Here is a 144,179-nt window from a genome sequence, read left to right as displayed (position 1 = left end):
GCTAAAATGACATTTATATGTTTAATGCCCGCCTCTGATGAAATATTTAAAAGAAACTGGTTACTTACGGGTGGTAGGACTGCTAGCGGGTACAATATAGTTGGCACCGACCCATCTTTTAATAGCAGCTTCTCTGTTTTCCAGGACTGGCTCAAAATAATGCTGAAATATTTAAGACAAGCACGTGGATCAGTTTTTTCAGCAGTGAAAAAAAAGTGAAGCAGTATATTACAAAATTACAGTATGTAAACCCTAATGTTGTCTTTACTTAAACAATTAAGTAAAGTTGACTGAACATAACTTAAAGTTTAGCATTTTAGTTCCATCACTTAAAAATATGAGTTAATTTAACTTATGTACCATGAATATGCATATGAATATGCATTAATCCTTTGGAAAAAATAGGTCATTTTCACAAATGTAGTCTTCACTGTAAAAGTCTAATATGTGCAACCTCTGTTTTTTAAATCAGAAAACAAATGGCTCCAGGTATAATTATTCATCATAATGTGAATAAATGGCAACTTATTTTTTTGTTTAAAATTTATTTAAACATTTTTTCATAGTATATTATTAGACACACGTATGCACACACATGCATATATATATATATATATATATATATATATATATATATATATATATATATATATATATATATATATATATATATATATATAGTAAGATAATTAAATGTCTGTCACTTGTTTTATTTTTGTTATCCATGGAATAATGGAAAAAAAAACATGCTGTTATAATGGAACTACAGGGCACTAGACGGCACTGGTCAGACACCTGGAATGTACAATAGGTGAATGAAGAAGAGATTCAGTTGTGGTAGAGGGAACGCATGGTTCCTTGGAACTACTTCAAACTGTTTGTATTGTGAAGTCCTAGTCGGGAAACCTTGCATTTTAAGCTTAGCCTAAGGACTTCCTTATTGTCCAGATAACTGAATGTTTGAAAATGTTTTGGTATGCTGTCTGAATAATATTTGATGTTTTGGATACCATCATTATGAAGTTTCATTCCTCAATTATCTGCAAGTCGTTAAATCAACGCAAAAGTAGATCAACCTATTTAAATGCACTTAATGTTTTTTTTTTACTCCGAATCAGTGACCAGTTGTTGTTGTTTTTTTGTTTGTTTTGTTTTTTATGCTTAACTTAAGGAAAAGACCATCATCCAACAGCTAAGACATTTTTTTTTGTTTTGAGAGAAGTTTCCAAGATATCGGGGGTTTCTTAACTTCATTTTGGGTACATTATTCTTTAATTCAACATAATTTCCATCTAAGAAATAATATATATATATGCATAGAACAAAAAAAGTACTTATTTTGGTGAACTGAACAATTTAAGTATGGTCTGTAAAACTGGCAAGTTAAATCAACTTAAATATGCAAGTTTTGAGAGACTCCATTACTCAATTAAATTGAGATGAGTTTACTCAATTAATTTAGTTCAGTCAACTTATTAGGGTTTTCAGTGTACCAGTTTTAGTTATACTACTTGATAGCATATTATTCTTGTGATTTTTTATTATATAGTTATAATACTAGAGGCCTAGTGATAGTTATAATATAGAGTTATAATACTGACCTATAAGACTATTTCACTTACAAATTTCGGTTCTCAGAATGTTCTGGATTTTCAGAAAGTTTTTTTGTTGGTTAGTCATGAAAATTCTTATTACATACAGTTAAAAAAAAGTATTTATATTAAATTTAACTTGAATATGATTTAATATAACGCTACTTTAATTTAATTTATTCAACAGTATATCAGTGGTCATCTAGCATTCATACCATTTAGTAAATCGCACTCCAGAATAAGTGTCCGACAGAAAGATGCTGTCAGCAAAACCGTGTGCAACGAACAGCAGCTGAGATGTTGGAATTGCTGAAATCAACAAAATGCATATTCAAATAGGAACTATATCCTTTTAAATCAATTGCATATTTAAAGGTGAAGTATACAAGTTTGACACCCAGTGGTTGAATTAGGTATTGCACTCCTGGATCAAAACACATTTCACAGAGCGCAGATTGCCAGATTGAAGTGAGTGTGTCTGACTATCAAGCCTAAAGGCTGATTTGAATCGTTTTCTAACTAAAAGCAACAGCACACGATAGAATTTTTTTTTCCAGACTAATAGGAGTTTTTGTCCTAACCAACACCTTTCTATTTTAAAAATGGCTTCTATTTCTCACAGGTGATAGACGATCACCTCAGGAACACTTAATGTGTTATTTATTCAGTGTTAAATGCTAACAATGTGAGTTTGGATGCCATTTTACATGACATTTATTGCCATACTACTGAAAGCAGAAGCAGATAGTTCACCACAGATCTTGAAAATAAAATAAACCGTTTGAAATTCACATATCAGTGATTCAGCGTGTACATTTAATAATGTTATAGAGGTTTAACATGTATTAATAATATCATAAACCTTACCATTTCCTGAGTGAGTGCGTAATCTGTGTTTCTGAATGGCTGTGTTCAAATTTCTATCTTGTTTCATCTGGTGCAAACAGCAAATTGCTTATCACTGCGTATTTCGTAATGTAGTGTGTTGTTAGAACACAGGTTACAATGTAACCTGCTCACCTAATGTTCACGTTCGTAATATTTATATTCTTTGCTAATTGATAACCTCATGTGGATCTCTGAATCTGTGAATCTCATTTTGGAGTCTGCTACTGTCCACCGGAGGTTGCAATTTTGGTCATAGACACATGCTTTGAGAGCCTTCCTGACTGAATTAATAAAATATGCTGTTCTCCAACAGGGCATCCCAGGGTGCTGAAATGTAATTGGCTAAAGTGGCAGTGACAGCGTTCCGGCACGGAAAACACATTTTCAAAGCAGAATATCTGACTTCAGCATTGTTTTTCAGAAGAACGTTTACATAGCATGTTTTTTAAATGTCTGCAAATATATTATGGTATTTTTATGCTTTAGAGGAGTCAAAAACTTACATACAGCACATTTAAAATCTAAAAACACTATAGACAACTATAGAACAACACTCGTTGTGGGTGGAGTGATATACGTGGTAAGAGGCTGGAACAGTGCTGTTATAGAGAGAAGAAATTACGCAGCTTTCAGTCAATCAGATTTGACCAGAAAGAACTGTTAAATAAATAAACATACTTTACTCTAAAAATTGGCAGCAAAGTCACTTGTAAAAATTACAAAAATATTATTTATGATAATCATTTATCAGATATTTCTATTCATCAAATAATAATAAAACGTTTATAATGGTTTAAACAGAAATTAAGCAGCATAACCTTTTTCAACACTTATAATTTAAGCTTTTTTCGAATGCCTAATAATTATATTAAAAAGGATTGTGTGACACTGAGGACTGGAGTAATGGATTCTGAAAATTCAGCTTTACCATCTCAGCCAAGAATTATATTTTTAAATATATTAAAATACACTACAGTTCTTTTAAATTATGATACTTCTTAATATCAATGTTTTTACTTTATTCTTTACCAAAATGCACATTTGAATTGTCCTCTATATAGAACCTTTTGTGGTATGAACAGGTTTAAGTAGATGTTAAAGGTTCTTCATGTAACCTTTGATGCCAACAAAAGACCTTTATTTTATATGCTGAATATCAAATACGAGCTGATATAGGTGGTCATATGTAAATCTGCTCATAGATGTGACATCAATATTAATTTTGCTGCATAAATCTCCACAACCAGTCTCTGTTGACGAGGATAAAGCTTTGCTTTATGAATGTCAGAGCATGTCTACATGCAACAGGAAACTTTTTTTTATTTCAAAAGATCCAGAAACATCCTGTTTTCTAAGATATGCCTGCTCTATTGGGTGAAATTCACTTATATAAAGGACATATCTGAACCTGACATTAATGGAGATGATGAAACAGATGAAGCAACAGGGATCAGTGCTCATGTCACTTCTTTCATGAGCAGTGACACACACACACACACACACACACACACATACACATACACACACACAGTGAAAAAATGTGGAACAGCATCAAATTGAGGATAGAAGGTTTGTTTGAGGAATAGCTGGCTTTGATAGGAAACATCCCACAGATGAAATCACAGGGAGGAAGATTGCAGCCTCTGCCAGAATATCTGCGCTTCAGAAGTGAAAATAGAGCAGCACTGATTGATTATTTTAAAGAGAAGGAGAGATAAAGATGTAAATTAACTTTGAACATGTTCATACACACTTTCAGAGGAACACAGATCGTTCTGGCATGCCTCCCCAAGCTCCGGCAAAATATAGGACAAACACAGAGAGCGCACGCTCAGTTTGTGACTTCAACATTTGTGTTTAGAAGTTTGTTACGTTTTATGCATCGCCTCTGCTTCTGTCGAGTCCCTAATGCAAGCTAAAGATGAATGTTGCCATTCAAATGTTTTATAATATTCAGGTCAAATTGAAAAACAATGAAAATACACTCATGGCCCAAATTCAAAAAGAAAATACCATTCATTTTCATTCACTAGTTGTTTTCATACTGAAAAAGACCCGACCACTGCACTTAATGCAATCCTACACAGGCAGAGTGAAGCTTTAAATTCTCAAATCAATACAATGTCCAACGTGCTGAGAAGCAATAGATATATTTAATGATAGGACATTATTATGCTGAATACTCAAGCCATTTTTAACAATGTAAGCACCACAATTTGTCAATTGTTAAACACAAGCAATTGGAAGAACGTGAGTCACAGGTTTAATGCCAAACTATGTGTGGTTTTAAAAATTAAAATAAACCTCTTCAGGGGTGATGATCATTTCAGGCATTATGACTGTAAATTATACAGATTTTAACATAGCTACTCAGCTAAACAATTAAGATGTAGTTAACTAAATTATGAAATGTATTAATGTTGTTTAAATCTAAATCTCCAAAAAAAAAAAAAAATCAGTTCCAGTGTAATAGAAATGACTGTAAAAACCACAGTTAACCACTTCAAATCCTTTAACAGCTTAGAGTTTGTTGATTTTGGTTTTGTTTATGTGTTAAAATTTCACGAGGGCGGCACGGTGGCTCAGTGGTTAGCACTGTCACCTCACAGCAAGAAGGTCACTGGTTCGAGTCCCGGCTGGGTCAGTTGACATTTCTGTGTAGAGTTTGCACGTTCTCCAAGTGTTCTCGAGGGTTTCCTCCGGGTGCTCCGGTTTCCCCCACAGTCCAAAGACATGTGGTATAGGTGAATTAAATTAACTAAATTAGCCGTAGTGTATGTGTGTGAATGAGTGTGTATGGATGTTTCCCAGCACTAGGTTGCAGCTGGATGGGCATCCGCTGTGTAAAACATAGGCTGGATAAGCTGGCAGTTCATTGCGCTGTGGCGACCCCTGATGAATAAAGGGACTAAGCCAAAGGAAAATGAATTTAATAAATTAATTTCATCAAGAAGTTTTGTTTTGTTTTTTTTGTGGCAAAAGATTAATAACATGACATATATTGATAATATTAGAGTCTGGAACAATATATTGTCTGCATTGATCATGTAAACATGGGTAATGAGTTATGCTGTTACATTCTGTCACACAAACACAGTTTTGCATACAATACATTATTTTTAAACTAATGTAAATATCTACAAAAGTTACTTCATTAAACAGTAAAAAAATGTACGTTAATTAATATAATTTTATTAGTATTTGTATTTTCACATTTTTTTGTTATTTTAGTTGCTTTAATTTTATCTCAAATTAAATAAAGATTAGAAATATATTTCCGTGACTGATCTTGAATGGCCCAGCCAGAGCCCTGACATAAACCCAACTGAGCATCTCTGGAGAGACTTAAAAATGGCTGTGCATCAACCTTTACCATCCAACTTGACAAAGCTGTAGAGGATCTGCAAGGAGGAATGGCAGAGGGTCCCCAAATCCAGGTGTGAATAACTTGTTGCATCCTTCCTAAAAAAACTCATGACTATGTTAGATCAAAAGGGTGCTTCTACTAAATATTGATCAAAGAGTGTGAATACTTAGGACCATGCGAAATTTTTGTTTTTTCCTTTTGTAATAAATCTGCAAAAATGTCATCAATTCTTTGTTTTTCTGTCAATGTGGGATGCTGTCTGTGTATTAATCAGGAAAAAAAAATACTTAAATGGATTCAGCAAATGGCGGCAATATAACAAAGAGTGAAAAATGTAAGGGGGTCTACATACTTTCCATACCCACTGTACTATATATATACAGTTGAAGTCAGAATTATTAGGCCCCCTGTTTATTATTTCCCCAATTTCTGTTTAAAGGAGAGAAGACACAACACATTTTTAAACATAATAGTTTTAATAACTCATTTTTAAAAACTGATTTATTTTATCTTTGTCATGATGACAGTAAATAATATTTGACTAGATATTTTACAAGACACTTCTATACAGCTTAAATTGAAGCTTTCAAGTCTTAACTAATTAAGATAACTATGCAAGTTAGGGTAATTAGGCAAGTTATTGTATAATGATGGTTTGTTCTGTAAACTATCAAAAAATATGTAGCTTAAAGGGGCTAATAATTTTGACCTTAAAATGTTTTTTTTATTTTTTTATTAAAAACTGCTTTTATTCTAGCTGAAATAAAACAAATAAGACTTTCTCCAGAAGAAAAATATTATCAGACATACTGTGAAAATTTCTTTGCTCTGTTAAACATCATTTGGGGAATATTTAAAAAAGAAAAAAAAAAAAAAAATCAAAGGGGGGCTAATAATTCTGACTTCAACTGTATATTTATTTATTTTTTAAAATATTAAATTAAGTAACATAGATTATTCAAATTAAGATTTGATTAATTGATGTTTTAGATTAGTTATGGTTGTAGTTTTAGTTTTTATTAATTAGAATTAGAATTAGTACTTATAACTGCGCTATGAACAAGTTGTACAACGCAATATTACAGTAATTCTCATAATGAAGAGAATGCTGCAATACGCAACTAACAAATTAATCAATTTATTCCAAAAAGTTGTTTAATAAGAATCAATAAAATATTATTGATGCTAAATTATCATTACACAAAAACAATTACAAAGTGTGAGGAACTAAAAAGAGACTCCTGATGATTCCCTAGAGACAATTGATTGGTTTTAAATGAACACGTCCTTAAGATCTCCTTAATGTGACCTTTGACTTTACTGTATAAAAGTGTTAATGGATTACAGCACTCTGGTGCATTTTAGGAGCAAATGTGTCAATTGAGTTGACTTTCCCTTGTCCAGGGTTCACAAGGGAGAAACTCAATCTAGCATCCAGGCCTGCAGACATCTGTCTGAGGAGAACAGCTGGATGGAAGCAGAGTATAATGTTGATTAGAGCCTTCGGATGTGCAGAAGTGATTTCTAATAGCTGTCAGCATCCATTTTTCAGTCAGTCTGCAACACGCTGTCAATCATAGACGGCAGGATAGTTGGCAATCAGTTTGACCAGCTTGATGCTCGGCTGTTTGTTCAATCTAAAGTAATCACGCTCATAAATTAACTTCGTGCCACACCTGCCAATGGGTGGGCGAATAGAGAAAATGTAGCAGTGTATGGCACAATAACCTGAACTGATTGCCCTGAACGTCTATTAAAATTAACATTTTTTATTCCTCATGTATCAGAGAAAAACATTCATTCATTCATTCATTTATTTTCCTTCGACTTAGTCCCTTTATTCATCAGGAGTTGTCACAGCGGAATTAACCACCAACTTATGTTTTACACTGCGGATGTCCTTCCATCTGCAACCCAGTACTGGGAAACATCTATACACTCATTCACACTCATAGACTACGGCCAATTTAGTTTATTCAATACACCTATAGCACATGTCTTTGGACTGTTGGGGAAACCGGAGCTCCTGGAGCAAACCCATGTGAACACAGGCAGAACATACAAACTCCACACAGAAATGACAGCTGACCCAGCCGGGACTTGAACCAGTGACCTTCTTGCTGTGAGCAACTGTGCTAACCACTGAGCCACCGTGTCACTCATCAGCGAAAAACAAAAAAAAAGATTTTATTTTTCATTATTCCTAATTTATAACAATTTACTCTGATGTTTAACCAATATTGTGTACAAAATGTAGGCAGTTTTTATGTTGTGGTCAAAAAGTCTGCAATTGGATTCAGTACAAAAATCATCACTAAAAAATAGAATAAATTACAAACAAGTCAACAATTTATTATTTTAAGCTGTATATACAGTTGAAGTCAGAATTATTAGCCCCCCTGTTTATTATTTCCCCAATTTCTGTTTAAAAGAGAGAAGACAACACATTTCTAAACATAATAGTTTTAATAACTCATTTCTAATAACTGATTTATTTTATCTTTGTCATGATGACAGTAAATAATATTTGAATAGATATTTTTCAAGACACTTCTGTACAGCTTAGTGACATTTAAAGGCTTAACTAGGTTAATTAGGTTAACTAGGCAGGTTAGGGTAATTAGGCAAGTTATTGTATAATGATGGTTTGTTCTGTAGACGAATAAAAAAATAGCTTAAAGGAGCTAATAATTTTGACCTTAAAATGTTTAAAAAATAATAATTAAAAATTTATTGTAGCCAAAATAAAACAAGTAAGACTTTCTCCAGAAGAAAAAATATTATCAGACATACTGTGAAAATTTCCTTGCTCTGTTAAGCATCATTCGGGAAATATTTAAAAAGAAAAAAATTCATAGTCAGGCTAATAATTCTGACTTCAACTGTATGCATGAACTGCATAAATATGTGTGGTGAAACAAACCCATGAACATTATGTAATAGAAATATGCAACACCTATTTATGAAACTTTGTAAATTCTCAATCCTAAATTATTTAAAAAAACTATTTGTAGGTTAACTCAAAAATCTAAATGGGTCCAAGTAACCTAAAATAATAAAATAATATAAGGGTTAAAAAAAAAGTTCTATACTTTTGGTAGCATCTCACAATAAGAGTTTCATTGGTTAACATTAGATAACTATATTAATTAATATTTACTAACATTTATTTTTAAGAATGCTTTTAAGAATTCAGTAAAAATTAGTTAAAATAGTCAAAATGTACATTAGGGGCATTTATGATGTTTCTGTGAAATGAGAGTGATGCCACACCAAAAGACCAAAGACTGGAAAATCAATCTATAATATCTTTATAATATAAAGTATAATTTCAATATAGGCTCATTCTAAAAACGTAGCCCTGTATACATTTCTGGAGATCACAAATTATGTAGCCAGAAGTACAGTTAAAGTCTGAATTATTAGCCCCCCTGATTTATTAGCCCTCCTGTTTATTTTTTCCCCAATTTCTGTTAAACGGAGCGAAGATTTTTTTAAACATTTCTAAACATAATAGTTTTAATAACTAATTTCTAATAACTGATTTATTTGATCTTTGCCATGATGACAGTAAATAATATTTGACTAGATATTTTTCAAGACACTTCTATACAGCTTAACGTGACATTTAAAGGCTTAACTAGGTTAACTAGGTTAACTAGGCAGGTTAGGGTAATTAGGCAAGTTATTGTATAATGATGGTTTTTTCTGTAGACTATCGAAAAAATTCGCTTAAATATAGCTTAAAGGGGCTAATAATATTGACCTTAAAACGTTTTTTTAAAAATGAAAAACTGCTTTTATTCTAGCCGAAATAAAACAAATAAGACTTTCTCCAGAAGAAAAAATATAATCAGACATACTGTGAAAATTCCCTTGCTCTGTTTAACATCATTTGGGCAATATTTAAAAAAGAAAAAAAATTCAAAGGGGGGCTAATAATTCTGACTTCAACTGTACATATGGCTGCATTTGGTCTTTAAAATGAATGCTATGGGGCAGTATGACGCCGTTTCTTTTTGCGCTTACCAGCTGATCAATTACCTCTATATGGACGGCTTTCCCGCTATTACCAGTTTGTCCAGTTAGCTCGCCATTTACATTTTTACGTTATATACACGCAATGTATATAGAGGTACATTTCCAGAATGAGCCTGGGTTGAATAATTTGCATTTATAAGCATGCTAACATTAAGGTTAATTATTATATATTTTCCCACAGGGTGACGTGGTGGTGCAGTAGGTAGTGCTGTCGCCTCACAGCAAGAAGGTCACTGGTTCAAGCCTCGACTGGGTCAGTTGACATTTCTGTGTGGGGTTTGCATGTTCTCCCCGTGTTCGCGTGGGTTTCCTCTGGGTGCTCCGGTTTCCCCCACAAGTCCAAAAACATGCTGTACAGGTGAATTGGGTAAGCTAAAATTGTCCGTGGTTTATGTGTGTGAATGAGAGTGTGTGGGTGTTTCCTAGTGATGGGTTGCAGCTGGAAGGGCATCCGCTGCGTAAAACATGTGCTGGATAAGTTGGCGGTTCATTCCGCTGTGGCGATCCTAGATTAATAAAGGGATTAAGCCAAAAAAAAAGAAAATGAATGAATGAATGATATTTTCCCATATAGCATATCAATGCCAATGCATCCTTGTTGAGCATAAGCAACTTCAAAAACATTCAAAGACCTAACCAACCCCAAACTTTTGAATGCTTTTAGAGCAACTATAAAAACATTTACCTGCTCTTGCACTATAAACTCTAATCCAGCATCCAAAAAAAACAGGTCTCTATGTGCCAGTTTCAGGTGGATGCCACAGCTCCCATCTGACAACAAACAACAGGTAAGGACAAATGATCTATAACATCTGAACCCTAACAAAACACTAAAAAGCACAGGGTCACCATGAAAACATTGGGCTTTTGCATTGATAATGTAAAATTCCAAGCAAAACAAGTTAAGTGTGTGTGTGTGTGTGTGTGTGTGCGTGTGCGTGTGCGTGTGTGCGTGTGTGTGTGTGTGTGTGTGTGTGTGTGTGTGTGTGCGTGCGTGTGTGTGTGTGTGTGTGTGTGTGTGCGTGTGTGTGTGCGTGTGTGTGGCGCTCACTCAGCATGTTTCTCGCCGGGAAGCAGCACAGAGCTGACAGGACCTGCGAGGTACATCTGAGGCGATCAGTGTTTCTCTGGTGAAACAAATGCCGGGACAGCTGTTCCAGCTGGCTGAGTAAAGCTGACCTCAGACTGCACGCTCCGGAGGTGGATCTGTGGAACGCTATCAGAGATTCAAGGTGTTTGAAGCTGCAGCCAGAAGCAGCAGTGTGTGTGTGTGTGTGTGTGTGTGTGATCCAGGCTTATCTCTTGTCTGTAGACTATTGTGTGATGTTGTAAAGTGGTTATGAACTGACTCGGAGAATAAGCCGACAGCGAATAAACAAAGCAAGGTGAGTTAGTCAGTGAAATGTTTGGCTATAAATCCATGTGACAATGAATTATACAGACGCACAAAATGGCGCCATAAATTGTAGTTGGCCTTGGAAAACCCTTTCTAACGCATTTCTTAAAGGCACAGTGAACTTAAACTAATTAAAATACTTTTTAGTCGCCTTCATGTTGCTCCAAACGTTTATTACTTGTAAACACAACACAGGCTCATTGGAAATAGCTGCAAAAAATATAGTTAAATATACGTTTGACTGAAGTTTCTAGGTGAAAAGAATGCTACCGGGAAGTAGGACGCCAACAACTTTTGTCCCTTTTCACACTAATGATATTCACAGGGACATATTATCAACAAAATATATGATTAATGTTGTGCAGTTCTTTGCATAACACCAAATAAACATCACAAAACACCTTAACGGTGCTTTGATTTGTGATCGAATAAGCTTTACAAGGCTGTTTATAAGAAGGCAAGTCAGCGCCTCAGTCTCCTCTGCAAGTTGAGAAGTTTAAATGTTAGTACATGCACTTTAAACATGGCATATAGATCATTAATCGAGAGTGTTCTCACATAATAGTGTTTTATAGTTTGGTAACACAACACTTAAACAGAAGAAGAAATTATCGCAAATTATCAATCAGGCAAATAAGATAACCGGTCACAAACAGCATTCGCTGCAGATTCTATTTGAGTCCTTCATTGAAAAAACAGCAATTGCCATTTTTAAAGATAATACACATGCCCTTCACTCAGCTTTTGAAGAGTTATCAGGACGCAGGTTTAGAATTCCTAAAGCCTGACGAAATGCTTATAAAAGGTCATTTATCCCAACTGCAGTTGTCCTAAATCGGATCACTGTTTGAAGTGAATGAGGTGGTTGTCAAGAATGTGCAGTAATATGTATGGGGATAATCTTTTTTTAAATTTTTAACTTATGTTGTTGTCTTTATGAGTGCTGCTATTGTGTGATTGTTGTATGTATGCAGTTGTTGTCTTAAATCCAGTGTTAAAGATACATTTCCTTTCTGTGCCAAGCAGAACGCACAATAAAGTTTAAACTAAACTAAACCTTCCCTCAAAAGACATACAAGAAAACATATCCTAAGTAACACATTTTAGATCCACAAAAATGTAAATAGCACCCTCTACTGGATTTGTCATGTGAAACGTGCAACAAATTGTATCCAGAGCAACATATTTTACATTTCCCAAAAAAGTAGACTAAAGGCACTTATTTCCAATGATTATGCCATTTTAAAAATGTTATAATTTTGATTTTGAGGTTTTTTAACATCTGTTTACATGTATGACTGTATTGTCCCACTCCGCAAAAGTGCCTCCAGTCAGGGTGCCTTTTCAGTTACAGCTGCACAGGAGTGGAACTCTTGTCTCTGGGAGCATCAGAAAAATAACCTCTTACAATATGTTCAAAAAACATCTAAAATGTGGTTTATAAATCATTCGACATGTCATCATTGATATTACCATGCATCTACCCATCTTAATGATTTGTTGTTTAAACTTGTTTTAACTACTCTTATCTCAATTACATAATGTTGATGTTTTTGGTTTATTTTGTTTATATTTATTTTATTTATTAGGATCTATTTTAGTACTTCTTAGTTATGCTTCATTGATTGTATAATTTTTTTATTGTTTTTTTAGGGTGACTATTTTAAAATCTGTCCAGGGACAATGGATGAAAAAAGCCTTCTGGCTAATTCTGGTGCATTTGCAGCAATGCTAATTAATGTACACTGTCCCGGCCAAATAAACAAATTAAAAAATTTACCCAAGGTCAAAAAATAATCAACTAATTATAATTCATAATCACTTTATTTCTCAAAGAGTGTAAAATACTTGAAATTTCTCCTTTGTGAGAATCTACACTGTAAAAACTGCCAGGTTCCCCAATCTATTTGTGTTGGGACCACATGAAGGAATTAAGTTAACTTACTAGGTTTTACACATTTAAGTGGATTGAACATAAAACAAGTTGTCACAAAAAATCCGCAATAATTGTGTTGTTTTAGCTTATTTGAAATAAGTAGTTTTAACAAACAGCAAACGTTGTCTTTTGAGTCTACTCTGCTCCGATTGGCCCAGCCTGTTATTATTGGTTTACCACTGACAGCACTTGTCGAAAACTAAACCCCATATCTGAATTTCAGTTCTGAAGGGTTGCTAAATCCCCAGCAATTTACAACACTGTAGGCCATTATCGGTGGTGTTACTTTTACTATATCAATTTAAGCCTGGGTCTAAGGATGAAATATTAGAAAAACAAATTGCTCTACTTAAACTTCCATCACAAGCACATTGACCCAGACTTTTCTCAGTGGTAAGTTAGACCAGACCAGAATACACTTTTTCTTTCAGGAGACAATAGTTTTATTTGTTGTGCTTGATGCTCTAAGACAGTGGTTCCCAAAGTGGGGGTCATGGGACAATGACGGGGTCGCTTGGTGATTTCCAAAAGTCAAATCCATTTAAATTTTATTAAACTATTAGAATTACCATATTTTAACCATAACCCACAGAAGATAAAAATAGTAGTTAATAGTTACATAAAAACAACATCAAGCAAATAAAACAACAATTATTTGATTTTTTTTCATATAATTGATGCGTTTACGTTAGATTAACAACACAGCAATAGCGTCAGCTGCAGCAGATTGATTTTACAGCACCAGGTTAAACTTTCTGACACCTTTATGGCAATCAAATACAAATAAATACAGGCCACAACTGAACATTGAGAATAATCTCTGAAAACAGTGTGCCCACCAGTCTTTTCTGGTGAGGTTAATATCAAATTAAACAAATTAATAGATGACTATAAAATTACATGGTTGTTAGACTGTTGCATCTTCTGTGCTGTCAATATGATCGTATTTATATGCCAATTGTTGTGTGTGCACGCAGCGTTTGTATATTTATAGCTTATATAATGTGGAGGTCACGAGTCACTGGCATTGTTATTTTGATGGTCACAGGTTGAAAAGTTTGGGAACCCACTGTTCATGTGGGACAAAACAGCATGTTTAAGCTGACTAAACCGTAAATAATTTGCAGTGACATCTTAAAATACATCAGTGTCATTAATTCGTCACAAGATGCACACTTTGAATTTTAAAACGGTGCAGACATTTTACATTCTTATACTAATTTACATTCTACATTTTACTAGTACATTACACATATTAACATGTTCGACAGGTAATATTCAAAGAAGCATAAAATATGACTTTCTTTGTTTGGGGCAAAAAACAAAGGGTATCAAAACATGCCTAAAAGAACATTTATAAGAGCTATTATGGAGCATTTAATACTGACAACTAATCTCACAATCACATGCATGCATGCTCTTAGTCCTAACAATAATAATTATACAGTGTAAATGGGCAAATCATGCTGAGTAAAGAGTAAAAACCAGAAAGGGAAAAATACATGTCAAAGCATTGAATCGCCGTATCAGCTCTTGCAGTTTAAATGCAGCCAAGCTGTGCAGATAGGGATTTGTTCAGACATTACAGAGAGTGCAGAAGGCTAAGCAACCATATAGACAATTCCAGGTAAAGTTTTGTTAATGAATTCCTCCTACACAAATGGCTGATCAGATTGTGCAATGAGAAATAGAAGCAGGTTATAATGTCAGAATGAAGCTACTTCTCCAAGCGGTGGATGTGGGATTTCATGTCAGAGTGCTAAAAGCTACGATCAACTCTATACAGCATGGAATACAAACTAATGGAATAAACTGTAGATGCTTATTAAAAGCAGCCACTGGTATCTTTTTCATAAGGTATACCTTTTTACTCCTAAAGGGCACATATGCAACCAAGCTCATTGAAAACACACGCCTCAGTCTACATTTTTGTGAAATATAAATTATGTTGCTCTGGTTACCTTTCGTTATATGTTTCAGATGACAGATCTACTAGAAGGCGCTGTCTTCATTTTTGAGAATCTGCAGTATGTCACTTGGGGTAGGGATGCTCCGATCCCATTTTTTGGAACCGATCCAGATACAAAAATTCTGAGTATCGACTAATACATATCCGATCCCGATACTGTAATGTTTTTTTTTAAAGCATAATACAGTTTCTAAAGTTCTGGTGATAAACTCAAATAATATATCTTATTTCATAAAAAACAGACCTATAGGCCAACTGTATATGACAGATGACACAATCTAACTAAAAACATGACACTTGCTATAAACTAGGCTACATTATTTGAGCATTCATTACGACATTGATATTATCTGTTGTGGTCCAGCTTATGTTTTCTTTTTAAATATTAAGATTTTTCTTTGAAATCTGTAAATAGGCTGTATTGACCCTAATCGTTGGTAAAATAACCAGCCTGTTTAGCAAAGCCTGATATTTTCCTGCAGGTTTGACGCAGACTAAACTTAATAAGGCCAGTTTTACTTCAGTTTTACTACAGTTTAAAACATTCCCTTTTCTGTTAATGACAATCTATATTGCGCTCGTCAGTTTCACTTTTATTAATTTAATCAAATACTTTGACCACAATGAGCCAGGCTTTACAAACTATTCGCAGCACTGAAAGTATTCCCCTCCAAAGAATAAACTCTGAAACTTTTAATATTACAGAATAATTTTATCGAGCAGCGCATGTCGTGTCTGCGAAGCCGGTGCGTGAATGAAGCGCCTAATGTATCACTGAGACACAGCGCGCAACCCTCCGGTCTCTGCGGACACTTTCAAAACTTAGCAGCACAAGGGGAAGAAATGAGTGCGTTTAGGATCTGTCCAATGTATTATTGAGCCTTTTCTAATTTAAAGTTTCAGGTAGGCCTACTTTGTGTGTGAAGAGCAGGTAATCTCCATGTTGCAGGTCAAAATGAACCCATTTATTGCAAAACTAAATCTATTTCTCCACTGATTATTTATATTAACAGGAACAAATAGTCTTGGGGAACGTTTTTCGAGTTGTCATGAAAGCGAGACGCAGTTTGAATTGTGAATGAATGAAGAATGATTGACAGGCGCAGCGGAGGGAAGCGCTGAACTGAACATGAATTTAACCACTTGAATATTCATCTGTGCCTCACATTAAATTGTAGAATGGCTTCAGAACATTTGGGAATTAGTAGGCCTACATGACAACTTTATAGTGCGTTTTAACAGACTACCTTCATGGCTTTTGTTGACTTATAAATTACTTAATATAGCGCACACGCAAGATCGGATTTGGATCAATACCAGCTGGTTGATACCCGATTCAGCAAAAATATGGAGTATCGAACCAATATCCGATCCACGTATCGGGATAGGTGCATCCCTAACTTGGGGTGCACTTTATTGTGTTTCAGATACATGCCATACTTGTACACTCATAATAGTGTTTTCAAATGCAAACAGAAGAAAGTTTTACCTTGATTTTTACATTGATTTTACCTCTTTTGTGAAACTCTGCTTCACTGGACCCGATCTTGAGCTTTCTGCATCACAAGTACAACCCCATACAAAGTAGCCTACTTAGCAAACTGATCATGCCAGAATAATTTCCAAATGGAGACAGATAGGCTAGACAAGTGTATTTAATTACAAATCATAGACACTGTTTTGTGTTTTTTTTTATTTGGTGTTACGTAAATAATCCTTTAATTATTGATAATATGTCCCTGAAAATATCATTAATGTGAAAAGAAACAAAGTTGCTGCTGTTATACTGCAACCTAGCGCTCATTTTACCTAGAAACTGCGATCAAATGTATGTTGACGTATGTATTTGCAGTTTCACAAAAGACACACACACTGTCATGCACTCGTCTGAGCTCCAGGCAGTCAGCAGGTGCTTTGAGCACAAAACCCCAGAGACCAGTGCACGTCCGACAGTTTATCAAGTATGTACTGCTGGATCGCATCTCACTAAAGTTTAATTATTCTAGTCTTTTTTTAATCTATCAGGTACCGTGTCACAGCATCAGTACACTGGTTCAATCTTTCGCTTTCACGCTTGTACTTAGTGATTTTAGCTAAAACCTCAGATACTCTTGGTTGGTTCCTGTTGGTTGTGACCTTTTTTACCAACCAAATTTGTCGACACCATTATAATGACACAGATAACTCTACCCATTCATGCCAGAGTCCTGCAGAAAAAGTGATTGACAGGTAGTAATTTGTGTGTAACTTATCTTTATTTATTTATGATTTGGTTATGGGTAAAACAAAGACCAGCAGGTCAGGTAGTTGAAACAGTAGGCTACAAATAATTAATTCACCTCTGCCTATGACGACGATGCCATCGTCCATCGCGTCCAACCCTAATAATTACATAACTCACGGTACTTGCACTCAAAAAATATATATATTTTTTTTACTTGTTCAAACTACTTAATTAAAATGAACTGAAACAACACAATTGTTAAGATTTCATTGGGACAACTTGATTTTTTTTTATTTTCAATCCACATAAATTTGTTAAAAGTGTTAAGTTAACTTAATCAATTTGTGTTGGGAGAACATGAATGAATTGTGTGAAACCCTGCATTTTTTATAAGTTACCCCCAACACTAGCTATGTAGCTATGCTGGCTTTTACAAAAAAAAAAAAATTCTAGTTAGAGTGACAGGACAGATTGTCCTGTTGAGCACAGAAAAAACTGCCAAATAATTCCCTGTGAGCAGAAATTGCTGTAATATTTTTGAAGTTAACATGCCTGGTGCACTGAGACAATATATCAAACTTCCTTGTACAAGTCCAGGGACTGAGCATTAATTACGACTCCATCTCTGTCAATAAAATACCAAGCTGGTCATATTGGACAGCGTTTAAAGGAAAAAACAAAGCATGTGCGCATTCAGAAATCTGTGATTTGGGTCAGGGGCTGGCAACAAGCCTGGTTGTAATGCCATTGTGGCTCTCAGGAGCAGCTGTTCAATGGTGAGTAATTTGACAGCAGGTTGGATTTTGTTTTGTGGAGATAACAACAGGCTGTGAAGATGATTACGGTGCACAGACTGAAACCACTGCTACACGCTGGTAGTCCTGTGGGTTTTTACTTGAGGCGCAAACTCTCTGTGCAGAATGGAGTGCTCAGAAATTGTCCAAGACCACTGACGGGAAAACACAAGATAGGCAGATTCCACTTCTGCACTCAAGTATGTTCAAGGTGCTGAAACATCTCGTTTAATAAATGTGGAACTTAAGCAAGGCAGGCAGAAACTATAGCTCATAGTTCTAAATAGGGGTTTAAACAAATCACATAAAGTTGGCTTGTACAATTTTTACTATAGACAAGAATTATACAGTTGAAGTCAGAATTATTGGCCCCCCTGAAATATTAATTGAACCATGTTTTAAAGGGATAGTTCACACAAAAATGAAAATGTACTCACCATTTACTCACCCTCAAGTGGTTCCAAAACTTCATGACATTATGAGTATCTGTTGAACTCAAAAGAAAATGTTTTGAAAATGTTAGAAACTTGCAACCATTGAATTCCATGATAGGAAAGATACTGTGTGAGTGAATGGTTACAGGTTTCCAACATTCCTCAAAATATTTTCTTTTGAGATCAACAGAAAAAATTAACAAGTAAAGAGTGAGAAAATTATGACAGAATTTTCAGTTTTTGGGTGAACTGTCTCTTTAAGAGCAAAATAGAGCAACTCATTTGACTTGAACAACTATGAACTGTTTATAACTTAAATAGGTAAGATATGTTAAAATATTAAGGATGATTTAACAATATGTCATGTAATAATATTGAATTTATTTTTTTATATAAATATGCTAATTACATTTCTATGACCATATTCCAGTTTTTTTATTTTTTTTATTTTTTCTTTTAAAATTTTTTTTTTTGCTGTCATTGGTCACAATTCCAAAAATGAAAGCTATTTTTAAACAATGTTTGCAAAGGATCTTTACTTTCCCCATGCCCTTTCTTGAGATCATTGTTATCACAACATTATTATACTAACTTAACAGTAGAGAACTTATGTGTGTGACAAAATTTTTTGTTTAACTTACAAACTCAATGTAACTTAAACAATTCATCAAATTCATGCTCCATCTTGTTGTACCCTGTTTTAACATTGGCTTTGAATTTTTGATTACGCTTCTGTAAGCAAATGTGACACTGGACCAGAAAAGTCAGAAGTGTACATTTTTGGAAACTGAGATTGTATGCATTATCTGAAAGCTGAATTAATATTCTTTCATTTGATGTATGCTTTGCTATGATAGGACAATATTTGGCTAAGATTAAAACTACTAGAGTATCTGTAATCTGGTTTCAAAAAAAGTAAATCAAAATACTGAGAAAATGCCTTTAAACTTTAAACTAATATATTTACAGTAGGACATTTACAAATATCTTCATGGAACATAATCTTTACTTAATTTGCTAATGATTTTTGACTCTTTAATATAAAAGTAAAATCTATAATTTTGACTCATACAATGTATTTTTTTTGCTATTGCCACAGATATACCCCATCAACATAAGACAGATTTTGTGGTCTAGGGTCTCAAATCTGAGTTTTTTCTATGGTTCAACACCAGCTAAACACCCTCTGGCTCAGCCTGGCCGCTACTATAGTAGCCACACCTCAAACTATCACTATTGGTCGAGCTGAAAATTGATTGACATATTTAAGTAGACCACTCTAAACATTTAGATCGTTCCCAGGTGGCTCAATATTTACACTTTTTCAGGAAATTAAACCAATGCATGATATGCTAGCAGTCAATAAACAATAATCTGGGCAAATTTTTAAATGAAAGATCTCACCCTCCAAAAACGTATTGAACATTACAGAGGGATTTAAAAGTCTCAAACAGACACACATGACGTTATCAACTCCATTACTAGTGCACAAATGTGTTCTCAGTTAAAGCCACAGAGAGATACAACAACAACGCAAATAAACTCACTGTCACACACGTTTAACAACACTGATTTAAACAGCTTTACACTTCCTCACATCCTGGCCTCTAATACATGTCCCGATACACGGAACTCTCCTGAACAAGTGATCAATACGTGAAAAGGAAAGAGAGATTGATTTCTCCCCTGTACTCGTCCATCAGTGTCTACAAAATAAATACATCCATCTGTAAGCATATTGCTTATCGACCACGGGTAAACAGAGATACAAAGCAAATGCACTATTATCAAGATGCATTGCGGTGTCCAATGAGACCGTTTGTCGCTTGACAGCTGATCCGTCTGAAGAAATTAGGATTCTTGACTTTGTCAGAGTCAGAATATGCCAAAATATAAAAAAAAAAAGTCTATATATTTACTACATGTGCAATTCATTCAACATTTGAATTTCATTTATGTGTAGTATCCTAAACATTAGGGCTGCACTATAATGCAAAAAAACGTATACTGTATTGTAATATTTAGATTTTCTGCGATTTATATTGCGATATTTCACAAGATAACTAACAATTTTAGATTGATTGGGATGATTTTGAAAGGAAGTGCAGCTACATAAGACAGAATAAACAAATTACAAGCAGAGATAAATAGAGTAAACACACAAATGAAGGAGTTGAACAGTAAACAGGTACAGAAATAAAAATTCATTTTCACTTACTTCATTGTGTAAATTATTAAATACAATTAATCTTTGTTAAAGATATAAACATATTAATTCTTTGAGCCCAAATGCTTTAAACTAGCTTAAACTGTTTACACAAGCAGCAATTGATAAACTTTCACTTTATTATTGCTTAAATTACTTATAGAACTTAAACACTGATTCAATTTACTATGTGAAGCTGCTTTGACAAATCTACATTGTAAAAGCGCTATACAAATAAAGGTGAATTGAATTGAATAGAATTTTGGTTAAAGAGCCACTATTTTGCATTATAAAAGATTATATTTTGGTTTTGTGGGTCTCTAACAACAGGCTAATATGTATGCAAGATAAAAAGACCACTCATTGTTTTATAATATGCATTTATTTTTACCTAATTATCCCAACGACTCCCATATGATTTGTTCAGAGATTAATTTGTTCCCAAACCCCTCCTTTGCATGAGGCTAATCTGCGCTGATTGGTCCGATGACCCAGTCTGTCGTGATTGGTCGACTGGGTTTAGCATGAGACAGAGAGAAATGCCCACCACGACACCGAGTATGTGAGAGCCCAATGCAGAAATGCAATAAAGCAATGCAGTTAAACACCAGTATATAACTCTACTCTAAACTCTAACCGCAAGTAATAACAAATCACACATATTTAGTATTAATCCACACAGTGGCAAAAGTTTAACTACTTTGAAAATTGACCGCACCGCGCATGTGTGAGGAACAGCTGATCATGGTGGCCATAGCAAAAGAGGATTGTGAGTTCAGAATTGCATTTAAATCGGTAAAGGATGAAGTGCGCATTGCATTTTCGACATGGTTTTGGACGCAATATGTGAATAGCCCCATAAAGATTTAACCTGAGAGATATAGTACAAGCACTGATCTATAATAGATATGTGCCATGTACTACCATCTACTTTAGTGAACAGGACCTACATAGGTTGTGAATAACAAGTAATAAAGTTGTAAATAACGTTCAGTTTGCTGCACAGAGCGATGGTTTGAGGGCCTTGCAGGAGGTTTGATTTATATGTATGTGTTTTTTCTCACAGTGACAGCAGTCATGAGCCGCATTCGGAAGTGAAAGTGAAACCTGTGCGCACATCATTTAAATGATATATCGCATTTTAGAGTTATGATTAGGACAATCATTTGATATGTTTTTTTTTTCTTTCATAGCGAACACAAAGTGTTGTGCATGAAAATTAATGTTTACTGAGTCAGTATAACAACCCTAGCCTATATATAATGCTGAATATAACGCAAGAAGGAATCTGATGACAAAATTCTAATTTTACCAGTGAAAACAAATGGTCTAATAATGTTGTCAATGGCAGATGACAAGCACATGTCTTAAACATAATAAATCAACTTTATAATTATGAATAGTTATATACTGATGTCATAATTTTACTGTAAATTAACAAACAGGACATATTGAAAGTCTGTTCAAGTCCACCATAACGACTATACAAAATTTAGCATTTTAAGCAACAGTAGACCAACACATAGGCCTAATATTATTATGGCTGTTTTATCATATGTTTGAGAATTAACAATAATAATAGGCTAATCATATTAACCTTTATTTTACATTTACAGAATCGTGAGAAAATCGTGATCTTGATTTTAAGAAAAAAATCGTGATTCCCATTTTTGCCAGAATCGTGCAGCCCTAGTTTATTACTATTTATCAGAGTTGTGTCAGTATGTTATTCAATACAAAAAAATGTTTTTAAGTAGTGCACCTTAAAGGGTTAAACTGAAATGATTTCAAAAATTAGTGTGTTCTGAGCTGTTGTACCTGCTCAACTATAATCCTGACTCTACATTGGATCCTGCGATGTGATTATTGCATATCATATATGCTAAAACGATATATTGCGCAGCCCTACTAAACAAGATTGCATTACCAAATTTAATACTAAACCAATCCAACAAACAGCCTCTCGATTCACAATTATGCTGTTATTTGTCATTTCTATCCATTTGTAGCTGCCTTTTACTGCAATTCAGTGTTTTTTGCGAATAAATCTACCACTCAGATAATCACAGGCTTATTTACAGCTATTTATCCATTGATCAATACCATTTATTCATTTAACAAACAGTTTCCTTCGAAGCGACATGAAAACAAGAAATGATAAAGCAATCAGTTTAAAGTCTTAGGAAAAGTAATGGCTGCCTCTGCAAGGGCTATAATCAAGCCTTCGCCTAATTAAGTGTTATATTTCATTTATGCGTTATGTCTGCAGTCTCCTTGGAATTTATGACAAATGTTATGCAGGAACACGTCTTGCAATTGCACCCGGCTCTATTTTAAGTTCGCAGAGCTGTAAATTATGCAGAGACTGGATTGTAGCGGATGTGTTGATATCCTCCTCGCACATCTCTGACACACAGTGTAGTCAGGGCTAGCATAACAGCGGGGAGCTAAATGTGAGAAGCTTAGTCACCAAATGAACTTCCTACTCTGGCCTTAGTCAAGTTTGGGGGACGATCACAACTTCATGTTTTCGATTCACATGTCATATGCACTCACAGATTTGACTGTTTTTAGAGTTCTTTCTCTTTTTTTTGTCGCACAGCATATTTGCTCAGCCTGCTTTGCTGTTGCGTATCTATGGAAGGCTGCTTTCACTGTGGAATAACAACAAATTAAAAGTTAATGGTTATTATTATCTCTTACATATCAAATTAGTTGTTGAAAACAAACATTTTGATATGCAAGATGCAACCTTATTAAACCTTACGAACCTGCAAACTTAAAAGCACACCAAACACACTTTCCCATTATGAGAACTTTTTTAGTTGACAAGTGCGCTGTACTTTTTATGTCACTAAGCAACCACTGACTCAGCTGCATATAGTTTGCGATCGCTGCTGTTGATATTGTTATAATTGTAATATTTAATAATATTGTGATATTCACGATTTGTGAACTCATACAAGCTCTGGATAACTCGAAACATCGACCAAACCACACTGTCTTTTTTTGTTTGACAAGTGAGCTACATTTTTTATATCGCTAAGCAACCACTGACTTGCTGCATTGTGCGCAATCGCTGCTGTTGATATTGTAATAATGGTAATATTTAATAATATTGTGATATTCATGATACGTTAACTAATACAAACTCCAGATAACTCGAAACAGCGACCAAACCACACTGTCTTTTTCTGTTGACAAGAAAAAAAGAAGTGCGCTGCGCTTTTATGTAGCTAAGCAACCACTGAATAAGCTGCACATTGTGCGATCGCTGCTGTTCATATTGTTATAATTGTAATATTTAATAATATTATGATAATCATGATTTGTGAACTCTTACAGCTCCGAATAACTTAAAACAGCGAACACTAGTCTCTCTTCCATTTTAAACCATACTGCTATTTTTTGCTGACAAGAAAAAAAGTCAGTCAACCACTGACTCAGCTGCATATTGTGCGCGATAGCTGCTGTTGATATTGTTATAATTGTAATAAGTCTCTGTTGTCATCTTGACAACAAAAACACTTCTGTCACCTTAACGGAAACCCTGCCTTTCATTTGATTGCACAGTGAAAAAAGACACAACTGACGTTTTTGTTTTTTTCCGTAAATTTTTCAGAGTTTTCTTTAACTGCAGGCGCACATAGCACAATGGCGAAAATGCGAAGCACAGCAGGTGGTTCAAATGCAAGGCACGCAGGGCGCATAAGCTGCGAGCATACGCTCGTGGGTTGTGGCCATTATAAAAACATTCAAAAAAGGAGCCTCTCAACGCAAAACTGAATTCTGGGTGATTAAGGCCTAAATCTGTCTTTTTTTTCTATGCAATTCTGCAGATCTGCTATTCCAATGTTCTTGTAATTGTGAAGTTCTCAAAAGTCTAACAATTGTTTGACGTCACAATGCTGACTATGACCTTTCCACCTCTAATGGCCACAAAACTGCAAGAAAAAAAAACTAAAACTGCAGGAAGACAAATGCCCCGGTACATATTTATTAGTTTGCGTCTAACAATTTTGAAATTCAGAGCATTTTTCAATGTCTAACATTGGCTTTCTTACCATTGTGACATCCACAATAAATCTGATTGTATGACATTCTTGCTGTTCAGACATTTGCATGATTTTTAGATTTTGGAATTCTGACCCTCCCACAGTTCTCGCCTTCTTAAATTTCTGAAAATCTCACAGTTAATATTATATATACACTGTAAAACCCAACAGTCAACTTTATCAAATGAAATGAGCGTAGTTAACTCAAAATTTACTGAAAGTTAATTCTACTCATTTGAATGGTAATGAGTTAATTAAATACCTCATTACGTCAACTTAAATGGAGTAAGTTCACAGTACTCATTAGGATTAGTTTTTTAACTCAAATGGTTTGTAGCAATAGGTTTCCTCACACGGTTTGAGTTGCCTTAACTTATTGAGTTTTACAGTACTCAGCTGGTTTGAGTTCTCTTCATTTATTGGGTTTTACTGTGCTCAAATTGCTTCGTTTACTCAAATGGATTAAGTTCACAGTACTCATTAGGATTAGTTTTTTAACTTAAATGGTTTGTTGTAATCGGTTTCCTCAAATGGCTTGAGTTACCCTCACTTGTATATATACTTTCATCCAATTATGATATGCACACAATTCTGACAATTTTATGACTTAAATTTTTACACTGTCAGATATAAATTTGCAATTGTCACATTAATTTCTAACTTACAAATGTGAGAAACAAACAATTCTGAAAAAATGATTTCCTTCTGTGGCAGAAACAAGCTTCCACACACAAGATCTCACAAGTAGTAGTTCATAGCAGAAAGCCTTTTATATTCGGTCCTGTCGGAATTGCGGGTGTGATAAAAAAGCAAAGCGGAAATTAAAACATCCTAAATGCACCTCACACTATTGCCTGCTCCATCTGCAATGCATCTGTCTTGAAGTGCGTTTGACAAAAGCCCATTCGCGGAGCTCAAAATGAAAATTTCAGCGAACAAGATCCTGGTTTGATACAGCTCATGAAACCTGAGCAGAGTGGTACATGCTGAGAATACACATTGTGTCTGATGTTTGGTTATGGATCACTCGAGTCTCTCCGATGCCAGTAAAACACCTTCATAAAAGCCTCGCACCACCCTTCAGCTATCAGATCATGCAAGCCCATTTACCCAGCCGTTTGATCCCGTGAGGAATACAAGGCTAAAATTGTCTCTTTTTTTTTTACACATCTGAATGCCTCAGTAGTAGAAGTGCATGAAATTACACTTCAAATTGGCATGCGTTTTCCATCCCTACAGGGAAGGATGCATTCCCACGTCTTGGTACATTAATCAACTGGAAATTGAGACAACGGTTGAACACAATATTGGTGTCAGAGAGCCGAATACAACGTAGAACTTCCACCGCCTGAAACGAACCACGAGGGTCTCTGGTATCACTCAGTTCATTAACATTTCATACAGAGAACACAACACAAGAGCCCTCTGGAGTGAGACTGCCTTTATTTACACAGACTCAGACTGCTAGCAGAAAAGGTAAGGAAGGATAATCACGCTTTTCTGAACACATAACACGGAGGGTTCTGCTTCCTAGCATGATTCCAGAGCTGACAAAAAACCACAACAAATGGCCTGAAATGTAGGTTGTCTCCCAACCTAGAAAGCTCCTGTAGCAGAACTGCCAGCATTCTTCAAACAAACTGCCAAAACCCATCAAGACTGAGCTGCTAATGAGATAGCGTATTTCCCCTGTGCGTTAAAGGGACAGTTCACCCAAAAATGTGTTATTTACTTGCTTCTGTGTAATGCAAATGATATTTCTTCTGTTAAATACAAAATAAGATATTTTGAAGAATGTTGGAAACCAGTAGCTATTGACTTCATTCGTCAGTTGCCAGCATTCTTCAAAACATAATTTTTTTTCAGCAGAAAAAGGTTTGGAACCACTTAAGTATACGGATGGGTGACGGCGCCAGTGGTGTAGTGGTTAGTGTGTTGACACATGCACCCTGGTGCTCACGATGACCCGAGTTCGATTCCCGCCTCGCGGTTCTATGCCGATTCTTCCCCTCCCTCTGATCCCCATGCTTTCCTGTCAATACTCTCTACTGTCCTATCTAATATAGGTGAAAACCCCTAAAATAATATTAATTAAATAAAAGAATATGGATGGGTATCATTTAGATCAGTGTTTCTCAACCATGTTCCTAGAGGACCACCAGCACTGCATGTTTTGGATGTCTCCTTCGCCTGTCTCACCCATTTCAGGTCTTTCAGTCTCAGCTAATGAGCTGATGATCTGAATCAGGTCTGTTTGATTAAGGAGAAAAGAAAAATGTGCAGAGCTGGTGGTCCTCCAGGATCGTAGTTGAGAAACACTGATTTCGATTTTATCGATAAATACAGATACCGATGTCACTTATCATTACGGGCTATTAACAATTAGGGCAGCCCGATACTGGCAAAATATGCAGTATTGTTGTTGAGTGTTGCTATAACAATATTTCTTACGACATAACTTACTTTAAAAAAATCTATTTTTATCAGCAATTAAAATCACGTATTTATTTAATGATCATATTAAAATAAACAGGTAATAAATATTCATTCATTTTCATTCAGCTTAGTCCCTGATTTGTCAGGGGTCGTCAGCGAAATGAACCGCCCACCTATCCAGCATATGTTTCACACAGCAGATGCCCTTCCAATCGCAACCCATTCTGGAAAACACCCATACACTCTAGCATTCACCCACCACAGCCAATTTAGTTCATCCAATTCACCTATAGCACATGTCTTTGGACTGCACACAAACTCCACACAGCCCGGACTCAAACCAGCAACCTTCTTGCTGTGAGGCAACAGTATTAACCACTGAGCCATTGTGCCGCCGGTAATATATCTTAGTTAATTCAATCCAAGCAATCTATGCTAAGGTGCAAACATGTGCACTTTAAAACACTGCAAAAACACCTTTAAATTCAGATTGTTATTATTGTTTTGTTAATGTCCTCCCAGCATTGGGTATATTTTCACCACCTACTGGAGAGCTGGGGATACAGATAGTAAAGGCCTCATCTGATTGGTTAAATTTAGATAAACAATTTATGCATGGAGCATACAAATTCTATTATATCGCAATAACAATAATTTTTTGACATATTGCGCAGCCCTATTAACAATACTGCTATAGATTAATCTTTTCGATATTTTAATGCAAAATTTTTGGGCAATGTACGTTGAAAATTTCAAGTTATTTCATTACTGCTGAACCTGTAAGCAAACAGATATAGGTGCATAAAGTACAGAGACACAAATAACTAAATACAGCACATCGCTTAAGTTGGATGGTATGTTCTGTTAATCGTTAAATGTTTTATTACATTACTAATGTTGCCCCCTTTGTTCACTTTGACACTACTGCATATGTTGCATATTCAGACATCAAACCCTGCAAAAACTCAGAGAGAGAGATACCCAAAAAAGCCAAAACAGTTATAGAACATTTTAAAGCTTTTATTTTGAAGCTCAAAACATTTACAGAACATGTTAAAGCTCATATTTTAAAGTGCAAAACATTTATAGAACATTTTAAAGCTCATTTATAAATTATTTACAACACAGACATATGTACATTCATAACGTTTTTACTATCTAGAAAGTATTATAAGCTATCATTTATTGTAACATAAATATTCAATAAATATGTTTTTTATTTCCCTAATATTTTCAGCCAACATTTTCATGAATTTGTATTATCATTTCACTGCACAAATCTTTCCCAAGGTTGTATATGTACTGGCTAAATACTGTACATGCAAGGCCCTTCAAATACCAGCACATCTAATAGAAAGTGTGAAACAGTTTGATCGCATATTCCTCATCGTGCACTTTCAACTGGCTCATTCTCTCTCTTATTGCCTCCACAATTTCCGGGATATTGTGTCTAATTTGTGGGCATCAGGGAACCACTATGAACCCAATTACATACTAGTCCAAAGTAATACCAGTTCTCAGTACCCATCTCTAATTAAGGGTGAATAAATGGTGATTAAATGTTAATTTTTGCATGAACTATCCCTTTAATGTAAGCACCTCACACCTTGACACTATAAAAGTTGTCTTAAAGGGTGTTTATATTTTTAGTTGATTAACTCCTCAATCTTTATAGAAAGAGAGAGAAATAACAACAATAGGCAAAACAATGCTGATAAATACAGTTTGAAGTAAAAAAAAAAATATATATATATATATATATATATGTGTGTAAAAAAATGTAGGAAAAAAAAAATATATATATATATATATATATATATATATATATATATATATATATATATATATATATATATATATATATATATATATATATATATATATATATATATATATATATATATATACACACACACACACACACACACACAGTTTAGAGTTCTTTTGAATAGATTTACCACAGAGGATTACAAAGACAGATTGATTACATGATCAGGGTCATTGTCTGAATTAGTAGTTTTGCTGGTGCTGTCAATCAACCGTGATTAGTGCTTTCTTTAACTACTGAACCTACACTTACTTTGACAGATGCAATTTATACACTTATATCATAAATGTATAGTCAGTTTAATTTAAACGGTATTGTGAGTAAAAATCAGCATATTCGAATGATTTCTAAAGGACAATGGGATACTGAAGACAGGATTGATAATTCCAAAAATTCATCTTTGCAGTCACAGAAATAAAATGCATTTTAAACTATAAGAAAGCACAAAACACTTACTTTAAATTGTAATTTAATATTAATATTTAGTATTAATATTTCACATTATCTGAGCTTATTCTGTACTTTTACATAATAATAAAAATGCAACTTTAGTAATTACTAGAAGCTTCTTTCTAAGATATATTTTTTACACAAAAAAAGTTGTTATTAGAATTTCATTTACACCACATTTCATCTCATCTAACTGATGATAAGCGCAATGCATATTCAGTTTTAAAACTGTGAACGTTCTAGATATTGAGAATACAGATTTATTTTTTTGATCTGCCCACTCTCCAGAGGAGACACAGCAGAGATCTGAGCATGAGATCAGCTGTTCACACACAGGCTTAGGGAGAGAGAGTTAATATTCAGAAGATCTAAGGAGTATTTGCTTTTAATCTGTCCAGCTCAACCTTTGCCATCTATGTCACTTTGAAATCAAGCAATAGCCAATCATCACAAATAAAACCGTTCTATCGTCAAACGTATTATTATATGGTGATGGGTTGGGTTGTACTTATGTATTCTCCTCGTTTCATTTACCAGTCACCATTTTGGGGGTGGAGGTGTTGCGTGTGACGTTCACTCCTGCCCATAATTATTACTTTCAATTAATTGGTGGTGTCAGGCTTTTAAAATGGACGGAGGCAGACTTCTCGCAATACCTCATTCCTCCATTACCACCACAGTTTTTGACGGCTTTATTGTGGTGTTCTCCTTTAAACTTTGCTTTTGATATTTGTTTGGAGCGGGGAGTTCCAACCTGCTTTAGGTTTGTTTGGTTGTTATTTATGTTGTTGGGCTCCCCATCTCTTGGGGAGAGATGCATTTTGGATTGTTTTGCTGGTTATTTTATGTTAATAAATAATTTAGTTGGAGCACTTTGGTCGTTGTTTATTTGAGTTATACATCGTCTTAGGAATCACGAGTCGTATTTAAATAATGGACTGTAACAAGCACAAACAACACAACTTGGTCTCTTGGTCTCCTTTTTTTCTTTTTTTTTTCAAAACATTTTTTTCAAAAACTAAAACATTAATTTTAGTTTTAACAAGTTGGCATTTTTATGTTATGCTAAATCGAAATTTATTTAAATAAAAAGACAGTGAGACCTAATTATGTTCAATATAATTAAATAGATATTTAAATAATTAATTATAAATTATTATATTTATATAAGTTATAGTGATGCTTACTTTTCATCATCATTACTATAGTCTTCAATGTCACTTGATCATTGAGAATGATGCTCAAGAAACATTTCTTATTATTATTATCCATGTTGAAAACAGATGTGCTGCTTATACATATATTATATATTTTTTTCAAAAACATTTTCCCCAGATTCTCTAATTACTAAAAAGTCCAAAAGAACAGTGTTTACATGAAATGAAATGATTGGTAATATGTGACCCCAAACTACAAAATCATTCTTATGTTACACATGTATACCGTATTTGTGAAAATAGCCCAAAACACATTGTATGAGTTAAACTTTATTCATACCAAAATTGTTAGAATATTAAAGATCAACTTCAATGAAGACATTTTGTACATGTATTTTCATAACTTAATTGTTTGATGCACTATAAGACATTAATTTGATCTTATTTGAAGGTGATTTTCTCAGTATTTTTGCACCTTCAGATTACAAATTAAGTGTTCAGATGCAAAAACCTCCTAATGCCGTCGGAAATTTTCTTCTAAAATGAGCATTTCTGTCAGGCTCCTACGTGTAGGTTCAGTAATTTCACTTTTACGGCAAAAATAAGTTCTTTTCATTATCTTTTAAGTGAAATAAATCAACATAAACAAAGGAGGCTGAGAAAATGTTTCAATTCAGACTGAAATTTATCACGGCACTTAGGTGTTTTTGCATCTGAACTCTTCAAATATTCAAACAGTATCTCGGCTAAATATTGTCCTAATAAACCACTCATCAACAGATTATTTATTCAACTTTCTGATTACGTGAATCTCAATTTTCAACAATTATCCCTCATGACTGGTTTTGTGGTCCAGTTCACATGTTATAAGTGTTGCTACTGACGCTTTTTCAATATTGCGATTTCATAAATTGTTTTTATGGATCCCCAAATATCCATATAGAGTGTATTTTTCCGACATAGCATACCATTTAGAGCCCTGTAGCATAACATGAGCCAAAAATCCATTTTCTCTCCCTATAATAATATTCACATGTGCTGAAATCTGAGTGAAGATCAGTCCTTTTGAAGAGATAAAACAAGGCTGATTAAACAGCAGCTCGATTTCCAACAAGCTGAACACAGAGTCGCACTCGATTACTATGAAATCAATAGATCTGAGCCACCGGTCTTTGCTGTAAGGTAATTATATTTTAATTCAAGTCACATTTTACACTCCAGCTTGATCCTATTAAAGAGTGAAATGGCAATGGCCTTTGCTCGCTAAACTACTAATCTGCATTTATGCCTGCACCTGATGTTTCACATAAAAAACTGACTCGTAATAAACCTCTGAGGCTTCAAAACCACACAATGACGAAGTAATATCAACTGCGTTTCTACCACTTTGTAAGCTGAAATCAATTGCATCTCAATGTTTTTTCCTTCACTTTTGAAAATTGGTGAAGTTTGTTCCTCGCCACTGTTGCCACTGGCTTGCATGGTTCGGGACTTGTGGAGCTGCGCTGAACTTAACTGAAAAAAACTGAACTTAAACTTTGAAAACTGGACTGACACTGGTTCAATTTACCATAATCTTCTGTTAAGCTGCTTTGGCACAATTTACATTGTAAAAGCGCTATAAAAATAAATAAAAGATGAAAATAATAGCTTACTAAAGAGGAAAAGGCGAAAATATCAAAATTTATATCAAAAATATGTCATATGTCAAAAACTAGTACATCTAAATTTATAAGTTATAGAAAAATATAGTAAAAAATCAAGAGAAACTAAATAAAAAAGAAAATTTTAGTTGAATATTTGTAGGTTGTAATTGTTTTGCAATATTTAGCTTGAATTAAATTGTATTATCTTTCAATTTCTCAATATGTTTGGTGACTAAAATATTATTTGAATAAATATATCTGTTTAATAAATCTGTTTTGTTTAATGCAGTAAAACACATTGGCTACATTCACTGAGAAATTGATAAAATATTTATTGTCAAAATGGGGTGTATGCTGAGCACTATTAGGGCTGCATGATATTGGAAAATTTTGACATTGCGATATTTTTTACCCGCAATACATATTGCGATATAAATACAATTTTACCAGACGAAATAAATATATTTTATGTAAAGTATTATAAACATATAAACAAACTACAGTCATGAATTATCACAATGGAGCAAATATTAAATTAAATAAACAGTGCTTTATGGTTTTCTGGGGACGGTCTAACAGTATTCGGGTACAGAATTTGAATAATCAGTCTTCATCATAAAAATAATTCAATAAAATGTATTTTTATGCTCTTTATGTTCTCTTAAAATGTTCACATAGGACTTAAAAACACCTGAAAACATGTAAACCTTCACTCTATAATGGTTAAATTCTGCAATGCTGGTCATCTATATTCATAACTCAACATTGTATATCTTGTGATGTGAATATTGCAGATGGACACATTGTGATATAGATGTTCAAGTGATAAATAAATAAATTATATATATATATATTTGAATTTTTTTTTTAATTTTTTGTTCTTTTTTAAATATTTCCCAAATAATGTTTAACAGAGAAAGGAAATTTACATACATACATATATATATATATATATATATATATATATATATATATATATATATATATATATATATATATATATATATATATATATATATATATATATATATATATATATATATATATATATATATATATATATATATATATATATATATATAACCAGGGTGTGAATTATACATCCGCTTAATACTATGATGTTTTTCGGTTTTTTTAATATTGCACGATTTTTTTTTACATTTTTGTTTCATTGCTGTGCCTTCCTAAATTGAACTGCTGTCTAAAAAAAGTATCTCTACAGAAAATCATTGCTTTTCATAGTGTCTCATTTCTCAGTGACCTTTTCCTCTTACTGTCCTTGGGGAAGGAAAGACTTGGAAATGCATTTCACACATCAGACTAAATGAATGCAAGATCTCCGTTCTACTTTGACCCATTTACCGTGACACTTCTTTAGCCTTTCCTGCCTCGCGGTTATCTGCAGATGTTAATATTTGATGCCCATGTGGTCAAAAGGACCAAGGTGAACCGCAAAACTGCTGAGGCCGACAAGTGTTATGAAAGAAGTTGTTAATTTTTCATAGCAGGGATTTTGCATAATAATCTTTGGAGGAGTTTGCGAGGAAAAATTTAAGGCAGAACTAAAAATAATGAATCCTTTCTGAGGCATCCAAAAAAAAAAAAAAAAAGCAGCAGAATGTTGCAGTTCACTGTCTCCTAATTATAGTCTTTCTCTCAGTATTACCTCCAATTACAGCACAACACCTCCTCTTCTAGCGTCCCTTGCTGTGTCAAACTGATCAACACGTTTTATATGCCAAATTACTCCCACCACCCAACCAATTTATATTTAGTAAATTAAGACATTTTTTGTGTATTTATTTGTTATTACTTAGTAGTTTGACAGCCTCCCCAAATAACAATTTTAAAGAAACGTTCCCTGAAAGTGGTACTGATGCCACAAATGCACCGAGTAATATGAGCTAATGGACCCTATCAGTGGGTCGGCTCATGCTGCTGGGCAGATGGTTGGAGCGTGTTGATCATCCAACTTATCAAAGCTAACAAAAAAATTGGGATTTGTGGAACCGTGACTACACTGGAAATTCACACGGAATGCATGTTTATCTGAAAGTATGCAAGTTTGATCGATCTTTGTGGTCATATACAGCTAAACTTGGAAAGACTTGGACTTCGAAACTGAAGTCCTCCCTCATTTCACATTCTCTAGAAATTGACTCCCGGTTAGACTATTGCACCTCTCTATTCTGGGCTTCCTAAGTCCAGATCGATCGCCTACAAAATGCAGCAGGTAGATTAACAAAAAGCTTAAAATATGTACACGTTGCTGCCATTTTGAGGTCTCTATTGGCTACTGGTGAGACAAAGAATTCAATTTAAAATCATTCTCTTTGTGTATAAAGCCCTACATGCCCGCTGGATCTGTCAACAATCGTGCAGACAGTTTCACGTGCGCTTCAGATAAACAGAAACAAGCATTATTTGGACTTCGAAATTCATCCAGCCCAAGATTTAGATTCTAAATCTTCTAAAATGTCTGGAATTCAACTTTCGCTTTCTAAAGCTCATTTCATTAATCTAAACGGCTCAGAAAAACTTTACTATATACTCGGAGTGGACGAATATGACATCTAAACTGGCTGCAAAATATATGTACACCATTAGTAAGTGTGAAGCAATGCATTTGCCTTATTTGAAAAAATCTACTCGTTTTAATCTTGTAATTATGATCATTTATAGCCATATAGCCATTTATTTATCATTTGCAGATTTTTTTATTATTTGATGATGTTAATATATTTTTCCCAGTGATGGGTTGCAGCTGGAAGGGCATCTGCTGCGCAGAACATGTGCTGGATAAGCTGGCGATTTATTCCGCTGTGGCTACCTCAGATTAATAAAGAGACTAAGCCGAAAAGAAAATGAATAAAGGTTAATATATTACATAGGCTATTTTATGTACATATCTAAAATGCCTTGGCATTCAAATTTGCTTTGAACTTAAAAGAGAAGCAGACTTTACCTGTCAGTGGGTGCACATGGCTCCTGAATAGCTCCTGAAAAGTATTTCTTTTTTATTTCAGTCTTTAAGTTTTTTTTTTACTATAACCCATTAAAAAGGATGTGTCATAATAACACAATTATTATTAAAAATAAAGTTATGTTTTGTTTGTCGCATATAGTTAGGTAAATGGTGTGTTTCACTCTGGCTGCCACCACAAGTACGTTTCAAACCTGTGGGAAGCACTGCAGTTTCTATTATAGGCAATAAAAGCCCACCTCAAAAGCAAGGAGGAACGTGCATTCGCTATAGCTGGTCCACACCTTTGGAACGCGCTGCCACTAGAAATCACTGCAAATCACTTCGTCACTGCAAATTTTTAAGTCTAAATTAAAGACTCTATTTTCCAGGTCATTTGAAGCATAAGTCTCTTCCTTGGGGCGCAAACGGTTTCATTTTGAATCCTGTTTAATGTGGTCAACTGTGATAGCATCAACTTGGCGGAATTATTTAACGAGTCAATTACTATTGAAACCAAACTGTTTCTGTACAACCCATTATACATTTTCTATGCTCTCTTTTACTGTACATTACATTATTGCTGTTTTGTTTATTATGTCTATTCTGCTTGTTTGTATCTTCTCTGTAAAGCACTTTGTGTGGCCTTGTGGCCATTTAGAAATGTGCTATTTAAATAAATCAAAGTTGAACTTGAACATGAACTAAACCACATATTATTCAGAAACCAAATATAATTTTTGATATCCGTTTTTTTATTGGGTGCAGGACACTATAGTTCATTCATTTAATTGAGGATGGCAAAGTAAACAGTGACATATTAAACCCCAAAACTCATCCATAAAAGTACACTAAAACCATCAGGAAGTGAAGAAGCTGTTGGAGTAAGTCTGAAAAAAATAGGTTTGATTGAATCTGGTTGACCGCAGCACTGCAGACTACAGGTTGTCATTGAGGGTAAATTAGAAGAACTACAATCGTGTTGTATATTACGATTATTTAATTTATAGCAAATAAAATGTTATAATATGAGAAAAGTTACAGTCATCCAAATAATTGTGGATGCCTCTAACATTGTCAAATTGGTTTTAATGTATTTAGCATTCCACTAAAAAGGTTCAAAACAACACTAAAAGTGATTCTTTGCCTTGTAATCAAAGGGGAACAATTTAAGTGCTACACAACAACTACAGCACCTTAAAGTCCATGTGAAATCAAAACGTACATTGTTTATTTAGTTAGTGCACATCTTCTTTAGATGAAGAATGAATCTATCCAAGTTAATACAAGTTTGTTTTGGTATTATCTTCTATCAAAGTCTGACTGTTTGCTTCCATGTTTGGAGTGGTGGTTCTTCTCTGTTGACATCAGTTTGATAGCTTCAGCAACAATAATACTAAACCACGCTTCATTAATTTGCTACAAGGTAATTATGCAAAAAGAAAGTCCCACCCCCTACTCAATAGTCTGACATTTCATTTGGAAGTACATCAACATACTGAAATAAAGTCTCAGCAACTTCCTGTCACAATGACTTTAACCACCCCCAAAGATAACATTTAACATGGTCTCCTAAAGAACAACTTTGTGGTGCTAATAGCTACTTATGGTACTACTACAAACAACCACTGAGGAAACAATCTGTGCGTGTGCATAGCTCACAATGAATTTTAAGGAGAGACACAATGTTCAAGGACACAGAGTACTTTTTATAACCCTGATGTCCAAAATCAATTTTGAACACAGCTCTAGATTTGCAAAACCTGCTCCAGAGGCCTTCATAGACATAAACACACAGATAAATACACAAATACACAGGGCCACTACACTGTACATATGTTATTCACCACATTCAAACATTCAAGACTTCTGCAACTGTGTTTACAGTATATTTATATGTCAGAAATAGCCTTCAGTTAAAAATTCTATACAATTTAACAAGGGCAATAGCTAACACAAACCTTCTGGCCCTCTTCGTTTAGGTATCACACTTGGCTTTGTAGTCTTAAAATATAACATTCATTCATTCATTCATTTTCTTTTCGGCTTAGTCCCTTTATTAATCCGTGGTCGCCACAGCAGAATGAACCGTAAACTTTTCCAGCATGTTTTACGCAGCGGATGCCCTTCCAGCCCATCTCTGGGAAATAAAATAAAACAGTTTTTCAATAATATTGTCTATGTTACTTAGAACTGTAAAAATTTAAGAAGCAGGAATGATGCCATCTAGAGGAATTAATTGTATTATAATTTTAAGTAACCCCATACATACACTGCAGTTCTGTGTAGAGAGAAGCTTTGTTATTTCCATTTGTTTTGTTTTGTTTTTTGCTACTTTTACCTTGTGATTTAACTATATACTGGTTAGCATTTTGATTACAGTAAAACAGCGATAAGCAAAAAAAACTTTAGACACAATTTAAAATACTTGATGTTATCTGTAGCCCCAAAATATTTAGTCTTTTCCTATTCATTACATTTCTGACCCCCGAAGTGACCCCAACGATCCTTTAACATATGCTTTACTGTGTTCACATAGTTAAAAGTCAGAAGTCACAATCATCCTGTTTTGAAATAAAAACTGAAACTTTTTCTGTCATTGGAGTAAGAAAGACGTTTTTTTTTTTTCAGTTTCAGATTTTTTGGCAATATGTTTCAAGAGACAAGTTTATAGAACAATAGATTAAAATGGCACCTGTTTAATAGATTAAGAAGTTTGCAAAGTGTTTGTGCATAACTCCAAAGTTTAGAGAAACCAGTAAAACTGACTACTCTTGGTTAATTATTAACCCAAAAAGCAAAAGAAATGTGGTTGATGTACAACTATTCAAAATCTAGAATCTGAGGGTTCAAACTATCTAAATAGTACTGAGAAGTACTGAGAAGAAGTAGAGAGAAAACCTTTAAAGTTGTCAAAATAAAGAGCTTAGCAATGCGCATTACAAATGATGAATTGGGTTTTGACATCGGGTCGCTTGGTGATTTCCACAAATATCATATATGTTATTAAAAATGGCGACGCAGTGGCGAAGTAGGTAGTGCTGTCGCCTCACAGCAAGAAGGTCGCTGGGTCAGTTGGCGTTTCTGTGTGGAGTTTGCATGTTCTCCCTGCATTCGCGTGGGTTTCCTCTGGGTGCTCTGGTTTTCCCCACAGTCCAAAGACATGCGGTACAGGTGAATTGGGTAGGCTAAATTGTCCGTAGTATATGAGTGTGACTAAGTGTATATGGATGTTTCCCAGAGATGGGTTGCAGCAGGAAGGGCATCCGCTCCGTAAAACATGTGCTGGATAAGTTGGCGGTTCATTCCGTTGTGGCGACCCCAGATTAATAAAGGGACTAAGCTCAAAAGAAAATGATTGAATGAATGAACGTTATGAAAAATCCATCAGCCTTTCATTTTTTTTTTTCCATTGGATTGCAAGCCCTGGGGTTATTACACTACATTAATAACACAGCAATAGTATTAGTTGCAGCAGATTTATTTTACGGCACAATGTTAAACGTTGACACCTTTATGGCACTCACGTACATTAAAAATAAAGGCCACGACTGAACATAGAGGACGATCTTTAAGTGGCGGTCTCCAAAATTAAACCAAAAAAGTCTTGTGCTGTAAACATTGTGCCCACCATTCTCATTAAGTGAGATTAATATTAAATTAAACTAATAATGATTATAAAATATTATATGGTTGTTAGACTGTTGCACTTTTTTGTTTTGTCAATAAGCATGTTTATATAGTTCCTACTGCTGCACCGTTGTGTACAGTGTATGTATGTTTATAACCACCTGCAACGATAGTCACAAGTCGCTGGAATTGTTATTTTGGGGGTCGCGAGCTGAAAAGTTTGGCAACCCCTGGTATAGAGTACAATGAACAAAGCTTAGCTCGAAATCCACAATGCAACAGTAACCTCTTGTGGTTACAAGATGTACTAACACAATAGTGTTATTCAATAGTCTGTTTAAATAACCCAGCTGGGCTGTTTTGTCCCCAGTAGATGCGAGTAGGTGTTATCTTGATGAGATGAAATATGTTTATTAAATTACAAACATTTGCGCTGTGAATAATCCATTGCACATGTGAGGCTTCACACAAATGTTCGGTCACAATAACCGAGCATGAAAGCATCCACAGCCAGAGAAGACAAACAGGACAGACACGATCTGAAAATCTGAGCATTTCACCCGGACACCGACAACAACCATTTAACATCTGGATCCAGGGTTCCGCGGTGCGTTTATCGCGGATTTTCAGGTAAGAAATAAATGCACTTCTATGTAGTTTCATCGGTAAAATGCACCGGTAACTATAAGTGAAACGCGATTTCGCTGCAACGTTAGCTGTGTACATATTGTACCATCGAAATCAATCAATCCTGCAATTTAATACATTATAAAACGGCATTTTTTTCTCGGTTTAATCAGTACTCTGATTATAAACATTAGACATTTGTACATTTACTAAAACAACTGGATTTGTATGGCTAGGGCCATTGTTGTATTTTGTCACATAACGCTTTCCGTCATGACTAGTTCGACTCTGACTCCTTTCCGCGAATCGATTCTTTGAACAGTTCTCTTCAATTAATCCTTTCAAAAATATTCACAAATTAAGTCCTGTCCGACCATTATAATCCTCACTTTATATCGATTCGATAAATTCATATAGATCTGTCACAATGATACATTTACAAACGTAATCGCAATTGTTGCAGCCATGACTCAGTTCTTAAACGAGACATTTTGAGCTAAACTTCTACGAGTTTTCATTAAAAAAACTCTCTTTGTTGTGTGCACATAAGATGGCAACACAATCAACAAATAAACATTTTCCAGTTCGTTTTTATCTCTGCTGTTAGTAATTAAAAGAACTTACTTTTCCCGCCTCACATTCTTCGTGCATCGCTAACATAATTTATATATTAAAAAGATTCGACTCGAATGAATCATTTACGAGTCATATTCGGACTTGGCGTCTGACGTCATATTCAAACGCCATCACATCTGGGTTTGTTTTGCTAGCTTGTAGCATCACTAGCCGTGGTTTCACACGTTTTGGGGTTTCACTTAACTGAGATGGTGGCCAAAAAAATGGATTTATGAGAAGAGGGCGTCACATGCCTCGACACGCTAATGCTAACTATGTCAGACCAGGAGTGTCTCCAAAGTAAGTTCATATTTGATTGAGTTTTGCTCATGCTGCTAACTGTCAAAAGGAAAAATGCAGGATATTTTATAATTGGGTTTGTTGTTTAATAATCATAATTATGAAACATTTTAACAAACTAAATTGTATAAACAATGTTGTACTATTTTCGATAAGTAAATACGATACAATAAAGTAGAAAGAAATACAATGAACACATATTTTACGTGGAACGTTAACATTATCTGCCCATCTGTTCATTTAGTTGTGTACTTTTCAATATGCATATCGATCCCAGCGTTTCGTGATTTATTCAATTGGTAACGTTAGCACTTTATTACATACGTACTACGTACTTTCTCTGGTCATAACATTCATTCGGAAACGTACTATACCTAACCATCTCCCTGAACCTAACCTTATATAAATTAGTGCAACCTTTGCATTTATGGATTAAGAAAGGTTAATTCATATTTCATATGGTATTCAGGGCTCGCAAAATTTAAAAATGACTGGTAGACAATTTTCAGTTTTTGGTAGCCCAAATAGAAAATGCTTTATTCATTAAATAAAACAAAAACACACATTTTCAAGATAATACAAAAAAAAAGAAATGATTTTATATATATATATATATATATATATATATATATATATATATATATATATATATATATATATATATATATTATTAAAACGAAATTATATATATATATATATATATATATATATATATATATATATATATATATATACACACACGCACACACATACATACATACATACATACATACATACATATATAAAATGGCATTTGTTATAGGCTATATGTCTGTGTTTTTAAAATAACCAAAATATTATTTTACATTTTTATTTGATTAATATTTTTTCACATAACCAAAGTGAACATTGTTTCAGGTTAGTTGAGTAATTGCTTAAAGACGTGATATTTTAGATTTCGCATGGCTTAGACAGGCCTCATGTGAACATCATGATGTGAAGCTGCTTGTTTAACCAAAAGTCATCCTAATAAACTCTACAATTCTGAGGTAAGAAATTAATGTATGTTTGTTTGTTTTTTAATTGGTGCTGAGGACATAATACATCTGTGGTGTGTGACAGCTAACAGAACAAATCCGGGTGTTCAGTTTATGCTGCTATAGACAAGTTAAAGTGATTTTAAATAAAACAAATATAATTACTACATTTTAAACTTAGCTCAGGCTATTTCTGTATCTGAATCTTCAGTGTAATCTCTCTGTTAGTGACGAGTGTTTGTGTGCTTCAGTGTCCCGCATTGATTGAAACACTTCATTATTTATTGTGGCTTTTCTCAAGTAAAAAAGTGGATTTATTGCTGCCATATCAGCAGCACAGCACATACAAAATTATCAAATTGTTGAGTGGATGTAAAGGCATTGAAATATATTTACACTCCCACTAGCCCCTTGGGTAGGTGGAGATAGATTTTGGTAGCCTGACTGGAAAAAGCAAAGCCCTGGGACGTCAGGCTACCGGATTTTGCAAACTCTGGTATTTCACATGCACCTCCTTTTTATTTTAAGTAAATAAATTACTTTATTACCTTATGTTTAGTGTCATTTAATTATATATTCATTTACTTTTATTCATTTAAAAAGGCAATATGTTGTTAATGTGGCAAAAATATAAACAAACTTTAATTGTTTAAATACATCCATTTTCTAATATGAAATAATAAATTAGCTCCTGTTGTTTTTTTAAACATTAGTGGCTCTAAACAAAAATAAGAGTAGCGTAAATATATTTTTACAAACAATATCTAACCTAAAAAAAATTTAAAAGCTAAAAAAAATGTTTATAATGGCTTTACATTTTGCAGTAATCCCATGTTTGGCCGTTACCGGAGTACAGTAGGCTTCCCGCCAGCTCAGAGCGTCTACAACCACTGGAGACACTGGTATCAGCCTGGTCATTTGTTGTGGACACAGCCACCACAGCTGCAGCACCCCTCATCCTCCTTCAGAACTGTCAGACACCCATTCAATAGACCCCCGAGACCTCCGGATCCGTACCAGTGGAGCTCCTGGAGGCAAACTGGAGTACTGCCCCACACTCGAGGTCTTCACCTTTCTGCAGGTCTGATGGAGAGCACTGACAGACCGCCACCACAGAAGAGGAGGAAGAGCGCAGAAGGGGATCAATTTCAGCGCTCACCCCAACATTCACCTCCGAAAGGCAGCAGGAGTCCAAAAGGAAGTCCTGAATGGCTGCGCAATGTAGCTAGCATTGAAGTTCCTCCTGGGAAATTTCCAAATAGGACTGCAGCCATACCCGGTAAATGGTTTGAATGGTACTATTCATTTATTTGGATGTACTGGTTTGTGGGTTGTTGGTATGATGTTGCATTTTCACTGTCACACATGATAAAAAATTAATATAATTAGTATTGTGATAATTTAAAATGCATTAAATGGTTAAACATTTCTTTAATGGACCTCTTGTTAAAACTGCCATGTTATTGCAGTTTTGAGCCAAATCTCGAAACTGTCCTATGGTGTGACTGTCTCAAGCATAATTCAATGAACTCTTATAAATTAAAAAAGAAAATCATACAATCATTAATTAATACCTCAGGCCTAACTTTACAAGTTTAGTAAATGGCAATTTTTTCATCCATATATTTCCAAAAGCATAGAAACTTTTGTGAATCAACATTTTGTCAGTGAAAACCATGTTCTTCTGGGTCCAGTTTTAAAAAAAATCATCTGGATCAAATTGGTCCAGATATGAAAATCCCAGAAATCGCATGTTTTGCTATCCAGGATTAACTGGTCTATCTTACTTTTATAACAGTTTTTAAAGGAACATTTGGTTGGATTACTGTGATCCAAATACCAAATTTCAGGATTACCAAATCCTGTTTAGCATAGCCTTAAATGCAACCAACAGTGTGGCCTACTGGCTTAGCAAAGAACAACAGGTAGGCAAAATACCAGGGGGCACAAACAGCCATAGTTTTAATGATAAGAAACAGAAACACTGCAATTAACAAACATTTTAGATTTTCTTTAGCTTGTTCTGACTGTTTTAGCGTGTTCTGATACAATACTGCTTTGAAATTGTTTTGTTGTTGTTTACCATATCTCATTAGATGTGACATGCTTCATATACAGTAGGCTTCAAATATGAATGAATATATCATCAGTAACCATTAAGTTTGTCATCATTCACTTAAAAAATAAAACTTTTTTATTTCATTTGGTTTAAAACTGAATCCACCCTTCTGATGGGATCAGGATAATCCATTATTTTTTTTGATCAAATAGATCCCAATCTGGGTTCAAAGTTTTGAATGACTCAAATTACAGGTTTGATCCAAATCAAATGTAAGATTGGATTACATTGTCTGATCTTAATTCAAAATCCCTCTGTTACTTTTGAAAAACCCATTTCCAAGATTTTATTCAATTCGTGATCCAAAATCCCACTGGATTACTTTTGAAAAACTGGGCCCTGGTGCGTCACTGTATGCTAATTTTAAACCAGCATTTCCACAGAACACTTTAATTAGTTTGAGGACCCCGTTCTAGATTACTTAACTAAAGGCTATGATGTGCACTTGTTAAATTATTGTTTTAGAAATCACTTTAATTGTTGTGTTTTAATTGTTTTTAAAGTTCTGTAGTTACCCAATTTATTGAAAACGACAAGTCATGGAGAAAAAAAAATCATAATTTCATATAAATTAAATACCATGTATGTAAATAAGTGTCCGACAATGAACACAAATCAGTCTCAAGCTATCTGTTACTATTAAAAGTTGTTTTTCTTAATAAATATTTGCTATGTCACACCATAGGACATATGTACAGTACAATTCATGCTACATAAATATAACAAATGTCTTACTGCATATTTGTCAACTACCCCTGAAATTATGCACAAAAAGGCAAATCCACTATCCTTTCCATTCACAGAGTTGAAGAGACACTGGGAGGATCTTTCTCATCTCTGCAAAGCTGCACCGTCTGTGAAAAGAGGGAAGCAAAAATGGCCGTTTGACTTTTCGGTGATGTCCTATAATATCCTCTCTCAAGATCTGCTCTGTGATAACACATACCTTTACAGACACTGTAATCCTCCAGTTCTGGACTGGCGCAATCGGTTTCCTAATATAATCAAAGAGCTGGAACAGCACAGTGCTGATGTAAGTTTGTGAAAGACTGCCTGTGCATTTTAAGCCAGTTTCACACTCAAAACATGTTGAACCGATGAAAATTTGCACTTCAGTTAACAAGATATCTGCAATATTTTATCCCCATAGATAATGTGCCTGCAGGAGGTGCAAGAGGACCACTATAAACAACAAATCAAACCCTCACTAGAATCTTTAGGTAATTTATTCTTCCTTGATTTCGGTATATTTACTTTTGTGTAGGATTTTTTTGTATTATATATATTTTTTCAACAGTACAGATTTTTTCCCCCATCAGTGGGGTTAAACATTTTTTCCTGTTATGATAAAGCTGAATTTTAAGCATCATAACTCTAGTCTTCGGTGTCACGTGATCCTTTAGAAATCATTCTAATATACTGATTTTTGAAAGCTTCAAGCATTAAAACTAAGTGAATTAGTTTGCTAAATGAAATAGTCTACACGTACAGTAATTAAATCAAACTGAAGTAGGATAAATAGTGTGAATTCTCTGCCCTTAAAACAGGCTACCACTGTGAATTCAAGCGGAGAACGGGCCTCAAGCCTGACGGATGTGCAGTGATCTTCAAACGCGAACGCTTCTCTTTGGTGTCCTGTCACCCTGTGGAGTATTTCCGCCGTGGCGTCCCCCTCCTGGACCGAGATAACGTGGGCCTGATTGTGCTGCTGCGGCCCATTGACCCTCATGTCTCTCTCTCCAACGTCTGTGTGGCTAACACACATTTACTCTACAACCCTAGACGTGGGGACATTAAACTGGCCCAGCTGGCTATGCTGCTGGCAGAGATAAGCCGCGTGTCCCAGTTACCTGACAGCAGCGTTTGTCCTGTGCTGCTCTGTGGGGATTTTAACTCTGTTCCCTGGTCTCCCCTCTATCGCTTTATTAAGGACAGAAGGCTGGACTACGATGGCATGCCCATTGGGAAGGTAGAGAATCTTTGGATTTTTTTTTCCTGAATCATTTTTAGCATTTATTAAATTCTCAAACTTGTTGATTTTGCAGGTGTCAGGACAGGAGGAGACCCCAAGAGGGCAGCGTATTTTGACTGTGCCAATTTGGCCTAGAAGTCTGGGAATCTCTCAGCAGTGCCAGTATGAAAACCAAACTAGAGGTGATTTTCTGCACCCATTGAATTCATTCCATTTCCTTCGGCTTAGTCTATATTTCAGAGGTCACCACAGCGGAATGAACCACCAACTATTCCAGCATATGTTTTAAGCAGCGGATGCCATTCCAGCTGCAACCCAGTACTGGAAAACACCCATACCCACTGCAAATATGACTTCTGAAATAAGTTACTTGTGATATTTAATTATCTGCTGGCATTTCAAAACAAATAAGTAATACTGTGTCATGTTTGCAGTGATCTTTAATTATCTAGTGGCATTTCAAAAGAAACACATATTTTAGTGCATATATGATAGAATTATGTACATATTTTTTTGTCTCCAGTATATCAGTTGTTGTACAGTTGAAGTCAGAAATATTAGCCCCCATTGAAATAGTTTTCTTTTTTAAATATATCCTAATGATGTTTAACAGAGAAAGGAAATTTTCACAGTATGTCTGATAATATTTTTTCTTCTGGAGAAACTCTTATTTGTGTTATATAAGCTAGAATAAAAGCCGTTTTTAATTTATGAACCATTTTAAGGTCAAAATTATTAGCCCCTTTAAGTTATTTTTTTCAATAGTCTACAGAACAGACCATCGTTATACAATAACTTGCCTAATTACCCTAACCTGCCTAGTTAACCTTATGACCCTAGTTAAGCCTTTAAATGTCACTTTAAGTTGTATAGAAGTGTCTTGAAAAATATCTAGTCAAATATTATGTACTGTCATCATGGCAAAGATAAAATAAATCAGTTATTAGAAATAAGTTATTAAAACTATTATGTTTAGAAATATGTTGGAAAAAATAAATCTCACTGTTAAACAGAAATTAGGGAAAAATTAAACAGGGGGGCTATAAATTTTTTTAAAGTATTAAATATACAACAACTGATGTACTGGAGACATGTACTGGAGACATCAGTGACATCATTTTGATGGTTGTTTGTCGCCACCTATTTGTTACACAATGTAAAATTTACCAGTGTCAAGTTCCATTAAACAGTGATTTTAATCTTTACCTTAAACATCTGTGTTTATATCTGAACTATAAACTGTAAATTTCATTGTTTGTAACGAACTGAAAAAGTGTAAAACTGAATCTCTCTCGATCAAACGCAGGTTTGAATGCAGCACTTGGAAGGATTAATAAACATATGCAAATCATTATTATCATTTATCATTCATGTTACGTGGGTTTGAATTGAGATCACGATCTTTTAATGTTTTATTGTGCAGCTTAAACTGAATGCATTAATGCAGCCTAAACAAACAGTGACAGAAAACAAAATTAATGAATAGTCCAAGAAAGCATTTAGGTCCCACTACAACTTTTTCCGTCATCATTATATTTTACAGGGAAGCCAAAATGCTTTCATACACGATTAGAATGACGCTGGAGACGATCTCTCTGCGATTTGTTATACCGTAAATGTTGGATTAACCTACAAATTCAAAGAAGTTATTAATATGTGGGTCACATATATACAGAACTGTGAGTTGTGATCCATATGGATTACAGATCAACCGTGATCTAGTACACCCCAAATATGCACTAAAATAAGTGTTTCTTTTGAAATGCCACCAGGTAACTAAATATGACTTTTGAAATACAGTAAATCACTCGTCATATTTGCAGTGATGTTTAATTATCTGGAGGCATTTCAAAATAAATACTGAAAACTGTCATATTTGCAGTGATGCCTATATATATATATATATATATATATATATATATATATATATATATATATATATATATATATATATATATATATATATAATGAAATGATATGATATCTATATTTTTGAACATGACTAATGGGTCAGTAAATTTTCTGGCAACTAAATGAGTCTTATAGCATCCATTTAAACCTATAGGTAGTCCAGGCTGCAGAGACTTTTTAAAATAAAAGGTTTATGCAACTGCTAACACCTAATTTAAATTATTTTCACAGATTCTGAGTTGAGAGATTTGGAGCAGACTGAAAGGGACAGGTAAAAATGAGCATTTAAATATAATATTAATCCAAATCTGCCTATACAGTGCCATGCATCAATCAAGCCCAATGAAAGTATTACAGCATTACACTCCTTGCCTTTCATTTCTGTAGATCTATTGTCAATGTTTTAAAGCCAAGCTCACTTGACAGTCAGTGCTGTTCAGCAAATTTAAGGAGAAGAGATTGGACGGCTCAGAGCGATGTGTCCTATTTAAGTCCTGTGATGTGCTGACCTTTAATTTCAAACAGTAATCATTCTTCACTCCTGTGATCTGTTGTGTAGTTTTACCGAAGCCAGCATAGAGCACTGTTTGAGGCTGACGTCTGCGTACTCGCATCATCTGAAAGAGAGCGGTCAGCCTGAGATCACAACATGCCACTCGCGGACAGCCATCACTGTCGATTACATCTTCTACTCTGCGGCTCTTGGAGACGTGATGGCACAAGCAGGTTTGACTATGATATTACCGTTGTCTAAATTCTAAATAAATACATTTTCGATAGTTGGTGTGTGATGTAACATTTCCTTCCAAATACAAACTTGGATTATTAATAACTACAGCTATTGGGATTGCTGTCACTACATGAAAATGTACTTTGTCACCCTCTAGCCCAGGGGCATCAAACTCAGTTCCTAGAGAGCCGCAGTTGTGGATAGTTTTGTTGCAACCCTGCTTCAACACACTTACCTGTAGGTTTCAAACAAGACTGAGGGACTCGATTAGTTTGATTAGTTGTGTTTAATTAGGGTTGGAGCTAAACTGTGCAGAGCTTCAGCCTTCCAGGAACTGAGTTTAATAGTAACTAGTGGTTCCAAATCTGTGTTTTATATACAACAAAAACTATGGAAGTTGATGGTTACGGGTTTCCAACATTTTTCAAAATGGTTTATTTTGTGTTCAACAGAAAAGAGAAACTCAAACAGGGTTGTGACCAGATTTTGTTAATCTGTTTTGTAAACAAGCCAAAGAGTAATGGAGAGATCGCAAAAATAAATTTGGTTATAAGCAAAGAAGTCAGCTGTACAGTCGTGGCCAAAAGTTGAGAATGACACAAATATTAGTTTTCACAAAGTTTGCTGCTAAACTGCTTTTAGATCTTTGTTTCAGTTGTTTCTGTGATGTACTGAAATATTACAAGCACTTCATACGTTTCAAAGGCTTTTATCGACAATTACATGACATTTATGCAGTCATATTATGTCTGCTAATGTTTTTTTCTTCTGGAGAAAGACATATTTGTTTTATTTCGGCTAGAATTAAAGCAGTTTAACATTTTTTCTAAAACCATTTTAAGGTCAAAATTATTAGCCCCTCTAAGCTATATATTTTTTCCCGATAGTCTACTGAACAAACCATCTTTATACAATGATTTGCCTAATTACCCTAACCTGCCTAATTAACCTAGTTTAGTCTTTAAATTGCCCTTTAAGCTGAATACTAATGTCTTGATAAATATCTAGTAAAATATTATTTACTGTCATCATGGCAAAGATAAAATAAATCAGTTATTAGAAATGAGTTATTAAAAATATTATGTTTATAAATGTGTTGAAAAAAATCTTCTCTCCGTTAAACAGAAATTGTGGAAAAAATAAACAGGGGGGCTAATAATTCTGACTTCAACTGTATATCGAAGAAATCAAAATATCACAATGTCAGATTTTTCCAATATCATGCAGTCCTATTGACTATTAAGGTTATGATGATGATGATAATAATAATATATATATATATATATATATATATATATATATATATATATATATATATATATATATATATATATATATATATATAGCACAAGAGCAGCCTGTTTTTCCATTCATTAGATATCATGGAAATTCAGCTCTTTAGTCAGTGAAAGTTTGGAAATATGATATATGGCTTAAAGTGGGAACCCTGAAATAATTCCATATTGCTTTGTCTATGAATGACAGTTTTATGTGGATTGTCAGCAAAACCCTTACTCTCATGTGCACTAGCAAGGGGGTGTTGACAGATAAAGTGATGTTAGCCAATCAAAACAGTTGCTAACAAGCTTAAACAACCCATGCCTTAAAATTCCTCTATTATGGATTTTTGAAAATGGCCTTTTATGCAGTGTAAAAATAAATGCATATTATAAAATAATGAAAGTGTTTTTTGATCAGGTGTTTTGTCACCAAAATATGAACCTTTTATAACCCATAAGAGGGGCACTTTAAAATCAGGCTATTCACATAATGGATCAGGATGAGTGTTGAAAATAATATTTTTTTCTGCATAGATATTACTGTTAAAGTGAAAAATATTAACATAACCAAATAACATTATACGTGATTCTTATGGAACATGCTAAAATAATAATAAATAAATAAATCCATATTATGACCTCTTTAAATATCCTCAAAGGTGATGCCACTACACAATGTAAATGTTACATCACCGCTCCTGTAATCATGTGACCTGTGATGCTGCAGTTTTCTGCAGTGCAGTATATTGTAAAGGAAAGATTGTGCTGCTGCTGGTTACCATGACAATGTCCCCCTCCTTTTTTACCCAGAATGCAGTGCTCCGCCAGAGAGGGGTCTGCAGCTGCTGGGCAGGTTAGCTCTAGTGGGAGAAGAGGAACTCCAGAAGGTTAATGGCCTTCCCAACCAGCACAACTCCTCTGACCACCTGCCACTTCTGACACGTTTTCGTCTGCACCCTCAAGCCGACAGCTGACAGAACAAAAGTGCTTGTGAATATCATATGTGCAGCCTTTAAATATGTTTTGGGGCAGAAGAAGAAATAAGCAAAGAAATAATTTACAGATCCTTTAAGCTGCCAGTGACCTTGAAACAGAAGTCGAGGAGTGTTATTATGAACACTGATGACTGTTTTAACTGGTGCATTAAGTGATGGTGACATACTCACTGGAACAAACAAATTAGGGATGTTTTATTTTGGAATATGGCAGCTTTGACACCAAGCAAGTCATTTCATAAAGATATTAATATTTTTTTTACCTTCAAGGTTTTACAAAAAAATCTCAGACTTGCGTCATTTTAAAATGATCATAAAGACAAGGACAAATAATGAATCATTTTATCTTCAAGATGGCATTTGTGTAGTTTTATTTTCATGAAAAAAAGGCCATTAAATACATTTTATTTCAAATTAAAATATGTTTAGTTAAAATATAGTTAAAATATGTTTGGGTTCCATTGTTCTAAGTTAACACAAATACCTTTCCCAATTACACGATTTGATTAATTATATTTGTAAAAATGTTTTCTCCACCTTTTTTCCTGGTTTTGGATTAAAAACGAAAAATCTGATCAACATGACCAAACTAAGTGAATGAAATCTGTCAGAAGTCTTACCCTGATCCCAGTTTTTGGCATTTGTGATAAATCACATGCAATATATTTAACTTATCATATTATAATAAAAGGTAGCACGGTGGCACAATTACCTCAGCACAATTATTAGAAGGTTGCTGGTTCGAGCCTCGGCTGGGTCAGTTGGCGTTTCTGTGTGGAGTTTGCATGTTCTCCCCATGTTGGCATGGGTTTCCTCTGGGTGCTCTGGTTCCCCCCCGCAAGTCCAAAGACAAGCTATAGGTGAATTGGGTGAGCCAAATTGTCCATAGTGTGTGTGGATGTTTCCCAGTGATGGGTTGCAGCTGGAAGGGCATCCGCTGTGTAAAACATATGCTGGATAAGTTAGCGGTTCATTCCGCTGTGGCGACCCCAGATTAATAAATGGACTAAGCCGAAAAGAACTGAATGAATATTATAATAAATAATTAAGCAAACAAACACACAACAACATCCAGCCTGATCTCACAAAGAAATGTAGCTGTTTTATGTTTTGTCAGTTCAGTGGCTAATTCGTATGAATTTGAATGAGTTCAGTCGTACAAAAATGTACGATTTTAAAAAGGAGGCGTGAAACCCAACCCCACCCCTAAACCCAACATTGGGGGATGAGCAAATCGTATTAAATAGTAAGAATGAGATTGTACAAGGCATGGGACGATAACCATTTTCAAGGTTTACTTCGGTTTGTAAAAGTCAAGGTTTTAAAACCGCCAAAATCTTCTGTAATAGCGTTCCTAAGGTATGTGTAACTGTGATTTGTTTCGTTATTTAGAACAACAGTATCTTCAGCAGAAAATATATCGAAAGATGCTGTTTTAAATTGTTAAGAAATCTGTGTTTTTCAAACAAAGGAAGACAGCAGAAGTCAATGATTTTTTTTAATGATTTAGCCTGACATGTTTACTGCTCCAAAATATTTTAAATCTTTTAAAAAATAAAATCTATTGTTTTCAAAGGGGAAAAAATTGTTGTTTTTTACCCAGACATTTAAAAAAACATATTTTAGAGCAGTAATCACAATACCGTGATATTTTTATCCAAGGTTATCATACTGTCAGAATCTTATATCGGCCCATGCCTAGATTGTACCAATTCATACGAATTAGCCACTAAATCAAAAAGTTATGAATTGCTGTGAGATAGCGTTGCAACATAAGATGGCAGCCATACATCAATATCATATAATGTGAGCTGAGACTGCCAGAATAAAAAATCTTTAGTTTGCTTATGCCGAGTTCAGACTACACGATTTTTAAAGTAGTCGTGTCACAGATGTTTTCACACTACATGACTATCTGGGCTAGCGTTTTGTCGCTGCTTTGTTTACACAGCAAGATGGATCAGCGACAGGGGGTTTCACACGGCATGACTTCAAAATAGGAAGAATCGATGACAACTTTGTCCAAACTCACCTATGTCTCACTAGGCATGGGCTGGTATAAGATTCTGATGGTATGATAACCTTGGATAAAAATATCACGGTATTGTGATTACTGCTCCAAAATAATTTCTTTTTAGGTTGCTTTCACATTGTTTTGGCGTGGATCCGAATGCGATTGCTGGATTCACACTGGATTCCTAACTGGGGAAACGTGCCAGGTCCTGAAACAAGAGTCTAGGTGTAAAAGCACTCTTAAATGTCCGGGTAAAAAAAAACAACTTTCCCCCCCATTGAACACTATATAATTTATTTTAAGAAACATTTACAATATTTTAAAGCAGTAGCTTTTGATGTCAAGGTTCCTTTTCTGCTTGATGTACTGTTGCCCTAAAAAACAAAATAAAATAGTTGTGAAAATAATTAATATTAATAAAAAAAAATATTTATGCCTAAGGAACAGTATTACAGAAAACTTTGGCGGTTTTAAAACCTTGACTTTGATACCGTGCTATACCTTGAAACCGGTTATCATCCCATCCCTCTGTCTCACAACCAAAAACACGTAGTATATCTTTTGTTATTAACTACATTATGAGAAAGAAGCCTTTAATGGGGTAGAAGATGTACATATTTGCTGACCTGGGTTTGAAGGGAAATACTAATTTCTCCTCACCTTTTTTCTTTTTTAGCCCGGTTGTGGTATTGATCAGATGACACGTCAAACAGACACAGTGCTTCTGCCAAATTTACACTAGTTTTTCCTCAATTTCTTGGGTCTAAATAAACTGAAAATGAGGTGATCACCGATGTTATTTTCAGTCAAAACTCATTTCACACGGGATGATTTGAATCACAGACAGCTCCAGATATTTAGCATGCCAAATATCTCACGGGCATCGGCGACTCATCAGCGATTCTCTCAGATCGTGTTTTTGATTGTTCACACTGTGTGATTGTTACTCAATTTCAGGCATTTGTCAAAATTGGGACTAAAATCATGCAGTCTGAACTCGGCATTAGTTAATTAGTTTTAACAGCAATAATGAATGCATTTGAGGATTCATTTGGAGGAAAAAAACTTAGTCAAATCAAATGACTTGAGACGATAAGACACCTGGAAAAACTATTTCTCACTTATGATTTGAACATGTATAGTACTCAATTTAATTTTTCGTTTGAAAAGAGGCCTGGGAGCACAATCTCATTTTAATTTAAAGCGACAGTCACCAAAATTGTACAATTAGGATCAAAGCCTAAAAGGTGCAGTTTTAAAGAGTTATAAAACATTATTTGTAGGGTATTTTGAGCTGAAACTTTACATACACACCCTAGGGACATCAAAGACTTATTTTACATCTTGTAAAAAAGGGACACAATAGGTCTGCTTTAATGACCAAAGAGAGTCAGAACTTTAACATCTCATCCAAAAAAGGTTCTCACTCCATGATACTGAGGCACTAGCACTCACACAAACTGCAGGTTTAGCGCCCCTGACTGGCCTCACTAACACCGCTTCCAACAGCAAGCCAGTGGTCTCCCATCCAGGGGTGCGTTTCCGAAAACTATCGTTAGCCAACTGAGGTCGCAAGTTCCGTCGTTACAACATAGTTTGTTGATTTGACGTTTCCCAAATCCAGCGTTCCAACGAACATTCGCAAACCTCTGGAGCTGTAGTAGAAACATAGATCCTGTCTGTGTTCTATTCCCAGTTATCCCCCCTATGCCCTGTTAGTTTATAACATTCTAACATTTAAACTTGGAATTATTTAAAAAAAGCATTAAAGTCATCTATCATGGGTGTAATTTGTTTTCAAAGTATTTTTACAGTTCGGTTTTAGCGATCTTCATGCTAACAATTGCGCTCCCTTCGCAGTGCACTTTGAAAACATTGATGTCATTTTGTACACAGCCGAGCGGAATTTGTCACGTCTCCAAAGCTAGTAAATTTTTTGCAGTCATTGCTCCAAAGCTTGTGCATTTCATTTCTTAATAAATAGTCTTATTATTTATTTATTTATTATGATTTATATATGAGATTAGAATAAGTGTTAGCTTTTGTAAGTTATTTTGTTTTAGAATAGACTGTGTAATGTTCTCAATAATATTTGCAGAGGAAACACTGACCCAATACTGTATGTGCTGTTTACATATATTTAAATTAATATGAAAAACGAGTGCATGCTTTTACCAAAACTAATATTGTTTTTTTTTTTTATGCGTGTGCATATAAAACAATATAATTTGCACAAATAAATTATGTTTTTTTTTCTCTAAAGTAGTTGTTACCACCCCTTTAGAGCATTATTATGGACATTTTACGTTACAACTAACGTGGTTCAAATGATGGATCTTCAACAGAGAAACTGTGGGTTTTGGGAAACACTCGTCACTACATCGTACTTTTCCAAAACAATGCATCGTACTATGACAGTTTAGCCGCGAGTTATGTCGTTGTTTGGGAAATGCACCCCAAGTAACCAGTCTCAGCCCTGCTTCAGTGAGCAACCAGTCTAGACTGCATGGTGATATCGATGTTTAACTCATTTTCTTTTGATTTTGTTGTATGTATGTAATTAATTTTGGAGCATTAAAACAGGTTTTTTGAGGTAAAATAAGTCCTTGCATTAAGATCTTTCATTTCAATCAACTAGTTTTGCAGTAAAGGAATAACACTTTTCCCATTTATTCCAAAAATAAAAAATTCTGTCATCATTTACTCACCGCAGCCCTTCCAAACCTGTTTGAGTTTCTTTCCACTGCTAAACACAAGGAAAGATATACTGAAGAATGAAAACAGCCATGGACTAGGTTTTGTTTCTACAATGGATGCCAATGTTTGCTAGTTTCCAACATTCTTCAGGATGTCTTGTTTTGTGTTTAACAGAAGAAAAGAAATTAATAAAAGTTAAGAACCACTTGTGTGTGAGTGAATGGTTTTTTTAATGAACTGTCCATTTAATGCTTTATTGTTTTATCAAATATGCAGAAATCTAGTCTGTTCCAAACAAGTATCAAATTCAGTTCCGAATATATTCAGAAAGCGAAGTTCAACTTGCTGACACCTTGAGTTACTTCTGCGGTGGTTTTATTTTGTGTGAATATTTTCAAAGAATTCAGCTCTGTTTCTGGATTATTAAAATTCAGCTGATAAGACGTGATTCAGCGGAGCATGCTTTAACCGACCCCACATATATACATGAGACAATGCTGGGTGTTCTAGGAGTCTTTTTATCTTGGGAGAGAAGATGAGAAATGACGGATTTTTCGGTAAATCCGCAGCGGCTCTATCCCTGTGTGTGACGCTGTCTTTGTAAGCAGATTAAAGCGGGCGTATTCCCACCGTGCAGAAACACTTCAGTCAGACTGGGTTCTGTAACTCTGAGTGAGATTTAGGGCAACACTAATGTTACATCACCTGGTTTAATCTCAAAGCTTATCTTTTGGCAAGAACAGCTCCTTAAAGACAAAGCGACCAAGAGTTTTCATGACATTACAAAGTTAATGAATTAAAAAGCGACAATACTTATTAAAAATTTAATATGACGATGCAAGTCAAACTGATAAACTCTTTTAACCTTTGTGCATTATTAAAAAAATTATGTTTCATTTAGGTTAATTTATTTCATATGAACATTTTGCCTGGCAAAAATGTGAATTAATTCGTTGAAATTGTCACTCATTTGCATTTATAAATCTATTTTACACTATTGGTACAAAAATGGGCTACATCCGAGACTTCAGGGCACAATGTCCTCATTAAAACTACAATTTCATCCTAGTGCTATTTAAGTCCTAGATGCTTCTATTTTGCTTTGAAGTTATAAGTTGTATTTAAAATGTAAAAAGAAATAATGATTATCTAAGTTAGGCTGTTATTTTTATTAACAAGTGGCACTGACATTCTGTAAACAAATAAATTTAAAGCATGAAAAAAAAAATGAATACATTTTTGGTGGTTATCACAATGGCTGGTAAAGAATTTAATACACTTTTTTTTTTTTACAGGCACCAGTTTTAATTTAATACTACACTTAAAAATAGCCTAGATAGGCTATTCCTATTTATTTTCTTTCCATTGATAGCCCTGGGGGTTCGGGTGGTTCAAAAGACCCACCCCTCACTGACAAAGGTCCAGAAATTGTCCTATACATGAGCTCATTTGTCCTATTTTGACTGCTATGCCATCATAAATTGTGAAAATAACCTATCGAAAAAGGCGTTAAGACCAAGTGGAATCCTCTGTTGGCTGTCGCAACTTCAGCTAATCAGTTTTGACCAATGCAAACAATTATTTTTCATAAGTCCAACATCCAGCTGTGCAAGAAAACATACAATCTGACGTGAGTAAATAGAGAAATCATTTTACAAGTAACTTTTATTCAAATTCTTGGACCTTATTCTTGAAATAAAAAAATGACCAATAAAAAAAAATGAAGCACCAAAAGCAGCCCATATTAAATTAAATTGAATACTTATTTGGTTATTGTTATTTTCACATGTACTTTCTTTCAAGAGAGGCTAGAAAAATCACAAAGCTCTTCATTATCATTATTATGTATTCAAATGGACAAATTCTAACGGAGTAAAGTTGAATGTGCTGGCCAGTTTGTTATTTGCCTAATAAATGAAAATAAAAATTAGGCAAATAACTGCAAAAGGTCCACTTATTGATAAAAAAAGAACCACCCCTTTCACCATGCTGGCTATGGGCCTGTCACTTGACTTTTTGCGTCCATTTTGTGATATAATTATCTCTGCATGATTACTCAGGTAGCAGGTAATAATTTGCTTGGATATATGTAGCAAATAGGCTGTTTTTAAAGGTAAAACAACGGCATGATGGCAGGACACACAAAAAAACAAGACCTTGAAAAACTAGATTTCTTTGCTAGTCAATGAATGTAGTTAATTGGTAACTATTGCAAAATACACCAGTAAGTAAGCTTTACTACTTTGCAGGGGCGATATTAGGATTTTCATTTTAGGGGGCTCAGCTCCATATGAAGAAAATAATAATAATAAATAAACTATTAACCCTAATGTATTTATAAGTATTCATTTTTAACCTACAGGCTAATTCACTTATCTCACGAACTGAATCATAACATTAAGATAGGAAATATTTTTAATACAAGACAACAGATGATGTTTCTGTCTCTGTCCGTGACTCTGACAGTTAAAATGAGTACATTCACTAAGTAGTTCTGTCAGTGTGTTTAGTATTTTCTGTGCATGACTGTGGTATAGATAATGCCACATGCACTGTGATGTTTTATAATGATAGTCCATTTTGAAATAGTAAAATGTTCGTTAAGAGTTAAATTTTTTAAAACAATGTATTGATAAACACACACCTTATTCTCTCGCTCTGCACAGCTGTGGTTTGCTGATCTAATAAAAAACAAAAGTCGGGGAGGAGCCGAATTCTGCCGCCGTCTTCATATCAAATTTAAAGGGGACAGAGACTATAATTTGGTTTATGAGCTAATCGGAAAAGTTTTAGGGGGCTAGAAATAGGCCTAGCGACGCCCAAGTTACTTGGTTTGGTACTGGTAGTAGTCAATTAACACACATGGATAACTGAACTGAGTAAAATGATTAAAACCTTACCTGTACTGTAATGCGCCAGTGGGTGAACAAAACTTTCATCCAAGGAACAAGACGATTGAAAACTGGTATTAACGCAATCGATAACCTACGCAAGATGGTGCAGTTGGCTTTTTATTTACTTGACTAACCAATCAGAATCGCGTATTCCAGAAAGCGCGCGTAAATAAGCACAATAAACATTCCATCACAGAAAAAAAGCCGTTTTATTAAAACATGCTACTGAGGATGAACAAATTACATTAATGTTTGCTCATGAGGAAATGGAAGTGACCCAGAAACACAAATTTCAGACAGAAAAGAGGATTTATGTTGCAAGCTGTGGTAAGGCTTAGGAAAATGTGTGAAAACAGTTGAGGGTCGCTTAGATTTTATAAAGTACTTATTTTTGTGGTACATTTAAATACACAGGAAACTCAGGATAGGTTTGAAGTAGTGAGATCTTCATAATAAAGTCACATTTTTAACATTCTTACTGAGAAAAACATTTCCCATAAAATTGGATTCAACTATTTGTCATTCAAACTGATTGTATTTTCAGACATGGAAACAAACATTCCACAAAAGCATCTATAATCTGAATACTTACATCACCTATGAATATATATTGGTGATGTGTAATATTAAACTTGTTGCAGTTCCATCACTGTGCTACAGAAGCCAGATTAATGTGCTCTTTAATCATAAAAAAAGCTAAAATATTGAGTTTGACAATATGGGTAAAATGTCTCATCTTAGCACCTTTGAGGGGAGATCACTGCATTTCTTTAAAACCAGAAACTTGAATGCTTTTATTTTACTTTTTCCACTCAATTTCACACAATAAGTTCCCAAACAGCAAGTTTTAAATGATTAAAAAATCTGTAACAATGTGATGTTCTTCACATACCAAAAAAAGCAGCAGACCTCTTCTCTCCCATAAAGGGTCTGAACAATTTAACATTAGATATGTCACTGAAACTCATGACCTTTTTGTCTTCATGTGACTGAGATGAAACCCTCACCCTTAAGGATGAGTTTGACGAACTCAGTGGTCTGGCACTTGTGTGGTTCGATAGCTTCTGATAAGAAAGCTGGTACCAATTACAAGGCAGAATGAGCTATAATGTGGTAGTTTAGTCAACAGCACTCAATAAACAACGCTCAGAGAGGAACCCACAAAGACTTGGTAACAATGTCGCTGCTACAATTTTAAAAATAGGTCTGTTGTCGAGCAAAACAGATCATAACGCAGATCTGCTCCACGTGCATAGCTTAATCTCATGAGGTGGGAAAGTTTGAGGTGATATGCTGTTGATTAAGAGATGATATCCTATTAGTCTATGCATGTAGTAGCATAGGTGTATGGTCAAATGCACCTTTGAAAATATATTTCATTTAATGGTGTTTGCGAGTATAGGTGCTCAGTGAATGCGCCATTGAATTTCCCATCACATTGGTACACGCAATTGTAAAAATCAAACGGTTGTGTGTGAAGTATATGCATACTGCTCTAATGACAAAATTCACATCAAGCACACTGTAGGCAAACCCTCACATATGCATAAAATAGAAATTTACTTTGAGATTAAGAGGACATGAAGATAGAAAAAAAATTAAACGAGGAAAAATTATATTTCAATGCTTTACCGCTTTCCAAGAAACTTTCAAAAGTTTCACATTGTGGTAATTCCTTCCTTTGCATACATCTTGTTTTGATGTTCTTCAGGGGGATGAAACGTTAATTAGGGGGATCAATTCCTCCAAACCTCCTTGTAATTCGCACCCTGATGATTCTTTAATATCTTCGCATTTCCTTGCAAAACTTGGACACAAAAGTAAAGCGTTCCACATTTCCTAGCAAATACACAAAACAATTTTGTGCATATACACAAATCCAATTTTGCATTCACTCAGAATTTTGCAAGTTAACACAAAAACACTGAAGTATAATTTTTTCTATCACCATGTTCCTTTAGGGCAGGGGTGCCCAAACTGGGTCCTGCAGGGCCGGTGTACTGCAAAGTTTAGCCCCAACCCCAATCAGACACACCTAGGCTAGCAAATCAAGCTTTTACTAAGCTTTCTAAACGTTTCACATTGTGGTAATTCCTCCAAGATCCTTTGCATTTACAATTTCGCCCTCTCATTTCAGTGTGTCTTTCCTTTTGTTTCCTCATGAAGCTTTCCTTCACTACAATACGTTTTAAATATAGCTTTTCCTCCCACTTTAAAATCTAAAAATTAAATTTCAATGTTTTTCATTCCCCTGAGAAACACTGCATTCCCACGTAAAACTTTTGAGTTCAGTCTTAGTGTTTTTATTCCCCCAAAAACTTGGCGATAAGTGAAAAAAGAAGCACTGAACTACACTATTTGATATAACATGATACTCAGGGTGCGAATTATGCATTGACGATCAGGGGGTCAACATCTTCTGTAGTAGTATGGTAATGCATGCTTCAGTGAATAAAATTTATGAATGTTTTTAAATTACATCTCATTTATTAATAAAATGTTTACGTTTTTAGTGTTTTGAGGGATATTTAGTGACTATTTTAGAGGTAACGGTCAGTCAAACTGTACAAATTATGTCTAATTTTTCAATTTTTTAGGCTACATCCAGATAAAAACACCTATTTTACAGGAAGCATGTTTTGTGAATACTTAAGATGTCTATCGGTGATCACGAACTGCCTGTTTCAGACTGTTGAATCTTATTTTTTGCATTGATTGGCACAATTATGCATTTTCAATGGTATGAATCATTATGGGGGGTCAAATGTATATTTATATTATACATTTTTAATTATTAATATTTGAGATATAAATCAGAGATCAGAGAAAGCTATTTCTTACTATTAAAGGGCTACCCCCCTAAACCCCCTTTAATTCACACCCTGGTGATACTTTAATATCTTTGCATTTTCTTGCAAAACTTGTACACTGTGTCACAAAAGTACTGCGTTCCACATTTAAAAATTGTCACTATTTCCTTCTCCAATTTTGCATTTACTCAGAGTTTTGCAAGCTAACTAAAAAACATTGAAGTATAATTTTTTTCTATCACCATGTCCCTTTAGGAAAGGGTACCCAAACTGGGTCCTGGAGTGCCGGTGTCCTGCAAAGTTTAGTCCCAACCCAATCAGACACACCTGGGCTAGCAAATCAAGCTTTTACTAGGCTTTGTATAAATATCTGTGCAAGTGTCTTGAGGAAAGTTAGAGCTAAAATCTACAGGACACCAGCCCTCCAGGGCCGGGTCTGGGCACCCCTGCTTTAGGGGCTCTGTAAAAACCCACTGATTTATAGTCATAAACCAGAACAATGTGGTTCATGACTGCCGCATTAAAAAAAAAAAGTAATTAGTAATATTTTCCAAATGAATATGTGAAACTTTTAGGATTATTTGCAATGGACGGCACTTCAACCTTCACACCTCTGAGAGTTTCTTCATCAAAAGAAAGTGAAATGAAAATACACAGAACCGCAAAATACTGTACTAGTTTAAAATAAAAAATAAAAAAACAATAAAGAAAAATGTATAAATAATAAAAACATTTAAATAAAAAAACAAATCATCTATAACTACAACCATGATATCATATGAGAAAAAAAAACATACAAAACCTATCAATGTACGTGAGCCTCAAACCTTCAAAAAAAAAAAAAATTCAATAAAACATGTCCATTCCATCCATATTACAGGAGTGTATGGAGGTAACATCAACAAAAAAGGAAGTAAAGTGGATTGAACACAGTTCTTGTGGGCAGAATGGCGGGCTCTCTGATGCTCTGGTCCCTCGTGTCCTTACGCCTCTGGCAAAAAATCTTCTTGACAGTCAGTCTCCAAAACTACCAATAGTGAGGCACCGAGGTTCACATCTTTCTGCCAAACACAATCCATTCACACTCCAGCTCTCACAGCTAGTGACGATCTGTCCAAAGATTTTAAGTGAGTTTTCCCACTCACATTTGATTGAATATTTTAGCCAGTCCCACTTTTAGGCTTTCTAAAACACTTGAGCATTATTAGGGTACAAACATATTCTTTAGCAAGAAATTTGGTTCAATTCTACTTAAATTTTTTAACTATTTCAATATTTTATGGCTTAAAACGGATGTCATTTGTTGTTTAAAACGTTTTTGAATTACTTTTAAATTTGAGGAGGGCAGCCAATTTCCCTATTACACAGAAGCAGAACTAAAAATAGGTTAAATATACTGTACAGTTTACAATTTGCATTAAATAATGTGTGGATCTGACTGAGGGAGGATGTGTGGAGAATAAAGCTGTTACAGTACGTAAGCGCTGTAGTGTCTCAGATGCGAATCTGGTAGCCGTCACTGAGAGTGCTGAGCTCCGCCGGCTTTCTGTCCAGTGCTGCTGGCCTGCAAAGACAGATCTTTATTTTAGTTTCAGAACACCACAGTAACAAATTTGTCAGTAAGATCTGAAAAAAAAAATCTAAAAGACTTTTAAATAATATTGTGATACTGTTGTTACTAGAGCTGCCTGATATTGGAAAAATCTGTGATATTTTCTTTGCAATATATATTGCAATATAAATACAGTTTCACCAGATGACTTAAATAGCTCATTTTGTAAAGTCATTACTTTAGACTAGGAGTGAAATATAAATATATTTCTATGTAATTTTAATATACATATAATAAACAAACTACAGTCATAAATAAACACAATCGAGCCAATATTAAAGTGAAATAAACAGTGTTTTCTGGTTTTCTGGAGAGAGTAACAGTATTCAGATACAGAAAAGCAACTATCAAATGTAAATAACACTGCATAGTCTTCATCACATAAATAAATCAATAAAATTAATCTTTATTAAACCTTTATGCCCTATTAAAATGCTTTAAACTCTCGTTAAATGCTAACATAGTCACAGGCCTTAAATACACATGCAGATGATAAACTTTTACTTCATTATATTCAGAATCATAATCAGAAAGAGCTTTATTTCCAGGTATGTTCTCACATACGGGGAATTTGTCTTCGTGACAGAGCTTCTACAGTGCAACAGAATTAGAGAAAGGACAATAAACAGATAATAAGTATATTTTAAAAACAGAAGTAGTGAATGCAAATATACAAATTGACAAGTGTATGTACAGGTGTATTACTATATACAACGTTATATGTGCAGCTGTTATGTGCAAATTGGCATGTAAAGTGTGTTGTTAAATAAGTGTATATGTGTATAAAAAGTGTATAGCAAGTCGTGATGTTGGTTCCACAATTATTATCATCAGGGGTTCATGAGATGGATTGCCTGAGGGAAGAAACTGTTTCTGTGTTGGGTTGTTTTGGTGCGCAGTGCTCTGTAGCGTCGACCAGTAGGTAAAAATTCAAAGTGTGCTGGGTGTGAGGGGTCCAGAGTGATTTTGGCAGCTCTTTTGCTCGCTGTGGATAAGTACAGTTCTTGGAGAGTAGGGAGGGATGTACCAATGATTCGCTAAGCAGTCCGAACTATTCAACGTAGTCTTCGGAGGTCAGACTTGGTAGCTGAGCTAAACCAGACAGTTATTGATGTGCAGATGACTGATTCAACGATGTATTCCAATGTATTGTATAGACGTGCATAGTCATTTGAGTTCAGAATATACAAACAGCCCCCCTTAAAATAGGCCTAGCGTCGCCCATGTAATGCAGAGTCTATACTGATACACATTAAATAACTTTCTCATATCATTTGCAAATATTTGAAAAAAGTAGCGAAGTTACAGCCAGCTTCTTTGGTGATCCTTCTTTTCATGAATTGTTTACTTTGTTACATCACTTCAGTTTTTGTTCTCGTGCTCTGATTCGTTGCTGAATGACCAATCAGAGCGCTCTCTTCAGCTGATGGCCGATGCTGATTCTACATGCTGAACTTGACGTTAACTCGACAAGAGGCGACATGCGGAACACACCAAACCAATTACCAAACAGCTGCTAAACGATGGGCCAAGGAATCGGCTAGGTGTGTCTCTGCCCTTAAAAACTCTGAACATAAACACTGTCCACAAACCAGAACTAACCACTGCATCAATCTACCATTAGCCTGAATCTCTCGTTCTTTCCCACAGGTGTGTTCCAGTCACATTCACATTCAACCTCCACCTTCAGTCCTGCTGAGAACACAGAGTTGCTGAAGAACAAAGCGCTTCATCACAGACCTCCAGCACAGCCCTAACAGTTGTTTCTCTATCATACTCTCTTCAACCATTCACTTTTATGCTGCTACCCTTGTGAAGAAATCAATAGGCCTTCATGTTCTTCTGACTGATGCTGGCTATTTGAAGCAGGTCCTTCAGTGCCAGGTGATCAGTCACACAGGAGTGCCAAAGCAGGACTTTCATACTAAAGTTGTGCCATTTACCATCACTTTCCTTCATAATAGACTGAGAATGAATGATTAAAATACATCAGTTACAAAACAGAAGCAAATTGGTTTGTCATTATAAGAAACCACAACCCGAACAGCTACCTTATGGCTAGTCAGAATTAATTATTTATTAAATTAATAAGTCGTAACTCCACCCAAAAACACATAATTGACATGCTATGAGAGGTTTCTTCTGCTCAACAAGGCTGCATTTATTTGACTACAAATACAATAAACACGGAAATTGTAAAAAAAAAAAAAATGTTGCAGCAAATTGAAATAACTGTGTTTTATCTCAATATTCTATCATATTTAAAGTGTAATGTTTTTTTTCCCTAAAATAGAAGTTACATTTTTAGCTTTATTATCAGTCTTTAGTGTTGCATGTCCTATTAGAGATCATTCTAGTGTGCTACATATCTTTTTAATAGTATCAATGACTGTTTACATGAACGTCAGTAATCGAATTATTTGCCTTAATCTGAATAAAACTATAATATGATTAAGGTGTTTACATGAGTTGCTTTTTGAATGTTCCTCTCATGATCCCATTTTACATGTTATAGCACATACTGTAGCTTAATTCAAGTCATCTCATCACCACGCTATTAACATTTCCTCCAGAATTTCATGTCATTTCGGGTGTTTCAATTTTAAGTTGTTGACTTTAACTGCAGTTTGGCACTTTCACTTTCATTCGGGAACATTTCATGCATGCCCCCATGATAAACGAGATATTGGATGCGAGTATGAACTGCTGAAAGAGTGTAGTTTTAATTGAATTTGATACCGCATGCCGTATGGGAAAAAAAAAACGTTGCATTTTACTATCTGTCTGTCGTATCTTTGCTAAATTATTATATAGAACTATGTATTCATGTATATGTATTAATATATCCATTAATGTATTAATATTTAACCATTCTAATTATCAGTCTGTTTCTGCCTATTAAATTAGAAAATATATATATTTAAAGCATTTTTTCCTTCAATGTGTTACTTTTTTGACAGATGAACACCAAAGTTTTGTACACTGCAAACTCAGTGGGTACAAGATGTACAAAGTGGGCAAGGAAAGTGTATATGTAAGTTGAACTGAAAGGAGCAGACAGAGGAGGTGGGGCTGAGTCTGTAGACAAGCAAACATCCTGTGTGTTAGAAATAGCCCTGAGTGGAGATAATGCACTCTGACAGGGAGGAGACGCAGGAAAAGGGCAGGAGCAGATCTGTTGTACCAAAGCTGAATTTCACTTTCCCAGTGGGATTCAACCATTCCCTCAACATATCTGATGTGGAAAGTCTGAAAAATTGAAATGCATGTTTCAATCTGATCTTCTGGCTGTTTCATGTCCTTAAATGCAAAGTTATATATATATATATATATATATATATATATATATATATATATATATATATATATATATATATATATATATATATATATATATATATATATATATATATATATATATATATATATATATATATATATATATATATATACACATTTTTTGGGGGGGTGGGGTGGGGTCGAAATTCCTATCATTTACTTGACCACGATAAAGTTAAGTTATTATTATTATTATTACAGTTAAAATAACAATTTACAATTCTAAAGACTGTACTAAAGGCTGCTTCTTTTGCATCATAGGGACAAAAACAGATGTCATTATAATATGTTGGTTTAGTGCTTAAGAAAGTGCTGAAAATAAATGTACTGTTGTGTAAATGCAAGTTAGAAACCTTAGTGTTGTAATTTAACCTAAATTAACAATTCATCCATGTACTTTGAAACATTCAATTGTGATATTCTCATAAAAAAATATATATAGTTTTTACTATTTTAAATGGTTAAATCTGTCCCTTTCTTACATACAACCATCCAAAATCAAGTTCAAAGATGCTTTTAATAAGTGGACATGGCAACACTGTAAGACTACGATCTGTGAAACGATCTACGAGCCCTCCAAGCGTAAACAAAACATGACTCCTCTGTTGCCCGTGGTTTAAACTGGAGAACATGACAAGGGTGTGATGTTGTAACGTTAAACCGGTTAAAAATACAGTGGACAGCAAATGTGAAAGACGCCTGAATGTTGCTCAATTAGTCAGTTGTCACAATTATAGGAGTGAGCTGTGCTCTGTACACACAATGAGGCTTAATTTAGGGGATTCACTTCAATCCCATATTTCAATGCGGTTGTCAATCCTAAAATTAACAGTGTGTGCATGGGCATTTTTTATTCTTCCTCATGTTGTTGTGAAGCCATATGCTGTTATTACCCTCTCAGAAAACTAAACTGAAAACACTCAAAAATGTTAACAAAATTTTGTTAAATATTCCTCACACAAAATTATTCACTGAAAAAAAATGGTTCAAAGATGATTCCTTGGATTTACTGAATTTTTTAAAGTTACGTGGTTGTAAACAATTTATTTATTTAATTTATTTGAATATTACTAAACTTAATTTGTTTCGTTTAAATTCAACCTTAAATTGTTTACAACAATTTAGCAAAAATCATTTTTAGAGTAGTTTCAGTATATTACAGACTACAAGTCGTGTGGATCCCATTTCCCTGATTTCTTAAAATCATTTACTTTTGAAGTTAAAAAAAGATTAGATGCTCTGGGAAAACTAATTTCTTTAAAAAGTGGCAATGTTGTGTGATTTACAGTACTTTAAGTCTCTAAACATCTTGCCTTCCATTTAATGGATGCACTCTCCTTCCTTTTAATTGATTTATTTCTTACTCATTTAATTTATTTGTTTTTAACTATTGTCTTATACGGTTTAATTTTACATATTTACTTGACAACGTGTCTGATCATTTGATTGTGGTTGCTGAATGACTGCATTCTGTTAGTTGCAGGTACATTTTATGTAGACTTTTATTACTCGTTTCCATTTTTACCATTTTTACTAATTAAGATATTAATGAATTAATATATTATTAATTTATTTTCCTTTTCTTTTTTTAAATTCCCCATTTTCTTCTCTTTTGTTAAAAACAACAAAAGATTGTAACAATGTAACAATTTGTATTGTAATAGTGTTTGTTTGATTGTTTTTTTCGCAATAAAAGATTTGAACATAAAATCATTTACTTAGTTTTTTTTATCCTTTTTTGAGCTTTCTAACCTCTATTAGCTTAAAAAAGTTAAGTTTGAAACAAAGTTCTTTCAAAAAATACTTTTGTATCTTAATAATAAAATAAAAAATAGTAATAAAATAGTAAAATAATAATAAAAATGGTAATTAATTTAGCACCTTTAAAGGAGCTTTTAAAGACACATTACCAAGTACAAATACAAGGATTTTACAAAGGTAAATGTAAATATATATACAGTGCTCAGCATAATTGAGTACACCCCATTTTGGAAAATTTATATTTATCCATTTCTTAGTGAATATAGGTAATATATATTGGTGCATTTGAACAAAACAGATTTATTAAACAGATACATTTATTAAAATAATATTTTAGTAACCAAACATCTTTAGAAATGGAAAGATAATACATTTAAATTCATGCAAAATATTGCAAAAAAAATTACAAACAACATTTTAACAAAATTATATATTTTTGTTTCTCTTGATTTTTGCTATTTTTGGAAAATTTTATTTAATATTTTTCCCTAACATACACATTTGGGCTACTAATTTTTAAACCATTACTGCGATGAATTTTGTTAGATAAGCTCCAGATTTGGCTTCAGTATTGATTCATCTAATGTATATGCACAAATTGAATATAGTAATTAATATATATATATATATATTATATATATATATATTATATATATATATATATATATATATATATATATATATATATATATATATATATATATATATATATATAAGTCAGAATTATTAGCCCCCCCCCACCCCCCCTTCCTTTAAATGTCACTTTAAGCTGTATAGAAGTGTCTTGAAAAATATCAGTCAAATATTATTTACTGGCAAAGATCAAATAAATCAGTTATTAGAAATGAGTTATTAATACTATTATGTTTAGAAATATGTTGAAAAAAAATCTTCTCTCCGCTAAACAGAAATTGGTGGAAAAAATAAACAGGGGGGGCTAATAATTCTGACCTCAACTGTCTATTAAATGAAATAAAAACGTGTTTAAACAACTTATGGAACAAGAATTCACAGCAAGCATGTTTGAAACCACGCAAGTGTAAGCACTGTAATGACAGAACATCAATTATTGACTGAACTGTCCCTTTAAGAAGTGTATTTGTATATGAGGTGTTTTCTATTTGTGTAAGATGTTTCCATTTAAGTGCTTCAGGCACTGTCACATGCCATAAGACAGTTCATCACAGTGACAAAACACCATAATATTAATAAAAAGCAGAACTGTGGGGGGTTGGAGAGCAGATTCAGCAGGACTTCATTTGTAACTTCATAATTCTTCCTAATGTAAGTGAATTAACAAACTGGTCTGCCAAGAGATGTGTGTGCGGAGCAGTTCATCTGTGTAATTGAGGGTGATGCTGACGTTAAATGGGTGGTGTGTTTCAGCAGCTGCCTGGCTCACGAGTGTATGTGTGGGGTGCAGTAATTAACATCTCAGGTCATGTGACAGGAAGGTGCTATGAAACGCAGCAAAAATAGCTCCGATCGGGAGGCAGGAGGTTCACAGGTCTGAGACCTTAATGTTGGTATCATTTTATGGGCTGTGCGGTTCATTCGGTGCATTTGATTGACTGAATAATTACAGCATTGTAAGACACAAGGATAAAGAGTCCTTTTAGAACACAATACCAATGCTATAATGCAACATGCAATTAAACAAAACAGCAGGGATGTAGCTGTGGTATCTTTCGTTTATCAACACAAATACACTTCTTTGATGTTTGTAAAAGGGCTTGCATTTTTTCCAGTATATTACGTGACTTTAAGATGTCACGTCAAAAACTTAGAAAGTACTTAACAGGGCTTTTGCGATAACTGAAACTTTGCAATACCCGAGTAATTAAAAATATCAACCTGCAGATGGATTAAAGCAACCGCATAAACTGCAGCACACACAGTGATCACGTTTTTCCAATGCTATGCCTTTCTTTTTTTGCACTTCATCATTTTGCCCTTAATATTAACCCCTTAAAGGGTTAATGAATTGAATGAATTCTTTTTCGAGTCTAATTTTCCTCCGCCAACTGTTGTATATGGTGTTTTATTTAAAAACAAGCCAATTTACAAAACTTGCAGCAGAAAGCTCCCTGTGACATGCGGCATATCTGAGATCCCGTCTCGCTGTCATCCAGCCATCAAATAGATGCAGCTGTCCCACAACGGTCAAATTGCAGAGAAATCTCAAGAAGGACGACTGAGGCCAATACCAGCCAATTGTTAAGAGTAGTTGATGCCTCTGCAAAATCTGTCAAATACAGCTTTAAAAGTAGCAGGTATAAACACCTTTCTTAGGATATCTGGGAAAAGCGTAATCAGAGACTATCAATTTTATGGGCAATTTGTGCAGAATAAGTCAACTTAAATTGTATTAATTGTAAATTATTGTTTAAAAATTGAATATGCAATTTTACAAAAACAAAAAACGATTTGTAAGTGAAAATATAAAGTTTGCCAATCAAGTAATGTGTTAGTTAATTTGTTCTGCTATGTTCAGGATTTAATAAAAAAGGTTAAATGTAACATAAATGTCGCAATCTTATTTATGCAATATGCAATATATAATAAATCGACACCAGAGCTGTATATGCAGCAGTGTGCATATGCTGGGGTGTTTGGCGATAATACCACAAATCACGCTATTGAAGCATCCATGTTTACTGCAACAGCCCAAGCATTTAAAAATGTGGCGTTTTGACTGAATTATTTTCGTTATTAAACTTAAAATGTAGCTTTTTACCAAACACAATAAATAAACCTTCATATTTAGATTAATAAATTACAGTACCATTTTAGCCAAAGTGTTCATTCTAATGAATCAATTTATTGAACTTTTCAATACTACACGACCACTGGATTCTTTTGGATGAACCAATTCAATGAAATTAGCCTGATTCATTTAACTTAACAAGCTAATATCTGCTTGCAGAAACCATTATAAATCATGCTAAATTCCCAAATTCATTAGCTGCTGGTGGTAAACGTGAATGATGCTTAATAGTTGCATCTAAACACACAAAAATGAAAGCATGCCAGCTTCAACATAATCCATCAGAGGATAAAGTTACATCATCAAACGCTAAGCTCCGATATGCTAAAATGCAACAAGACCTCCTGATTATCGCTGTATGTTCTTGTGGAAGGATTATTCGTTGGTTCATTCAGCGTGAAATGTCAGTGATGTCCGCATCCACCACAGCTGTTGCTTTGGACTCTCATCTTATTAGAGCAAACACCAAACCAGCTTGTACTGACAGCAAAAGAGAGAGGCACATCCAGTGTTTAAAAAGCCTCTCAGTTTAACTAACTCTTTTTTTAAAAGAACTTTTCTAGTTTATAGACTGTTTTGTGTGTATGTCTAGCTAAAACCGCAACTTCTGTTGGAGAGGAAGTTTTGCAATCTATCACAATGTCACTTTTTATGCCTCTGTTCCTGCCTGTATTTCCCAGGGGCAGAACTAAAAGAAAAGGAATTTCATTCTCTCAACACCACAAACAGAAGTAGCCCGAGGTCAGCCTTGTAAAGTGATCAGCGGTGCTAAAAGAGGCTTTCTGTGCCCTCGACACAAGAAAAGAGCAAGTACTTGTGCCGCGCTGCTATAGAAACCCTGAATCCTTAAGTCAACCGCCTGGTCGAGAGAAACATGCTTTGGTAACGTGAGAAGTGGGCAACCGTGTGCAAGAGAAGATTAGTCAACAGATTACCACCACCTGCTTCACAGCGTCACCATCAAAGCCACACCGGGTTTTAAGGACGCTGCATGAACGTGAAACATGAGTATCAAATCAAATCAAAAGTTTGTTTCTAGAACACACTTAATTACAACTTCGGTTGACCAAGGTGCTGTACAATAGCAGTAGCAGGTATAAACAGTAATACACTATAATAAAAACAACAATATAAAACAATAGTAACAACAGTAGAAGTTTCCAAGAAAGAATCAATTTAGCCTAGACATAGCCTGGAACCGCCATTAGGGAATATTAAATGCACTCGAAAAAAGATGAGCCTTTAACATCAATTCAAAAATAGATCGAGTGGATGCTATTCTGACTTTAATGGTAACTTATTCCATAGTTTCGGACCCACAACTGCAAAGGCTCTATCGCCCCTGCATTTGAGATGAGATTGGGGTGTTTGCAATAGATGGCAGTCGGAATTTGATCCAAGCAAACGGGTTTGGGCCTTAGTAGTGATCAAATCAGAAAGATAGTGGTGGTAGGTTATACAAAGTTTTATAAACAAAGAGTAAAATTTTATAGTCTATTCGGAAATGAACCGGCAACCAATGTAGTGATCGCAATATTGGTGTGATATGAAATATATAATCTAAATATTTTTAGTAGTGTTCTTAAAAAGTGGTTAAAAGCAAAACAGCAGTGTTTGCACAAATAGTCTACTGTTAGTTTGTTGGATCATGTCGCCTTTGCTTTTGCTCCAGTAATTTTATGTAAAGAATTATGATGCTGTGTATATGTTTTTATTATAGTTCCATTTTGTCAATTTTGTCAAGCCTCCTGTGGACAGGTGTTGAGAATTAGCAAGTTTGCTAAAACACTTAAACAAATGCATTTGGTTGTCCAGTGTAATTGTGATGTCCATGTCAAATAAATAAATAAATAATATGGTCATTTTTATGGCTACTCGTGAGCAAACGAGGGGCCGCATTTTTGACCATTTGAAGTCTATAAATAGAAGACCAATATATAAAGAATTACAATAATCTAATCACGTGGAAATAAAAGCAAGTTTCAAAACCCTTCCTGCTTAGGAGGGGTTTCACTTCGGCTAATCGTTGTAGATGATAAAAACTTGAACTTACAATTTTACTTATTTGTTTGTCAAGTTTTAGACTATTGTCTAGTAGAAACCCAAGGTTTTTGACTTCAGAGGTGAGGTAACAGTTTAATACACCGAGGTCGGTAGGTGGTTTGCAAGAATGCGGACCAATAGAGGAATGCATGTGCATGTATTGTATTTGTGAAGAAAAAGTACATACTTCTGAGTGCATACAGTAACTGAGGAGTATCCAAGCACTGGGACTAGGGTGCACAATATATTGTTTAAGTATCTATATCCCAATGCTTGTATCCGCAATAGTCACGTCGCAGGATTAGATTATTTATTTAAGTTTAAAAAATAAACATATTTTGAAATCTTTTTATTGGTGACCATGTTGTTTTCTGTTTGATTGTTCTATTTCCAGAAACCACAAAGCACTGTTTATTTAACTTTTATCTTTGCTCTGTTGTATTTATATATGCTTGTAAATAAATAAAATCTTTCCAAATGGAGCTATTCAATTCATCCGGTGAAATTATATTCATACCACAATATACAGCGGGGAAAATAAGTATTGAACATGTCACCATTTTTCTCAGAAAACATATTTCTAAAGGTGCTGTTGGCTTGAAATTTTCCCTGGATGTTGGTAGAAACTAAAGAAATCCATATATGCAAAGAAAACAAATCTAATTAGTTTACAAAATAAGTTATGCATATTAAAAAATTAAAGGGCGCAGGGAAAAAGTATTGATTATATGAAGAAAAGGAGGTGTAGAAAGGTAGTGAAAGCACAGATAGCAGTAGAAATCTCTCAGTAATTCTTCAGCAACCCTCTGTCACAGTGAATTAATATTCTGTGCTTCAGTTCAACATTTACATTAGCAGGATGATGAAGATGAAACCAGGGTGGACATTTCAGCAAGACAATGATCTAAAACACAGCCAAGGAAACTCTGACTTAACTCCTGACTTAAGGAGTTCAGATTTGATTTAAGATCAGATTTGATAAACGAGACCCACCGAACTAATTTTAGATTTTTAGATTTTTCATATTTATGCTTGTATTGTTTGGGTTTTTACCAAAATATGGTTCAATTTCATGTCAACAGCTTCTTTAGAAATATTTTTCCCAGGAAAATACATGACGTGTTCAATACTTATTTTCTCTGCTGTATATTGTAATGTCAGATTTTTCCAATATTGTGCAGCCCTAACCGAGACATACTACTTCCACATTAAAGAATTAATCTGTTGCTTAGTTGCGTGCCATGTCAATCACGTCACATCGTTGAAATATCTTTCGTATTTAATTTCCTACTATATTGGAGATCCTGCAGTTAATCTGCCAATCTGGATTTTTAATAAAAGCCTAATAAATGTCTAATCACATTACAGGAGCATAATCGCATTCCAAAAGTGAAGAAGTCAAAAAAATGTGCTAACGTTTAAGAAATGGATCCTATGTAATTACTTTTTAAGCTTCCACGGCCTGAGTCATGGTGAGTCACTGATGATAGCAGCTTAGGACTGCATTTATACTTATTTTTCTTGACAGAGACTTGACAGAGACTTTTGGGCGACTTCCCTGCAAATCTTTCCTTTCCACAACCTCCTTTGAAAAATTGTAAACAGGGTCCATTACTTACGATTTGTCTCTTCTGTGGGCATGTTGGCGTCTTTGGGGACTGGTGCCTGGTCGGCGGCGTGGTGATAAAGACTTGCCTCGAGTTCGTTCTTTGATTGGAGACTGAGCACTGGACGACTTGAGAATCTGCAATAAAATACAGTCAATTTAGAACAATTCATCTGATTATTTATGACCGGGAGGGATGGGTGGACAAATGGATGGATGGGATTGGACTGGATTGAATTAATGGATAGATGGACTAGTTTGAAAGGAGGGATGGGTGCATGGGATGAATGAATGAACTGAATAGTATGGATTAGACTGAATGGAATTAGATGGATGGAGATGCAAACAGCTAAGCAACTTAAAGAATATGTTAATCTGAATATATTTAATGAGGTATGTTCATTTTCAGTTGATTATTTATGGATGGAGGGACGGACGGACAAATGGATGGATGGGATAAGATGGGATTGGACTGGATGGAATTAATGCAAAGATGGACTAGTTTGATGGAGGGATAGGTGCATGGGATGAATGAATGAACTGAATAGTATGGATTAGACTGAATGGAATCAGATGGATGGAGACACAAACAGCTAAGCAACTTAAACAATATGTTCATTTGATTATATTTAATGAGGTATATTTATATTCATTTGATTATTTATGGATGGAGGGATGGGCGGACAAATGGATGGATGGGATAAGATGGAATGGGATTGGACTGGATGGAATGAATGCATAGATAAGACTAGTTTGGATGGAGGGATGGGTGCATGGGATGAATGAATGAACTGAATGATATGGATTAGACTTAATAGAATTAGATGGATGGAAACACAAACAGCTAAGCAACTTAAACAATGTGTTAATGCGAATATTTAATGAGGAATATTTATATTCATTTAATTATATATGGTTTGGGTGATGGGCGGACAAATGGATGGATGGGATAGAATGGGATTAAACTGGATGGAATTAACAGATAGATGGACTTGTTTGGATGGAGCGATGGGTGCAGGGCATGAACGAATGAATTAAATGGTATAGATTAGACCGAATGGAATTAGATGGATGAAGTCAAACATCTAAGCAACTAAAAACAATATGCTAGTATAGTTTACAATATGTATATTTAATGTGGTGCTAAATATAATTTTCATCTTCATTTTGATAAAATCAAGATTGAGGCAATTAGAAAGAAAAAGAGCTTTAAATCTAATAAGTGGTAAAAGGCAAGCTGAGAACAGCACCGATGAGGAATTTTGCCCATCATCAGCCCAGCAGGGGTCCAGTGCTAAGAAACAACAGATCTACAATCAGTTTATTAAATGAGTATGACTTGAACTATTTCACACCACAGGGAGCAAAGCTGAATTGCTCTCACTGTGTTTTCTCATTAGTGACTGCAGCACAGATAAAGCTAGCGTTACAAAAGACTCCACATTACATTCATTTACTTGATGATGTTCATTAACTTTGTTATGCGACTAAACAGCAGATTTCCTAAACTTTCATTCCTTCAATTATTGTGCTTCCCCAAATGAGTAGCACAAGCAATGAGAGGTAATCTGACATCACAATGTTTTCAGTCTTTTGAAGTTGACGTTTAGCTTTATTATAAATGACTATCACCTCCTTTCTGATGATGCCTGTCACGGATTGGTCAGGCTCTCACGATCCCCACTCACGAAGATCACCATCACCTGACTTCTAATGAGCACACAGCTGCATCACATTCACGAGCACCAGATAAAAGCACAGCACTCCAGTCGCTCATTGTCCGGGCTCGTCTCGACGAAAGCGGACAACTGAGCGACCACTCAGCGTAGTCATCCTCAGCTAAACAAACGATTTACTTACCTGTTCTCTTTGTATTCCTCCCTAGTCTTCCTGGTCCTCCCGTATCGTCCTGTCTTCCAGTCCTTCCAAGTCTGTGTCATCCTCTGTCAGCTGTATCTGGTGTGTGCTGTCCATCCTCGTGTATTCCTGTTACCCAGCCACGGAGGAGAAGACCCCAACATCATTCCTGATCCTCCTGGCTATCCTTCATGTGCTCCTTGTTGTCATTCAATAAACACCCTAACGTTTCCTTACCTCTGTCTCCTGTCCGCTTCATAACAGAAGCCCGGACCTATAACGACGACAACATGAGCACCCCCGATCACTTTCAAGAGCTGGTGGACCAGTTGAAGCGGATTCTACAGCCACCAGCTCCACTTTCCAACGCACCACCAGCACCGAGCACTTCCGCCTCCACAGTTTCTTCTTCGGCCCTTCCTTCCAGTCCCATGGCCCGACCAGCGCCCTACTCAGGCGGAGCGGGGGAGTGCAATGGTTTTCTGTTACAATGTTCCCTCATATTCGAAATGCAACCTTCTCTATATCCCACAGATAAGTCAAAGATCGCCTACATCGTATCTCTACTCTCTGGACCTGCACTTAAATGGGCTGAGACGATCTGGAACCAAGCCGGGCCGGTCATGAATTCCATCACTACCTTCACGGAGTATTTCAAAGAGGTGTTTGGACGTTCTGATGGGGAAGTAGCCGCTGGAGAGCAGCTGTATCATCTAAAGCAAGGTACTCTATCTACACAGGAATATGCTCTCCGGTTTCGCACTCTAGCAGCTGCAAGTGGATGGAATGAGAGATCGTTGTTGACCACGTACCGGCACGGCTTGGAACCCACTCTCCGAATCCAACTGGCCACATTAGATGATACAATGGGTCTGGAGAGATTCATCCAACATTCTCTCCGATGTTCCGATCGTCTTCGTTCCTATCAACAGGACACCATCACCCCCCTCGTCTGCACTCCTCCAATCGCCTGAGTCAACAGCCTCTCCAGAACCAGAACCCATGATAATAGAGTCTGGAAGACTGACATCAGCGGAACGACAGAGGAGGCTGACCCGGGGTCTGTGTCTATACTGCGGTGTCAGTGGACACACCCGTATGGAGTGTCCCCTTCGTCCCATTCGGACTTCAGTGAGTGTATTCAGTACGAATATTGAACAATGTAAACCACTTACTACCACCGTACAAATAACTACTGCCTCTATTTCTCTCCTTGTCACAGCCCTCATCGACTCCGGGTCAGCAGGGAACTTCATCTCCCAATCCCTCTGTCGTCAACTCCACCTCCGTACTGAGGCGTCCTCGCATATATACCAGATACAACCGATAACCCAGTGCACTCGATCTTCGACCCGTATCCATCGACAATGCGAAGACATCCTTCTTCAAGTGGGGGTGTTACATCAAGAGAGGATTCAATTTCTGGTTCTGGAGGGTGCAAATATGGACATCATTCTAGGGCGCCCGTGGCTGGTGAAGCACGATCCCATCATCTCTTGGGGCACAGGAGAGATAAAGAAATGGGGATCTGGATGTACACCTGCCTGTTTTCCAAATCTCCCTCTTCAAGGTCGGAACCCCATTTCTTTGTTTGCAACATCGGTCGAGAGCCCTCCTGAGAAGCAGTCTATCCACATTCCTAAGGAGTACAGCTCCTTTCATGATGTCTTCTGCCCCAAGAGAGCTTCCCAGCTACCGCCGCATCGGCCATGGGACTGCGCGATCGACCTAGTTCCAGATGCCCAGTTGCCAAGAGGTAGGATCTACCCGCTCTCGCTTCCAGAGAATCAGGCAATGGAAGATTACATAAGGGAGGCTCTGAGTCAGGGGTACATACGTCACTCAAAATCACCAGCCGCCTCAAGCTTCTTCTTTGTGGCCAAGAAGGACGGAGGGCTGCGTCCATGCATCGACTACAGGGTCCTAAATAACGGTACAGTAAAATACCGATATCCCCTTCCTCTGGTACCAGCCGCTTTGGAACAGCTCCGAGAAGCTAAAGTCTTCACTAAATTGGACCTCCGCAGCGCGTATAATCTGATAAGAATACGTGAGGGGGACCAATGGAAGACAGCATTCGTGACCCCTACTGGCCACTATGAATATGAGGTCATGCCTTACGGTCTGGTCAACGCCCCCTCCGTATTCCAAAACTTCATTCATGAAGTCCTCCGGGAGTTTCTTCACCACTGTGTAATAGTGTACATAGATGACATCCTCATTTACTCCCGGAGTGAGGCCGAACATCGCCAACACGTTGCGGAGGTCCTACACACATTGAGAGAACATCACCTCTACCTCAAAGCGGAGAAATGCTCATTCCACCAGAAGTCGATTCATTTCCTGGGATACATCATTGACCAAACCGGTATACGTATGGATGGGAAGAAAATTGAGGCTGTTCTATCCTGGTCAGAACCCACTTCCATTAAGGAGCTCCAGAGGTTTCTTGGGTTTGCTAACTTTTATAGACGATTTATCAAGGACTACAGCAGGATTACATCACCTCTCACTAATCTCCTCAAGGGTAAACCCAAAGGACTGGAGTGGACCAAAGAAGCAGCCGCAGCCTTCCGCCTTCTTAAGAAGGAGTTCACAAGGGCCCCACTCCTGACTCATCCTGACCCAAATCTTCCTTTCGTGGTGGAAGTGGACGCATCCACCACCGGCGTCGGGGCAGTATTATCTCAACATCATGATACACCGCCCCGACTGCATCCCTGTGCCTATTTCTCTCGGAAGTTGAGCCCGGCGGAGCAGAATTACAGCATAGGAGACAGGGAGCTTCTAGCAATCAAGCTAGCCTTGGAGGAGTGGCGTCACTGGTTGGAGGGAGCCAAACATCCGTTCCAGGTGATCACAGATCACAAAAACCTCCAGTACATCAAAGAGGCCAAGAGACTATGTCCACGTCAAGCCAGATGGTCACTTTTCTTCTCACGTTTTGATTTCTCCATTTCCTATCGTCCAGGACCCAAGAATCTAAGAGCAGACGCTCTCTCTCGTTTACACGAGCATCACGATCATGAAGAACTCCCAACGAAGATTCTTCCCGAACACATCTCCATTTGTCCGATCACCTGGAACGCTCCTCCAGTCGTTGCCACTCCGGAAGCTCCTGCTCCGCCGGGATGCCCTCCTCATCGGCAGTTCATACCACCTGAACACCGGGTAGATCTGATCCACTCCTTACATACCTCGCTAGGCACTGGACATCCAGGGATCAACAATACTCTCTCGCTAGTATCCCAACGATTCTGGTGGCCAAACATGGCAAGGGATGTGAGGCAATATGTTCAGGGCTGTAAGGACTGTGCCCAATCCAAGAGCCCACGTCATCTACCCGCTGGAAAGCTCCATCCCTTGCCGATTCCGAACCGTCCCTGGTCACACCTAGGAGTGGACTTTATCACTGACCTCCCTTCGTCAGAAGGTAATACCTGTATTCTAGTCATAGTAGATAGATTCTCAAAGTTTGTCAAACTAATCCCTCTGAAAGGTCTTCCCACAGCCTTTGAAACTGCCGACAATATCTTTAATCAAGTCTTCAGGTCATTTGGTATTCCAGAAGATATTGTGTCGGACAGAGGTCCACAGTTCATCTCACGTCTATGGAAAGCCTTCTTCAAGCTCCTAGGTGTGGCCGTCAGCCTCTCTTCTGGATATCATCCCCAAACCAACGGGCAGACAGAGAGGAAGATTCAGGAGGTGGGACGGTTCCTGAGGACCTTCTGCAGTGGTCACCAGAACTCCTGGAGCCAGTATTTGGGCTGGGCAGAATATGCCCAAAATTCACTGCGGCAACCCTCCACCGGACTCACGCCATTCCAGTGCGTCCTGGGCTTCCAACCACCGCTCTTTCCCTGGGATGGCGAACCATCTGATGTCCCCGCAGTGGATCACTGGTTCCGGGAGAGCGAGAGAGTCTGGGACGAGGCTCATCAACATCTGCAGAGGGCAGTCCGTCGAAGCAAGGTAACCGCCGATAGGAGAAGGTCTGAAGAACCCAGATACACACCCGGACAAAAGGTGTGGCTATCCACCCGGGACATACGCATGCGACTGCCCTCTCGCAAGTTAAGTCCCCGATTTGTTGGTCCCTTCACCATCGTGGAACAGGTTAACCCCGTCACCTACAAACTACAATTACCCTCTCACTACCGTATTCACCCTACATTCCACGTATCACTCCTGAAACCCTATCACGATCCTGTTCTTCCCTCCACAGAGCCTGACCACGAAGAGGAACCCCCTCCTCCACTGCTCCTAGAAGAAGGAGCCGTCTACGCAGTGAAGGAGATCTTGCGTTCCCGACGTCGTGGTGGCCAGTTGGAGTACCTGGTGGACTGGGAAGGGTACGGCCCCGAAGAAAGGACATGGGTTCCCAGAGCTGATATTCTCGATCCTAGTCTCATGGTGGAGTTTCATGAGAGCCACCCTGAGTTCCCAGCGCCTAGAGGCAGAGGGAGACCACCACGGCGTCGGAGGTGTCGGCCCTCAGGAGCGGGCCCTGGGGAGGGGGGTACTGTCACGGATTGGTCAGGCTCTCACGATCCCCACTCACGAAGATCACCATCACCTGACTTCTAATGAGCACACAGCTGCATCACATTCACGAGCACCAGATAAAAGCACAGCACTCCAGTCGCTCATTGTCCGGGCTCGTCTCGACGAAAGCGGACAACTGAGCGACCACTCAGCGTAGTCATCCTCAGCTAAACAAACGATTTACTTACCTGTTCTCTTTGTATTCCTCCCTAGTCTTCCTGGTCCTCCCGTATCGTCCTGTCTTCCAGTCCTTCCAAGTCTGTGTCATCCTCTGTCAGCTGTATCTGGTGTGTGCTGTCCATCCTCGTGTATTCCTGTTACCCAGCCACGGAGGAGAAGACCCCAACATCATTCCTGATCCTCCTGGCTATCCTTCATGTGCTCCTTGTTGTCATTCAATAAACACCCTAACGTTTCCTTACCTCTGTCTCCTGTCCGCTTCATAACAATGCCAAATGTGCTCAGCGCCAAGAGCCAAAAGGTGGATTGCAAAATGAAAAAAGCATCAGTTTTCATGTTAGATTTTAATGCTTTATCTGCAAACCCTTTCCCTCACTGTCACATGCTCTTCACTTAGTTTAAATATATGCAAGGTTGCAAAAACATTAAGGTTTTGATGATTGAGTACTGAATTCCTCAACATCCATAAAAAGATGGCTACATTGCTTTCCAACATCTAGATCGCAATTTCCACTCTCTGACTGCATATGTGGTTCATGGAAACTATGTCACAGCTGACTGCGGTCATCCATAAAGTCAAGGCTGCATCTGAGAAACTGGGAGAACATGACCTAGTTTTTACTGTCTACATGATAAACATGTCCCACGTTACACTCACACAGCATAGACTGCAGGTCTAACTCTTCATTGATGTTCAAGGACAAATACAGGCTCTACTGATCCAGGTCATTACTGATCAAACATTTGCTTATATAACACACAGAATACAGACAAGCATGACTTTTGTTATGTGACACTGCCTTTCACAGAAACTCTAAATTCGTTCAACATTTTTTTTTTTTAACTAAATTTTATATGGATTGGATGGACTAGGATGGATGGACAAGACAAAGGGACGGACGGACTGGGAATGGATGGATGGACGGACTGACCGGGAATGGATGGACGGACGGATGGACGGACGGACGGACAGACGGACGGACGGATGGATGGATGGACTGACAGGGAATGGATGGACAGATGGATTGGGGATGGATGGATGGACGGACTGACAGGGAATGGATGGACAGATGGATTGGGGATGGATGGATGGACAGACTGACAGGGAATGGATGGACAGATGGATTGGGGATGGATGGATGGACGGACTGACTGGGAATGGATGGACTGACAGACTGATTGGGGATGGATAGATGGATGGATGGACAGACTGACTGGGAATGGATGAACGGACGGATTGGGGATGGATGGATGAAAGGACGGACTGTCTGGGAATAGATGGATGGACAGATTGGGGATGAATGAATGAACGCATGAAAGGACTAACGGATGACTGGGAATTGATGGATGGACGGATTGGGGATGGATTGATGGATGGATGGATGGATGGATGGATGGACTGACTGGCAATGGATGGACAGACGGATTGGGGATGGATGTATGAATGGACGGACTGACTGGGAATAGATGGACGGACAGATTGGAGATGGATGCATGAATTAACAGACTGACTGGGAATGGATGGACAAACGGATTGGGGATGGATGGACAGACGGACATGTGGACTGGGATGGAATGATGGATGGAATGGATGAATGAGCAAACTGGGATGAACAGATGGATGGATAGCTGGATTGCTATTGGAATTGATAGATGAATGAATGGATCGAATTGGAAAGTATGGCTCTGGATGAATGGATGGATGGATAGATCGAATTGGATGGATGAACAGACTGGAACAGATGGGCTGATGGATGGACAGGTGGACGACTGAATGGATAGTTTGGAATTGATAGATAGATGGATGGATGGATCGGATTGGTTGGTATGCCACTGGATGGATGAATAAAATTGGACTGGATGGTATGGAAGATGTTAATAGGTTTAATATATTCAAATAAAATCAACATTTTAATATAGGCAATCTTAAAACTACTGAAAACAGAAGATGTACCAATCAATTCAAATTCAAAACATTAACAGAATCTATAATAGTATCAAATATAGTTTATAACTGTGTATAACTTCACCTTCATCCTCATGTCACGGCCATGCTTCTCCAGCTCTTTACGCATGTCTTCACGGCCCTGCTTACTGGCATTTATCACCAGATAGTTCCACTCAATAGGCTGGAAAACGTGTGGATTGTGCGGCACGTATAGACCAATCTTTATCTTCTTCATGGTGTGCTGGTAGCGGCGATATGAGTCCTCGAAGTCAAACACCAACTCACTGAGTGTACGAAAGCTCAGAGGTCTGTCCATAAGGTCAGTACGTCGACTCATGCCCAGGGTGCCATAGCGGCCGTTACAGTAAACGCCCAATACCACATGATGGAAGTGGTGCCCAGAGAATTGGGTTTTAAAGCTGATTGGGAACCGTTCCACTGAGGTTAAACCATTGGTTAAATAGCTAGAAGGATAAAGTCAAGGAATTTATTCACATTCATTTAACATGCATTTAATCAAAACAAGTTGGGTGAAATCAGAATAATTTTCAAGCCCAAAAATAGCAGGTGCTTGAAAATGAGGTGATAATTAATTGGCAAACCGCTTCAGGATGAAAGCAAAGCGTTTCATGAAACACATCAAAATCTCCTTATACTCTCTTAACTTGGTGTACACTATTGATTTCTCAAATCTGATTTGTCTTTGAACTTTCAGTGAGTGAACTTTTTTCACTCGCACTGCCTGAAAATCAATCATCTGCTGTCTTACTGTAGGTCAATAAGAAGCTGCTGTGCTTGTTAATCAGGCAATGAACTGACAGATAGTTTCTCATTTGAGACTCTAATAAGACAGAAAACAGCAAACACTAGTTCTGAAAATTTGTTCTGAAAAGCAGCACTATAAACACCTTTAACGTTGCACAGCAATCTTTTAGCATCTACTCATAACACTGTGTGCCAATGAGTCGGAAAGCACAAACAAGGACACTGCAGCAATGACCTAGCAACCACCCAGAACTCCCTAGCAACCACATAACGCAGTAAAAACCATTTTGAATACCTTATAAGCTGCATAGAAATACTCACACTCACTGTAGCACCGGAAAAACAAAATTTGCATAAGAAACCACCAACTAACATTAATAATTAATTAGAAATCATTGTTATTTTTGTCAAAAATTGACAGAGTGAACCTCCAGTGTATTTTTCTGACATTCTGCACCACTCCAAATCCAGCAGAAAACACCCAGAATTCCCAGCGATCACATATAAAACAAAAAAGGTGCATCCCAAATCACACTATTATTTGTCATTCTATAGTATAAGTAGTTCATTCATTTTATTATTAGATGCAAGTGCTGCATTTGACACAATTGATCATAAAATTCGTATAAATCGCAGTGAAAGACTGAATGTTTTCTATTAGTCTTGATGGTTTGTCTTTATCTCGCTCTAGTTTACATTTTGGAGTTTCTCAGGGCTCTATTTTGGGGCCCTCTCTTTTCTCATTGTATATGCTTCCTCTGGGGTCCAACCTTACGAAGCAATGGATGTCATTTCATTTCTATGCTGATGACACCCAAATCTAACTGTCCTTGAAGAAAAAGGGGAAAAGAGGCCCAGAATCACTAAACTAGTGTATGTCTGACTTCTGACATCTGAAGTCTTGGTTCTTCCCTCTTTTATTTGGGAGATCTAAATCCTACAGAACATTGTCATAAATAGTTGTCATTTTTTAAATGCACTGTGGTCGTTTATTTCTATTTTATGTTTTTTTATTGTACAGTAGAAATTTTGTACAGCACAGTGGTCAACTGTTCTTATTGTGCTTTAATAATAAAATTGATTTCATTTATTTAAAATACCCAATAAGAGTATGTACACTTTAAATACCTGGGTGACATACTTATTCAACCAATAAAAGCAAGTGTGGGATGTTGAACATTTCATGCACTCAATGGTCAAAGTGGAAGCAGAAGAAATGGAGCTATCGGCCGATGAGGTTTAATTACTTATATTTTTGGTCCAAGCTAAATTCTACAACGCAAGCAGTTAAACCACCTCCCAATGGTGAATATAGTTATACTCATGACAGGTTGTAACTTGGAAACTTATTTCAGTAATTTGGCATCCATTAAACGTCAATTGAATTTACAAGTTAGTAAAAAACCTCTTACACTACATTTTGTATAGCAGTGTTTCTCAACCACGTTCCCGAAGGACCACCAACACTGCAAGTTTTGGATGTCTACTTTGTTTGTCACATCCATTACAGGTCTTTTAGTCTCTGCTAATGAGCTGAATCAGGTGTGTTGGAATCTGAAACAGGTGTGTTGGGTTAAGGAGACAAGGAAAATGTGTAGAGCTGGTGGTCCTCCAGAAACGTGGTTAAGAAACACTGGTGTATAGAGTGTCATTTGGGATGTAACTAAACACATATTAAATGCAAAAGAAAAGAAAAATACCCTAGCAACCACCTAGTACTCACTAGCAACCAAGCAACGTATTAATATAAAGCCTTAGAAGAAACAAAAATCATACCAACCTACTTTCAATTATATATTAACTCATTCATTCATTCATTCATTCATTCATTCATTTTCTTTTCAGCTTAGTCCCTTTATTAATCTGGGGTCGCCACAGCGGAATGAACCGCCAACTTATCCAGCATATGCTTTACTCAGTGGATGCCCTTCCAGCTGCAACCAATCACTGGGAAACATCCATATGCACTCATTCACATACATACACTACGGACAATTTAGCTTACCCAATTCACCTATACCACGTCTTTAAACTTGTGGGAGGAAACCCACACGAACACTGGGAGAACATGCAAACTCCATACAAAAATGCTAAGTGACCCAGCTGAGGCTTGAACCAGCGACCTTCTTGATGTGAGGCGATTGTGCTACCCACTGTGCTATTACTGTGCACTATTAACACTCATAGCATTGTGGCAATGACTAATCAAATCCAATTTAAAAAATGCCATAAACAGAAACAAAGTTAAGGTACATATATAAAGACATCTCAAGTCAAACCAAATCCTTCCCTTTCCCTGAAGTGACTTGGTCAGCAGACACTCGGCTAGACTGGCCTTCCCCCTGGGCTTTTCCTTGCATCCGCCTGATCTGTTCTGTAGTCTTATGTAAGCGATCAGTGCTCACTGCGGCATGGCCACACATGATGCGGCAGTCGATGCCATGAGGAGTCACCAGACTGTGAGCGTATCAGCACAGTTCACACCAGGACTCATCTGCAACTACTAAAAAAAAATAAAAAATCTTCCTGACATTCAAGCCAACTATCACATCAGTAAAATGAGTGGTGTTAGTTTTAGGGTGTCATATAACACTCAGACTGCTCATTTAAAATAAGCTGAAACACAATTCTTGAGATTTTTGGGGGACAACTTAATTGTTTTATGTTCATTCATTCATCTTCTTTTCAGCTTAGTCCCTTTATTAATCTGAGGTCACCACAGCGGAATAAACCGCCAACTTATCCAGCACGTTTTACGCAGCGGATGCCCTTCTAGCCGCAACCCATCTCTGGGAAACATCCATACACACTCATGCACACTCATACACTACGGACAATTTAGCCTACCCAATTCACCTGTACCACATGTTAATGCACTGTGGAGGAAACTGGAGCACCCGGAGGAAACCCACGTGAATGTGGGGAGAACATGCAAACTCCACACATAAACGCCAACTGACCCAGCCGAGGCTTGAACCAGCAACCTTCTTGCTGTGAGGCGACAGCACTACCTACTGCGCCAGCGCGTCACCTGTTTTATGTTCAATCTAAATAAATTTGTAAAAACTAATAAAAGTTCACTTAATTCCTTCATGTTGTCCTAACTCAAATTGATTGTGTGGAACCCAGTATTTTTTTACAGTGAACTATAGTCTGCAGAGTTAAAATATATGATTAAGCATGCGAATATATGCTTGATTTATATATGATTATTCGTGGGTTAACTTCATCCCTCTTATTATCTTAGTATATATTGTAACTTTCCATTTTTTAATTTGACTTTAACTTGAACATTTGTCAAAAGTTGCATGCTCATAGAAAACTTTTTCGACAACTATCAGACATGTAGATACTTATACAGTTTTCAGGGTTCAAATAAAGAAATAGCTCATTTGTACTTTGTAAAAATGAGAATTATGGATTTATTTGCTGGCTATCCTACTAATGTTTGTTCGAATTTGCATTGCTTTTGAGAAACAAAACAAGAAAACAAATACATTACACAATCTGTCTTCGCATTTTGTTATTACTATTTTTCCCCCAGTAGTGCTGGTTTTCAGCAGCATCCCGCTCTCCCCCTCGTGAAGCTAATATGGAAGTAACTAAAACTGCAATTCATCAAAATTCCACTAGGGCTGGCTCCAAAAAATAGCACATTTCTATTGACCCCAATGTTAAATTAGCCAACTTTACAGCAGAAAATAGGTGTTTCCAGCCTGGTACAAAAACGATTTTCGTGTATATGGCTGATTTCACACTTCATGACAACTGTGAGGGAGTGAATTTTTTTATAACTCATTCGTTTAGTTTCTGTTAAGTTAGTTTCTGTTAAGTTATATTAAGTCTGCATAATTAAGTGTGTGGCCACTTGAGTGACAACTAGGTCTTGCTGGATGATTCCGGATGATTAGCCGCTGAACTCGGCATATACATCATATTTTTGTTTTGTTTTATGTGGCTTTACACAGTCGGTTGCCTTTTGGAATTATTTCCTGTAATTATCAGATAATATGGCATGCTGTCTGCACTTAACTGTGCTCACAAACCCTTTAAGTAGCCTCCATTTTCATGTGAGTGAAATTCTTATCTACTTCTATACCATATCTATAAATGTTTTTGTTTTATTTAAGATAATTTATTATCTCTAATTTTATTTCGAGCTTGAAAGCACTCCAGAATCTGACAGATTGATTAGCTGTAGGCTATAGAACAGTCATCTGAAATGTTATCATAGTGTTATACCTGGATTTTATAAATAGCCTTGCATTTACAGCACAGACTATATTTGAAGTATTTGGAAGTAATTCGCGTTTCTCCTGTAGAAAAACGTCATAAGGAACAATGTTTTAGTGGCTCAATGTATTACAACAGTGTTTTTAAAAGACTAAACACTTTATTGATATAGTATACAACCAAGCACAAGTGGTCAAAACAAAAACGAGTCGCAGGTAATGAAGTATTAGGCGTTTCTCCCAAAGAAAAGCCTGTCTAAGCAAAATCCTAGCAGGCACCTTTAGCTCCGCCCTTTTGCCCTTTTTTGGTTACCCCCGGTCGTGCGAACAAAATGGCAACGGCTGGCCACACCCACTTGTAACTTAATTTGCACTCTTCAGAAACCTATAGGTGACGTCACGGACACTACGTCCATATCGATTAACAGCAGCTGCTTAATATTTGTGCAGATTATGGGAAGAGTTATGATGTGCAATTTATACTAAAAAGAGTGCTGCAATGATATGTAGAAACAAAGAACATTAAAATATAATTTTGCCAGATTTTTATTTGTCAAGTTTTAAACGTTAGTAAAACTGCTAAATAGTTGGGGCATATCATCGCTGATGATATGAGTGATAATAATGATATGTACAGGAAACGTGGAAAGTTATATATTCAAGCAAATAGGCTGGTGTGAAAGTTTTATATGTGTTCGGAGCAGGTTAAAGTTAAACTCTTTAGAAAATATTGCAGTTCTTTATATCCAGCTCCTTTGTGGAATCATTTTAAAAGAGAGTCTCCATAAGCTGCAGGTTGCGTACAACAATTGTATGAAGATTTAAAAATCTAATGCAGTGCAAGTGATTTATTTTGTACGGTTAAAGAGTTTGATCATTTAATGAGAAATTTGATGTATAACTTTATTTGTCGACTGGAGAATTCTCAGAATAGAAGTTTAATGTTGCTGACAAATCCTAGGCTTACAGATGTGCGTTATCACACACCTTTGAGGAAGTATTGGCATAACTGTCTTTTGTAATGTATATTCTGTGGTTTGTATTGTTCTGTTTGGCTTCTGTTGCTATTGGACTGAGTGTCTGGAAAATACAAAGTTTTTGTATTCGTTCTATTCTCTTGATTGTTGTGTTTTATGTAATTGTTAAATCCTTTTAATATGCATTTTAATCATTTTAGGGCAACTTGTAACATTCTGTGCAGGGAAAGTAGCCTTTGAATAATTCTGGTACACTTACATAAATGTTTTATTAACGTACAACGTCCTTGTTAAATAAACAAAACAAAACAAAAAACTGCAAAGAAAACACAATGAGACTGCATTTCTCTTTTCTCATGCTTAATCTTGAATTCGTGTAGCCTTGAGGTTGCTAAAATGAGGAAATGATGCTTGATTTTTTTATCAAGCACCCTTTAAATGAATCATTATCATCACATTTGTCAGTAACCAGTGTAGTTTTGCTATCGGGTATCGCAACAAGCTGCCAAGTCTGCCACATAGCGCAAATCTGTTGAGCCGTGTGTGTGTGTGTGTGTGTGTGTGTCCTGGAACTGCTTCACTGCTCTTCCATCTGCCTTTCAAAGACAATATGCTGGTACTCCATAACACAAGCAAGCGTATTCATCTATTAATCAATGAGCTCAGTGGTGCATAAACAGAAAAAAATGCTATTACTTATAGGAAAAAAACTGCAAAGAAGTAACTTTCCACAAACTAAATTGACCTGGCTTTAATTAGGTTTGTTTTACTTGTTTTTTATAAAAAATTAAATACATTAAAACTTGTTGTCAAAGAATGTATTTTTAGGTATATGAACACTGCTGGTCAAAAATTCAGTTTTAGTACATTCTTAAAAGTGATTTTTAACTATATTTATTAAGAAATCCAGAAAAATGGATGACCGATGAAACAAAATATATTCAAATTCACTTTGTTTGTAAAACAAAGATAGAAAATTGAAACTGCAATATATAATATAATTTAATTTAATTTAATTTAATATAATATAATATAATATAATATAATATAATATAATATAATATAATATAATATAATATAATATAATATAATATAATATAATATAATATAATGGCGGCATGGTGGCGCAGTGGGTAGCGTTGACGCCTCACAGCAAGCTGGGTCAGTTGGCATTTGTTATTAAAGATTATTAGATTATCAGATTATTAAAGGGACTAAACCGAAAATGAATAATATAATATAATATAATATAATATAATATAATATAATATAATATAATATAATATAATATAATATAATATAATATAATATAATGCATTAGAATAATCCTTTTCTTTATTTTCCTTGGCGATGACGTAATAATGACGTATTTATTTTTAGCTGCATAAGGATTAAATAAAAATGGTGTTTTCGAAAGACAAGAGTTTGATCAAAGGTTTACGAGAACTGAATGGCTACATTGCTTCATGTTTTCTTCGTGAATTTCTGACTAAAAACAAAAACTAAAAAAACAAAAGGTGGATTGGATTGCTTGTTGGCACTGGATCAGTATGTCATGTGGCGGGGTGTAGTCGTCCACACACTGCCGTACTGTTGAAAATATTACCACTGTTGAAGACATGGTATCAAGAAGACTCACCCATCGCATTGATCGACAGACCCGGGAGTCTGGCAATTAATGACTCTGATAAGTAAACGTTGCTTTATTTCTGTGCGTGCTAATTTAGTTTGCAAGTAATAAAACTGAAGCGTTGTCAATATTTGGGTTAGCATTGTTTAACAAGGTAATGCGGTGATATAAATCAGGTGAGATTTCTATTTGCCATCGAATTACCAAATATAATTAAAGTTGGAGGTATTTTGACAAATATGATGGATTTATTTGTAGTGTATAGGTCAAAAGAGTAACAAAACATTAAAAAAAGAGTATATATATCCATCAGGATTTGACTGGCTCATGAACAGTTGTGAGAATGATCAAGCAAACTTTTTTTTTGCTTTTAGAATACTGTTCTGTGCGTCATACATAAGATGAGAGACACTGAGAAAGTAAATAATCTAACTCAACCCCATTATTTCTTTTTGTATTATTTTGCACACAACACTTTGTCGTTATTTGAAGTAAATACAAGCCCTTTCTTTATTTCTTTGCAGCTCTTTTGAGTTCCTTCTCTAAGTGTGTGTGTGTGTGTGTGTGTGTGTGTGTGTGTGTGTGTGTGTGTGTGTGTGTGTGTGTGTACACAAATACACACACCCACTAAACCCCCCAGCATTGCTGTAATGAGAAGACAGCAGAGGATCACATTACCCATCAGCAGGGCCATGTGATCCTCTCAAAGGCAGCGCTGTGAATTTCAGCATTCTTATCTGCAGCACACGCGTTCCCAAACCTGCGGGGATTACTACTTCTGCTACAGCTTCACGGATTGTTTTTTAATTGAATATGCAGACAGTCGTTGATGCCTTTACAAAACAAGACACTTTTATAAAAAACTTTGAATGCGATGAAAAGTAAAAACCAAATATTCCACCTTGTGATATATAAAAAAAAGCAAAGTACACTGGTTTGTGCATCCATTGGGCCAGATTGCGTTCTCATCTTAAGTGAACTGCTACAGAGTTTGTTTGCAAGCAGGCCTAGATCATCTCGATCAGACCACTGACCTTTTTCTCATTAAAGGCTCATTGGAAATGCGTGCTTCGGGCTACATTTTTGAGCAACTTCAATAATGCAAACTGTATAAAAATGGCAGTGATTTCAACAGTAAAAGACTGTAAAAATGCTACAGTAAAAATGTATAACCTGGTTAACAGTATGTTTCCTTAATATATACGGTGAATAACCATAAATTGACTTTCCCAGAATTCCCTGCATGGCATATCACTTTTTATGCTTGTTGTTGATATTATTATGGATCTTTTTAGTTGTTTCCCCATCAGTTATGGTCATTAGAGATTTATGTTACATCTAATGTTGATAAACAATGTTTATTTCTTTTATGCGTGTTACCATACTGGTGTTTAGCAGCTGTGTGAATGACACTGAGCACCCTCTATATACTGATACACTTTTCTGCTTGTGGGAAAAGTTGTTTTTGATGAGCATTGGTTCATTATGTATCTCATCTCCACCTGCATATGGTTGTGTTAACGTGTCTATCTGTGTAACAAAAGATGTGAAGGTGTTGGTAATTCAAAATACAGACATATTACATCTATAAATTAATGAAATACGATAGTTTACTGTGAAAATGAGAAATTACTTTTACAGTTTGTACCGTATTTTTAACGGCGAAATACTGGCAACCACAGCTGCCATTTTTTACCGTAAATTTCACGGATTTATACGTTTGACTGCAGTTTATAGGCAAAATGAATACTATGGGGAACTATGACAGTAACCACCTTTGTTCCCTTTTATACTAAAGATAATTACAGAGACGTTATTATTGATGTATAAATTATTATTCTCATGCAGCTCTTTGAAAAGAAATACTACTAATGTATTGGTGTCAATTGGTTTGTCCAAATTAATTCTTTCTTCGATGCAGCTAGATTTCGATATGGATGAATTGATATTGGTTCAGTAAGAGATCATAACCGTTAAGGTTATTACGTACTGACGTCATTTATCTTATATATCTAGATAAATGAGGAAAGCGCAAATAATTTAAACTAGTAAAAAATAAATAAATAACTAAATAATCAGACAACTGTGCACAATTCATTGCTTTTGAGTTTGCTTGTTTTTCCATCTCTTTCTATAATTGTGGATCTTTTGACTTGCAGAGGTGTTCGTGAGGTAAAGTTTCCTCTCCTCTCTGGACTGTTACAGCAGGGGTCTCAAACTCAAATTGGCCGGGGGCCCATTTCAGTCACTGATAATTCATAGGAGGGCCATTTTAACATTCAAGCACAAGAAAAAAGTGGAAACCTGACGTAACTGATGCATCTTAGGATAACAAACATGACTTTTATAATTATTATTATTCTGTCCCAACCAATTGTATTGTGCAATAGCGCAAGAACAGCAGAAAGCAGTCTGGGTAACTTAAGTGACTTTACTGGCAATTGTTCTCCTAAATATCTCTCTTTTTTTGTAAAACTACCACAAAGTGGGGAAAAGTGTGTACATATTCACATTTACTTTAGTAAAATTGTACTGGTAGTTGAATTGAACTTGTTAAAGTACATAGTTTTTATGCAAACCTTAATAAGCATGAGGAAAATTTATTAAATGAGATGATTTGAATCGAATTTTAGCAAAATTATCATATTTGTAACACCTCCAGCATAATGTGTAAGCCATATAAAAGTGCTTGTACAAAAAAATACAAGTGGTATAAAACTGATAATAATCAAACAATCCTTGAATATTTAAAAAAATAGAGCACTTACGGACAAATATTTTAACATTTAAATCAGCCACAGAAAAAAATGCATGTGTGTTACTCTCGACCGTAGACTGAGAGAAAATGAAAGTCAAACTAATCCGAATGCAGTACTATAAATGTCGACTAGGTGGCGGACCAAATCCACAAGTGACTTGATGTCATTGCAAAACAATGATAGTGGTTAAAAAATATGTTTTGGCAGGCCGAAATGCATTATATTTTTGACGTCAGTTGCGGGCCAGAGGAAGAAGGAGGGTGGTCTGGCAGTTTGAGACCCCTGTGTTACTGTGATACCCGTGGACTAGTGTGTCTGCAGAGCGAGTTTTCTCCACCATATTTGTCATGCATCAACTGTTTGAAAGCCGTTCTTCAGGGCCCATGTCACTGCTCGGTGAACGGCACTGATGCTTAGAGCAAAATCACAGTCACTTTTGTTGAGCGCGTAAACACAATCAAAGGTTAAGAACTTCCTCGACAGCGCTAAAAAAAACCAAGCAGGACTATTATTTTCTTCTGTGTATTTGCTCTAAATGCTTCTGTTTTCTTCTGTGCCCTTACTTGAGTTTTGTTTGCTACATTCAAAACGCTGGTAAAATTAAAGGTACAGTTCATTTATCTGGCGACTTGTATTAAAAGTCGTCTGTGATGCACTGCGATACTGAATTGAACTAAGTTTATGATATGATAATCATAACCGAACCATGAGATAAGTGTAGGTTCACATCCCTAGTACCTTTGATTTATAATCGAATATGTTTGCCTCACCTACTGTATTGATCCCCTTATAAATAACTTTTTCTCGGTATAGCTCACTATGTACAGCGGTGTGCGATATGGATATTGGTTCTTAAAGGGTAAATCTCACAATAAAATGGGATCATATATAGAATTACTTTGCATCCCCTAATGCATCTTATTTCCTCTTTCTAAAGCTACCTCTTGTCTGACCTGTCTTCCTCTGAAATGTGTGATATTTGTGTATGGTCGGAGGGGTCCAATTTCGCTGCATGTAAAGGTGTATGTGACAAATAAAGGCTATTTTTCATCATCATCATCATCATCATCATTATTATCATACCTCTCGTCTGACCTGTCTTCCCATGAAATGTGTGATATTTGTGTATGGTCGGAGGGGTCCAATTTCGCTGCATGTAAAGGTGTATGTGACAAACAAAGGCTATTTTTCTTCATCATCATCATCATCATCATCATCATCATCATCATCATCATCATCATCATCATATCTCTAGTCTGACTTGTCTTCCCCTGAAATGTGTGATATTTGTGTATGGTCGGAGGGGTCCAATTTTGCTGCATGTAAAAGTGTATGTGACAAATAAAGGCTATTATCATCATCATCATCATCATCATCATCATCATCATCATCCTCATTCTTGTGGTCAGGTAGCAACTCTTTCATGGAGACCTGAGGGTTGGAGATCCCTGCCATAAAACTAATGCATTACAAATTTGCCAAAAATGTAGACACCCTCTAGTGAATTTGTCATCAAAAACGTGCAACAAAACTAACCCAGAGCAACGTATTTTATGTTTTGCTAAAAAGTAGGCTGAGGCACGTTTTCCAATGAGCCATGTTTTTTTATTTGGTTTTGGGTTATTGCAGTGCTTAGGGCTGTCACTAAAACACGCTTTTTTCATGAGACACCCATTTTAAGTGATTTTTTTGTAGCTTACAGCAACATTACAACAAAAGCCTCAGTGTTCTCTGATACTCTAATCCTCTTCATCTGCTATCTTCTTTACAAGAAGTGCCTTTAGAGCACTGTAGATTAAAATAAGGGGTTTTGTACACAAAGATAAAAATCTCAAAGTGACGTAAACTGGAACCCTTCATCCTCCCGCTTAACTCAACACAGAGAGAAAGCAACTATTTGCAACTAATGACCCATATAGCGCTTAACTCAAAGTGAAGTTCAAACCACAGTCTCCAGAACGTTTCACTGCGATGCATGGCATTTGAATAGACAATGTTGACATTCACCTTGTGTTCACCCCTGGCCTTGATCTGATGGCTAAATGACACTAATAGCTTCTGAAAACACTCACTCTTCCCAGTGGCACTGAATGGCACAGCTGCATCGACTGCATCGGCAGAAATCTGCGCCCGCCTTCAGGAGGATCTACTACGACTAGTTTCCTAGCAACAGCTGAAGTTAAAAGCATTGGGTTGAGTTGAAGCGGTGGGGGGTTATGAGGGAAGACAGTGATCTGAAGCACATTGCCTTTGATTGATCGCTGCTTAGTCCTCGGTCCCAATTTTAGCAAAGGAGAAATCAAGTACAGTAGGGGAAGGAAGGCAGAAATGGGGCTTTCCTAAGGACAAATTAACAGAGTTGCATGTGTCTGATGGTGATGATTTCTTTTATAAGAACTGGTTTACATTTTAGGGACTTACAGACGTTTGAGGTTAAACAAAAACACTCAACACTCATCATATTTTTATTTTTTTCATAAAAATTTTATTTTTTCCCCTCTCTCAATGTTGAATTAATAATGATTGTTGAGTTGACCTTGTGTTCAATATATTATTTTAGCATAGTTTAGATATTCTAATGAGCCATGAGACCATAGTATTCAAAAGTAACTCCAGATGCACATGATCAAGTGTTTGCCGAAATGCGTAGGCGCAGTTTTAAGGAAAAGCCATGTCAATAAAGGCTTTTTCCACATTTTTCGAGTGCCTTGGACTAATATTTGCTGTTTATTCTGATGAATCCCTCGCCCAAAGAGCACAGACACATTATTTTAGCAACCCCTGAGCACTTTTTATTTGATTTTGCACTCGATTTTTGAAAGTAAGTGCAAGTGTTAGCCATAATTCAAGAGTCTTCTGGTCACCATTAAATGAAAATAACGCAATGTTTTTAAATGTGCCTTACTGAGCTTTAATAATTGTAGCCAAATGAGTGAAGGATTCATGCATTTTGCTTGTGCATTTAAAGTGTCACAAAACACCAAAACACATTTTTTGATATGTTGACAGTCATATATATGTACCACGTTGCTAAAAGCACTATTAGGACACATATATTTATCTAACAAGTGAAAATTGCGTTGTTTAAAGCAAATTCATTCTTTCGATTTAAAAAGAAATTTTGAAGCAACATCACGGCAATTCATTAATTCATGAGAAAGACCAATTCATGGTTCGAACCAATCAGCGCGCTCTATTGTGAACAAGATGCAACTTCATTAATATGCTTGATATAGCTTCGATGACTGTTTTTACCTGTTAAAGTGTTCAGAGAGACGCCACGTTGCGTTGCCCACCGTATGTCAAACAAGTAGTAGAATAATTGTTCGGAGTCATGGGTCTTCAGTATTGCTATATAAATTTGACACAACGAAGGTTTTGTTTCAATTTCCCCACGATGAGAGCACTGCTCGCGTGTGGACTTAAGCAGTTGGATTACAGTGGTCTGCTAACACATGACAAAAATATGTTTGTAAGGAACATTTTTTACCCAAGAGCTTTCCGAATCTGGAAATTGTGAAAACCGGATTTGCCACTTGTCTCCTTTTAAAAAAAGGCGCGGTTCCAGCAGTGTTCATTTCCTTGACGAAACATTTTCGTCATTATTTTCGTGACAAACAAGTTTCTACCAACGAAAACTAGACGAAAACTAAATAAAAATGAGTGATGATGACTACAGTTATAATAAAAATATACTGACATTTTCGTCGACTAATAAAAACAAGGCAAGAATATGATTCAGGGATGTATTTTGGTAAAAATCCGATCACAATTTAATTTTTTATGTACATCTTCATTTAGAATTAGAATTAAAACAGCCATGGAACTGAGTGCACATTTTACTAAATAACACATTATCATTTGCCAGTCATATGTCTCTACTTTACAGTGCTATACAGCTGAGCACCTACATGTACTGTAACAGCAACTACAACAGTAAAGCTTGCTATACTGACATTGCGAGGTGGACTTTTCCTTTCAAAATATAATTTGCATGAAACTATTCAGCAGACTGGTTAAAAAGACTAGTAGTTTACCGCGTTAAAGTAAAGGGTTAGCTAAATAATTGCAAAATCCTGCATTTTCAGTAGTCTACCTTGCTCACACACACCTTTGCATATTACTTATGATATAAATAAACAATGCATATCTAACTTTTGGTCTTCAATGGAAAATCTACATTCCATATTTTAATGAGATTGTTTTATTTAATATGAAGTTAGAATATTCAGCATAAATAAATGTAAACAATAGTTTAATTAAATTACACAAATTAAACAAAATATATTTTAGTCAATTAAATCTAGAGCAGATTTAGTCGACTAAAACTAAAATGATTCAGAAGACTAAAATATGAAAATTATCAAAATTAACACTTGATTCCAGTTTGTGTTGATTGTCCTGTCTCTACAGATTTGGTAAGTGTGTGATCAGTGTTCTTTGTTTATGTTTATTCAGATGGCAAAGTTAGTTAGTATCATCAGCATTTCGCTTACAGTTTTTAAAGACATACCTTAGTCAAAATCATTTAGTTATTAAGTTTACAGTAATATCACTACAATATTATGGACAGAAAATCCTCCACTTCCACACAGCTCTCAGATCCATCGTAAATGCTGCTCTCCGAATCACTGCCCATCTCCCCTGCGTCTGTGTTTGTGTTGCCGCTGTGAAAATCAGCTGTAGTGCATGTACTGAAACTCCCCTTTTCATGCAAACCCTTCACCACACGACACTCCCTCCTAAACAAAGCTGGACTCACCCACTTTCAAATAAGAGGTGTTCAAACACCCTGCTAAGACAGGGGGGGGGGGGGTTTCATGGCCCTTTAATATGTAGTAATTACGATTCTTATTTATTTATTAGCATTAATACATTATTATTTCTGTTTTAGTCAGACCTGTTTTAGTTAGACCCAAATATAGACTTAATATTTCAATTAGTTACTAAGGCAATTTTATATATGTTTGTATTTCTTATGACTTATTTGAAGCAACATTTTTTTTATTTGCAAGTTTTCTATTATTGTGTATTTAGTGTATTATTATTCAATTAATGAAAAACATGTTATATATTCTAACAATAAAGACAAATTCTGTGAATATTTGAAAATAAATTTGTTGTTAAGGCTAAAGGATACATCCCAAGGATAACTGCTTCAAGGCATTTGATAGGAAGTGATTCTCGTATCATCTCTCTCGCAGTCTCCATCAACCTTCAAAACAAAATAAATCAAATGTTAAGCAGGACCAATGACTTCAACAAAGATAACACCTCTGTATTTTGTAAATGCATTCTCTGATTTACAGAACACATGCAAAGTGTCTTTTTTAAAAGGGATTTTCCATCCAGACCATAAAATAGAAGTAAAAGGAACAGGAAATAGACTAAAAACAGGAAAGACAGGCTAGATGGACAGGATGATGGCATCACTTACCCACTCAGAGGTCGGGTTTTCTTAATCTCAAAGAACTGCGTTCCCGTATGGTTGTATCTGTCAGCAGTTAAGGACATATGAGAGGACGTGAAGTTTGAATGCCTCATTTAGGAAGCCTTGTTTTCCTGTTGCTTCTTTGTGACTCATGTGTGTCAAAATGCACAGCTGTGAACAATATCCTCTAGAAGCCAACATCCTCATTACCCGCCACTGATATCACTGTATTTGTGGAAGTGCAAATGCTAAAATACTAATCAAATACTATGATGATTATAAATATCTGCAGCTAGAGCAATGTAGGCATCTGTTAGGATAAAATTTGATTGTTGTGATAATTGCTGAGGTTTTAAAAATCACAATATATGGTATTATAACAATAGATAAATAAGCTAAAGATTCTGTAATGGGTATAATAACAAAAAACTCTTTATTTTTGTGAATTACTTTATTGTAAAATAATATTAAACAAATGTTCCAAACAAATTCAACTGCATAAAGTCTATTAAGTACAATAGGTAACACTTTACCACAAGTTCTCATAAGAAAATGCTATTGATGCATTAACTAAAGCCAAAGTGTAAGAAATTGCTACATTTGTTACAGAAGTTAATGCTGCCACTTGAAATATTTCCAATTCTTTTTAGGTTTACGTGCATCTAAATTAAAAAAAACACTTTCACTTATTTCATAATACACATACATCAGTGTCTGAAATGGTTTGAGGCTTCTCCACAGGCTTCTTCAGCATTTGATGCAAACAATAGTGATACTAACAGTAATAATGGCATTAGTTTTACCAATTCCATTAAAATATTGGATACTCTATATACTTTGAAAGCGCAAGAAGAGATCAGCTGTCTTCTCGACATATTAACAACACAAACCAAACTCTTTGATGAATTAACAACAATTACAATGCCCAAAGAAAAAAGTAAAAGTTGTTTGCGGGCAGCCAATGGAGACCATATGCGAGCGTTATGCAAATTTCTTATAAATGTTTGCTGGTTTGTGCAGGAAGTAAAACTGGAATTGTTGGTGACTCATTTCAGGCAGTTCAGAGTCAGTTCTTTCTTCATTCTAAGGTATAATTCTCACTATAAACAAAGCATTAACTATAACTTTGGGCTGGAAAGAGATTATCGAATGCATGTCAGACATGTTTAATATTAAAATCCCTTTAAATGCCAAGCTCTGTTTTCTTGGTTTGTATCCTATGAAACTGACAATTGGAAAGACAAAAATTTGGGATTTTGGTTTTCTTCAAGCTAAAACGGCTATTTCATTGTACTGGAAACACATGGATGCTCCATCCATAGAATTGTGGAAAACAGAGATATTGAACTAAAGAGACTAACTTATATCAACAAAGTCAAGCAGAAGGACTTTGACTATCTTTGGAAACCATATATGAATACTATGTAAATTGTGTGTTTGTAAATATGTATTTTTTTGTGTATTATTGTTTTGTTATTTTGTCATTATCTATTTTTCTCTTTCAATTCCTAATTTTTATTTATTTATTAATATTTTTATTTACTTATTTTATTTATTTATTTTTTTCATTTGAATGTTTATATTTGTGTATGTATATGTCTAAATGTATATGGGGGAGGAAAAAAAAAAATCAATAAACATATTTGAAAAAAAACTGATAGAAAAAAAAACGAAAAAAGAAAGAAAAAAAAAACTATAAACTTGGGCTCAATAAGCTCTCAATTTGCTGCTTATTAATAGTTATTAGGGTAGTAGTTAGGTTTAGGTATTAGGGATGTGGAATAAGATCATACAGAATATGTGCTTTATAAATACTAATAACAAACAGCCAATACCTTGATAATTGACAGATGATTTACTAATTAATAGTAAGAATTTGTACTTAATCTAAAGTCTTTCCACTAATTTTTTTTTGGAGAAAATCTCTCCTTTTATTGCATTTTATTTGAAGCGCTGCAAAACTTTTACATTAGCAAACAGCTACATGAACGGTAATATTCAAAAAAGCCTAATATGGGTATTTTAAGTTGTTATGCAACGTTCAACTTAAGCTATATCAAAGCCCCATCTTTCATCGATAGACTTTAAAGTGTAGCATGAGATTGAAAACTCTAAGTACTAATGTAGTGGAAGTATGCAGGCCTGTGGCTAATCTCAGTCTACATTAAAATGACTGACACTCCAACCAAAAAGGTACTTTGAGTAACTCAAGCCGGCTGAATAAATTACACTGAACGAAAAAGCATAACTGACACTCCAAAAGAAACGAGAACTCATGAATCCATAATGCATTAGTGAGAAGCAGAGATTTAGAAAGCATCTGTCAACTTTCTCAGAACAAATGGACTGTGTGGGGCAAAGGATACTGCAGGTTTCTCATGTAGTTCTGGACGGCATGGAGCCAATCAGGCACAGACATCGATGGCTTAAAGTTTGGAACCGATGGCACAGGGTGCTGTAAAAACAGAGAGAGAATTAGCGAATAGTAAATCGCACAGATGGAAAAAATGTTACTTTTGGTGATTTAAAAATATTAATATTAATATTTTATTCAGCATGGATGCATTTAATAGATCGGAACTGACACTGAAGACATACAGTGCATCTGGAAAGTATTCACAGGGCAATAAATTGTTACAAATTTATTACAAATAAAAAACCTGAAAAATCACATGTACAGAAGTATTCACAGCATTTTCCGTGAAGCTCTAAATTGAGCTCAGGTACATTCTGTTTCCACTGATCATTCTTGAGATGTTTCAGCAGCTTAATTGGAGTTCACCTGTGGTAAATTCAGTTGATTGGACATGATTTGACAAGGCATACACCTGTCTATATAAGGTCCCAGGATTAATAGTGCATGTCAAAGCACAAACCAAGCATGAAGACAAAGGAATTGTCTGTACACCTCCGAGACAGAATTGTCTCGAGGCACAAGGCTGGGGAATGTTACAGAAAAATTTCTGCTGCTCTGAAAGTTCCAATGAGCACAGGGGCCTCCATCATCCATAAGTGGAAGATGTTTGGAACCACCAGGACTCTTCCTAGAGCTGACCAGCCATCGAAGCTGAGTGACCGGGGAGAAGGGCCATAGTCAGGGAGGTTATCAATAACCCGATGGTCACTCTGTCTGATCTCCAGCGTTCTTCTGTGGAGAGAGGAGAACCTTACAGAAGGACAACCATCTGTGCAGCAATCCACCAATGAGGCCTGTATGGTGGAGTGGCCAGACGGAAGCCACTCCCCACCTGGAATTTGCCAAAAGGCATCTGAAGGACTCTCAGACCATAAGAAACAAAATTCTCTGGTCTGATGAGACAAAAATTGAACTCTTTAGAGTGAATGCCAGGCGTTACCTTTGGAGAAAACCAGGAAAAATATCAATGGACTGGCTTCAACACAACTCTGTGATTGTTCTTGAGTGGCCAAGCCAGAGCCCAGACCTGAATCCTATTGAACATCTCTGGAGAGATCTGAAAATGGCTGTACACCGTCGCTTCCCATCCAACCTGATCGATCTTGAGAGGTACTGCAAAGAGGAATGGGTAAAAATTCCCCAAAGACAGGTGTGCCAAGCTTGTAGCATCATATTCAAAAAGACTTGAGGCTGTGATTGCTACCAAAGGGCATCAACAAAGTATTGAGCAAAGGCTGTGAATACTTATGTACATGAGATTTTTTAGGTTTTTTATTTTTAATAAATTTGCAACAATTTCAAAACTCTTTTTTTCACATTGTCATTATGGGGTATTGTGTGTAGAATTTTGAGGAAATAAATAAACGCAATATAAAAAAGTTTTGTAACTTTTTTTCATCTAAGAATCGTGAAAAATGTAAAGCATTAAGAAAATCATCAGCTCTAATGTTTCTTGGACATCAAATAAGCTTCAAGGAAAACCTCTTTTCGCAAAATCAATTGCATGCTGCAATTCCTATGTCTCTGAAAAACTCCTACACTGGTGACATCTTGTCTTTACTTTACCAAAACATTTCTAAAGGTGCATCTGCAGTGTGCAACATGTTTTGGTGCCAAAAACTATAGAATACACAAGACATGTCACACGTATAATTTTGAATGACGAAGAATTGATACTCCAGGGAAGGAACCAATCATCGATAGACTGATGATTCTCTCTGTCCAGTTGCATGTTCTCTCCAACAGTTTCTGCAGCTTTGTTGTTATGAACCCTTTGAGGTCAGCAGATGTGCTGTAATCTCAATGAACACTTGCCTCACAGACATGAGAAATATATCAGCATAAAGCTTGAACTCTCTTCTTTTAAATGAATCGATTACACTTGAAAACAAATGTTCTCTTTCTTTGTAATCAGTATGAAATCAACACGAGCACAGTCTATCCCAACTGACCTCATTTTAAATGAAATCACCTCAGAAGACCAGCAAAAACAGACGCAGCATTATTCAGTAGATGATTTTGTGTACCATGCCAGTTATCGACTCTTACAGTAGTTACATAGTTTGATCTACAAAATGACATCTGATCACGTCCTCCAGAAACAGCCATAAAGGAGGTTGGTGTCCTAAAGTTTAGCCTTCACATGCACATACATATTAGCTTAGGCAACCTGACCAAATTAGTTTTTCTTGTCATGATTTGAACATTTACAATATGTGTGAGACAGACAACAATGTGCTAAACTTCATTGCTGATTCCAAACTTAATATTTAATGATAAGCCTGGTAAACAGTTTTGTGGAATTAGATGTTTCGCATGCCTTAAAGGTCTAATGAAATTACAATAAAGTTTTGAAGATGTTAGTATCAGTATAGTCCTAAGGATATCTATTAGCTAGTGTGCTACAAAACAGTAACAAAAGTCCCAATTGTAAAATATAAATACAGCTTGTACCTATATAGCTTGTAGTTTGTTACTTCCGCCTAAATGGATCAACATTTTCTTTTTCACGTCACCTCAAACTTCAGTTTCTCATCAAATCTTGACCAATCAAATGTCTAGAATCTCTAGAATCTGCCCTGCCCTCTTTAAGACACTTTTCATTTGCTTTTCATTTGACCAATCATAACACAAAGATTTATACATTGTACAATGCATTTCTTCTTAATGCGTTTGAAGTTTTCAAAAGTCAAGACTATCTTTCTGCAGTCTCTTATTTTGTTGCTCTAGGCAGAAATATGTACCAAACTCACTGGCAGAGCTGTGATAAAAAAACAAAATATAATTGGCTGTGTTTTAAAAAGAGGAGGAGCTCTATGCCCCGCCCTCTCTTCATGTTTCAGTTGAAATTATGACAAATATTGAATTAAAAAAATGCACAATTTAAATCACTTCATGAGAAATTTACAGGGACTTTGTTACTCAATGTGAAGCACTAATCAAAACACTAATGAGGAGCTCCACACATCTGAAGTAAATCAAACGTTTGAAATAGGGCTGCACGATATTAGAAAAATCTAACATTGCATTTTTCTATCTATTGCGATATGAATACATTTTAACTAGATATATGTTGAATAACTATTTGGAAAGAATTTATTTTAGATTGATTGGGATAATTCTGTAGGGGAATACATGTGCATACAATTTAAGAAACAATCTAGCAACAAGCATAGATAAATACAATAAAGAAAAACATACAAATGAAATAAACAGCGTTTAATTGTTTTCCGAAGAGTTGAACTGTATTCAGGTATACAGTAGATGAAAAATCAAATGTGAAATAATACTGCGTAGTCTTCGTTTTATAAACATTTTATAAACGGTTCTATTTTACAAACGGTTCAATTTCTTAGGCCTGAATGCTTTTAAAACACTCATACAGTCACACAGGCTTCAAAAACATTATTTATTATATTATATATTTTATTATATTATATAATTATAATCCAGACTCAATATTGAGTATACTCTCGATGTGACTATTGCGAATTCAATTCCATTCAATTCACCTAATTTGTATAGTGCTTTTACAATGTAGATTGTGTCAAAGCAGCTTCACATAAAAGGTCATAGTAAATTGGAACAGTGTAGTTCAGTTTGTAGTGTTTAAGATCAGTTTAGCTCAGTTCAGTGTGGTTTAAAATCACTACTGAGAGTCCAAACACTGAGGAGCAAATCCAACGATGCGCAGCTCTACAGATCCTGAACCATGCAAGCCAGTGGCGACAGCGGAGAGGGATCGCATTTGCAATATCGATGCTGAAACGATATATTGTGCAGCCCTAATTTGATAGTATCCAAATGTGTCAGCTTTAATAGAAATAAGCAATGTGGAAAAGGTTCAATAGTACTATCATGCTTCTTTAGGCACTGCTTCTCGACTTTTGGAAGCAAACAATGTCTCTTGGCTGCAAAAATTTAGTCAAGATTATATCTGGCACAGTGACTATACTGTAATACGTTTACTCTCTTAAACAACTAAGAATCTTTCAGGATTTGTCCTTTAAGTGTCAAATAAAAATGTATTTTAAAAATGCACAAGGTTACTTATTTTGACCCAGCTAAAGTTGGCAACCTTTTCTTGTGACTTTTGGGTCGACCTTTCCACCCTTGCAGCCACAAGCAGATCCATCAATCAGATTCCGATGCCTCAATGGCATGAAAAGTCATCTTTAGAAACAGTGGCACACTGATCATTTGCATCCCTACAATGACACTTCTAACTGCTAAAGGACAGCAGAGAGATTTAGAAATGAACAAAGGTCATCCTCTCACACATTAGCCCCCATTCATAAGAGAAGAAAAGAAGTAATTAATGAAAGCTACAAAAGAGGCTGCCCTCTATCTGAAGCAGGCTCTTTATTAGGACAGTTTAAGCAGTTTAAGACAGTTTTGATGTTTTAGCATCAAACTAAAGCTTGTCACTGACAGAATCTGTATTTATTTTCAATAAGCACAGCTGCATATGTGCTGCAGAGCTACTGGGTCACAGGAGGAAATGAGAAAGGGAATCATCTCCCATTTCCTCTTTATCTATTTCTGCCCAGTGCAACAAAATGAGAGGCTACAGAAAGATAGTCTCTTGACTTTTAAAGACTTTAAACGCATGATAAAGAAGAAATGCATTGTGCAATGTCTAAATCTTTGTGATATAATTGCAGAACAACAGTGCTGTTGTTCAGAGTAGAAGACAGAAGTGCCTTGAATTATGAGCATGAACACACATTGTTTTTCCCAGTAGTTAAATAGAGGTGTTCAGAAACCTGAGGTGTGACAAATGTAAAGCATAAAGCCTCATTAAAATAGTGTTTCTGAACGCACTGCTAACTACTAGCCAAGTACTTTTTCCATATACTAAGAAAGTTTTGCTCAACTTGGACTCAAATGGCAACCCAATATAGTGTAGGGCTAGGCTATACATAGAATATTAGCAATAATATCCGAATCATTTTGTTGACGATATACAATTTTGAAATATCAAACGTATTGAATACTTCAAATTCAAGCATACACTTTCTCAAAAGAATGTACCTAGCATCTGAGCTATATTTATTCACACATGCAGAATGGGTTGGAGGACACATTATAAATAATTTATATAAGCCTAAATAGAATATATGATTCAATATATAGAAAATTTGACAAAGCCGAAAGAAAAATTCTGTACAAGGCTGCTAAAAGCATGTGAAAATCCTGAGTGGAGAAAGTGGTTTACTCGCAATTTCCACATGCTTTTAGACGGCCTCGTAAACAACAATAGAGGACACACAGCAGATCCTGTTTTTCTTGTAATGTGGCGGTTTGTCACAAGAAGATGAGAAGGTTTGGTGACGATTCTCTGTAAACCAATAACGTTCAGCTGCGCGTCTTATCCCAACCTTTTTAATACTGTTCTATTGTGCTGGTGCCCTTCGGAAAGGGTTAGGCATAGGCTGGTATAAGATTATGATGGTATGATAACCTTGGATAAAAAATATCACAGTTTCACGGTATTTCAATTACTGCTCTAAAATATGTTCTTTTTTAAAAAATTCACTTTTTCCCCTTGAACACAATATAATTTATTTTGAGAAACATTAAAAATATTATAGCAATAGCAGTAAACCTGTCAGGCTAAATAACTCAAATGAATCATTGACTTCTGCTGTCTTCGTTTGTTTGAAAAACACAGATTTCTTAACAATTTAAAATGGCATCTTTCGATATCTTTTCTACTGGAGATACTGTTGTCCTAAAAAACAAAAAAAACGGTTATCGTCCCATGCCTAGAAAGGGTACCCAAAAAGTGGTACGGAACGGTTTGCTTTTAGGTACCTTTGACAGTGGAAATGGACATAAATTCATACCGTACCAAACCATACCAGTCAGTGGAAACTGAAACTGACCCAGCCGAGGCTCGAACCAGCGATCTACCTACTGCGCCACTGCGTCTGCATTAAACATTTTGGTTGTATTTACTCTGCAACAGTAGCTGTTCTAAATAGATTTTTTATATGGGCACAAGAAAATCATGATTTCTGTTATTTAAAAGCAAATGCAAAAATATCGAGGTATATATAGACTATTGGAAAAATTATATATATATATATATATATATATATATTTATATTTTTATATATATCACCCAGCCCTAATGTAGCACCAAAAAAGTTTGTATACAAGTAAACAAAACATATCAAAGTCTGCATGAACCGCAAGCTACAACTATTTTTTTTTTCCGTATTGTGACAGTTCCTAGAGAAACGGAATAATAAATTAGAAAATTGGCTTGTTTTTTTCTACTGAGAGCTGACTGGATGTAGTAAGTAGGCATTTGATTCAGAAAGATTGGGAAAGGGTTTTGGGGAGAGTTATTACAACCTAACAGACACCTCCTCTTCATCATTTCTGTTTGTTGTCATAGCGCTTTCAAAACTGACAGTTTCAGGGTTGTGGTCAAGTATGTTAGCCACGCCCAATGCCTCAGACAGACAATATGAGAATTGAACTCAAAACAAACAGGAAGTGCATTTTTCAGATTTCAGTTTTAGATTGTAAACTATTTTTGTTTCTTGACGACATGCACAGATGAATTGTTTACCACAAAACTAGCAATGTGAGCTAACAAAACCAATATGGTTCATTTTGATTTCATGCGTTCTTTAAATAAGGCCCCATTTACACTAATATGTTTTAGTTTTAAAACGGCTTTTTAGAATGAAAACGATTGATGTCCACAGTGGCGTTTCACCAGTTCAGCGTTTCTGAACAACTCTCCGGCAGTACATTGCTGAAAACGAACATCACGTGACCACACACACACTCTGGCATGCGCTGCAGCGTATGCGCACATCTAAGTTCCAGGAAGTCAGCGGGTGCTTTGAGCACACCTCCCCAGATGAGAGCAGTGCGCGTCGGACAGTTCATCAAGGATCTTGCGCTGGATTTTATCTCACTATAGTTGTTAAACTTGATATTTAATTCATCTTGTCTCTATCTAATGGTCTTTTGAATCTATTACTTGTTATCGTGTAACGCGTTTTGGCTGAGCACAAAGAAACGTTAATATACTAAATTTATGTAACCATGTACACTGATTCTGCATACTGACTGATTGCTTGCCTTTTTTTCCTATATTGTGTAAATTTATTGTATGTTATACTTTTAAAATGGAAATTATTGATTATTAAAACTGATATTCAGCAAAAGAGACAGGGTATGTTTTCATTTTATTGGTTATGAAACAACGTAGCCAGGGTGATGTGAATGAGGTTATAAAGTAGCCTACACTGTTCCCTTTGAAGATTTACCCGAGGTGCCCGCTGGAGTTTGGTTTCCATATCAAACTGGCGAAGTCTGAATTTAAAGAAAGGGAGCATCTGTTTTCAGAAGTCTCATCTGTTTTCAGAAGTCTCCATTTTCCCCATCCACATTGACACAGAGCAGCAGCATTTTAAAACGAAAGCGGCCTCTTCAGACTTTTCAAAACACTGTTTTTTTAGGGCTCGAAAACTCCGGGATAGTGTGGACAGGGGCATAACCCTAGCAAAACTTATGCGTTTTAAAACTAAAACGTTTTAACGTAAACGGGGCCTCAGTCACCAAACTGTGTTGTTATCCTAAACTTTCTTTTACAAACCTCAGTGTATCAGCATAACCTATTTTCGACTCATAATTTTCAGTGGCCGATAATTTGCTGCATCTCTAATACCAGCACAATTATGGTTTCATGTTGTTGCATATTTCTGCTGTGTGACTGGCTCTTAGATCAATATTGATTAAAAGCATCCAGAGCTTATCATCTTTATCGGTAAAAATTTTAATGCAATTCGATATGACGGTGTTTATCAGACCAGCCCTAATGTATCAATCACAGGTATTATTTTAGTTTTGCCTGTAAATGTTTTTTTGGTGATCAATAAACATACAATTTATAAATCTACATTTTACATTTTATGCAAAATTATGAAATTGTTTTTAACATTTATAATAATAAAAATGGTTCTTGACCACAAAATTTGCATATTAGAGTGATTTCGGAGGAATCTTGAGACAGAAGATTTAGGCTATAAATTAAATTTACATTAATAAACTACATTTTAAAACACTGTACAACAAAAGACAAAAAAAAAATTTAAGCTTGTAAAAATATTTCTATAAATGTCACTATGATAGTTTACATTTAGCATAATTTTCCCTGTTGTACAAAACCCAACCTACAACTAAAACTATATATTACAGCTCTAAATAATATTATCACAGCACTCTGATTTCAGTTTAATTTACACTCAGGCTTTAAATTTAGTATTGATTTCCAGAAAGTGTATCTAAATACAAATGACACTCTGAATATTGATTCTGACAGTCCGAATTCTCTGAGAGAGGTTTCATTTACATCTACGCTCCACCGGATCAACTGGGTCTCTGCTACCCAGAAAGGAGGTCAGCAATAAATAGGCCACACTCCACACTCAGAGGACCATTAGCTGACCTCTGCCCACCAGTGGGACTGGACTGAAACTTGAGGCTGACTTACTGTAGGTGACGATACAAGCTACAGAAAACATTCGTCCATCCAAGAGAACAGACGTGGACATTTCAGTCAGTATGAAAATAAAAAGTCTACAATTTAAATGTAACAGTTTGTACAGAAAAGAAAATGATCGCTAATAACATTATATGAAATTGATTATACCAAATTTCAAAGCCCAAAAAAATATTATTACCAAAGCATTAGCAACTTTTTTGTGAAGGTCAAATATGCTGGATCTAAATAAATTTATGAAAGTGATTTATTCCTTATTCTGGAATGTTATAAATAAAATATATAAAAGAATACGTGATCATACACAATTTTTTTTACATTTTTAAATATTAAACACGTCTTGCTGACGAAAGGGGAAAAAAAAACACATATTGGTTTTGAAGTTTGATTTAAAAATACAATTATTTACTATTTTAGGGCTACAACGTGACCATTGAATAGTTATTAATATGTCAGCTAATGATTCTTGTTCTAAATATGTCTGGGCATTTAAACTACAGTTAAACTGAATGGCATTTAAGTGAGTGTCTTCTGTATATCATGGTAAAAAAATGCATGATAAGCACTTTTTCCCAGAAAACAATGTATGAAGATATAGTACAATGTATTCCGGGTGCTCCGGTTTCCCCCACAGTCCAAAGGCATGTGGTTTAGGTGAATTGGGTAAGCTAAATTGTCCGTAGTGTATGTGTGTGAATGAATGTGTATGGATGTTTCCCAGTGATGGGTTGCAGCTGGAAGGGCATCCATGTAAAAACTGGATATGTTGGATAAGTTAGCAGTTCATTCCGCTGTGGCAACCCCAGATTAATAAAAGGGTTAAGGTGAAAAGAAAATGAATGAATGAATGAATGAATGAATATTACAATGTAGTTTACAACCCATCTATGCCGTAAAGTCTACTATTTTTAAGACTTAAAGGTTGGTAAAATGGTTAAATGCTTTAAAAGAATGATCAAAACCTCAAATGCTGTATTTATTTAATTTAAAAAATATAATGAAAACATTAATATTGAGAAATTAGTAGTTGATTTTCTTATAATACATTTTAAAATGTAATTTAATCATTTGAATAAGTCAAGCTGTATTTTCAGCAGTGCTCAAGATCCTTCAGAAACTATCACTGTATGTATATATGCATGTATGTATATATATATATATATATAATGATAATGTGCTTACGAACTGTCAGAACTTTCAAAAATTATATGCTCATATGCTATAATAATACTATATTTGATAGCGCATCGAAATAATCGCAGCTTTTGCGATTTGAAAACGATTAATCCTGCAAAGCTTAATATCACATTATGGGTTTTTTTTATTTCATGCTTAATATTTTCGTGGAAACTGTGATATTTATTTGTAGGCAAACAGGATTATATCAAAACATGATTTTAAAAGTACAACTAGGCACAATAATAAATATATGACTTATAACACAACACATGGACATGACCTAAATAATTTTAGTGATGCAATATATATCGCATATACGTAAAAAACTGGTCACATTTTAGCTAATTACACACTCTCTATCTCTATTGGAGGCGTCAGTGTCAGTATTGTTAAAAAAATTATAGTTTTTACTATTAATTACTATAGTATAAATTCATGGATGCCTGAGGAATGAAAATAGATCTGTTAATTTTTTCTAGATCTTTTTAAATTGCACTTTTTTGTTAACATTTATTATTATTTATTTGTTTAGGACACCTCTTTTCACATTCTGACTCAAATACCTAATTATTAAATTGTTAAAATGACAATAACATTCTTAAGAATAAAATATTATGCGTTCTTTGTAAGAATGTACTTGCATTACGATGCTACTGTAGTGTCAAAATGGTCTTAATATCACGAATATAATGTATCACAATAAATCTTGGTGCTATATCGACTGTGTTATAAAGAACAAACACATTTGTGTCCTCCACAAATAGAGCATATTTAACTTTAAAATACCCTGCACCAACCCTAACCCGGCTCCACAGGTATATGCGTTTTGTTTACACAATAAGTGCAGTTTCCTCACATCCAAGGTTATCACCAGAGACTGATTCTTTATCAATACAGTCTTTTAACAGTCTTTCCCATGGAATGTCGCTCTCAATATAACAGATCCAACACAAATGTTTGGCTGGAGTCGCAATCCTTTGAGTGACTCCTAATCTGACGGACTGCCTCCACACACCTGTTCAACACCAACTGGTGAGAAGCGTCCCTTAATAAATCACTACAACATCTGGGGATCTTACTCTGCGCTTCTGACCAATCAGACGGCTTTGTTCTGCATGCATCAGCACATCGGAGAGTGTAGGAATGTTCAATAGTGTTAACTAAAACAAAAGAGCCACTATAAACACACACAACTTGACCCTGCGAATGCCGTCCGTCTGAGCACCGAGGATTACTCAGTCTGTGATTAAGACTCACTTTATCCCCTCTGAGGTCCTTCATTTGAATGCTCTATTAGGCCTGATCAGATATACAAGTTTGGAGGTTAAAGCAATATTAATGAACTAATAAAACGGCGTCTTTAATCCTAATGTCCTACAACTCTTAAAAAGAATGATCCATTGGATTTACTATGTTTTTTTAAGGTAACTGACTGCAAACAATATATATGGGCTAACTAATTAAGTTGAACATTACTCAGTTGTTTAAATTCAGCCCATTTAAATTGTTTGCAATCACACACCTTAAAAAAATGTAGTAAATCCAAAGTGAATCACTTTTTTCAGGGAATGTCACATGGTATCATTCCTTATTAAATGTGCATTAATGGAAGAATGTTTTCTGCATAGCTGTCGGTGACTGGATCAGAGCTCTTGTTTGACTGGTTTGTAATGAAATTCTGGCAAGGGACAATATAGCACAGTGTTGGAAAAGGCATGGATGAGTAAATCCGCTCACATGTCTACACTTCCTCTGTGTGGAAACTGGGTCAAGCAAATGGCAGTTTGAGAGATGGCATTTAAATATAAACACACTTCTCCCGTAAATGTGCCCGACACTTCATATATATAGGCCAATGTTGATGTCCACTGCTGTAACTGGGGTACTTGGATATTCATAAAATGCTAGTCAACAGCTGTTTGTTTATTTGTTTATTTATTTATTTATTTATTTATTTATTTATTTATTTATTTAGTAATTGCACAGACCAATTGTTTTAAGACCTTAAGACCTTGATGTATCATCAGGAGCCTCTGGTTTTAATTTTATTCTTCTTGTAAATGTTTATACTCTTTAAGTTCCGCTAGTCCTTGAAATTTATGAACCAAAAAGACCAAGATTTTAGATATACTTCGGTAATGTTTTACAGAAATAAGCAATGTCACCTACATCTTGGATGGCCTAGAGGGAAGTAAATTAACCGATTTATTTATTTTTCATTTTTGGATGAACTAGGAATGATGAAAAAGCAATTATTAATCTTAGTTCATGTACATTTTTTTAACTGAAAATGTATTAATAGTTGTATTTTTATTTATTTACCTGAATGAGAATATTAAATAATGGTACAATAATGAATACATCATTTAAACAAAGAGCAGAATGTGTCAACAAAAATGTAATAGATGCCAAACATTTGAACAGTAACATCAGAAAACCATAGGATGGTTAGAGACAGACCATTTAGAAACAGGTGATAATAATTATATTAACATAAACTTGGATGTCATACAGCCCCCACCACCTTAAAATGCCTGCTACACCCCTGGTATCCTATGCTGATACCTATGAAAGATGCACTTACTGTATACCAGGGTATAAAACAATCATTATGTTCTGTACTAAATTAGTACTTCAAACATTTTAATAGAAATGTGATAGTCCAATGGTATGATTACTGTCCTATCGTACGTTGACATCTGTACAAAGGCACACATATAATGTTTCTCAACCCTTTTATAGTTTAATATAGTAAATGTGTAGTAACTGTTTGTTTGTTTATTGGTTAATTTTTTGCTTGTTTGTTTTTTTTTTTGTGTATTGATTTCAGCTTCCATAACCAAGATTTTATCACAAATATTGTGGTTAAAACTTAAACCACAGTGAAATTGTTGGTGGTAAAACCAGAGTTAATTTTCTAAAGAGAAATAAAAAATCTGACAACACAACACTAAGAAAGCCTTTTTAAGAATTAGCTTAAACAGTTGCAATCAGAATTACTAAACGCTTTTTGATTTTCTTTTCTTATTTAAATATTTCCCAAATTATGTTCAACAGAGTAAGGAAATTTTTACAGTATGTCTGATCATATTTTTTCTTCTGGAGAAAGTCTTATTTGTTTTATTTCGGCTAGAATAAAAGGGATTTTAATTTTTTTTTAAACATTTTAAGGTCAATATTATTAGCCCCTTTAAGCTATATATTTTTTCCGATTGTCTACAGAAAAAAACATCATTATTCAATAACTTGCCCAATTACCCTAACCTGCCTAGTTAACCTGATTGACCTAGTTAAGCCTTTAAATGTCACTTTAAGCTTTATAGAAGTGTCTTGCAAAATATCTAGTAAAATATTATGTACTGTCATCATGGCAAAGATAAAAGAAATCAGTTATTAGAAATGAACAATTAAAACTATTATGTTTAGAAATGGGTTGAAAAAAAATCTCTCTGTTAAACAGAAATTGGGGGAAAATAAACAGGGGGCTAATAAATCAAGTTTTTTTTTAAATACAAATAAATAAACATAAAATGTCAACATCTCACGCTGTGCTATAAACCCAATTTTAACAAGTGGGTTTTAAGAAGAGATTTAAAAACAGTAATGGAAGAGGTTTGTCTAATATACAACAGCAACGCATTCCACAATTTTGGTGCAGCCACAGCAAAAGCCCGATTCCCTCTGATTGCAACTGTATATTTACCACATTTTAGTCTATCAGCAGTTTGGGGTAACACACTTTTGGGGATCATATTAAATCATCTGCATACCAAGACAACATTTTGGGGTATCACACTTCAAGGTAACATTGTGGGGTATCATGTTTCAACACAACATGGGCAATGTGATAGTCAAAAATCAATATGATACCCAAAAAATGGTGTTAAGGTATTTTGAGCATCTATGATCTCCCCTCAAAACATGTTGGATGCAGCTTGCTGTGTTTTGAAGCGCAGACAAATATAACCCACTCCTTTCTACTTACTTTAGGGAGGTGTGTTGCATTTCGTATTCTGTCCACCATCTCCTGTCCATCAGGGTGAACTTTGGCGACGTGAGACCACATTCTCTCCCAGGTGACACTCTCTATGGGAAAGCCCGTCCTGTTGACGAAAAACGGGACCCCGCCGTCTTTCTCCTCTTCCTCACCGGACGACCTGCCGGTGTTATTTGCGGCAGTGGACGGGGAGGATTCAGCAGCAGGACTCGTAGTGTGACAGTATGTACTGGTGCTTTTGGACCGTCCGTGTCTACTGATCTTGGCCGCGGAGCCGCTGCTGGTGGCGCTTGGTCCGGTCATTGTTAGAAGTCTTCCGATGGTGGGGGGTTCCCCTTGCTGTTCCCCAAATCACTTATGATCGCCCAGCATTCATGTACAAAGACATGTTGCGCCTCGAGCATGCATATTAATGTGCCAAAACCACACAGTTCTGTTCAAGTGTGGAAATTCAGGTGGTTTGGAGAGGATCCAAAGACAGAAAAATGGCTTTAGGTACCATTTCTGTAGGAACCAATGGCTGAAGGTGCTTGCAGAGGAGATGAAAATCAGAAATTGTCATATATTCCCAATAAGCTGCATACTGTAGTTTGGCGACCAGCTCCCGGATCTCCGCAGAAACTAATTCTTCGTCCTTTGGTCAAAAACACCGAGGAGGCGTCCGACTACCGAAGAGGAAACACGGGCTGTATAATCAATTTAACATCTTGTTGTAAAGTATCAATGAATGGTTTATTTTTCTATGTAGGCGTGTTGCCGCGTTCACCGACGGTCTCAACAAATGGTCACTCACTCTAGCGTTTTTGATACTGTTATTGTATTGCCATAAACTACAGCCAATCACGCTTTGACGGGGTTTCATTGGATAGAGCAACAAAGTAAGGCGGGCTCAATTCCATATAAGGGCAACACACAGGTATGTGATTGGTCAACACAGCGGATGTGGGCGTGAATCTTCGCTGAGTATCCAGCTGGGTTTTTTGTGAGCTTTTAAATTGTGCATTTAAAGCGATAGGCCGTGCAAATATAATACATTTTCTAAAAGTCGTATTGAAGGCATTAACCGTTTATCGCTTCTCTTTTCTAAGAAGTAAAATCATTAGCGCATTTTAACCCTTTCCGTCAATAAATGCCCTCAAAACCTATGAAAGTTAAAGCGATAATTCGCCCAAAAGTTCAAATCTGTTTTATTTACTCATCCCTCAGTTGTTTCAAACATGTTTGATTTTCTTGACATGTTTGGCATGTTTCTTTCTTATTGTGAAGAAAGCTGGAAACCTGTAACCTCTGACCTATAGGCTATGTGTTTTTCCTACAATGGAAGATCATTACAGAGTCCATGTTTTCAGCTTTCTCCAAAATACCTTATTTATAACCTGCTGAAAAAAATCAGCTTAAACCAGCCTAGGCTGGTTGGCTGGTTTTAGCTGGTCAACCAGCCTGGTTTTAGAGGGGTTTTGGCCATTTCCAGGCTGGTTTCCAGCCATTTCCAGCCTGGTCTTAGCTGGTCAGGCTGGAAAATGACCAGCTAAAACCAACTTGACCAGCCTGGTTTAAGCTGGACATAGCTGTTTTTTTCCAGTCTGACCAGCTAAGACCAGGCTGGAAATGGCCAAAAACCCTATAAAACCAGTATCATTTTATGTTACAATGTCCACCTCACTGCAACACCACCATAAACTCAGGTTCTTTATTTAGATGTCACAATTTATTGGTAACTATATCACAGCAAAGAGAACACTGGATGTTTTATTCACCAGGTTGAGACTGAGCTATTTACTTTAATTTTGGCTATTTTATTAAATGTTTTTGTTTATTTTTAATAGTTCATGTGTTTTTAATGTCTATATTGGGTCAGATGGACAGATTATACAGCTCTAATGGTTTTCCATTTAATTATTTTGTACTTGTACACTTGTACACCAAGATACACCATTAGATGGAAATAAGGATTGTTTAGGCTACTTGACAACTATTTGACACATTTATGAGTATCACCTGTTAAACATAAAAGAATATATGTTTAAGAAAGATGAAAACCTGTAACTATCGACTTCCATAGTAGGAAAAAACAAATACTATGGAAGTCAATGGTTACAGGTTTTAAGCTTTCTTCAAAATATCTTTTTTTGTGTGTGTAGAAGAAAGAAACTCAAAGAGATTTGAAACAAGTAAAGGATGTGTAAATGATAACAGAATTTCCATTTTGGAGGTGAACTATCCCTTTTTAAGAAACTTTCTTTCATTCAGCTTTTACATTAGATTGGATATCAATAAATGTCCTCAAAACACATGCAAGTTAAAGCGATAATTTGGCCAAAAGTAACAAATCTGTTTTATTTACTTATCCCTCACTAGTTTTAAACATGTTTGACTTTCTTGACATGTTTCTTATTTTGAACAAAGCTGGAAACCTGTAACCAATGACTCATCTTAGCCTATTTGTTTTTCCTACAATGGAAGAAGGTTACAGCCAACATGTTTTCAGCTTTCTTCAAAATATCTTATTTAGTGTTCAATGGAATAAAGACTAAAGAATAAATAAAGATATAAGATAAAGATAAAGAATAAAGGTTTAAAACTACTTGAATAAAAAGAGAGTACATTTTAACTTTGGGGTAAACTGTAGGCCCACCTTTTTATTATTTGATATACTACTGTTTTATTTCATGCTTTCCATATAATTTTGTTACAAAGTCCACCTTACTTCAAACATACATAAACTCAGGTTCGTTATTTAGATGTGTCATGATTTATTAGTATCTTACAGTAACTATATCACAGCAAAGAGAACATGGAATCATTAGAATCATTCACTAGATTGAGACTGAGCTTTTTCTTTTCGTTTTGGTCATTTTATTGTAAGATTTAGTTTATTTTTATCAGTTCATGTGTTTTGATGTCTATTTAGGGTCCAATACACAGATCATATAGCTCTAATGGTTTTCTGTTTAATTATTTTGGTACACCAAGATAAACCATTAGATAAAAATGAAAAATGTTTAGGCTACTTAACAACTATTTGAAACATTTATGAGTTTTATTTCTTCTGTTGAACACAAAAGAAGATATGTTAAAGAAAGCTGAAATCCTGTAACCATTCACTTCCTTAGTAGGAAAAACAAATTCTATGGGTCAAAGAGTTCAAGAGGTCAAGCGAGTGTATGAGCAGAACAAATTCTCTCTCAGTGCTGTATATTTTTGGATGTTTCCCTTTTCAAACCCTCCTGAACCCACCAGCTCATTAGCAGAGGCTCCAGGACTCAGTTTTACCTATATTTCTAAACACTGTTGTCATTTTTATCTTATTTAGGTATATACAATAAAAAATGTGCTCAAGACACATATGACCAAAGCTCTGTGATATGTTTGTCCTTCAGTGTCACAAAAATCTAAATATAATCAAAATATAATCTTCATATTAACAAGACTGTTCACCCAAAATATGAAACTTCTGTCATCATTTACTCGCCCTTTACCTGTTTCAAACCTGAAAATCTGTTAAACACAAAAGAAGATATTTTTAAGAAAGATGAAATCCTGTAACCATTGACTTCCATATATTAGTTTTTTGTACTATACATGTCGGTGGTTACAGGTTTTCAGCTTTCTTCAAAATATTTTACTTTGTGTTCATCAGAAGAAACAAACCCATAAAATTTTGAAACTGTTTTTGCACGAACTAGGCTATCTCTTTAATTTAGAAAAGCGCATTTAATGACGAGTGTTTCTGTATGACCACTAGAGAGAGCAATTGTTTCATATTTAAACCTCCACTGCACATAGTTTAATGGTACATGACAAAAATGATTCCACATGATTTTTTTGGTTCCATACTATGGGGAACATTTTGATGTTAAAAGTTGTTTTTGGTTTGACCCCCCACCTTAACCCCACAATAGTTTTTGTTGCTTTAAGGCAACGTTATGCAACAATGGTACAAAATAACAGAGAAAATTCTTCACATAATATATATCAAATATCATGAGTCAGTGATCAGAGAGCAATAATAATTTACAAATCTTATTCAAATTGTAACAGAATCATTAAGGAGATAGGGAAGAACACGTAAAACATATACAGTGCTCAGCATAATTGAGTACACTCCATTTTAAAAATGAACATTTTTATCCATTAATCTGTGAATATAAGTCATATATTTTGGTGCATTTGAACAAAACAGATTTATTAAACTGATATATTTATTAAAATAATATTTTATTCACCGAACATCTTTAGAAATAGAAGATAATACAATTATATGAATGCAAAATAATGGGAAAAATTTACAAACTACAAAATTTCAACAAAATTTTATATATTTTTTGTTTCAGTTGAATTTTGTTCTTTTACATTTTTTGTTCAATATTTTTCTCCAACATATCAGTTTAGGTGTACTAAATTTGGACCGTTATCATAAATGATTTTGTTAGATTAGCCCTAGATCTAATATTAATTAAAATAAGAGCGAGGGGTGTGCTCATATATGTTGAGCACTGTATGTAGTGGTTTGTTCCTGGTCTATATATTTGACCCCTATTTTGTGTGCTGCCTGCTGTGTAAACTGATCACTTATTAATGATAGTCAGAGCTATTTTTTGAACTTCTGAAGATATATTTTTTTACAATTCTGCTCAAACCTTGTTCTCCTCACTGTCACTGCAGTCTGTCTCATTGCCCTCAGATGGGATTTGCTTTGGGATCTTGATCTTTACTTTCATAAAACAATCTTACATCCATTTTTCTGTCAAAATATGTTGGAGAAGTAAAATTAAACGAAAAATAATACAATATGTAATAATGATAATATGTGAAAATGCCCATATGTAATGTCAGTAAACACATCTTGAAAAGTACCACTTCGCACAACGTTGCCCTGAGGCAACAAAAAGAAAAATTGAATTTCTGAACATGTAAAATAAAAACAACATTCATAAAGTCTGACAAAAGGCTTCTCTACAACTACACACACTTTTACACAAATACACACTTTTTTGTACAGTTTATGTTACTTTGAATGAGGTTAATTAAGCAAATAATCTTAATTTCTTCTCATACCATGGGCTCCTGTCACCATGAGTAAGAAAATGAAGTTCCACCTTCAAACGGTGCTAGATAGTGACTCCTACACCTTATTGGATGTTTTATTGATACCTTTTCTAACATTTTAATTGGTTGCAATTGTGTGTAGTAGTGTTGCACTGTGTTGTAGAGGGTTAAATCTGCTCCAGTCCCTGTGAAGAAATGCATTTCAGTCATCTGCTGTTCAAACGAGCATAAATAGGCTACTCGTCATCGATGATTTCCCCTCATCACTTCTTTTAAAACGTTCAATTTACTTTTTAAAAATTCCTTTTTCAAAAAATCTGAAAGAAAAAAAAGAAAGCAGGTCTAAAAGTCCCATAAATACAAAAATAAAACAAAACATAAGTAAATAATTATTATAATGTGGTCAATGCTTGAATATAGATGGAAATTATGCAACACACATAAAGTAAATAAGAGACATATGGCATGGGTGTATTTGGGAGAAAGTCTACAATCAATGAAAATAGTACTGCACAATGCTAAGACCAGTAATACATAATGGCAGTATGGTGTACAATTCAGAATCAGCACCTTTGCTTAAGAAATTAGATGGAATAAAAACAGGAACGTGGAGCCGACAGCACAATCTTTAAAAGTGTCAGTGCTGCAGGTGGAAATGCAGAGGAAGTTCAGAAATAAAATTCAAAAACACCTAAAGAGGGTGTACTGGTGTTCACTAAGGGGATAAACTGAGACACTTCCAGTTAAAGAAGAACTGAAACACTCTTGGGAGAGTGAGTATACTCTACAAATAGTAGTAGTTTTGGATAGATAACTGATGTAGATGCCAAGAAAACAATACAAACAACATTAAAATAAGTCCTACAGTGGCGATACCTACAATACTTCACTGGCTGTTTCAGATGCCAGAAGTTGATCAGCAGGTTGTGCATTAAAGACTGCAGTTACAAAAAAAACATGATTTATGGAAATGACTAAAACTGAAGATATGAGTGGTTTTCAGATATCATGTTTTTAACATTAAGTAGTAAAGATTTCTGTTGCAAAAAAAACAAAAAACAAACAAATAACCTCTTCATAGATCACCCTTTTAAAATATAAGACTGTTAAGAGATGGTGTCAATTTTACTAACCAAGCAATGAACAGAAACACAAAGAAATATGTTCCAGCTCATTATCTGCATTACATTGTTTTTACAGTGATTAAAGAGATCATTTTCAACACAGGACTTTCTGTACAAAATTTGAAAAAAATTATACTAAAGACAAAGAGAAACCAAGGTTTAGGAAAACCTCCTCATGAGGTGAATGATTTGGCAGAGAAGCTGAATTAAACTTGCTCAGAGAAACACTGTTGCTGTCAAACACTGTTGCTGTTTGCTTCCCTAAGTAAGTTTCATGGTGAAGGGATTGATACAATTGCCTGATTGATAGAAGGTTTGCGAAGACATTTCCATGCTCGCTGTATTTTCAAAATACAGTAGTTTATTTTGATACATGGAAAACTTATCTTAATAAAGGTATTTGGTATTTTATTTTAAAATACATTTCAATGTGGTTTTGCCCATCCGAGTGCAGTACTATAATACAGTAGTATATAATGCTATATAGACGCCTTTCAGATTTTAAAATGGGGCAGATTGCAAGCTTTAAATCAGGGTATTTTATGTATTTATTATGTTTAGACTTAAAGGGTTAGTTCACCCCAAAAATGTAAATTTTCTCACTTACTCTGCCTCAAGTGGTTCCAAACATTTATGGGTAATTTTTTTCTGTTGAACACAAAGCGTATTTTAAAGAAAGTTTAAAAATGTGTAACCTGTGGGCACCTTTTTACATTTAATGTGGGACTGTCATTTGGTGGCTCCATTCTGGACAAGAGTTATTCAAAACCTTATTCACTAAGAGTTTGGGATACATCTAAAGCACAGGCTGGGTTAGTCATCGCAGGATGTATTATTACTGTGAGACTGGTGCTGAGAAATTGGAGGAACTCAAATAGTTCCTCCAATAGTTTTGTTCACTTGCAAAACAAAAAAGGCTGTTACGCCGGTTTTACAACGCATGAGCGGCGCGTAACAAGCAGGTAGCCTGCTTTTTTGGCGCGCATGTTAACTACCGGGACTCGCACCAGCAGAAGAGCAGCGCGTGGGAGAGGCGCGCGGGTTCTCTGCGCACACGCGGAGATGCTTCAGTTTGCTTTTTGGTTAAACCACAGTCTATGGGTTTAACACATTGCTTTCACCAGCGTTGGTTCGGTTGCACATAGCGAATAACGTCTTTATTTCGGAATGACCACTCTTAATAAATACACTTGCATATGAAGTAAATCATATCTCAATGCATTTACTGGGGCACTGGAGATTTTCACTGGGGCACGTGCCCCAGTGAATTGGGTCTAGCGACGCCCCTGACTCCACCCATACTTTTAATTAGAAATGGGGTAGCTTTTTGCAGTATTTGGAGAGCACATAAAAGGAAAATTGAAGGGTTGTCATTTTGACTGTCTGTTGTATTGTATTATTTTATATTTGGTATAATGTTTGTTTTGCTATTATTTTTTATTATAATTTGTTTACATTATGTTGTTGTACTGAATGTTGATTTTGTATTGTGAATTTCATGTTGAGTGGGGAATAAAAGTTCAAAATAAAATAAACTTTAATGACAAAAAAAATTAATAAAAATTGTAACCAATGACTTCCATCGAAGGAGACACAAGTAATATGGAAGATGGCAGTTACAGGTGTCCTTTCTTCGAAATATCCTCTTTTGAGTTTAAGGAAACTCATGAACAAGTGTAGGGTGAGTAAATTATTTTTTGGGTGAACTAGCCCTAGTAATGTCTCTCCATTATTTAGAACAGCGGGTTCAAATAATGTTTAGTCTATAAAACAGAAACCCTTAAAGAAATTATGTAAAACTTTTGGTTTAATTTTTTAAGTTTCAGAAAAACCTTCAAGTAAACATCAACAGTTTGATCTTCCACTGTCCTTAAAATATTTCAGAGGAAATTAAAAACATGCTTAATTTCCTTAGCTTTTAATGCTGTGTTGATTTGTATGCATTTGGGCTGTTTGCATGTATTTTTGTTTTTATGTACAGAACTTTGATACCCATTGTGGTTGTTTGAAAGTGCTTTAGAAATAAAGTGGAGCTGAATATTATTTGATTTTTAATTCCGTGTAAGTACATTGATTTTAAAGTACAAACTGTTTTGATATGACATAACATTCATTCATTTACCTTCAGCTTAGTCCCTTTATTCATCAGGGGTCTCCACAGCAGAATGCACCACCAACTTATCCAGCATATGTTTTACACAGCGGTGTAAAACAGATGCCCTTTCAGCTGCAACCCAGTACTGGGAAACATCCAAACACACTCATTCACAACGGTCAATATAGCTTATTTAATTCACCTACACTGCATGTATTTGGACTGTGGGGGAAACCGGACCTCCCGGAGGAAACCCATGCAAACATGGAGAGAACATGCAAACCCCACACAGCAATACCAACTGACCCAGCCGGAACTTAAACCAGCGACCTTCTTGCTGAGAGGAGACAGTGCTTACCAGTGATGCATCATGTCGGCCATAAAATATAAAATTGTAGTTATAAAATAATATATAATTGTGTATATAATATACAGATATAGATTATTGGCTTTTGTGTATGGTCTCGTTTACAGAAGCGACAATGTCCTTCAGGTCTGAAGGGTAACAAAAAGGCTGTTGTGACTTATTGAACATACATTTGACCTATTTCAATATGGTGATATCATTGCTCCATGAACAGTTCCTGCTTGTCTAAAATCGTTTTCAGAATAACAAGAGACGATTCAGCCATAAGTAGGGCCAGATGGAATCTGCGGGCATTTTTTGCTATTTCTGCGCAGAATTTTGTAAAAATCTGTGTATTTATGCGGAATGATTTTGGGAGTAACGTAACTAAAACCTTAATATATGAAATAAAAAGTAATACATTTTTAACTTGTATTTCCTGTTTACAATGCAAATCCAATTAGATCCACTTTATGGTAAACAAAGCAAATCTCTCATATAATATATCTATTAAAAGACAGAAAACATTACTTTACAAACTATATCGCAAATAAGTCATATAAATATTTTCATACTAGTCTATAAAATTACTGAAATTAATTTAAAAAATGAATAAATATAAATTTACACACATTTAAACAAGTAAATAAACAGAATTAATGATGGGATTAAAATCAGCAGAATTCTGCGTGCACAGATTCTGTGTGAGCCTAGCCATAAGTAATGTTAACACGGCTGTCATTTAAAAAGTATTAATATGTGGAGCTTTCTGGATTCTCAGAGCTTTAAAAATGAAAGATCTGAAACAGGAAATACATTAGAACCATTGTTATTGCTTATATCCCTCAAAATGGTCTACAGTATGGAAACCCCTCGATGTATGCAATATATTGGTCTACAAAAATCAACAAATCATATTTTATTTAGCAATATTGTTTTTATTGTTACAACAGCAGTGATGAAAACATGAGATATGAGCTTTTGCACTGTGTTACTTTACACTGAATTTCCCAGCATCATTTGAGACAATCCAGTGAAAGACCAATATGCACAGTTGCCTTCATTAACCGTCAAGTACACTAAATAGAAACAGTAGAGATTAAAAGCAAAAAAAATTTATAAATACAAAAACAATCCTGAAAAAAGCCGTCTTTTCAATAAATATGCTTCTACAATACAAAATTAGTTAATGGAAAGTAAACCTAGGCATATAAAACAGTGCTTTTTTTTCCACCACACGTCTGAGGTATAGCATTTTCACGAAACCTCGCTAGGCCTGTTAGCAATGCACTCTCATAGACAGACACATTCCTTTAAACGAAACATTCTTAATGTGGTACAAATGTTGACAGGTTGATTTGTGCTTTTCTGAAAAGACTAAACAAGTCTGATCTCTCAAAGTATCTTCCTGTTAAATGTGTGAGAGGTCGAACAATATTTGATTTTAGCTTGCAATGATTACATAAGCACTTAAAATGATGTCCCAGCCTCATTGTGGATGTTTTACGAGCGATGCTTTTTAGATTGCAGAACACTTTTCATTTAAAGCATGGAAATTCTTCATCGTCCTGAATAAATAAAATAGGAATTCATGGCCTTGGGTGTTTCACAACATGAATAACATTGCTTTACAGTAGACACACACAATCAGAAAGGTCCTTGAGACGAAGCAAACAAACATGCTTTCCAATCACACTAACAGGATTGTGCATACGGGCATTAGAAACCCTCTTAAATACGGAATATTTGGTCCACAGTTCTTGAAACAAATAAAAAGTACCATGCTTTGATAATTAAGAGACGTATTGTAGGTAAACGTTGTCCTTTTTAAGCCTAGATTGAAGAGAAATGAATTCACAGTATATTTGTGAACAATTATTACAGTCTGTTTTCACAGAAAATTGTACTATAACATCATTACAGCAGAAAGAGATTTCAAGTCATCTCAGGACGGTCTGATCAGTTCTGATGTTTGATGTGCTGTTGGAGACGTTAAAGACTTAAATTGAGGTCTCGTGAGGTAAACCTGAAGACTCCATCTTGACGTCGCTGGAATCTTTGTCAGAAGGCAGTTCAGTGGGAACCTTTAGAGGAAACAATATTTGTCTAATTAAGAGCTCTTTTTTATTTCCATTTTGACAGCCATTAGTTTATCAATAGATTATTTTGAAGTTTGTCATTTTGAGCACATCCTACCAGTTGAAGGCGAAATACGAAACCAATAAAAGACTTTTTAAAAAGATATATTATTAGAATAATAATAAGATTATGAATATTTGAAGTAGCCTAAATGTTCTATTATAGATTAGATAGACACATCTAAATGGACAGACAGACAGACAGACAGACAGACAGACAGACAGACAGACAGACAGACAGATAGATAGATAGATAGATAGATAGATAGATAGATAGATAGATAGATAGATAGATAGATAGATAGATAGATAGATAGATAGATAGATAGATAGATAGATAGATAGATAGATAGATAGATAGATAGATGGATAGATGGATAGATGGATTGATAGATAGATATACAGACAGACAGACAGAGAGATAGATAAACGGACAAATAGTCAGACAGTTAGAGGTAGATAGATAGATAGACAGATAGATAGATAGTTAGACAGATATATAAACAGACAGACAGTGGAATAGACAGTTAGGTAGATTGACAGACAGACAGACAGACAGACAGACAGACAGACAGACAGACAGACAGGTAGGTAAATAGATAGATAGATAGATAGATAGATAGATAGATAGATAGATAGATAGATAGATAGATAGATAGATAGATAGATAGATAGATAGATAGATAGATAGATAGATAGATAGATAGATAGATAGATAGATAGATGGATAGATGGATGGATGGATGGATGGATGGATGGATGGATGGATGGATGGATGGATGGATGGATGGATGGATGGATGGATGGATGGATGGATAGATAGATAGATAGATAGATAGATAGATAGATAGATAGATAGATAGATAGATATACAGACAGACAGACATATACATAGATGATAGACAAATACACCGATAAATACACGGACAGACAGACAGACAGACAGACCGACCGACCGACCGACCGACCGACCGATCGATCGATCGATCGATAGATAGATAGATAGATATACAGACAGACAGAGAGATAGATAGACGGACAAATAGTCAGACAGTTAAAGGTAGATAAACAGACAGACAGTGGAATAGACAGTTAGATAGATTGACAGACAGACAGACAGACAGACAGACAGACAGACAGACAGACCCTAACAGCCTTCCTCTACAGCACAAAGCTAGCAACACATAAGGTGTGTATTTGATTTCCAGGAAAAGCAAGGACTTGTCAAGCTTCAATGCAGTGTAAGTAAGTTTGGGTAAAAGCATCAGGCCAATGCAAAAATGTAGATAAGAGAGGAATTATGTATACGATACGATAGATAATATACACAGATAATGGCAGAACAATGGACAGATTTAGAATAGTTTTTTCTCAGTGACACAGCTTGACTTTTGTCCTTTTTGACTTTGATCTGGCACTAAACTGATTATGAATGCAGTGATATCTACTGCTCCATATTATCAAGATATGAGCCTCTAAGTCTGTTTGGCAGACTTAGTTCAGTAAGGGGATGAAAAGCAACACTTACTGCTTGTCCTTTGTTAATATTGCCCACATTGACGTCATGTCTTTTGAGGTCTGATTTAATCAGAGCTGCAAGAACAAAAAAAGACGCTTCTTAATGTTGTTCATCAACAATACTGATCAATAAAAAGTAAAAAGTAAATAAAAAAGCAACCTGTCAGCACGATCCCAAGCAGGATCCAGGCACACAAGAAAATGTTTCCGCTGAGTGGGTTGTAATCTGTTGTGAGCTTCCCTTGGATGAGAGTAAAAATGATACCGAACACCTACAATTAAAGAAAAGAGACAAATGAGTTACTCAAAGCACAATCTGAACCGGTTCTTCAGCATTTCAGATATGGGCAGACTGAATGCTGGGTAACCAAGTCAAATCATCTGAAAGTGGTTACCAGGGTGTGTATGGAAACGAAAGCCTAGAAACAATAAGAAACAAATCGAACAACAGCAGGCCACACATACCTGTGCAAATGCATTCAGAAGACCAGATGATGTGCCCTCAGACTCGGGGTATGTGATTTCAACACCAAACTCAAACCCAATCGGAAGGTAACCAGTCATAAAAAACCTTTAAAAAAAGCAGCAACATGAGTCATATGTACCTACGTGGCAGATGGTGAGTACAAATGATTAGCATGTACAAACATGTTTAAGGAAATCAAACAACAATAGAGAAGAAAAACCTGGCACCGCTTCTTCTCATGGCAACTTTAAAAGAACCAGAATGATTCACAATAGTATCCTAAAACATTTTCTTTCTTTTTTTGTACAATATATTTATTACTTTTTTTCCAATTTGCATATCACAACAGATTACACAGTTACAGAATTACAATCATGAAGCCACAGCAAACCTTTTACACTCTATTCTCCCTCCCATCAACCCATTCCCTTAAAAAAACTAAACAAAACAAAAAACTAAGCAAGAACAAAAAACAAACAAACAAACAAACATAAAAAAGGATCAGGTAAAGAGTGTTTCCCGAGTCTATGTTTAGACCATGATACTCTCCTACTCCCTCTAAGCTTGTTCTTGTAGTAGCAGACTGACAACATTTACATTGTACTTCAGGAAGTTATTGAAAGGTCTCCAGATTTCTTCAAACATATTTTGTTTCTGTTTGACAATGTATGTGATTAAAATACACGTCTATAAATCTGACCTCTTTGCTTTGTAAGGGCTGACAGGATATATACCCAGGATAAAAATCTTAGGATGCAATGGTAATTTCTTTGATAAAATTTGGGCAATTATTTTAATAACACCTTGCCAAAAGGGTTTCACTTCACACATTCCCATATACAGTGGTAAAGTGTACCTTTTACCTCATTACACTTTATACAGATATATCTGGAATATTATCGTTAAACTTGTGCAATATAGCAGGAGTTATGCATGTTTGCATTAACCATTTATAAAAACACTTTCTTTTAATATTTGTTCCAAAAGAACAGGTGTGCAATCGAATTACATTTGCAGAATAGGTTTTCCAGACAAAGAGAGGTGATCAAGCGCTTCAAATGTTTCAAACACTTTTTGTAAAATATAAAATGTCAAAATACAGGTCAAATAATCATCAGCTCCATTATCACTTGGCTTACCACAGCAGTTCCCAAACTTTTCAGCCAGTGACCCCCAAAACTACAATGCCAGTGACTCACGACGCCCAATATCCTCTGGGGTGGTTATAAATATAGAAACCTTGCACACAAGTCTATTCATCATTTAATTTTGAAGAACGCCACTCGGAGACCATCCTCCATGTTCAGTCGTGGTCTAAATTTATTTTTAATGTATGTGAGTGCCGTAAATGTGTTAGAAAGTTTAACCTGGTGCCATATAATCAATCTGCTGTGTCTTAATATAACGTAATAACCCCGGGGATCGCAAAAAAATTGAAAGGCTGATGGCTTTTTATTTGCATGTTGTTTTTTTATTGTAACTGTTGACTACTTTTTTTCTTCTGTAGGTTATGGATAAAATACAGTAATTCTAATAGTTTAATAAAATGAATTAGATTTTTGTAAATCACTAAGCGACTCCCTCTCATTGTCCCCCGACCTCCACTTTGGGAACCACTGGCTTAACAGATGTAGAAATGGCATGACATATTATTCTGACCTGTACTTAATCAAAAATATAAATAAATAAATGATCGTTCTAAATTATTTTATATTTGAACTGAATAAAAACGTCTGATTGACTGATGGGTAGACTTTTTTGGAAGATAATGTTAAGGCGTACACATTTTATGATCTCCAATAATAAGTATTTTATAAGCAGTGGTCGAATTGTAAAAGATTTTCTAGGGGGATGGTATGGGTGGGGGTTGGGTGCGTGAGGGTTGGGTGCTTAAATACATTTTTTTAAATAATCACCGATTATTAACAATCTTTTCCCAGTGATGGGTTGCAGCTGGAAGGGCATTCGCCGCGTAAAAACGTGCTGGATAAGTTGGCGGTTCATTCCGCTGGGACGACCCCGGAATAATAAAGGGATTAAGCCGAAAAGAAAATGAATGAATATTAACAATCTTAAGCATGTCATTTTTAAGAAAACCATGAACTTAAAAGGGACAATTAATTAATTGACAATGTAAGTATTTGACTACTAGCAACTGTTTGATTGACTAAATATAAATTTACCTTTTTATTTACAACACTTATTTATTTACCTTATGTGATCCAACTACATGAGCTTTTTTCTATAAACTGAAATAATATCAGAAAGATAATCTTACAATCAGATTAAATCAATAAAATTCCTCTTGACACAACAAAGATGGCAAAGAAAAAACAAAGCATTTAGATAAATTTCCTGTTTATTTATAAATTGACTCTTTGAATTGAATGTCATGAGATTTGAAACTAAAACCGGCAGTAGGTGGAGTCAAGTGTCCATCTTTGTCACTGAATGATTCATTTAAAAGTTGTTCGATTCATTCCCAAATGTCTTTCTGAATGGACGACTGAATCATTATCTCATATCAAAGCCTAATATTCATTCATAAACAAAACATGGTATGGAGATGCACAGCGGTTGAGCTGTTTGTCAGCATTTGAGAAAATGGAGCAACATTTGGATAGCAGTGATTCTAAAACTGCATCACAATTTGCATTCTGATTTTAGGAATAATATACAACAATTCATTTTAGAAACAGAACCTAGAATCTGCTGCAACTTAGATATTAACGGCGAAACTTGGGTGGCTAAAGTAAATGTTAGCAAGCCCTGTTAACTGTGTTTTACAGTGAATATAGAACAGCTTATGTTACACTCACGTCAAGCCGCCTAAACTGTTCTGAAATGCAGTTATTCACGGCAGGTATAAGCAAACATATATAATATAAAATAACTAAATATGATACCTTCTGTTCTCTTCTTAAAGAATGCAAAAAGTTACGTCTGAACTGCTCTCTTACTGTGCGTTCACACCGAAGGTGGCAAGAGCGTCCAAGTTCGCTCTGGCGGCGAGAGCGTCAAAATTCGCTGCGTTGATGTGATATTTAAACGGGCTGTTGCAGCATATCAGCAAATCAGTTACATTCCCGCATAAAAATGTTGCGTGCCTTTTATCAAATTCATTTAACTACGGAAGATCCAGTTGTTGCGTGTGCTGTGGCTTTGCTCCACTGTATACAGTTAAAGTGTGTGTTTTTTTCTTTTTAAATATTTCTCAAATGATGTTTAACAAAGCAAGGAAATTTTCGCAGTATGTCTGATAATATTTTTTCTTCTGGAGAAAGTCTTATTTGTTTTATTTCGGCTAGAATAAAAGGAGTTTTACATTTTTTATGAACCATTTTAAGGTCAATATTATTAACCCCTTTAAGCTACATATTTTTTCGATTGTCTACAGAACAAACCATCATAATACAATAACTTGCCTATTTACCCTAATCTGCCTAGTTAACCTACTGTAATTAACCTAGTTAAGCCTTTAAATGTCACTTTAAGCTGTATAGAAGTGTTTTGAAAAATATCAAGTCAAATATTATTTACTGTCATCATGACAAAGATAAAATAAATCAGTTATTAGAAATGAGTTATTAAAACTATTATGTTCAGAAATGTGTTGAAAAAAATCTGCTCTCGGTTAAACAGAAATTGGGGGAGGGGGAAAGGGGGCTAATAATTCAGGGGGGCTAATAATTCTGACTTCAACCGTATATATAAATGGACTATATCCAATATGTCCATATGTCTGAAATATTCTGTTGCAGCAATACTGTTTTGTACAGTCGTTAGTTAGCATAAGATTCCCGTTTTTTTTTTTTCTTTTTAAAAACAATATATAAAACTAAAGCACATCAGTAATTCGTCAGTAACTTTTTTTATTTAAGTCCCTGTAAGAAAACATTGTAAATAATTGCAAATCCATCAACTGCAATACTAAAACCCTTGGGAACAACTGTAATCAGAACCAAAGTTCACAGGACTGTGTTCTCTGGACTCCTCTCATTCCGATTGCTTGCCGCCGAACCTTGTCATAGCTCATTACCATAAAGTTGACTTGATTTCAACTCTCCTCGACACCCACACAAGCGAAGATGCACTGCGCCGCTCCTCGCCTCCAGCCTCACTAAAAATGAATGACTTCCGGCTAGTTTGACGCTCTCGCCGTCTTTGGTGTGAACGCACAGTTAGACACTGTATTGAGCTTGTGCGTTGCGCCTTATTACAATACTGAGTTCTGATTGGTCAGTCGTCGTTGTTTATAAGTCATAAATTACCATAAATAGAGAATTGTAATATTTAACTTGCATGATAAGTTTTACATTACACACACTGTTGTTAATCTGAAGGGGATGTTAAGGGGATGGTGGTTTTACAAAGGGGAAGCATTTTGTCATTTTTTTTCCATAAGAGGGATGCCATCCCCCCCGCATCCCCTCTCAATTCGAGAACTGTTTATAAGTATGTTTCAGTTACTTATACAAAGGAGGATATTCTGAAAATGTTAAAAAAGAATATTCTTCAAAATATCTTTTTCTATGTTCAACAGAAGAAAGACATTTTTAGAATCACAGTGAGTAAACAGTGAGGAAATGTTTTTTTTTATTGGTGAACTATCAATTTAATTTTCAATTTAGAATCTTTTAATATGTCATCAAATTATTCTTGTTCTCAATATGCCTGATAATATTTTTTGTATTTTTTATAACTTTTCACTTTAATGGCATTTTAATTAGGAAAAGGGTACCGATTTACATGTCTGGACTTCGAACTAAGTTTATTTTGGCTGATTATTTAGCTTGTTTTAAAAAAAAAACTTACTTAATTTTGACATTATTTCTGAAAACAAGAAAATGTTTTATTTCCATTTCCTATTTCCGCTTTTGATTTAAGAATTGTTAGATATTAAGAAACAAGTTAAAAAGAAGATATTTTGGTTTTGTAGAGAGTTGACCTTTAGTAACAGGCTTACCCTAAGACTCCAGCAGTGAAGAAGATGACAAGCAGATGCAAGTTCAGTGTGAATGTGAAGACCACCATTCCAATGAAGGACAGGACATAGACGATTAGTGTTGTCAATCTAAACAGTGAGAAGACAAATTCAAAATTGGCAAGGTTTTCAGATCTGGGGTCTCATTTATAAAACGTAAAAACATTTCTAAAAGTGAACGTACGGCAGAATACATTTGAATTAATGCATTAATGATTATATATTTACATTACGCAGCCACTTTCGTCTAAAGCGACTTACAATTGACAAGGCATTCAGCAATTCAACAAGAAGAAGCTCATTATGGCTCATATATGATGATTTAAAGTGGTTTAATTTAGTCAATATTTAAGTTAAATATGTTTGCTTAAAGTTTACTTCTCACAGCTGCACACATTCTTCCACTGTTTGTTTTTTATAGATGACAAAGTTTGCGTGGGAACTGCCATACGTATATATTTCGACACCCGTTTTGTGTGTACACCACATTTATAAATGAGACCCCTGGTAAAATAACAGTTAAAGTAATGAAGGTCAATACTCATATTCCAAATTAGTGAGAGTGTGATCATATTTACCACTGTTCTGCGAATATTCACAAGCAAAATCCATTTTTTTCAACAGAACTTTACACAATTTGGAATTTGGTGTGAAGCTGAAAGAATTCTACAAGCAATTTTTGCTAAAGACTCAATAAATTAGCTGTATCTGTGAATAGAAAGCTGTTTGGTTTGAAAGTTACATCTCTAATCTATTAGAAATGTAAAACTGTCCACAATATTTGTTTGTTAATGTGACCAAGCCTTCAAAAAAAAAAAACAATACAATTGAACTAGTAAATAAAAACATTTAAATAATAATTCATTATAAAATAGCTGCTTTTGATATTGAAAATCTGAAACATTAGAGAGCCACAGCTAAAAATGTTAAAACTTTCTTAATACCTATTTGACTTTCTTCTTCTGTTAAACACAAAGGAAGATATATTGAATTGAACAATGCTGAAATGCAGCAGCCATTGACTTCCATAGTATTTTCTGTTCCAACTATGTGTTATGATTGCCAGTGGCGTTGTCTCCGCTGTCAATCTACTTCTTGTAGTTTGCTGCAATCGCCAGCAGGGTTTTCGAACTACTACTCCCAGAACTCCCTGCCCTCAATAACTCCTGCAACAGCTGACAATAATCCAGACACTCACACACACACACACACAGCTGCTGCTCATCTACACTGATTACAAGGACTATAAGTACACCTCACCTTCATTCACACATTGCTGAGTCTTGTTTCTATCATGAACATTACAAAGCGGTTCTCCTGGTTTGGTTTCCTGTGTGTTTTGAGCCTTGCCTTGTTTCTCTTCTTGACCGATTGTCACCTAGTCTGACCTCTCGCCTGTATATTGACCATGATTATTAGATTACCCTTATGATTTTGTTTTGTTCCTGTTTATGACCCTTGCCTGTATGGCCTCAATTAATAAACTGCATGTGGATCCGCAAGTCTGCTTTCAGCGTCTGCTTCGTGACACTAAGGGTACTGATGGCTGCTGGTTTTCAACATTCTTCCCAATATCTTGTTTTGTGTTCAACAAAAGAAAGAAAATCATTCATAACAGTTTAGAACCACTTGAATGTGCGTAAATAATGAGGAAAATACATCTTTTTTATTAACTATCCCATTAAAGATATATTTTTTTAAACATTTACCTGAATTAAGTCTGTAATTTGTGTTAACATCAATGCAAAACCTTTAAAGGTCAAAGTTCACTACATATTTTGTCTCCTGTCTGTATTTTGTATAAACTGCACTAGTTAATGCATGTCAGCTATGTGGGCACCAGACTTTGTGATTATAAAAGAATAATAGCAGGGTATATACAGGAATCAGAGATTGAAATTCAATACCTTTTAAGATCATTTTTAAGACTCTTTGCATACATTTTAAGACCTCATCTCTACTTCAGGTTTTAACCAGTAACATTGCCAACATTTTGACCTACAGTATAGTAACTAAATACTGATGGCAAAAAACGAATTCTAAACTAAATTGCATTTATATACTGAATAAAAATGTTAATCCAGCAGGTGGCGACTTTACAGCAGCAGGAATAACAGCGTTTCCCTGGTTATTGCAGTAAACAAAGCAGCAATGTCAAATCTAGCAGGATTTTTTTAATTTCATAAACTCCACAGCATCCCAATATTCAAAGATTAAATTCAGGTAAACTTTAGCGTACTGATACTGAATTTAATACCTTGTAAAAGAGCATTTAAAACTTTTTAATACATTTTAAGGGCCTTAAATTTCTCTAAATTGATTGATAAATTTTGAATACTTTTTAAGACACCGCAGACACCCTGAGTAGATTCTGAACATTTTCAGTTTCATTTCTGTAACTGAAACTGATCTACATCCAAAAACATTTGCATAATGGCAGACTACACTCCTCACTGGCTTCCTGGAAATAGCATCTATAATAGCATCTGACTCACCCTCAAACACTTCAGTTGATTCATGTTGTCAACATCCCACAGAGAAGCACTTATTGGTGAGATAAAATACTCTAGTGGGACTTGTTTTGCACTTTCACAAAAACACATTTTTTTAATATAGTTGCTTTTTGACCTTTTATGCATATACAGTAAACCTATTGTAGGAGACCTCCAAAACAAAACTGAGAATATTTAAAATGGCATAATAAGGCACTTTAAATTACAAGCAAACGATTAAAAGATAAAATCCACCAGTTCAGCATATACTTACTTATAGGTTTTAGTACGATCCAGCCAGATTCCACAAAGTATGGAGCCAAACATTCCTGCCACCACCAAGGTCAAGCCGATTCTGCCTGTGTTTAGCTCCTCACCCTAAAACAAGAAGTTTTTATAAGATTAAAATGTGTTTTTAAGCATGTAACTTAACATTTCAATCATTTTTTACACACATCATTGATCTCAAGACTTTAGATTAGAAGCTTACAAAAGCAAATTCATTAGGCCTCCAGTTGAAACCAGCATCTGACAGTGTGTCCACCAAAGCGGCAGCTACAGTGCATCTGGAAAGTATTCATAGCGCTTAATTTTTCCAAATTTGTTTTATGTTACAGCCTTATTGCAAAATGGATTTAATTAAATAATTTCCTCCAAAAAACTGTAATTGTTGCAAATTTATTAAAAATAAAAAAGCTGAAAAATCACATGTACATAAGTATTCAAAGCCTTTGCTCAATACTTTGTTGATGCACTTTGAAGTCTTTTTTAATATGATGCCACAAGCTTGGCACACCTGTCTTTAGGAATTTTTGCCCATTCCTCTTTGCAGTACCTCTCAAGCTCTATCAGGTTGGATGGGAAGCAACAGTGTACAGCCATTTTCAGATCTCTCCAGAAATGTTCAATAGGATTTAGGTCTGGGCTCTTGGCTGGGCCACTCAAGGACACTCACGAAGTTGTTGTGAAGCCAGTCCATTGATATTTTGGTGGTGTGCTTTGGGTCAAGGTCCTGCTGGAAGATGAACCGTCACCCCTGTCTGAGGTCAAGAGCACTCTGAAGCAGGTTTTCATTCAGGATGTCTCTGTACATTGCTGCATTCATATTTCCCTTTATCCTGACTACTGCTTCAGAAAAACATCCCCACAGCATGATGCTGCCACCACCATGCTTCACTGTAGGGATGGTGTTAACCTGGTGATGAGCAGTGCCTGGTTTTCTCCAAAGGTAACGCCTGGCATTCACTCCAAAGTGTTCAATTTTAGTCTCATCAGGCCAGAGAATTTTGTTTCTTATGGTCTGAGAGTCCTTCAGATGCCTTTTGGCAAATTCCAGGTGGGGAGTGGCTTCTGTCTGGCAACTCTACCATACAGGCCTGATTGGTGGATTGCTGCACAGATGGCTGTCCTTCTGTAAGGTTCTCCTCTCTCCACAGAAGAATGCTGGAGCTCAGACAGAGTGACCATGGGTTTTTAATCACCTCTCTGAATAAGACCCTTTTCCCCTGATCACTCAGCTTAGATGGCCGGCCAGCTCTGGTCCTGATGGTTCCTTACATCTTAAACTTACGGATGACGGAGGCCACTGTGCGCATTGGACCTTTCAGAGCAGCTGAAATTTTTACTGTAACATTCCCCAGCCTTATATAGACAGGTGTATGCCTCTTCAAATCATGTCCAATCAACTGAATTTACAACAGGTGAACTCCAATTAAGCTGCTGAAATATCTCAAGAATGATCAGTGGAAACAGAATGTACCTGAGTTCAATTTAGCCGGGGCTCGAACCAGCAATCTTCTTGCTGTGAGATGATTGTACTACCCACTGTGCCACCGTGCTGCCTGTGAATACTTACGTACATGTGATTTTACTTTTCTTTTTTTTTATATAAGTTTGCAACAATTTCAAAAAATCTTTTTTCATATTGTCATTATGGGGTATTGTGTGTAGAATTTTGAAGAAACAAATGAATTTAATCCATTTTGGAATAAGGCTGTAACATAACAAAATGTGGAAAAAGTGAAGCGCTATGAATACTTTCTGGATGCACTGTATAAAAATATTCTAACAATTAAAAGTCATCAACAGCAATCAACAATACACAAGATAAAATATATAAATAATAATAATAATACTATAAGATCAAAATATAGAACAGTTTTTTAAGGTTTACCCTTGCGGGCAAAAATGGCGTACATGCAACCATAACAAAAACAAAACAATTCTTGTTCATGTGGACCTATGTTAATAATTAAAAACACGGTACTATATACACCAGGCCAGTAGTTGGCGATGCCACTTTGCAAAGAAACACTACAACCTGAGCACATACTGTCTTGTGTAGACAACCATTATTGTTTTAGTTGTCAAATATTCATGCAATCTGAACACGTCAAACCCATGAGAATGACGTCACAAAATGACACTTCTGTAGTTTACACAGATAACTGCAATAATAATAAACTGCAGTGATAGTATTTAAGAGGTTTGGAAAGTAATTAAGCCATAGACATGATAAAATAATAGAAGACTACATAATGTATGACCGCAAATGGGAACAAATGATGTTAAGTTTAGATTGAAGCAACAATTGCCCAGAAACAATTTTTTCAGAGATTTTTTCCGATAGTTTTATCCGTAATATGTATCCTCAGTTTCCTAGCCTCCCCTCCCCAACTCCTCTAGATTTAATTCTTGAGCCAGTATCTATTGGGAAAGGTATGATTCCAGTTTTTTATGACAAAATATGTTCTCTGCATAGAAGCTCACTGACATCCATAAAAACACATTGGGAAGAAGACTTAAAAGATGACATTTCAGATAAACTATGGGAAAACATTTTATACAGGGTACATTGCTCATCTGTGTGTGCTAAACATGGCTGGATTCAATGCAAAATACTTCATTGGACTAAGGTCAATTACTCTGCTGCTGATCCTCTCTGTGACCGTTGTCACCAGGCTCCTGCAACACTGGTACATATGTTGTGGTTTTCCCTAACTCTGTGTGGTTATTGGTCAGAAATATTAGAGACAATGTCTCAAGTAGTTGGGCAAGCAATTAAACCTGTATCTACAACAGCATTGTTTGGTACACATCCTTTGTCAGTTCACTGTTCACGGTACAAAGCAGATTTAGTGGCTTTTGTGCCCCTTCTGGCCAAACGCTGTATTCTACAAAATCGGAAGTCATCTGCTCCACCTACTTACTCCATGTGGATTAATGATGTTTTTCAATTCATAAAACTGGAACCAATTAGACACTGTCTAAAGGTTTCTTCCAAAAACTTTCATAAAATTTGGGGTTCTCTCATTGAATATTTGGAAATGAATACTCCACTTAAAATAATGGTTCGTTAGTTAATGTTAGCTCATGTATTTATTAACATAAACAATTAGTAATACATTTATTACGGTATTTATTCATCTCTGTTAACGTTAGTTAAAGGTGCATTAGGTGATTGTCTTCAGAAACATGTTTTGTTGTGCAGGTTGAAAGTCTCTTCACATTCCAATAGTAATGATGAAAGTAAATGATCTAGATGTATTTATATGTATTTTTATGATCTGGGTGTGGCATAAAACTAAAAAATGTTTATCCAATCAAATTTTGTCGGACCAACAAATAACTCAATTATGACAGGTATCTCAATCTGTCTGTCAACAAATTTAAATTTGAATTTCTGCGCAGCCTCTTTAAGCAGATAGACACTTCACTCATGCTTTTGCGCGAAGCATAGATCTACAGCTGACATCAGGCAGAGAAACATCAGACAAACTCTGCATTAACCTGAACTTCTTTCTGAAAGACTAACATGGCCTTGTATGCATGAAAAGAAAGATTGGTTTTGAAAGTGCTTCTGCCAAAAATGCAGAATCAAATCTTTTTAAAATCCTGAATCAATATCGCAAGTACTTTTGTACGCTGAAGGAAAATGATGTTATGCAGTTCAAAACCATGATCAGAAGGGTGACAACATGGCTGAAGTATTATGTTCAGACAGGTATGTTTTAAAACTATTTCAGCCATGCAAAGCTGATGTAGATTGTGTTCTTGTTTATGAATGGGTTTAAATGCACAGAAGTGTTGCTCAGCCACTGAAAACGTCCGGCAAAAGATTGGCTATTTTCAAGTTCATGATGTATCTTTTACAGCATCGATAATATAATCAGTTAAATAGACCTGAGCATTTGTTTAGTTGTTCAAGTATAAAAGGAGATGAAAACAAGTGATGTACAAAAATCAGCGAGCACAATTGAAAATTGAAAAAACATAAGTGTAATGTAAAAAGATGACTGGATATTTCTGTTTTTAGCACTCCTTTTTTCTGATCTAATTTTTATTTAGTTGTATAATGAAACATAAGTAATTAGCGCTCTTCCACCTAACCAGCTTTACTGAGGTGAAGTTTGATTTATATTCGCACATTCGTTCATATTTGCACAGTGACAGTCTGTGTCGCGCTCCCACTCTAATGTTACTTTGAATATTGAGTCTGAAATAGCGAGTAGGAATGATTCAAAACAACATTAGCACTGTTTCATTGACTGTGAACAGTTTTGTATTTTGGAGTCATTGGCCCATTATATGATTTCACCATTTAGAATTTGCAAACAATACTTTTCTGAAATTATATTATTAAGGAGAAAGTCAGAATGTGCGGACATAAAACCTACTTTAGTGTTGGGGAAATATAATTCCTGCACTCGCTGGCCTGTCAACACTACGCTGGACAAAGTGCATGTCTCCATAGAGTTTTCTAACTGGTGAATGACATGATATAGTGTTATATATACTTGGTGCGCGTTCGCACGTTCATGACTTAAAGGAGGCGTGGCTTTGAACGGCAGGAAGTAAAAAAAATTTCTAAGCTATTATGCTAATGTTAGCGTTCAGGCAGATCAACTACTGCACCTTTAATGCTATTTAGGTTAAATAACATTAGTTCATGTTAACTAACGGTGCTTTGACTAATGTTGACAAGCACAACATTGGATGTTAATAATGCATTAGTAAATCTTGAACTATGAATAATAAATGCTTTACAAGATTATTCATATTTAGTTCATGTTAGTGAATACATTGAATTAACATTAACTAATGCACCATTATTCTAATGTGTTACCAGAATATGTTTCTGGAGTTTACACAGAGACCACAATAACTGTATCATTCTTTTCAGGTATTTTCAGGTCCCAAAAAATACTGTTGTGGTAAGAAATAAATGGCTAAAACTTTTTTCCCTACAAGATCAGTCTCAGCAGAATGTATATTGGCCCTAATCTACAACACTTGGCTAACAATCACCCGTCCCCTCTTTTAAAAGGTTCTCACGACCAGATACTGAAGTGCACAATAAGAGTTATCACATGGTCATCAAACTTAAGCCAACTTAAGCCTGCAGAGCATTTGGTCAGATCGAACTTGGTAATGTACAGTACATTCAGTGCTTGTCTTTTCATTTGGACCCTATCATGAGTAGCAGGCATGCATGAAAGTTGCTAATGAACTGCAAAGAGCCTGAACAAAAACGTTAGTGCACAGCCACCCATTCCCATCAAACAGTTCCATAGTGAAAACAGAAAAATGAAGACAGAAAAAAGGCCTTACACTCATTGCTGCACATGAAAATGCATAGTTTATAATAAATGTCACTTACCTTGTAGTGAGTAATAATCATTTGATTGAGAAGTGTAGAGACAGAGTAGAACGATCCGGTCATGATACCTAAAACATGATCAGATAAAAGATTGAAATGCAGCACGTTTCTCACATTATATTAAGCATTTAAATGTCCTGTGAAGTGTTTTGAAATGTGCATTTTTTATCTCAAATGAAAAATAAATAGAGGGTGTGACATAGAGTAGCTCCTCCCCTTAAATAAAAACAGCCAATAGCATTTTGTTTTATCACAGCTCTGCCAGTGAGACAGGTTGAGCTCAAGCGCATCAAATTAAAAGCAAATAAGAAGCATCTTTAAGGGGCGGGGCATGTCAGATACTGGAGAGCACTTGATTGGTCAAAATTTTATAAGAACTGAATAAAATTGTTGATCCATTTAGGTAGCGGTGACAAATTGCAAGCTTTGGATGTTTATATTCATTCATTTTCCTTCGGCTTAGTCCCTTTATTCATCAGGGGTCGCCACAGCATAACGAACCACCAACTTATCCGGCATATGTTTTACACAGCGGATGCCCTTCCAGCTGCAACCCAGTACTGGGAAACATCCATTCACACACGTACATATGTATTTGACCTTATACATATACATATGACTTTTTTAATGCATAATATGGGCTCTTTAAGTTAAGTTTAGATTAAAAGGAACAAAACTGTGGTTTAAAACAGATTAAAGGAAAATATACATGAACACAAAATATTGAATAAAAACTAACTTCATATATATATATATATATATATATATACAGTTGAAGTCAGAACTATTAGTCCCCTGTTTATTTTTTTCCCCAATTTCTGTTTAACAGAGAGCAGATTTTTTTCAACACATTTCTAAACATAATAGTTTTAATAACTCATTTTTAATAACTGATTTATTTTGTCTTTGTCATGATGACAGTAAATAACCTTTTACTAGATATTTTACAAGACACTTCTATACAGCTTAAAGTGACATTTAAAGGCTTAACTAGGTTAATTAGGTTAACTAGGCAGGTTAGGGTAATTAGGCAAGTTATTGTATAATGATGGTTTGTTCTGTTGACTACCAAAAAAATACAGCTTAAAAGGGCTAATAATTTTGACCTTAAAATGGTTCATAAAAAATTAAAAACTGTTTTTATTCCCGCTGAAATAAAACAAATAAGACTTTCTCCAGAAGAAAAAATATTATCAGACATACTGTGAAAAATTCCTTGATCTGTTAAACATTATTTGGGAAATATTTAAAAAAGGAAAAAAAATTAAAAGGGGGGCTAATAATTCTGACTTCAACTGTTGAAATATATATATATATATATATATATATATATATATATATATATATATATATATATATAAAACCTTAAATACTACTGAAGTAAATAGAGACAGACATAAAATCTTTAATTTACACAAGTATGAGCAAATATTGACAGAATTTGCTATTTTATTACTGAATAATTGTCTTTTCTCACCGTAGCTGATGAGGAGCAGAATGAAGGGCTTGTTTCGGAAGAGGTTAATGATTGACTTCTTGTATGAATAGTCTTCGGCTGGACCAGTGGAAAGAACAGCTTGGGCTTTGCTGGGTGGTAGTGGAGGTCTGTCCTTAATGACTGAATAAAAACAAAACACACATGAACTTCTAATCCTCTTTATTTGATATCTGAACATGTTTATGGTTGTTGATGTAAGGGATTCACATAATTGTATTATTTTTAATACTCTTAAAAATTGTAATGTTGGTAATATTGCATACATCGCTACTGTCAGTGTTTCTAAGACACCTTTTTCCATATTCTGAAGAAAAAAATCCTGCGTATAATAACATTATCAAAAGTTTTCATACTTTATTATATGAGATGGTAATGCCCAAGGTCTTCAACATGCTACAACTTGCTTATATGCATTCTGAATCATCATAATAGCATAAAAGCATAGTCTTTAGAAGACTGAATGATTGTTTATATCTATTTCTTTATTTGCAACCTCTGTTACTCAACTTGTGGGGTTTTAAAGTTTTAACAATGTGAAATGCAGATACTGATTGTTACCAAATATTGTTAGAAAGAAGAGCAGAGTTGAAACTGCCGCTGTCCCGTAGAACATAATGCTGATGTTGTGGCCCATGAGATCTTTGTCGTCTGCGGTGTTGGGAACCAGTACAGGGGGGAGGAGGAATCCTATGGCTACACCAAGCTGACGGGAAATAAAGAAACCATATTACAAACATATCCATACATAATACAAATAATACTAAACTGCTACAAACGTAAATATACACACACTGTTAAATATTTCTGGTCACACTTTATATTGTTGTATTTATATTAGCTTACAGTGGATTTAAAAAGTAAGCACACACTTTCAAAAATGTAAGCATGGTGACCATAGTTTCTGTCATAATTTCTACAGTTAGTTATTAACATACAGAGAAAGTCAATGGGAACATAAACTGTTTGGTTACCAATATTTCTTCAAAATATAATTTATTTGACTCCAGTATGCTTTTTCCTAAATGATTTTTCTAACATGTCACTCTTAATACAACAAAAGAACTTCCTCTTAGCTGCCTTCATAAGTGTTAAGAAAATGTTGGTCTGCCACTGGATCCCTCCTCATATAATGAGTAGATGTCAATGGGGCCTATCTATGCTGGACATTATTTGTATGGAACTTTCAACAGCGCACATACAAGTCCTGGATTATAGCTTTTGATATTGTCAAATCTTTTGTTTCTACCTTCTAATGTACAGCTTTTCTGTTCGTATGTACTTTATGTATCTCATGATGTAATAGTTATTGGGGTTGTTTTATAATATAGTCATATGCTGTATTCGTTCTATATTATACAAAAACTGAAATAATTAAAACAAATGTTCACAAAAAAGTAATAATATATATATATATATATATATATATATATATATATATATATATATATATATATATATATATATATATATATAGAATATCAATATAGAATATATAATATATAGAATATCAATACTTGTTACTTGTTTGGAGCAACGAGGCTGAGTAAATACTTAAAGAATGTAAAAGTAGAATATCACTTTATAATATATATATATATATATATATATATATATATATATATATATATATATATATATATATATATATATATATATTTAAAATAATAACGTTTTTTAATAATAATAAAGGTTGATAGCAGACTCAACCCATACAAATAAAACCAAATCCACTGGATTTACACTTTATTTTATCTATCTTCCTAAAAATACAATATGTAAAAAATAATGTTGTGTATCTATCTCAACCAAACTTTATTAGAAAATACTGAATATTTCTTACATGTATAACATGCCTACCGTTTATCCCTTAAATCACTATTATAAAATAATAAAATAAATTTCTAACCAGCTGAATGCTTAAATGCATGTCAAAGATTGAATGGATTCTCGATGTTAAAAACAAAGCTTCCAGCTAATTTCTTACATTTTACTGTAAACTATTACCCTGATATTATCCATTTATTACGGTAAATGCACGAATTTAATAGTGCTTGGCTGATGCTAACTGCAAAACCACATTTACAATATGGTAAATTCGCATTAATCTTTAACCACACGTATAACTGAAGTAATGCAATTTTAAGCCCGCACCTGGTTGCCCAATACAGCAGTGGCACAGGCCGTGGAAACTTCTCTCGGGCCGAACCAAACCGACGCGATTCTGGAGGGAAGGCCAAGGATGAAC

General features: G+C 35.4%; 3 protein-coding genes across 4 annotated transcripts in view; 1 reads left to right on the top strand and 2 right to left on the bottom strand.

Annotated features, from left to right (window-relative positions):
• The first annotated feature begins 39,364 nt into the window (after positions 1-39,364).
• Positions 39,365-54,712, top strand: angel2 (angel homolog 2 (Drosophila)). Of its 2 annotated transcripts, none has more exons than XM_056481740.1 (9): positions 39,365-39,641; positions 42,394-42,848; positions 44,492-44,721; positions 44,839-44,908; positions 45,236-45,657; positions 45,734-45,842; positions 47,803-47,842; positions 48,131-48,297; positions 50,392-54,712. In XM_056481740.1, the coding sequence occupies exons 2-9, from the start codon at positions 42,401-42,403 to the stop codon at positions 50,553-50,555; spliced, it is 1,650 nt and encodes a 549-aa protein (XP_056337715.1). In that variant the 5' UTR covers positions 39,365-39,641; positions 42,394-42,400; the 3' UTR covers positions 50,556-54,712. The 2 variants fall into 2 exon arrangements, with proteins under 2 accessions (XP_056337715.1, XP_056337714.1); XM_056481739.1 differs by lacking the exon at positions 39,365-39,641 and adding an exon at positions 40,390-40,553.
• A 3,659-nt stretch (positions 54,713-58,371) lies between these two features.
• Positions 58,372-115,343, bottom strand: vash2 (vasohibin 2). Its single transcript, XM_056481176.1, has 7 exons — positions 114,554-115,343; positions 100,813-100,901; positions 98,453-98,509; positions 98,156-98,230; positions 82,735-83,116; positions 74,133-74,257; positions 58,372-62,555 (listed from the first exon to the last, which is right to left on the bottom strand). Exons 1-7 carry the CDS (start codon positions 114,866-114,868, stop codon positions 62,486-62,488), a joined length of 1,113 nt encoding a protein of 370 aa, XP_056337151.1. The 5' UTR covers positions 114,869-115,343; the 3' UTR covers positions 58,372-62,485.
• An 8,753-nt stretch (positions 115,344-124,096) lies between these two features.
• flvcr1 (FLVCR heme transporter 1) overlaps positions 124,097-144,179 on the bottom strand; it is a 20,890-nt gene continuing 807 nt past the window's right edge. The window contains exons 1-10 of the mRNA XM_056481545.1: positions 144,086-144,179; positions 142,493-142,637; positions 141,914-142,054; positions 140,437-140,504; positions 135,052-135,155; positions 132,268-132,375; positions 127,301-127,406; positions 126,996-127,107; positions 126,846-126,910; positions 124,097-125,263 (exon numbers count right to left, since the gene is read on the bottom strand). The exon at positions 144,086-144,179 is cut by the window's right edge and continues 807 nt beyond it. Of these exons, the coding sequence (XP_056337520.1) occupies positions 125,180-125,263; positions 126,846-126,910; positions 126,996-127,107; positions 127,301-127,406; positions 132,268-132,375; positions 135,052-135,155; positions 140,437-140,504; positions 141,914-142,054; positions 142,493-142,637; positions 144,086-144,179 (1,027 nt within the window). The 3' untranslated portion in view covers positions 124,097-125,179. The remainder of the gene's footprint in view (positions 125,264-126,845; positions 126,911-126,995; positions 127,108-127,300; positions 127,407-132,267; positions 132,376-135,051; positions 135,156-140,436; positions 140,505-141,913; positions 142,055-142,492; positions 142,638-144,085) is intronic.

Source organism: Danio aesculapii, chromosome 20 (genome assembly GCF_903798145.1).
Source record: "Danio aesculapii chromosome 20, fDanAes4.1, whole genome shotgun sequence".
In the NCBI taxonomy this organism is placed as follows: Eukaryota; Metazoa; Chordata; class Actinopteri; order Cypriniformes; family Danionidae; genus Danio; species Danio aesculapii.
This window is presented reverse-complemented; position numbering and strand designations above follow the sequence as displayed.

What these genes read in the sequence shown, in the direction of transcription:
- vash2 (XM_056481176.1), bottom strand. Translation starts at nt 114,868, where the DNA reads ATGACCGGACCAAGCGCCACCAGCAGCGGCTCCGCGGCCAAGATCAGT. An exon ending in AAAACCCGACCTCTGAGTGG is followed by an intron (nt 98,231 to 98,452) that starts GTAAGTGATGCC and finishes TTTGTTTTGAAG; the next exon opens with GTTGATGGAGACTGCGAGAG. An exon ending in GAAGCAGTTATCCTTGGGAT is followed by an intron (nt 83,117 to 98,155) that starts GTATCCTTTAGC and finishes TTATCCTTCTAG; the next exon opens with CTATTTAACCAATGGTTTAA.
- angel2 (XM_056481739.1), top strand. Translation starts at nt 40,486, where the DNA reads ATGAGAAGAGGGCGTCACATGCCTCGACACGCTAATGCTAACTATGTC. An exon ending in AGACCAGGAGTGTCTCCAAA is followed by an intron (nt 40,554 to 42,393) that starts GTAAGTTCATAT and finishes TACATTTTGCAG; the next exon opens with TAATCCCATGTTTGGCCGTT. An exon ending in AGACGTGATGGCACAAGCAG is followed by an intron (nt 48,298 to 50,391) that starts GTTTGACTATGA and finishes TTTTTTACCCAG; the next exon opens with AATGCAGTGCTCCGCCAGAG.